This window comes from Brassica napus, chromosome C8, assembly GCF_020379485.1.
Source record: "Brassica napus cultivar Da-Ae chromosome C8, Da-Ae, whole genome shotgun sequence".
Taxonomy (NCBI): domain Eukaryota; kingdom Viridiplantae; phylum Streptophyta; class Magnoliopsida; order Brassicales; family Brassicaceae; genus Brassica; species Brassica napus.
Window position 1 is genome coordinate 40643250 of NC_063451.1, and position 114473 is coordinate 40757722.

General features: G+C 36.7%; 12 protein-coding genes, 2 long non-coding RNA genes, 1 other non-coding gene and 1 pseudogene across 18 annotated transcripts; 8 read left to right on the top strand and 8 right to left on the bottom strand.

Moving 5' to 3' along the window:
* The first annotated feature begins 601 nt into the window (after window positions 1-601).
* Window positions 602-3602, top strand: LOC106414252. Its single transcript, XR_007327167.1, has 3 exons — window positions 602-2993; window positions 3076-3228; window positions 3300-3602. It is a non-coding gene; the product is annotated as an uncharacterized LOC106414252 (long non-coding RNA).
* Window positions 3603-3819: 217 nt separating this feature from the next.
* Window positions 3820-16497, bottom strand: LOC106412378 (BEACH domain-containing protein C1-like). Its single transcript, XM_013853301.3, has 31 exons — window positions 16337-16497; window positions 14185-15920; window positions 13304-14073; window positions 12540-13217; window positions 12276-12410; window positions 12002-12106; window positions 11744-11857; window positions 11576-11652; window positions 11376-11457; window positions 10964-11290; window positions 10285-10889; window positions 9880-9964; window positions 9599-9793; window positions 8966-9514; window positions 8733-8876; window positions 8154-8603; window positions 7924-8066; window positions 7753-7822; window positions 7586-7669; window positions 7456-7512; window positions 7299-7367; window positions 7140-7226; window positions 6940-7056; window positions 6730-6864; window positions 6558-6642; window positions 6204-6324; window positions 6027-6123; window positions 5503-5950; window positions 4300-5009; window positions 4094-4216; window positions 3820-4004 (listed from the first exon to the last, which is right to left on the bottom strand). Exons 2-31 carry the CDS (start codon window positions 15905-15907, stop codon window positions 3957-3959), a joined length of 8433 nt encoding a protein of 2810 aa, XP_013708755.2. The 5' UTR covers window positions 15908-15920; window positions 16337-16497; the 3' UTR covers window positions 3820-3956.
* Window positions 16498-17171: 674 nt separating this feature from the next.
* On the bottom strand, window positions 17172-21107 carry LOC106412377 (annotated as a pseudogene).
* A 488-nt stretch (window positions 21108-21595) lies between these two features.
* TRNAL-AAG lies at window positions 21596-21676 on the top strand. The gene has a single exon. It is a non-coding gene; the product is annotated as a tRNA-Leu (tRNA).
* A 674-nt stretch (window positions 21677-22350) lies between these two features.
* On the bottom strand, window positions 22351-23389 carry LOC106415163 (40S ribosomal protein S27-2). The gene is made up of 4 exons (XM_013855799.3): window positions 23218-23389; window positions 22939-23040; window positions 22749-22777; window positions 22351-22653 (listed from the first exon to the last, which is right to left on the bottom strand). The coding sequence occupies exons 1-4, from the start codon at window positions 23218-23220 to the stop codon at window positions 22533-22535; spliced, it is 255 nt and encodes an 84-aa protein (XP_013711253.1). The 5' UTR covers window positions 23221-23389; the 3' UTR covers window positions 22351-22532.
* A 156-nt stretch (window positions 23390-23545) lies between these two features.
* Window positions 23546-26916, top strand: LOC106415161 (polygalacturonate 4-alpha-galacturonosyltransferase). The gene is made up of 11 exons (XM_013855798.3): window positions 23546-23828; window positions 23904-24068; window positions 24252-24277; window positions 24361-24420; window positions 24487-24606; window positions 24684-24735; window positions 24808-24854; window positions 24955-25289; window positions 25377-25734; window positions 25807-26385; window positions 26459-26916. The coding sequence occupies exons 2-11, from the start codon at window positions 23906-23908 to the stop codon at window positions 26732-26734; spliced, it is 2016 nt and encodes a 671-aa protein (XP_013711252.1). The 5' UTR covers window positions 23546-23828; window positions 23904-23905; the 3' UTR covers window positions 26735-26916.
* A 2005-nt stretch (window positions 26917-28921) lies between these two features.
* Window positions 28922-30444, bottom strand: LOC106413325. Its single transcript, XM_022708909.1, has 5 exons — window positions 30348-30444; window positions 30062-30263; window positions 29810-29953; window positions 29569-29718; window positions 28922-29499 (listed from the first exon to the last, which is right to left on the bottom strand). The coding sequence occupies exons 2-5, from the start codon at window positions 30254-30256 to the stop codon at window positions 29182-29184; spliced, it is 807 nt and encodes a 268-aa protein (XP_022564630.1). The 5' UTR covers window positions 30257-30263; window positions 30348-30444; the 3' UTR covers window positions 28922-29181.
* A 1379-nt stretch (window positions 30445-31823) lies between these two features.
* On the top strand, window positions 31824-34039 carry LOC106414016 (LON peptidase N-terminal domain and RING finger protein 3-like). Of its 4 annotated transcripts, XM_048764872.1 has the most exons (7): window positions 31824-32606; window positions 32750-32764; window positions 32858-33024; window positions 33111-33160; window positions 33293-33609; window positions 33703-33787; window positions 33866-34039. In XM_048764872.1, exons 1-5 carry the CDS (start codon window positions 32564-32566, stop codon window positions 33369-33371), a joined length of 354 nt encoding a protein of 117 aa, XP_048620829.1. In that variant the 5' UTR covers window positions 31824-32563; the 3' UTR covers window positions 33372-33609; window positions 33703-33787; window positions 33866-34039. The 4 variants fall into 4 exon arrangements, 2 of the variants coding, with proteins under 2 accessions (XP_048620829.1, XP_048620830.1); XR_007327165.1 differs by having other exon boundaries at window positions 31825-32764; window positions 33111-33214; XR_007327166.1 differs by lacking the exon at window positions 32750-32764 and having other exon boundaries at window positions 31826-32606; window positions 33111-33214.
* Window positions 34040-34521: 482 nt separating this feature from the next.
* On the bottom strand, window positions 34522-35217 carry LOC111209053. Its single transcript, XM_022708785.1, has 2 exons — window positions 35163-35217; window positions 34522-34919 (listed from the first exon to the last, which is right to left on the bottom strand). Exons 1-2 carry the CDS (start codon window positions 35215-35217, stop codon window positions 34522-34524), a joined length of 453 nt encoding a protein of 150 aa, XP_022564506.1.
* Window positions 35218-43157: 7940 nt separating this feature from the next.
* Window positions 43158-45704, top strand: LOC106415806 (COP9 signalosome complex subunit 1). Its single transcript, XM_013856601.2, has 6 exons — window positions 43158-43678; window positions 44034-44354; window positions 44464-44580; window positions 44672-44757; window positions 45003-45237; window positions 45319-45704. Exons 1-6 carry the CDS (start codon window positions 43286-43288, stop codon window positions 45490-45492), a joined length of 1326 nt encoding a protein of 441 aa, XP_013712055.1. The 5' UTR covers window positions 43158-43285; the 3' UTR covers window positions 45493-45704.
* A 368-nt stretch (window positions 45705-46072) lies between these two features.
* Window positions 46073-49241, top strand: LOC106415805 (shaggy-related protein kinase beta). The gene is made up of 12 exons (XM_013856600.3): window positions 46073-46712; window positions 46787-46978; window positions 47072-47164; window positions 47417-47476; window positions 47554-47826; window positions 47922-47996; window positions 48065-48121; window positions 48211-48351; window positions 48434-48484; window positions 48569-48748; window positions 48827-48929; window positions 49024-49241. Exons 1-12 carry the CDS (start codon window positions 46650-46652, stop codon window positions 49083-49085), a joined length of 1350 nt encoding a protein of 449 aa, XP_013712054.1. The 5' UTR covers window positions 46073-46649; the 3' UTR covers window positions 49086-49241.
* Window positions 48586-51952, bottom strand: LOC106415804 (putative pentatricopeptide repeat-containing protein At3g13770, mitochondrial). The gene has a single exon (XM_013856599.3). It carries the CDS (start codon window positions 51662-51664, stop codon window positions 49238-49240), a length of 2427 nt encoding a protein of 808 aa, XP_013712053.1. The 5' UTR covers window positions 51665-51952; the 3' UTR covers window positions 48586-49237.
* An 11547-nt stretch (window positions 51953-63499) lies between these two features.
* Window positions 63500-66986, bottom strand: LOC111208714 (putative defensin-like protein 128). Its single transcript, XM_022708063.2, has 3 exons — window positions 66113-66986; window positions 63912-66025; window positions 63500-63738 (listed from the first exon to the last, which is right to left on the bottom strand). Exons 1-2 carry the CDS (start codon window positions 66216-66218, stop codon window positions 65847-65849), a joined length of 285 nt encoding a protein of 94 aa, XP_022563784.2. The 5' UTR covers window positions 66219-66986; the 3' UTR covers window positions 63500-63738; window positions 63912-65846.
* A 6876-nt stretch (window positions 66987-73862) lies between these two features.
* LOC106415954 (E3 ubiquitin-protein ligase At1g12760) lies at window positions 73863-75788 on the top strand. The gene is made up of 5 exons (XM_013856767.2): window positions 73863-74577; window positions 74657-74776; window positions 74864-74996; window positions 75083-75247; window positions 75342-75788. Exons 1-5 carry the CDS (start codon window positions 74057-74059, stop codon window positions 75513-75515), a joined length of 1113 nt encoding a protein of 370 aa, XP_013712221.1. The 5' UTR covers window positions 73863-74056; the 3' UTR covers window positions 75516-75788.
* A 1514-nt stretch (window positions 75789-77302) lies between these two features.
* On the bottom strand, window positions 77303-78284 carry LOC106412175 (BON1-associated protein 1). The gene has a single exon (XM_048764874.1). It carries the CDS (start codon window positions 78074-78076, stop codon window positions 77441-77443), a length of 636 nt encoding a protein of 211 aa, XP_048620831.1. The 5' UTR covers window positions 78077-78284; the 3' UTR covers window positions 77303-77440.
* A 4455-nt stretch (window positions 78285-82739) lies between these two features.
* LOC125591198 lies at window positions 82740-85724 on the top strand. Its single transcript, XR_007327168.1, has 2 exons — window positions 82740-84070; window positions 85553-85724. It is a non-coding gene; the product is annotated as an uncharacterized LOC125591198 (long non-coding RNA).
* The last annotated feature ends 28749 nt before the right edge of the window (window positions 85725-114473 follow it).

A 114473-nucleotide genomic window follows, 5' to 3' on the forward strand; every position in this document is an offset into this window, starting at 1 on the left:
AAATTTCATTGGTAGAAAATTATTGGAAAGTGTGTAATAAAGTAAAAAATAAATTAAATTATAAACATTTACTAAATTATTAATAAGCGTGCATACTTTAGAAAATCTTATTTTCGGGAACAGATGCAATTTTCGGGAACAGATGCAGTATTTCTTTACCATTTAACGCTCTAATAAAGCATTTTCTCTCTTTTACTTTACTGTAATTTTGTTAAATATATTTATTAAAGTCATTTTATGCTTATTTTATCAATGTGTAATATGTTTTAATACGTTTAAGTTATATCATCTTTATACACTAGCTTTAAAATCTAGTCAGAATCAAATTTGGATACTTTTGTCATCAGTAGTTGGTAATTTGGTACTATCATCTTTCCAAAGTGGAGAAGAAGGTTCTTATTGCCGACAAAATCATCAATGATAATAAATAATTTCATAACACAAAGATAATTTTTACTTTACTAAAATGAAAATAACGACAAATAAAATATTTTAATAGTCCTTCAAAGTCTACAAAAGTTAAATCATTACATTAAAAACACAGAAATTTTTAAAATTTAAACTTAATCATCCCAAATTAGTAACCACTAGTAGGCGAAGATGAGGCTTTATTCCTTTATTTAAAAGCCCATTATAATAAGGAAGAAGAGGCTGCACGTGCACACACGGGCCACGTGTCACTCACTTCCTCACCTTACAGGTGATTTCTATTGGGCATGTCTTAAGCCCAAACTTCATAAGCCGGTAAAACCAACGACGAACTTAAAAAAACTCCGCCGTAGATTCTCAAGATCGGATATTTAGCGCTAGACAGAGGCAGAGATGCAGAGGGACGTGTCGAGCAGCAACACTTAGAATTATGGAGACGCACACAACTGGGACGCTCGTTACGTGCAAGACGCGCTATCCTTCGACTGGTACCAACGCTATTGGAGTATTAATGTTAATGGTTAAGGTTTTCTTTGGCCTAACCACTCTGGTTTAGCTTCCATTTACTAAACCGGATGTATACAGTTGTAAAGCTTAACTTTCTAAACACTCTTTTCACAGAATAACAAACTTTCTATCATTTTGATTCTCAAGTTGTAATACGGTATCAGAGCAGTGAAGATTCGCGTTTTCCTGCCAAATTTTCTCGGAAAAACCTTCGCATTTTCTCTTCAATTCATCTTTTCCTCTTCGAGTTATCTTTCATGAGCTTATCATTGAGAGATCTCGTTCGTTTTTTCGTCAACACTCTGTTTCTGGAGATCTTTGCGATTTATTGATTTCTCTGGTCAATCACACAGTTAGACATCAGTAACGCGTTTCTGAATGGTGATCTTGATGAAGAAATATACATGCGAATTCCAGAGGGTTATGAGGAGCTTACATACAAGAAAGTTCCACCTAATTCTGTGTGTAAACTTCACAAATAGCTTTATGGTCTCAAACAAGCATCCAGACAGTGGAATCATAAACTCTCTCATGTGATTTTTTCTGCTGGATTCAAGAAGACACATTCTGATCATTCCTTATTCATTCGATATGACGACAAGGTGTTTCTTTCTGTGCTCGTCTACGTGGATGATATTCTTATCATTGGAAACAGTGATGCAGCCATTGATGATTTCAAGAGTATACTCAAGGCGACCTTGGTCCTGCTAAATATTTTCTTGGGTTTGAAATAGCAAGGAACAATACGGGTATATCTCTTAATCAAAGGAAGTATGCTTTGGAACTTCCGGAAGAAGCTGGTATGTTAGGCTGCAAACCTCTCTCTGTTCCGATGGAACCAAACACCAAGTTTTCTCTGAAATTTGGTGATCCTTTATCTGATCCATCGGTATTCAGAAGACTTGTTGGAAGGTTTCTTTATCTTACACATACAAGACCTGATATTACTTTTGCTGTCCATAAGTTGAGCCAGTTTATGGCGGCTCCAACAAACCTTCATCTTCAAGCTGCTTATCGAGTACTAAGATACTTGAAGAATGATCCGGCGCAGGGTTTGTTTTACTCTGCTTCTTCAGATTTGAAGCTCTGAAGCTGAGTATCGTGCTATGGCTGACGCAACCTGTGAGCTCATTTGGATACATACGTTGTTACAAGAAATACATTGTGCTCCTCCTGGTCCTGCCACTCTCTTCTGTGACAACCAATCAGCTCTATACATTGCTTCAAATCCAGTGTATCATGAGCGCACAAAGCACATCCAGATTGATTGTCATGTGGTTAGAGAAAGGTTACAAAGTGGCCTCCTCAAGACTTTACATGTGCGGTCTGAGTTGCAGTTAGCGGATGTGTTTACCAAGCCGGTTCAACCAAGTCTCCTCAGAAGTTTACTTGTCAAGATGAGAATTCACAGCTTATGCATTCCATCTTAAGGGGAGGGCATTGGAGTATTAATGTTAATGGTTAAGGTTTCCTTTGGCCTAACCACTCTGGTTTAGCTTCCATTTACTAAACCGGATGTATATATATATGAGTGTCGATACAGTTGTAAAGCTTAACTTGAGCTAAACACTCTTTTCACAGAATAACAAACTTTCTATCATTTTGATTCTCAAGTTGTAATAAACACTACTCTTCTCTTCGTCCTTTCGTCAGAAGCTTCGTCCCTGCTTCTTCAAAAGTCCTCATGGTTGGCTGTGGCAATTCTCGTAAACTACTCTCACCCTTCCTCTCACTTTCTTGACCTTTAGAACATTCCAAGTTGAAACTTTTTTTAACTGTTTTGTGCAGTTATGTCAGAGGATATGGTCAAGGACGGGTACGAGGATATAATGAACGTTGACATATCTTCAGTTGCTATTGAGATGATGCGAACCAAACATGCTTCTGTTCCTCAGCTTAAATGTACAACACTTTACATCTCCAGTTTCTGTTGCTTTTTTTTTTTGAAAAATTATGTAAAGGAAGAAGCTTTTATTGATACCCAACAGATATGCAAATGGATGTTAGAGATATGATCTGCTTTGAATACGAGTATTTTGACACTGTCATTGATAAAGGTCAGTGCTTTAGTTCCTCTGCTCTGTTTCTTTTTTCTGTTCTGGTGGAGAAAGCTTAGTGGTGTGGTTCTTTTCTGTTCAGGAACACTTGATTCATTGATGGTACGGAGTGTATCTTGAATCTTCTCATTTTTTACATGTCTCCTTGTTTAAAATTTCTTCTTTTGTGGCGGTGTGTGTGTGTGCTTCCAGTGTGGGGATGATGCTGATTAAACCTGGAGGGACCTATTTCTTGGTATGTATACTTTCACTTGCATTCCCATCATCACTTGGAAACCTTAAACACTGACTTGTGTGTAATGTTAGATAACCTACGGTGATCCCAAAGTGAGAATGCATCATCTGACTCCTTCTGCATACAACTGGAACATCTCCTTATATATACTACGTAATAAGCTTCCACTTCTTTTGCAAGAGTATGAAACTGCATTCTTTGCTTGAGCCCTTTTCATCCCGTTTGCAGCAAGACCAGGGTTTAAAAAGCCAGGAAACAGTAGTAGCTCCTCAGCCAAACCGTGTCTGGAAGCTATACCTTTGACAAGTGAAGGAATGTTGCCACCTGACTATGTTCTGGAGGATCCTGATTCCCATTTTATTTACATATGCAACAAGAAGGTTGGAGAAGTAGCTCAAATACACCCTCATACCCATTAATGGAGAGGAGCATGTTTTGTAGTGGATGGTGTGGAGGCTAAAAAAAACACAATGCAAAATTGTGCACCGAGTGTTGTCTTTTTGATCTGATCTTCAACCATCTGTTGTTGTATGTTGTATGTGTCTGTGTGATCTATATATATCCCAATTGAATGATAGGTCTGGGCCAGAATTGCTCAGTCAACTCTAAAGTTTATACTCTCTTTTTATACGAATAAAAACATATTTTCAAATTTCAACTCTAATCTTTATTTATTTCATCACAAACAACAAACAGAATCTTATGAAAAAAAAGGGTCGGTTGCATTTTCATTCAGAGCCAAGCTTCAGCTTCTGATCCACCACCTTTGAGCTTAGCTACAAGCAGTTTGAAACAAAAGTAGTTGCTGATTTAAAAACCATCTTACTAACTAGTATCAAAGTGGTTGCCATTAACGAAAACTTACAGAAGGATTGGTGAAGATTATCAACTGTTTATCTTCAGTGGAAACTAAGAGGCTAGTGTTGTCTGTGTTCAGAGCCATAGCTGTTACTTCCTGTCCTTCACCAAGCTTCATCACATGGAATGCCTACGGAAGATGAAACATCTTGTTTTTGTCAAGCAAACATATCATTCAAGAACCATCTAAAGCGTTTGAATAGTATATAGTACCTTGAGTGTGTATAAGTTGAGGAAGCAAACTGAAGGAGATGGGATGTTCAGGGTCTCAAATTCATTGGTTCCACTTGATGAATCTTCTTCAACAGTGTCGGAGAATGAGCTCACGCTAATCACAGCACTTTGGCCGTCTATGGATAGTTCCATGCTGCTTATGGTACATGAGGAAGGAAGCTTTGCTTTGGCAATGAGAGCTCCGTTAATGGTGAACGTGCTGATAGAGTTACCTGATCTACTCCAGACAACAATAACACCATCAGAAGAAACACAAAGAGCATGTGCCTTGACGCCAACAAGCCTTCTTATTAGTCGACCATTCCTTATAGAATGCAATAACACATCAGATGATAACTCAGAGGACGATACTACTATCCCTTGTTCTGAGCTAACACAGCAACAAATGATTTCTCTTAAGTGGCCATGGAGCAATTGTATTGGCCCTTCAATGCGACGCTTCTTGGTGTTGCTTGTCGAGGAAGGTACTGTATCAGAGCTTTTGTTCTGTTCTGACTCACTTGTCTGAGAATTGACTCCCTTGTGAAGTCTCCACAGTAAAAGAGTTGTGTCTCGTGAACCTGTCACAAGGAAGTTGCTGTCTGAAGACAATGCTAGACATGTTACAGGACCACAGTGACCAAAAGCTGTTTCTAGTGTTTTTGCTCCATCGGATGAGACTAGCTTGATGCTGTTATCCACATGTCCACCTAATCAACAGACATGCTATCAATAATCAAACCTGAACATCGATCATAATAGGGCTAGGATTTTTAACCGATCCGAACAAAAATATTCGGTTAGGAGTTAGGTTCGATTCGGTAAGGCTTTTTAAAAAGTTTGGTTTTCGGTTCAGTACGGTTAGGCAATCAGTTACTTTGGTTGTCTATAAAAGCAAAACAAAAATTTATAACCGGACCTTGCCAAAAAACCCGAAGCGAGCTAACCAAATTTCAAATTAAACTAACCAAATTTTTAACCGAAATAAACCTATTTATCCAAAATCTTAACAAAATTAAACCAAAATATAACTGAAATCAAAAACTTTGGTAGGATTTTCAAAAACCAAACTAACCAAATACCGAACCAAACCAAACTTTATTTGGATTAATTGGTATGATTTATGTTGAACCAAACTAACCGAGAACCGCACTACCCGACCCCACTGGCATAGATCATATCCTTTAGTTAAAACCTGCATACCTGTTATAACTTCTCCATCGCTTGTAATAGCAGTGACTGATGAACTTCTGATTCCTAATGAAGCAAATGCTTGTGCTTGAGGGTAATCTGAATCACCCTTGAACATGCGTGTTAGTGCCCCTCCAGCCTTCCCGTGATGAAAGATGAAAGGAGCATTGTTGCCATCAGGTGTATTAGGTTGCCACTTGTGATGTGCAATATGTGCTGCAGGCACGTTCATGTCAACGACCACAACACTATCAGAAGTGGCTTTGATGGCTGAAGCAGGTAAGTTGCAGTGTTCTGGAGATGGAACAGGATATGGTTTTATCTCTTTTGGGTTCCTAAAGATGGTCTGCATATGAAGGACATCTTTTAAAGGCATTCTTTTGATGTGAGGCATAGTCAATAGCTGAGATGGTGTTTGTCCAAAAGAAGCTATATTGTCCTGAGTAGCACGTTGTTGTACCTTCATCAAAGATCCAACATGCAAGTCATGTAAACAGAGTAACTTCAATAGTATTGGTGGAACAAAGATGACTTACAGGATCCTTGATCTTATCAATATCAACAGTCCCCTCGTATGTAGTGTAGAAGAAAACATTATTCGCCTGTGTAGCTTCTTTACCACGTTGCTTATACCTAAATGAATAAGTTGATAAGAGAAGTGTAAGAGATTTTTTACTTGAAAGTTTAAACTCAGCATAACGGAGGAAACCTACCCGAAAATGAGATCAATCCATTCATGCAAATGTGCAGAGACATGCTCGCTCTCTAGAGCCATTCGTTGCTTGTGTACAAAGTCTATAGGGTTCTTAGCCCAAGGAGGAAGTTTTACAGAACCTGATGAATCAAGAACAACATCAGAAAAAAAGAAATGTTCAATAAATTGTTAGGCTCTAATTAGGCGTTTTATAAGGGATAATTGATTAGTTGGACGGCTAGACCATTTTTAATGCTTAAACCGATATATTAAAAAATCATTATAGAAAAATTGCTTCTTTTAGAACACTACTTTCAGGAGTAATGTTTTGCTGGTACAAGAAAGTGTGCACATGAAAAAAAAAAACTCATACCGAGCTTTTCTGCCAATTGTGTTGTACCAAAGTTGATCAAGTTCTCGTTGGTCAACACCTCAGGAAGGTAAAACAATTCTGGAACCTACAAAAAAATAGAGGTGTCATGAAAAGAAGATGAAAGTGATTAAAGATGTTTGGTTTGGTGCTTTTGGGAAGAACTAAATCTTACCAGCTCCTTGACATTACTCATATCTTGGAGAACTCCTTTCCAAGTGGCTGCAATGTCTGAAAACATTCGGTCTGGACCTTGTTGTTGAACTGAAAGGGTCGTAAAAGATTCCACTCTTGCTAGATAATACAACACCTACCACATGAGATTAAAAACATAATAAACCATCTGCATGGACCATCATAATGTACCACAGAGAAGATAACCTACTGCCCCAGCATTAGAGTAATGTGAATCATAATGGAATTTGGGGATGATTGGATCTTCAAAGTTTGAATACTGTTCTTGAAACTTCTTCAGCCGCTCCGGGTTCAGTGCACCAATTGGCTGAACATATACATAACCACATTACAGACAATTATCTATTTAAATGCACCAAAGTCATAGAGCCAAACTACAAGTAATAGCACCTTAGAAAGATCTCTGTAGTTAGATTGATTTGAAAGGTCCAGAACTTCTGATACATAGTCAGACAGGATCCATGGGAAGACAGGATACTGCAAATACATACATAGTTATATTGAGCTAACAAAAACGTAGATGATACTAACACTAGCACGAGATTTTACCTGAGTGATGTCATTATAACTACGTCCAGCTAATGTGTTGAGCTGCATTAAGTACTCAAAGTTGCTGATCTGCAAGCAGAAAGTGTTACTTCAGATGTTACTATTGAGGAAAATGAAATAGCTAGCATGCTGTGAGTGAATGATATGCTTGTTTTACCTCCCATCTAGCCCATCGTTCCATTAACTGAGTTCTTCTCAAAAGCTGTTCTGGCCTCTAAAACAGAAACCATTTATGTAAGCTTTGCAGCACAAAGAGAAACTTTAAGGTGGACAAAAAAAACACAAACCTGAGTTGTCAAGTATATATGGTTTAAATGAGGAGGCCTTGCTTGAACAATAGTCTTATATGCATCTCTTCTTCCCTCAGTGTTCTATAGTGTTCATCAGCGTTCAGATAGAAACTTGAAAGAGATAAAAATATAATGTAACAGAGAGAGTGTTTTTTTTCAGATACCCCAAAATCAAATAAGAAGTTTGAACGGTCGACCATGAATATTTCAAGAGCACTCTTTCTCAGTTGATATCTGTATATTAGCAAATAGATCATCTAAATGTTCTATAACACATAACAAAAAAAAAGAGTAAAATAGTGAGCTAGAGACAACAAGTTGATTAGAAACTGTACCTTCTTCTATAAATCTGATGAAGAGAAGACATTAGCCAACTACGATCTCTTTCTTGGTTTCTTGATTCTGAGCCATCTGACTTACCATCCACATGTTGGCCTTCACTGATGTCAACAAGAAAGTTTATTCTCCTTGTTGTAATCTAACAAAGGTAGAAGACAACCATCAGAAGCTACATAACATTCTACTTGTTTTAAATGTTAAAAGAGGTAATGGTACTAGAGCATACCTGAAAGGTTCCTTTCACAACCCTTAGTGGTCTGACCATAGAAGAGGAAAGTTCAAGAACAATCCTTTCATCAAGTTCCTTGAGAACTACTTCTCTAGAATCCTGAACCACATCTTGGTCACTCAATGGTCTAGGATCACTGATTCCCGTTGACAGTTGTATTGCATCCTCAAGTGAACCAGACATCCTCTCTTCATTTTTGTGTTCTCCAACATCTCCCTCTATTTCAAGATCATCTTCAGCTCCATCATGTTCATCATCTTCATACATCATTATCTCCTTTGATATTGCTTCAGCAGCAAGAAACTGTACTGTTGATGGAGAACTCAAGTTGTCTGTCTGATCATTACAGTTTCTTGCTGCATCAAGATGATCAGTACCACAATAATTCCTCCTTAAACACTGTCTCATCCTCGAAGAACTTTCCATAGAATCCAGTTTCCAGAACACCTGCATATGTAATTTAGATTGATTTGAACTGATTTAGAACGGTTTAAACCGATTTGAGTCGTAGAAAATCCTTTTAGCTACGATCATTTGCTGAGTAAACCGATTTTTAGAACCATGATTGTGTCTTACTTTTTTAGGACTGCATAAATGTTCTCCAAAGGATCCAAAGAAGCATCTCATCTCTACCAAGTAACGTACTAGTTTTCTCCAGCCACGAACTCCCATGCATAAGCGGTTTCTCACTATATTATCATCTCGTATACGCCTGTCAATCTAGTGAGTAGTTCAACCAATAAAATGTAGATTAGAGTGTATCATCTCATCAAGAAAACAACAAAGTGTGACAAGGAGAGAGAGCAAACCTCAGATCTCTGCATGTTCCGTGCTAAGGCAAAGCTAGCAACAAGCACAGCAATAAACTTGTAAGACAAGGCATTAAAGTCTTTCCCATAAACTGACTTTGTATCCACTGGCTGAAGACACTCCATCCACGCTACTCCCATGGCTTCAGAGTCATTCCATCTCTGTAAACGCTCCATATCACTGATAGTCCTCCTCTGCGAGGACGTGGCCATGGCAACAGCACTTAAGCCTCTCCCAGAACCAATCTTGGCATTGCGTTCAAGATCTCTTGCAGCAGCCAGAGCAGCCGCTTTTGCAGCAGCCTTATCTCTTGGTCTACCTGGTGTGTCATCTTTTGGAGCCTGCAAGGGTTTCTGGAAGCTGGAAAAGGTTTGAAGTTTTGTAGTCTTACGTTCAAGCAATGAAGTGTCTCTCCTAAGAGCTGGTGGCGCTGGTGGCGCAGGAGCTTCCCAACCAGCTGCTCCTGCGGCTACCATGGCTAGTGCCATTGCAGAAGGTGGAGATGCAAAAGCAGCTGCCCACTCTGGAGATATCATAGAGAGAGCAGCCTAGGGGTAACAAAGTAAACAACATCACAGTTTAGTAACACACAACAAACTTGGAATAAACCTTTGTGAACAGAGTTGTGTAACCTCAATGGGAAGTGCATCAGCAGCCAAAGCATGATCATCAACTACAAGGGGATTCACACCATCACCGGTGGAAAGTTCATGAATGCCAGCAAGAAGAGGTCTCCACCTTCTGAGAATTGCAACAAATGGCGGTAAAATAGCTTCTAGATAGTGCTTTCTTAGTGGCCTTTTGTCTCTACTGACAGCAAGCCATACCTGCAACAGAATTGGAAACAGAAAGTGAAAAAAAAAACACACAAAATAATACAAAGCATGTGAACCTTATTTAGGGTAGAACTAACCTCAGAATATAGAACACATGTAGTAACCAAGACTCTCTGCCTCTTTGAATCAGATATTGGCATGTTTAGAACCGGAGAGAGCACACTGGAGATTTAAAAAAACAGTCATTTTAGCTTATGTATATAATACTCTTTCCGTTTCAAGAATATAGTAGTTTTGATATTTTTATTTGTTTCACAAAAATAGTAGTTTTGTGTTTTCATGTAACTTTATAGTTTTTTTTTTATCAATTTTCCCATATTAATTAAGACAATTACTACATATAATAATTTTAATTATGTATTAAAATAGGGTTATTTTTGATATTACAATTTTAATCTTAAAATGTGTGAAACTCCAAAACTACAATCTTCGTGGAATAGGGAAAGTATATAAAGAATATGAGCAAGCAGAAAAGATGTTACCTCCACAATAAAGCTGATGGTGAGAGCTGAGAACTGATATCTGATTGGACAGGATCTGGACACTGCACTCCACCAGAAGAACCGTCTTCAGAACTTAGATTTTTCATCAACAAACTATCTTCACCATGGTCTTCTTCCCTCAAAGACAAGAGCACCATCCTAAGCATGCATAAGAAAGGCTGATCACTATCCAGCAACTGGTAAAGCGCTGACATCCCTCCCATCCCAGTACCAGACCCTCCACCAACTCCTAGTCCACCTCCAAGTCCAGACTCATCTAGGAGCAAAGCTTGAAGCATGGATACTGATTTTTTAACCAGTGGAAGTTCTATCCAGTTTCCATTAGCATCTTTTTGTAAAGAAGATCTCCAAGCGTCCCAACCACTTCCACCACCACCAAAACAAGTTGGTTTTGGAGGGAGACCAACACCATACCATAATCTGCTCCTGTACTTCCAACTCTCAGCCAAGTCCATGGTACAGCTTCCATATGAAACAAAGGCGCAAGAAACTGATGCATAGGGCTCAGCTGCTGCTGCTGCAGCAAGACGCTCCATTACAGCTGTAGAAATCTGGCCACTTGGATCAGCCATTGAAGCAAGTATCTGAAGAATAAGTAAAATAACTTAGAGTGCTCTCAGCAGAGAATAATAAGTGGTTGAGAGTAGTTTCCACTTACATCTAAGTGAACCCCTCCTGAATCACTGGACACTGAAGCACGGCTACTAGAAACCTCTGAGGATTCTACTACCGTTGTCAATGTGCGTGAACTGTTGTTAATAGGATAAACAAGAGAAAGAGGAGATGGAGAAACATCGATGGCGTTAGCAGCACAGTTTTGCTTGCTTTGTAGTCGCAAATGGTCTTCAACAAGCATCAAAATCACAATTGTATTTTCAACAAGAAACACTGAAAGCTGAGCAGCATTGTCTACTCCAGCTTTTGCATCTTTTGGTGCTAGACTCTCTGCTGCAAAACCGGCAGATGCTGCAGCGATGACTTGAGTCTGTTGGTTGAATGAACAATGAATATCAATCACCCAGTAGCTAATATAAGCAAAGAAAAAAGGTTTAGGGTAAAACAGGAGTTACCTGAGCTTGTAGTTCTCTGGTGGCAAAGTCTAACAATCCACCTAGAAGCCTTCTTTTAAAAATTGGTAGTGATTCCTCACGCCTTCAAAAGGTATAGGTGAAGAAGAAGTTTAGCACAATCTCACATAAACATGTATCTCTCAGACTAAATTGGACCTTAACAATCATCACAACAAAAAAAGAGATGTACATGAACATACCTTATTCGTTTCTCTCCAGTGCTAGACCCACCAACAATAGAGAGCCACTCTGCACAATGAATTGTAGCCTCAATATCCTGTAAAAAGAAGGAGATGTAACAAATGAGCTTGAAAAACAAGGTGAAAAGATATTGATATGGTAGAGAATTAGAAAAAAAAAAAAAAAACCTTCCAGCCATCCTTCTGGCGCATTGAATATTGCAACATTATGATCAAGAAGCTATGAATAAGATCTTCCACTTCAGCAGTACCGGGTGAAGCAGACTGTTTCCCTGCATCCTTCTGTGTGTACACACATTAGTCAGCATATTTAGAGAGCTATGCTGTAATAACTTGCCAGATAAAAATGCAATTGACCCTATCAAGCTAACATATATAGTTACATATAGCAAAACCATGAAGAGAAACTTTAAAAGACAGTCATACCTCGTAGTTTGAGATCAAAATCTCCAAGATCCACTCAGGCCACTCTTCCATTTTTGTCAGACTGCCCCTATTTTCCGGATGAGTACAAGCCAAAAACAGAATATCCTGAAGTAGAAAGATTGAGTTCAGAAAGAGACATTGAGCAAGTAAAACTAAATTTCTCATATCAGTAAACAAGAGATCAACAATGATACTAAAATCTAAGCTCAGATGACTCCAAGCACTTTCACGAAAGTGCATTTTGGTGCATATTCTTTAACTATGACATGTATACCTGAAGTGCTCTATTTTGTAGAGCCTTAGATGCAAATGGTAGAGCACGCAGGAGGATTAACAGAAGCTGAGGGTTTTCAAATCGATGAACCGAATCATAAAACTTCAGGCCATCCTCAGTTGATGAAGCTTTAATCTACAAAAAAAAGAGCCAACATATACAAATACAATTTAACCTCATAAAAAAACTGAGATAGTAAGTTTGGTATCACTAATCACATTGTACGTGATCAAACAAATGAAAGAAGGAGAAAACATGTCATACCGAAGCTCCAAGCAAAGATTTATAGGCCTTGTCGGTCATCAGCCTGTTTGGAGCTGCTTGAAATGCTTTCAACAGAGCAAACAGAAGCAGTGAGACTTTATCATCAAACATTGTTCCATTCCCACTACCCATGAGGTTACTCATGACATCAGATTCAGCACCGAGTGAAAGTTTCAAGTGCCCTTGTGAAATCAAGGCACCTACCAATCTTATGATCCCAACCACTACCCGGTCACTATCATCAACATTGCTTCTCGCATTGTTCCTTGTGTTATTACTAAACAACAAGGCTTCAGAAACAGAGGATGTTCTGTCATCAGCATTCATGGTTTCTGAGATGGTAACTGAGTCACTTTCACAAGGAACTTTTTCTTGTTGAACTGAATCTGTTTCTTTCATATCATCATGACCATGAGTTTCTTGTGGAACTGAATCCAGCTGCTTCAACATACTAGGCTCATTGTCCTGATCATGTTCACTATTATCAGTCTGCACGCTTGTTCCATCCTTAGCCACAGATTCTACAACATTGTCATCACCTGTTTTAGCTTCTCTCTGCAGCAGAACAAGAAGTGTTTCTATCCCACCAGATGTGATAAATGCCTCTGCAAATGTCTGAGCCTTTGCAGCATTAGGCTGTACAACCAACCTAAACATGAGAGTCAATACTCTTGCAACCTGAAATAGAGGTAACAACAGAACCATGTCAGTACCAAAAATATTCAAAAAGATCTGAGACATGACATCTACTACAAGTAAGTCACCTGATTTGGCTGTGGACTGTCAACTATAAAGCCCAGTAACCGATGAACATCAGCAGAAGCAAAGGAAGGAGAAGCTGCTCCCATTAAAAGCTCAATAATCACCAAAAGCTCATCAACCAAAGCATTAACTTCTCCCATATGACGCACATCCCCATCTAGAGAACAAGAGTTCACAGAGTCTTTCTCTTGAATCGTCCAGTAACATCTCCTACACCCATCTAAAAGTATCTGAATAGCATCAGCGTTTCTCATAGCTGTAGCTTCAGTAAACACCATATCTTGCAAGGATGACAAGAGCTTCTTCTGAAGTATGTAACTGCACACACTCCATATCTTTAGATCCAATAGTAGTGTCCGGAAGAGCTGCACTTTGAGTGAATGATTGATCTTTTGAGATTGACAAACCGAAACAATGGAAGCAACTAGCTCCTCATCTTCTACTTTAAGGGATGAAAGTGAGTGAAGAAGGTAACCAAGGATGGTGGCAAGAATCTCAGGGCCTCGAGTACGAGAGAGCTCTTGATTGTTCCCAGGATGTTGGATAGCAAGTGAGATGATTCTAAAGATAGGTGCAGCAAGTGAGTATGTTGGTAAAGACAGTGGGAGATATCTAGAAGATGGTTCCAAGCTATCTTTAACCACATTGCTAACGGTTAGAGGAAGCAAAGACATGGGTCCTCCATAAGCTAAGGCCCAGAAAGACTCCACTGCCTTCATTCTTGTTGCAACATGGACTTGTCCAATCACTTCAGCTGGTCGTCTTAAAGTACCTTAACATAAAAAAACAAATAACAGATAGTTTTCAATACTATAGAACACTAAGCATTTCTCCGGTGTTCATGCACGGATATAAATATCTTAGTATAGACTAAATATGGTACCTGTAGCTCCAGACAGAGAAGCATCCGGACAAAACCTCCCATTAAGTAGACATGGGTGGTAAAGTAAGTGAATGTGTACTCCAAGCTCAGTATCCAAAAGACAGCTTTCATCTGCCGCAGTTCGGACATGGTCACTTGTAGCTAACCATGGAAGACCTGCCCCATTACCAAAACAAGGCAGAACATCACCACCTCTAGATGCTAATCTTGTCATTCTTTCAGGACCAATAGGTTCTTTAAAGATATAAACTGGTCCCATCTCAGCAAACAAAGCACACTGGCGACGACGACGGTGCTGTCTACCAGGAGTTGTAGGAGGAGGAGGAGGATTTGAACCAATGCAACACGAAGAAAGCGGTTTGGATATACGAGGAAACTCAAAGGGAAGAGTCTCATACAAGGAACCGTCGATATAGAGACGCAGTTCACTCTCTGAGTTACCTAAGAGTCCTTGGTTACATGTATGTTCAAGGCCAATGAAGTACCAACACTGAGGCTTAAAGGCATGAGTGAAATGCAATGAAGATTTACTTCCTTTCCCATTACTACTCTCAACTACTAAAAACTGTGCGTAGAAATAAGCTTCTATTCCTTGGTTATTATCAGGAGTCAAGAAGCTGAAGAGACGTGGCATATGACCAGTATCTTCACCAGTATGTACATTAGCAGCAGATGTGTTTCCTGACTTAGCCGCTGAAGCAGCAGCGATGGCAGCTGCAGCGGTTGAAGCGTTAAGCGTGTCAGCAAATGATTCAATATAAATCCAAGTTGCAAATGCATAGCCGTTAGTAAAAGGCCAACGAGTTTCTCCTGGACCAAGTAGCCCTGAGCTTTCACCAACGAACTCAAAACTAGACGCTGGTCCTCTTGATTCATTACCACTCATTGCCTTCTCCAAAGCATTCATCAATGGGCTTGAAAGAGATGTTTTAAGAATCTGAAGCCATCTATGCAAATCTTCCACGTTAAGTGAGTGTCCAGCTAAGTGTTGAATACATTGAAACAAAGGTGATGCGTTCCACTTCATTTTAGGGTCTTTGGAAAGTATCTCCTCGAGTGATCTCAAGAGAACACATAACAGCCCCGCCATTGAACACATAGCCCTGTTCCTCGTGCAAGAACGTAGAATCGCAAGCAATCCTCGGACCATGCGTGTCCTAGGGGACATGAAGCTAACACTGTCATTATCACAAGGAAGGCTAGGGATAAGCTCGCCGGATACAATGGCGGCACGAGAGTTCAACATGACACTAGGTGGGTTGCTATCTTCATCCTCCTCAAAGCTCTCTACACCACCCATGGTAGCGAGAAGAGAATCGATAACAAGGAAGGCAGTAGTCTCTGGATCCTCTCCAGGCTCGAACTTCTCAACACCGTTAACAAGATTCTTCAGTTTGTGTAAGCTTTCAGGCTTTCCCATGATGACCGAATCAACTAGATGCAATAGCTCTGGAGAAACGTTTTGCATTGTAGCCTTTGGCTTTGGTGATCGAGGCAGAGAATCTATACTCGTTGATTCCTCTCTTAGTGAAACTTGCTCGAAATGGTCGTCTTTGAGGACTGCATCAACTGAACTAATCGCTTGTAAACCTGCCTGAGAGTTTTCATCAGCAAGGAAACTAGGGTTCCCTATATCAAATGCATCTATTCTACTCTCAGGCTTGTCAGTAACATCGTGAACGTTTCCTTCTGAGAACTTCTTTTCTTCGTCTTCTTCTTCCATGCTTATCAACAACCTAGAACGTTGGGAAAACAAAAAAGGTTAACAAGTAATGGGAAATGATCACTAAACGTGGGGAACACGGTAATCTAATAGTCGTAACGGTTACGGCACGTAACGTAAAAAACATATTAGGGTACACATGACAGGACAAAACGCCATGTGAAAAAACAAGGGTTAACAAGTAATGGGGAATGACCACAAAACGTGGGTAACACGGAACCTAGTCGTAGCGGTTACGGCATGTAACGTAAGAAAAAAAACATATTTCACGTCCGACGACAAGACAAAACGCCATGTAACTGACGAGGTTTCACGTCCGACCACAAGAAATCTACTACATGAAAACAGAACACGAGATCTGGTCTAGACATGCAGATCTTTAAGGGAGGATCTGATTAAGAAAACGAAAACTGAGATTTTGCGGCTCACCTAGAGTCGGAGAAAGAAACGGATCTAGTCGGTGATGAGAAGCAACGACGATGCGGGAGGAGAAGCGACGATCGGAGAATGGAGCGAGCGAGAAAGAGGGAGTGATGTTTGATTTAGCAATTTCGCAACACTTAAGATGGTAATTAATTTTTTCTTCTTCCTCCTGCCTCTGCTCTTGACCAGTCAAGATGAGTGGTTAAATGTAAGTTTTGTAACGACACCGTTTCTGAAACATCCACTCAATGAATGAATAGTAGAGATTAAAGAAAAAGAGATTTCACTTAATATGAATAGTAGATATTAAATGGAGAATTCTAATTTAACCATAAATTTGATATCACTTTCTAAATATAACTTAAAAGATATCTATTTACATAAATACTTTAAATTTGTTATGAAAGAGGCTATATTAACTCTAAATCATTTATAAATGTTTAAGATTCATTTCTAAAATATTTATATAAATTTATAAATCAAATCCCACCCCCTAAATACTAAACCATATAAACAATAATCATTAAAGTCTAAACTCAAATGCAATAATATTTTTGATTGAAAATAATATTAAAAATATTATCTAAATTGTGGTATTTAAAGTAATTCTCATACTAAGAATTTTTTGTCAACTTACCATCGTATTAAATCAAGTTTTAGCCAAAAGTAAAACTGTCTGGAAAAATAACTCTTAACTATGTTAAGGTATGTTTGACTTGCATGAAAAAAAAAAACCATCTCGTGCTCTAGCCTTCTTAAATTTATTTTTATACTTCACAAGATCGAGACATGAGTACATGACCTGATAACACTATAATCACCTATAGATAAGTTGAGAAATATAAAACCAAGATGATGTCAGTCAAACATGCTTCTTGATAGGCACTGCACATATTGGCTCAGCTTTGTGCAAGGTAACACCGAAGGCCTCGCTCATATCAACATTTTCAGGAAGGATGCCGTTTTGATACTTCCAGTCAAAGCCATAGAGAAGAGCCGCAAGAACTAAATGCACTATCCTAAATCCTAGTGGCAATCCTGGGCAAATTCTCCTTCCAGCTCCGAATGGGATTAGCTCAAAATCATTGCCTTTCACATCGATTTCTCTTCCCAAAAACCTCTCAGGCTTGAACTGAGTTGGATTCTCCCACACGTTTGGGTCTCGTCCTATATATCGCCCATAGACTCACAAGAACCTTGTTCCAAACACACAACAAGGAGTAATTACACAACATAAAACCAACCATATAAAGTCATTACTCAGTTTAGTTATTGTGGAAATCTTCAAAATAGCATTTTTCTAAGTTTATATCACAAAAATAGCACTCAAAAACTAAAATGACCAAAATATCACCTTTCTAAGTTTATCTTTTGAAAATTTTAATTTTTTTATTTTTCAAAATTTGAAATCTTATCCCCAAAACCTCATTTCTCAACTCTAAACCCTAAACCCTAAACCCTAAACCCTAAACCCTAAACTCTAAACCCTAAACCCTAAACCCTAAATCCTAAATCCTAAACCCCACCCTTTAACTCTAAACCCTAAGTTTGTGACTTTTGATAAAACATTAAGTGATATTTTTGTGACTTTTGACCTTGAGTGCTAGTTAGGGAACAAAAACTTGATTTAATGCTATTTTTGTTTTTTTCTCTTAGTTATTTCTGTTTTGTTTAAATTAAAAAGCCTTACTAATATTTCCAATAATCTCACTCCATTTTTCATTATAAGAAAATAAAAACGAGATTATTCCAAAAAATAAAATAATAATTTTATTTTTAATTCATTCTTCCACTTTTTACTTCAACATCCACTTTTTACATCAAACTGACAGAAAATTTTGTTGGAGAAATTCTCAACTCCACCATTAAAAATAGAGTAACACATTAGAGATTATCATGTTATTTATGGTTAAGTTCGTTTTTATTTGTTATACATGGAAAATGAAACATGCAACGAGGATACCTGAGTATTCTTTGGAATGATGAACTCGAAAATCCGGACATCATCAGACTCCGATGTTCGAGGGATGAGAAAAGGGGAAGGAGGATGCAAACGAAGAGTCTCTTTCACTACTGCTTGTAAATAAGGTAGTTCGAAGATATCCAATTCTCGAACGGCGTCGTTTCGTCTTATCACTTGTCTAATCTCTTCTTGAGCTTTCACCATCATCTTTGGGTTTCGAAGTAGTTCTGCCATAGCCCATTCCACCGTACTCGAACTTGTGTCTGTTCCGGCCAAAATCAAGTCCTATCACACACACATTAGATGAATTTAATAAAAGGTCATACAGAGAAGCCCATTTGCTAACTATATAGTTTGAAAATTAGGACTTACGAGAAGCAAATGTTTGATACCATCATCATCGAGTTCTGACTCCTTTTCTTGAGATATGTCTAAAAGAGAGCTTAGCATATCATTTTCCTTCTTTCTTGAAGCCTTTAATGATCTCTTTGTATCGATGAATCTTTGGAAAACCCTAAACAGTTTGTTCATACATAGCCTCGCTTCTTTTTTAGTTCCTTGCAGATCAAGAAACCCAAGAAACGGGAAAAAATCTGCCGTGTTGGGTTTTCCAGCGATCTCCATCATCCGAAGCACCACGTTTTGGAAGTCATCCGTTGTCTCAGAGTCATCAAAGCTGGCGAGATTTGTGGAAAACAAAGCGTTAGAGATTATATTGAGAGATGTGATGAATGATGCGCGAGCAATGTTCACAGCTACACTTCTCTCGCTGCATCTGTCAACAAAGCTCATGAGTTCTTGCACTTTGCGCATCCTTAAGTGCTTGGTTGCTTCTAAACTCCGCGTTGAGAATAACTGTTGTGTCGTGATCTTTCTTAGAAACCTGACTATACACAAAAAAAACTAACCCTAACAATTTAATTTATAAATTTATAATCAGTGACCAAAAAAAAACAATTTAATTTATAAAACCAAAAAGGTTAGAAAACGACTATATGGCCGGTCTTGGCATAGGCCAGCAAAACATTAGTCTATAACTCTAAAAAAATTGAAGAAAATTATATAGACATAAGTCCTAAGTTTGTTAAAAAAAAATTATAAAACATTTACTAAATTAACTAAAACTTCCATTTTACCTCCAACGACCAAACGGAGGTAGCCATGCAAAAGAACGCTCATGGTGACCAGTGGCTCGAACCGGGTCAGTGGAGATTCGGTAACACAAGACATGGTCATGTGTTTTCAGAACTTCTTTTGCTGCTTCAGGTGATGATATGACCACTGTAGTCAACCAACCAAGCTTAAGAGTCATTACGCTTCCGTAAATCCTCGAGAGATCGGCAAGTGAACGGTGAGGCTTTTCACCGATTTGTAGGATGTTACCAAGTAGAGTTAACCTTGGAGGACCCGTCGAGATCTTGGCTCCTTCGAAGCCGGAACATGTGAAAAGGAAGAAGATGAAACAGAGTAGAAGCAGAGACAAGCTAAGATATCCATCTCACGTTTCGTTAAACTTAAAAGAACACTATTACGACGCATTTATAACGATTTAACATTGGGAGATGTAACAGGTGTCAATGTCCCTTCACCGATTCTCTAGTATTTTGTCGTGTATATGGTGATGTGTTACACGTTGAAGTCAAGCAACGAGCAACGAGAGATTCTTTAATTTTCCCATATACCGTATTGATTGTCATTTTGTTTAGGTGTCCCATAAACAATGATTTGTGGTTTTGAAAGTGCCTTCTTTTGGTTGAACTGAAGTTGGTGATTTTAAAATATACTATACCGGTTAATGCAAGTACACACCTCAAATCTTTCTTTTTTTGAATACTTGCATTAACCGGTATAGTATATTTTAAAATCACCAACTTCAGTTCAACCAAAAGAAGGCATTTTCAGAACCACATTTGATGCATTGGCAAATATTTTTGTTAATAAAATGTAAGTATACTTAGAACTTATATACTACTATATACTGAAGACTATATGACATTTGTCATTACTTTTGTTGCCAACTAGATAAAATGAAGAAATTGAGAATGATATATATAACAATTATACACTTGATTTGGAGTTTTAGAAAGCCTCAAAATGTATAAAATTGTTTTCCCCTTTAATAAATCCTTATAATAATATCAACTAAATATGAAAATGTTCTTTTTTTGTTTCTGATTTATTTTCACTGTTGTCTGAGTATTTTCCAACATCTGTTCACCAGCGAAATCTCGTCAAGTCAATGTAATCTGCCGATTGAAGGATGGAGAAAAAAGTAGAGAGAGAAATAAAATTTAAATGTACATCAAACCTCATCCGTGGAGATAAGGATAGTAGGGCTCTTTGCATTAACCACTTCAAATTCATATGTAAATCAAACTTTCATGGCATAAGTTTTCAAATCTCAAACTCTTTTTCTTTTTCTATTCGTAAATTTGAATTATGAATTGTGATTTTGCCCAATTTTCGTATTTTCAAGCTCTAAACTATAATACTTTTTATTTTAATGCTATTCTAGTTGATGATTTTTGAACATCTTTTTTGTTTATCCATTTTATATTTTTTTTATGTGTAGTTCATCATATTCTATCTGAAAGTTAGATGATAATAATTTATATTGCATCTTGTTTATCCATTCGGATCCCAGTATATGAGAGCTACTGGGAACTCCAAGGAACTGAGTTTTTTTCCCAACAGACTCAGAATAAAAATCTGTTGAACCCTTAAATGAACACATCATTTTGGCCACGGGAGTCTCTCATGATGAGAAAGACAATCTATTCTACCAATGTCAAGAGTCATGTGGAACTGGTTTTGGTCATCATGGATTGGTCAGAGTCTACGCCGTATCTCACACTCTCCCTTTCAATTTAAACTTTTTACAATTTATTTAAATTGTGAAAATCTATAACGGTTGATGTAGTATAATATGTTATATTTATTTAAATAATCCGATTTCAATATAAAAAATGTGATTTCTTTTTTTTTTTTTGGTCAACAAAAAAAAAAACGATTTCTAAACTCAGTTTTCGAGTATAACATATTATTAAATGGAAACTAAGCGTAAAATGTAAATAAATTGGCAAAAGAAAGACATGTTAAGCTTGAAAGTTTAGGCTAATATATACTCTTAGACTCAGTTGTAATTTTTTTTATTTTTTATTTAAGTAATCGGATTTCATTAGACAAAATAATTGGCAAAAGAAGACATGCTAAGCTTGAAAGTTTGGGCAAGGTTGGGCTAATATATACTATGTTCTATAACTCACCGTCTAATATATTATTGAAACGTTTAAAACAACAAAGTTGATATGGCCGAGTTGGTCTAAGGCGCCAGATTAAGGTTCTGGTCCGAAAGGGCGTGGGTTCAAATCCCACTGTCAACATTCAATCTTTTGCAAATTTGATTTGTTAAGGATCGTAGAGTAATCACATACATTAAATGTAATCAATGGACTCACTAATGTTCCATTTCCGCAAATTATCCAACTTTGGTGGATTTAAATGGCCAATAGCTCTTAAATGTAATCCATTTAATTTATTTAAAAACCGTATGCGCTATTACTTTATTTATTAATCAGTGATCTATGAGTTTGCGCACAAGAAAGTTTATGGGCAAATGTCCAAAATAGCATATTTCTAAGTTTATATCACAAAAATAGCACTCAAAAACTAAAATGACCAAAATAGCACCTTTCTAAGTTTATATCTTATCCCCAAAACCTCATTTCTCAATTCTAAACTCTAAACCCTAAATTCTAAACCCTAAACTCTAAACCCTAAATCCTAAATATCACCCTTTAACTCTAAACCCTAAGTTTGTGACTTTTGATAAAACATTAAATGTTATTTTTGTGATTTTTGACTTTGAGTGCTAGTTTGTGAACAAAAACTTGATTTAATGCTATTTTTGTCTTTTTCTCAAAGTTTATTCCGAATAATCATTTACGATCGTATTACTGGTTATTCATAAAAGCTCAAGATTTTCTCATAAACTTCGTTCATCGTTAAAGTTCTTTTATTTTACTTAGTTTCCATGTGATCCAGAGGCTGTCTCGAATCAAAGAACCTTTAAAATGGTAATAACATTTAAATCCAAAATCAACAAAGGTTTCTTCATCTAAACTCCAACGAGTTGCTTTTCAAAACAGATAAGCAAGATCCATAACATCCAAAAAAAACAAAAATAAAAAGAAACCGGCCATGACTGATTTAATGATTGATTAAAGCTTCAAATCAATCTCACTTCTTCCTGAAAGAGCATCCTTCCGTGAGCCTTGCCTTTCCTCCTGTAGGCTGGCACAGAACTGTCTGGCAGTTTCCGCATACAACAACGGTCTGCGAGTGACTGAACACAGTAGTGCTGCAATAACAAAAGACACACCCCCATAAGTTCATTATAGTTTCATCATCAAAGTTAATATCAAAGGAGAAAAAAAATGAATGATGAGAGCTTACATGTTGAAGCAGCCTTGGCATTTCACATCCTACAATAAATATTCAACAACAACAAGAAACATAATCAGAGACCAGTGGATAAACATTCAAGCAATTGTATTTTACAATTCTAAAAAAGAGAATCTAAACCATTAACCACATAATCAAAAGAAGTAGATATAAAATGCTCAAGCACTAATAGGTTAAGTACCATGAAAAATGAGTTGGGGGATTGAACAAGACGCTTGAGCTTGTGCTTCCTCTTCTCGAGCTCAGCTGGTGGGTTAAGCAGATCAATATCGTTTTGAAGAACCTGTTTCATATTAAAACCAATTACATGACGCAAAAACTAACTTAAGCTTAGAACAGTAAAAAACACGAGAACAACACTCCTAATCAGCTATATTCCACATACGCAAACGAGATTTACAACCTAACAATCATGCTTTTAGGCTATGGAAGGGAGAGATGAAGAAGAAGGAGAACTAACCATCTTCGCAAGAATCTCAAGAGACGGCGGAGATAGCAGGCAACGACAACAATAAGCGAGAGAGTATTCTAGGGTTACCACATCGTCTCCTTATATATACCACACGACAATCTGACCTCAGAACCTTCGGGACGAGCTAGAGTGTTTCGTTCTCTTTCATTTTACTTTTTTGTTCGGCCTTATAATACAAAGCCCAGTTCTCGCTTAATCAATTTATTAATCTTTTTTATGGTATGAGTTCGGTTAAACCATAACCGATCAAACCGGAAAGGAGAATCCAAATTGTGAAATTGATAAAGAGATCGACGAGTACACGCCTGCGTGCGTGTGAGGTTCTCTGCAAAAAGAGAAAAAAGCCACAGATCCTGGCGTTGATAGCGATTGGTTAATAGTCGGTGAATCAACGTTAGATACCAATCATCTTCTTCTTCTTCTTCGCGTCCATTATCTATCACTCTCGCTCTTCGTCGCGGATTGTGCTCGAGTTGTCAGATCTCCCGCCTATGATTGGTTAAATTGTTAATGGCGTTTTAGTTTATCACCCGTGAGGCCTTTCCGACGCCGGATTCTTCTCAAAATCTCGCACACATTTCATCTCTTCTAGATTCCGAGTACGAATTTAATCGTCTGCTCACTCTCCTCCTCAATTATTCGTTTCGTTGCTTGATTTAGGGTTTGTTTGACAGGAATGGCGCTGAAGCGAGGGTTATTGGGAGTTAACCGGATTAGAGGAGGAGGAGGTGGAGGTGGTGGTGGATCTCGATCTGCCTTTGTCCTCCTCGTTTTTTTCTGTGTCTTCGCACCTCTCGTCTTCTTCGTTGGTCGTGGAGTGTACATCGATTCCTCTAACGGTATTGCATTATTGCGCGCCCTTATCTTTTTTATCCTTACTACGATTCATGTAGAGATCGAGTTGCATTATTCGCTCGATGTGTGACACTGATTATAAGATCTGGCTTTGTTTCTGTTTTATTCGATTTTGTGATTATGTAATTCATTTATCTGACACGAGAGCTTTACTTTCGTTGCTGCAGATTATTCAAATGATTCACTGAAGCAGGTGAGCTGGAAACTCCTTTTTATATTATGAATCTATGTTTTAACACAAGTAAGTGATGTTGTTTGATTGGTTGGTTGTTGCAGGATCTTGACTGGAGAGAACGTTTAGCTATGCAATCTCTTAGATCTCTCTTCTCTAAAGAGGCAAGTGTTTTAAATACTTAGTTTGGTTTATGCTCCTTTCTTACTAGTTTTTTAACTCCTCATCAGGTATTGGATGTTATCACAGCTAGCACAGCTGATTTGGGTCCTTTTAGCCTTGATTCTTTCAAGAAAAACAACTTGTCTGCATCATATCGAGAAGTAGACACCTCCGTTAGAAACTCTCAGGTGTGGTTTAGTTTTGTTACTTTGGTTATTCGATTATTTCGGCTCGAAGCTTTAAACTTTTGATCTACTTTATGCAGAATCAAACAACATCTAGTGCCATGAATGCAAAACGTGATATTACTTCTAAAGGTAGTGGCTTTTATTTAAGTATCTATTTCGATGTTTTTGATCTCTGACTCTTCTTTGTTATCGCTGATGCAGGTGGTAGCCATCAGAAAGTTGAGACACCTGCAAAGTTTTACAGAAGGGTAATTGTTATTTTATTTACTTAAAGTTCAAAATCTGGATGCGACATATACATACATTTATGATGGAGAATTGTCCTTTTATCTACCTCGAAATTTTCAGCAACTAAGAGAGAAAAGGCGTGAGATGCGAGCAAATGAGCTGGTCCAGCGCAACGATGACACGATTCTAAAGCTGGAAAATGCGGCCATCGAGCGCTCAAAGTCTGTTGATTCTGCAGTCCTTGGAAAATACAGTATTTGGAGAAGAGAAAACGACAACGACAACTCTGATTCAAATATACGCTTGATGAGGGATCAAGTGATCATGGCTAGAGTCTACAGTGGTATTGCCAAACTGAAAAACAAGACTGAGTTGTTACAAGAACTCCAGGCCCGAATCAAGGACAGCCAACGTGTTTTGGCTGAAGCAACAACTGATGCTGATCTTCCCCGGAGGTAAAATGCTTTCTACTATGTGCCTTCTTTTCACTGTTGGTGGTTTTTCATAAAGTAACGTTCTGTGTAAAATGACTTTTCATGTAGTGCTCATGATAAACTCAGAGACATGGGTCAAGTCTTGTCTAAGGCTAAGATGCAGTTATATGACTGCAAGTTGGTTACTGGAAAGCTGAGAGCAATGCTTCAAACAGCCGATGAACAAGTCAGGAGCTTGAAGAAGCAGAGTACCTTCCTGGCTCAGTTAGCAGCAAAAACAATTCCAAATCCTATCCACTGCCTGTCAATGCGCTTGACCATTGATTACTATCTTCTTTCACCGGAGAAAAGAAAGTTCCCTCGCCGTGAAAACCGAGAAAACCCAAATCTTTATCACTATGCCCTCTTTTCTGACAATGTATTAGCTGCCTCAGTCGTCGTTAACTCGACCATCATGAATGCAAAGGTGAAAACAATCTTTTCTTATCACCTGAAATTGAAAATGGATTTGCTTGCTGATCTTATTTCATTTCCTCAGGATCCTTCGAAGCATGTTTTTCACCTTGTGACGGATAAACTCAACTTCGCAGCAATGAACATGTGGTTCCTCCTAAACCCACCTGGGAAAGCAACCATACATGTTGAAAACGTGGATGAGTTTAAGTGGCTCAATTCATCTTACTGCCCTGTTCTTCGTCAGCTCGAATCCGCAGCGATGAAAGAGTACTATTTCAAAGCAGATCATCCAAGCTCAGGCTCTTCGAATCTCAAGTACAGAAACCCGAAGTACCTGTCCATGTTGAATCACTTGAGATTCTACCTCCCCGAGGTTTATCCCAAGCTGAACAAAATCCTGTTCCTAGACGACGACATCATCGTCCAGAAGGACCTGACTCCGCTCTGGGAAGTCAACCTGAACGGAAAAGTCAACGGTGCAGTCGAAACCTGCGGGGAGAGTTTCCACAGGTTCGACAAGTATCTCAACTTCTCGAATCCTCACATCGCCAGGAACTTCAACCCAAACGCTTGTGGATGGGCTTATGGGATGAACATGTTCGACCTAAAGGAGTGGAAGAAGAGAGATATCACTGGTATCTACCATAAGTGGCAGAACATGGTATGTAACTCAACTCTTTGCACATTTGCCTCATGTGGGGTTTGTAGTTTTACTAATGGTTATTGTTGTGTAGAATGAGAACAGGACACTGTGGAAGCTAGGGACACTACCACCAGGATTAATAACGTTTTACGGACTAACACATCCTTTAGACAAGTCGTGGCACGTGTTGGGACTTGGTTATAACCCGAGTATCGCGAAGAAAGACATTCAGAACGCAGCTGTGGTTCACTATAACGGGAACATGAAACCATGGTTGGAGTTAGCTATGTCCAAGTATCGACCGTATTGGACCAAGTACATCAAGTTTGATCACCCTTATCTTCGTAGATGCAACCTTCATGAATAAAATTCAAATCACTATTAGATGATTTCTAGTAATCTTATGTTGTTCCCCATGGCGTTATTTTTTATTTCTACACTGTTAATTGTTTATTAATATCTTTGTTTAGTCGTATTCTTTTCTTACTTTCGGGTTAAAAACACTTTTGTTATTCCAAATTTTATTCGATAATAATACCTGCTTGCGCAGAGTGTGTTTACCTAAACAATATTAAAGTTCAAAAAATATATTTAAAAAATATTGTATTGAAATATAAATTTTATATTTGAGCATAAAAAATATTTTTAACGCCTATTTAATTGATTTGGTATTCAATTTTTTTATGACTAAATATTTTGTTTATTGATGGCTCTGTACAAACTTTATAAGAGAAATAAGTGGAAGTAGATAAGTTTAATAGAAGTTGTGATGTTCTTTTTTTTTTTTTAAGTCAACTGATGATATTATATTACTTTAACGAGTTTCAATTACAAACAGCTTTACCAAGTTACCATCCAAGGCAAGAAACATAATCATTTAAGAACTTAAAAGGCTATCTGTAAAACCAACACAAGGAGCTAAACCAAAAACAACCAACAGTTCTCCGATCAACGAAAAGGTCTCCATCAACCAAAGCTACAAAGAGGTAAGGGTTCTCTCAACGTCAAAGAGCTCGTATAACCACAAGGGAAGGCCAGGAGCAACATACAATTGAGCAAAAGAAGGATGAAGAGCACTTTGAGCAATGAGAAAAGCTCCTCTATTAGCTACCTGAAACTCAAAAACTAATTTCCATTCCTTAATCGTAGATAAAATCGCAAGCAAGGCCGATGAAACATGACTAAACGCAGGCCATCTAATGGGATTGTTTATCATTTCCACCACCGAAAGATCAGAAAAAGCAAACACCACCTTAACTTGACGATGAAAGGCCAAGCTTTCAATGGCCCAAGATAACACTGAAAACTTTGCATGATCCAAATTCTCCATCTGAGAAAAAAGTCTCCTACTATGTAGGATAACCACTCCTCTTTCATCTCTTAACACCCACGCAGCTCCAACCATTTTCTCTTTTTTTGACCAACAGAATCCAATATTACACTTCTTCCACTCCGGGAGGGGACACTTCCAACCTTTCTTGCGAGCCACCTCCATTTTCTTTTGTTGATCTTCTTCCTGCGTATCACAAGCTTGAGCCTGAAACCAATTCTCAGCTTCTTCCAAACTCCTCTGAACAACATCCAATGCATTAGGAACCAAACCTTCAAATAAAAATTTGTTTCTGTCTATCCAAATGTTCCACATAAGCCATGGGATTGCCCTTCTTTGCTTATACTCCCTTCCTTCCAATTTAATCAGCTGCAGAAGATATTTCATATTGGCAAATACAGACTCTGAATCAAAACCATGCCTTGGATAAGGAATATTAGACAAAGCCCAGACTTGTCTAGCTGATAGTTGTGATGTTCTTTTATGTGATATGAATAGATTATATATTATCTATATAATTGTTTTTCGATCTGCCATGTCAACAATTCGGTCGACCACAGCGCAACACGTATCCCTCTACCAAAATGTTGTAATTCATGCATAATAGGCTGCTACCTTTTGTTATAGACTGGGCCCATATCATATTCATGAGCTAGACGATGTTTCTAGGGTTTCGCCTTCCGTCTTCTATACCAAAACATTTTTTCGGTGTTTTGAAACGAAAACAATAAAGTGTTATTTTCTTTCGCATCGCTCTATATTCTCTTCTAATCTACTGAAACGCTTAGAGTTTTGGTATACTTTTGTATTTAAAATTAAATTTTAGATCATTTTTTTACAAATTCTCCTATAAACTATATATAAATATATAAATTATTAATTTATAATTTTAATATGACTATGTATTTACATAAAATCTTTTAAAATATTGTTATCTTATTAACTTATCGATTTATATCATATTTTGAACGGGTTCAATTCAAATCTAACAAAATTATTAATTTATAGCATTTATTAATTTATTAAATATTACTTCTTGAAAAAAAGATTCTATAGTGTATTCATGCATATTAAGAATATAATAAATGTTTACAATTAAATTTATTGTTTATTTTTACTATATATTTTCCAATAACCATCAACCAATTGTATTTAATTAATTCAAATATTTTCAATTAATTTTTTTTTAAAAGCATACAATTTATCAACATTAACTATTAAAAATACCTTAAAATTCTAGAAAATTTATTATTTTGAAACAAAAAATAACTCCAGAAAATCTTCATTTTAGGAACAGAGGGAATAGTTTATTGAAAATCTACCGTATATTAAGCCATATAGTATATTGCATCTGTTTTCTGCCTTTTCAGGGTTGTAAAATTTCTTATTTTACCGATGCAAATAATCGATATAACATAATTAATATCATGTCTAAGAAAATTTGTTCGTCGCTTTCACCCCCGCCCTTGCGCAAGACTCAGACGTTACAACCGATGTCGGATATCGCCAGCCCGCGTTTGAAAATCTTCCGCCACTTTCTTAGTGGTCTCAACAGTGAACCGGCGAAAGTAGGAAGACAGCAGTGGCAGATTCCAAGGAAAAGAAGGCCTAAAATTCTGGTCAACTTTAACCTTGGACGCAATCAATCCTTTTCCACCACTACATTTTCTGTATTCTTCTCTACTCTTCGGCTTCTTGTGCTTGCACAAGCGTTCTGCATCGACATACATTGGCTCTACTGTATAGTTGACCTCGAACGTTTCCATGTAGTCCATTCCTTTTCTCCTTTTCCAGTTATATGTCTGCCAGCAATAAGCAGGAGAAACCCTAATTAAATTTTCCAAGACTTGAACAAAAACATTGATTCTTACCGAAAGTTCTTTTGGGTTTTCGAGGACATTTAGACGTATTGGGATAGTTCCTGAAAAGAAAAGGAAGTTCCATGACAACTCTTTATCAACCTCCAGGATCGGCCTATTCCCTATACCTCTCTCTGATGTAACTTTTCTTGATATGGCTTTCTTCATAAAAAAAAAAAATTTCTTCTATTATTTTTTAAAAAGCTCTTAAATATACACATTTGAATTATACAATGATAAGTAAATAACAAACCAGAAGTGGGCGGCCATTGATTTCTCTGGAGTATGTTTTGTTGTCTTGATTAGTTAAAACGTCGTAAGCTGCTTGAGGTGGCAATCCTAATGTAAATTCCATTTTTATACTGGAAAAGCTATCAATATTATGGTCCGTATGCACCTTCAAATATAAGAAAATATAAATGAAAATTATGGATCATTTCATAGTTCTATATATATATAGATCGAGGCAAATGTTTTGTAATCTTGTTAGCTGATTTAATCTTACCTTCACCGTAGGAGAAGGTTCATGATATTGTTCCTTCTTATTTGCATCTCTCCACAGTTTTAATTGCTCCTTCGTCTCATCTCTCTCATCGTGAGTTTTTGTCTCTCTCACAGGCTTGGATTTCACTTTTTCAGATTTTTTAGGCTGTTGAGTGTTCTGACTGATCCAGCCACCAAACTCAGGAAATATGCCCATTTACACACTGAAAATTTAGGCCCCAAAGAGATATGACGATGGAAAGAGTGTCTGAGATATAGATAACGGGACAAAGAGTTAATTGACTTACCGGGGGAAAGGTCAACGGCACAAATCATGTATTGTATATACTATATGGTTTCAGGCGCCTTAGAAAAAAGTATAAGTTTAAATATAGACAACACATATATATATAACTGAAAGAATAAAGAAGGTGAGTGTACCTTACGTTAACGTACCGCCGAGTAAAAATGAAACATATCAAGGCAGCTAAAGTCTCGTGACTTCTTTGTTGACGTACAAGTAAGTATTAATGTTGTCCCTGTTGGAATGAAAAACTTTGTTGAGAATGAGAAAGTGTTTGAAGAGAGAAGTTACATAATATGGAAATCTGCTAGTTTCACAATAGAGTAAATACGGACTAGTTCGGAGTGGATATATACGAATATGTAAATATTCCGTAATAACTAAAAGATATTTGTAAGTTTTTTTTTTGTAAATTATATCTTCGAAAAAAAAACCGAGGTTTTTAAAGAAGAAATTAGGTTTGATTTCTTTCAGATTCTCTCGTCGGCCGACCAAAAAAAAATTCTCTCGTCTCCAATACTCAATAGTAAGCACACCTGCCGTTCTTATTATTTTGCAGTTTAGGCAGTGAAACATGGACATGATCAGTCAATTGTCAGATGACTTGCTCATCCGAATACTATCACTTGTCCCGACGAAACATGTCATGGCCACATGTTGCTTGTCGAAAAGATGGCTGCTTTTTTGGAGCTTAGTTCCAAAGCTTGAGTATGATGATAGCAGTTACAGTGATGAAAACTATGCGACCTTCACGAAGTTTGTTTACGGGTCTTTGATGTCGAATAAGGCACCGGTTCTAGAGAGCTTGACTCTCACTCTAGGTCCCAATTTTCAAGCAATAGATGTTGGGATATGGATTGAAACAGCAGTTTGTCACCGTGTGCATGCGATTATAGTTAATACCCTTCCTTATGAGGAGAAAGGGACCATGATCAGTTTGCCGAGTAGCATCTATACATGTGAAACACTAGAAACCTTGGAACTAAGTGGTTGCTTTTGTTTGAATGATATTCCTTTTTCTGTTTGTCTCCCGTCTCTGAAAACTTTGGAAATTATAAATGTGGAGGTGTCGTCTCTCACAAGGCTTTTATCCGGTTGTCCTAATCTTGACCATCTTGTTGTGCACCGAGAGGATATAGACGTGGATATCGTGGTGCCTTCTCTGCGGAAATTGAACATGGTCAATTACACAGGAGGCCAAAAGGGTAGCGGATTTGTGATAGATGCTAGGTCTCTCGTGAGCCTGTACATTAAGGATGATGTCTTTAACGACTACCATCGAATTGAGTATATGCCTAAGTTAGAAGAGGCATATGTTGACATCACTTGTGGAGTACGTGACCACAAATTTCTGAAAGCTTTTACTTGTGCCCGCGCGCTTTCTCTATGTTTATCATTTTTAGAGGTACGTACCACTATATATATATATATTAAAATCAACAGAATGTTTTTCTTCCTCTTTTTATTATAAGTTGTTGCTGCTGCTGTGTATAGGTGCTGTCTCCTCGTAGCATGATCTTCCACAATCTCGTTTATCTGACACTGAATACATGTGTTCACGGTTGGTGGGATCTTGTCACTCATATGCTCCAAGATTCTCCCAAGCTAAGATTTCTCAAACTCCATGATGTACGCTAACCACATCGTGGTGGTCTACTGGTTTCCACTAGAAGAGGAGTTGCCCTGTTGGTCCAGGCCAGGGATCGACTTCCCTCTAGTGCGAAATTATTAGTTCCACATGTGGCCACGCGGATATGGGCTCATGCTTACAGCCCATTTGAATACCCGGGAGAGGATCCATCCGTGGATTGCACCTCCCACCCGGGGGTTAGGTCTGTGTCTTTAATAGACCCGGGTTTAACCCCCTTTCCATGATGTACGCTTATGTTGCTTAATTAAATAATGTTTTTTTTGTTACATCCTTATGCATCGGTCAAATTTACTAAGAGCATCATTATCGCGGGTGCTAAGCCCCGTCTCTTACGTTTTTTTTTTTAAAAAAAAAACCTTAATAATGCAAAAGACGTCGCTTAATTAAGCGCTACAAGAGACGTCCCTTACGGTACACGCGTCCTAACGCGACATCTCAGTCTCTCTCTCATCTCTCTTTCTCGACTGATTCGGTTTGATTCCGAAACTTCCACCACCGGAATCGCCGCCGTCTCAGTTGCTTCACCTCCTCCTCCGTTGACAAATTGAAGAAAGTGGTAGAGGAAGGTAATGCCTACGGAGCTTTGCAGATGTACAAATCCTTCAGTGCCAGGTTCCTTCATTACCCAATTCATCAAGTATCGAAATACCTCTTTTTGACTCTGTTAATCGGTTAAAGTTTGGATCTTTGATGTTGTTTCTTACTTTTGAATATGAGATTAAAAGCATTAGCCTTTTTTTTTGTTTGCTCGGCAGATATGTTACGGGAAGGTACTTGCTATTATTGATTCTATTCTGGAAACATTAAGATCCATTAAATTAGAGATAAAGATTGATTTTTTTTTTGTTCTGTTTTGGTTTCAGAGGAAAGATCTGCAGAGAAGAAGAATAGAAAGAACAAGGAGACAAAATCAGAAACAAAAGAAGAGAAGAGAGCAGAGAAGGATGAGAAGATCTTGCCAGAGGAGAAGAACACAACTTCTGTTGCGCTTCCTTGCATTGATAAGCTTCGAGACGAGTTGTCTTGTGCAGTACGAATCTGAATCTTGATAACTTTTTCATCATTATTCCTTGATTAGTGTTCTTAAAATTGAAACTTTGCTTTGTGATTCTGCAGATTTGTCTTGAGATTTGTTATGAACCAAGTACTACAACTTGTGGACACAGGTACATCTTACTACACAACAAACACCACAGAGTTGTCATTGTGCGGTGAATTTGGTACTGACTTGTTGTCTTTTGTGAGTTAATGAGATTTAAAGCTTCGAACTTTATCTAACAATGGTGTTTAACATGCAGAAATGGCAAATACTGCACGGTTAATACAGTTCTTTGGAACACAATCCAGCTTATGTTCCCTAAAGAAGTGGAAGCATAGAGAGGTGCTGCTTCTGCTAATTTCCTAACCAAGGAAACGCCAAGCCCTAGAGACTCTAATCAGAAGGTAACAAGCAGGAACAGAGATACGGCGTTTCAAGCTAGGTTGCAGAGAGACGATATATCGAGGTTACTTGTGTCTGAAGAGAGAAGGAGGAGAGGCGTGAGGTTGGATCAAGATAGCGATGCAGCGTTTGCGTTGCGGTTACAGCGGTAGGAATTTGCGTCTGCCTTTGGCGGTACGGTGGCTGTGACAATTTTCACTTCTTCTTCATCAACGGCTCTAGCCTTTCTTTTGTTGTTACCTAAACAAATTTGATGTACTGATACAGGTTGCAGAGGGATGCATTGCCTCTTTTCAGTATGCTAAGAGTAAAATTTAAGTCTTGCATAGATAGAGAACCACTGCTTAACGAGGTATGCAAGATTAGTCTCTGCATGTTTTGATAATTATTATTATCTCCTTCCTTACTCTTGTTATCCCTCTTCTTTCAGACGCAGATAACAAACTCAAAGTGGTGAAAACTCCAAATGCTGTGAATCCCCTTGTGCTTGGTTCTTTTGTAAGTTTTTCAATCTAAGAACTTGAATATAGAGTTAGCATGTACTATGTTTTAAGAAAAAGTTTAAGTTAATAAGAAAAATCAAAAAAATTTGGTGTTTAATTAATTTTTTTTTTTTTAACTTTTAAATAAGAGACTTGCAATGGAGCACGTAAATTTTAAGGTCTCTTAATCCGGTCTCTTAATTCATTTTTACAATTAAAAAGTATTAAAAAAAAATAAGAAACTCATTTAGGGTCTCTAGGATAATGGTGCTCTAAGAGTATCTGAATAAAAATATTAGTATAAAAATAAAAAGTAAGAAAGAGAAATCAAAAAACAAGAAAAGCGATTGGTTAAGAAGAGACTCAGAACACCATTAACCCTAGCAGCACAAGTGAGGTGCTTAATTTTTTTTTTTTTTTCTCTGATTTAAAAAAAAAATGAACCAATCGCGGACCGCCACGTGTCAGTGTGACCTGCAAAACAGCTCAAGCATCGACGCCAGATCTGGCGTCTTTGGCGTCGCTTCTTCTCTTTTTGTGGTGGAACCAACCCTTTTTTTTTTTTTTTTTTTTGGGCAAACATTGCATTCATTAGAACTAGAGTTTACTCTCCTAAAGCGGAGTTCATTACAGAGCTCATTACAGAGCCAGCGAAAGCAGATTCTGCCTCGGAATTGAAATTACGAGAGATAAAACTAAAGGAGATGACATCAAAGAGAGAAACATAGTGATAGATATCAAACATGATACCGAACAGTTCAGGTAGATGCTCCTCCGCCTTCAATAACTTGATGAGGGAAGATGAATCAGAGAGAACCGCCAGGGATCGGACGTTTGAGAACATGGCATTAGAGACCGCGCGATGAACGGGAATGGCTTCCGCCATGATAGCCGATGATACATGACCACAAGCTCCGGAGAAGGCCGGAGGATGATTCAGGACTTCACCCGAGTAGACACCTCCTATACCACATTTTCCGGTGTTGGCATCCCACGCTGCGTCTACATTAACCACCAGAGTGCCTTGTGGGAAAATAGGTGGGGGGCAAGGCGATCGAAGCTGGTTTGGGTGGAGAGAGATAGCTCATGCCTTAATCATGTTTTCGCAGTTTCGCACCTTTTTTTTAAGAGAGTTTTTCTACAGATGTCATTCATTAAATGACACAACAAATTTTACAGCAATAAATTTTATTTATCTAATTAACATATTAATAATTTTATGTTGAGAGAAGTGGATAAACAAACTTATTGCTGCAGATGTTCTAAGGGCAGCAGCATTGGGTAAGTATCTCAGACACATTTTCTTATGCATTTATATCAATATTTTTAACAGAATTTATTTATTTGATTTAATTTAATAACTGAAAAAATACTACACAAATGGAATGATTTCGTTTCTGAACAATCGTACCTCCTCTTTTTGCTTTTCTCTCTCTTACTTTTACATATTTTATTATTTTATTTTTCTTCGGTACTCTTCAGAAAGCACCACTAATGGAGTTTCCCGATATGATTTGACCGTGTTGAACTGTGTTTGGGTCTTAGGAACATGATCTTTCGCTTACAAGTATAGAACCCCCGGATTGCTGGAAACCACCGAGTTCTGTTCCCAAGTGTTTGTTGCACACTTTTGAAGATTTCGAGTGGCACGGTTACAAAGGGAGGCGAGGAGATGTAGTGATGGCCGCATACCTTATAGAACACGCTACTTGGTTGCAGGAAGTAGCTTTCTTTTCAGAAGAATTCGATGACAAGAGAGATACGATGCTTGAAGACTTTACATCCGTGGCTGCGCCTTCACCTTGCTTTACATTTTACTGGAGTTCGGACCAGGGCATGACATACTCATGCTACATATTAGAAAAAACGTGAGCGATGATTGGATTGATGATAAAATAGAATCCTGGGTGACGAACAGTGATTCGATTGATGATAAAGAAAGCTAATTCTTGGTTCAGTTCTCCACCTTAAGGGCAGAAAAAAATCAATTAGCAATAATTATATAACGCCCCGACCGCCCACGGCTAATGGGTCACCCACGCCCGCTCTCTCGGCCCGTGGGCTCCATCCCATCCGACGGTCTGTCCGTTAATTTCTGAAGGCTCGAAATCATTGTTTACTGATCCTGCAATCACCACCCGACCTTTTCCCATGCTTTGGCCTCACTCGCACGCTATCGCGAATCACTTCCCGATAGGTCACCCATCCTTCCACTACTCCAGCTCAAGCACGCTTAACTCTGGAATTCTTTCAGGATGTGCTCCGGAAAAGGTAAGTCAACTTTGGTGACATAGGTAGCCAAATCAATTCTCTTAAGCCTTTTCACATATCACAACTCGGGATGTTACAATTCACCCCCTCTCAAAGAACGCAACGTCCTCGTTGCGGCCCACGACAGGTCTCAAGACGCCACTCAGGTCAGAACTGAGATGGCTAACCAGCTCTGATACCACTTATAACGCCCCGACCGCCCACAGCTAATGGGCCACCCACGCCCGCTCTCTCGGCCCGTGGGCCCTATCCCATCCGACGGTCGGTCCGTTAATTTCTGAAGGCTTGAAATCATTGTTTACTGACCCTGCAATCACCACCCGACCTTTTCCCATGCTTTGGCCTCACTCGCACGCTATCGCGAATCACTTCCCGATAGGTCACCCATCCTTCCACTGCTCCAGCTCAAGCACGCTTAACTCTGCAGTCCTTTCAGGATGTGCTCCAGAAAAGGTAAGTCAACTTTGATGACATAGGTATCCAAATCAATTCTCTTAAGCCTTTTCACATATCACAACTCGGAATGTTACAAATTATTCCGTGGACTTCCGGATAAATTATTAAGGTACTGTTATTCGGTTTAGATATTAAACTCAACTCCAACAGATTTCAAATCTGTAATATTTTAACTGATCAATGATGTGTAATTTTCTGTTGCAATCTATACCAACGAATTTTAAAATAGGTAAATTTTAGAATTATTATTATTTGATTTATCAATTCAAATATGTTAGATTTTAGAATGATTCACTATTGATTTTAGAATGATTCACTATTAGAATTATTGATTATAGTCGTGTAGAATGCCCTCTTGAATTATAACTATAAAAACTAGCATTGAAGATGATCCTTTTGAATCAAATAATACATTTTGAATTTGATAGAATACATACTTTATTTGTTTTTTTTTTGAAGATTACATACTTTATTTGTTGCAGCAAAGAATCTAACGTTGGGAATCTTGGGATGAAAATAGCACTTTTAAGAGATTATGATTGAAGATTGAGTCAATAATAAAATTTAGAAAATCTGCATCACCATCTTAAGGGACTCACGGAAGTCTATTTTTAAAAAGAACAAGAAGAAAAATTGAAAGAAAGAAGAAAATAAAGACGAAAAAAAAGTGAGTTGATAACTCTGAATTTTCAACTGAAAATCTTTGGGTGAGGTTTGGATTTTGATTGCTAAAATTTACTCATAAACTTAATATCAAAACCATGCAACTTTTTAATAACTCTTTTCACAATGAAAATCAATCCATACATGAATAACACTAAATTTTAATTCATTATTTCAAATCTTAGGCTGAATAACGACATTTTTTTTAATAATGATACTATAAATACAAGAACTAATAACACTAGATTTATAAAAAAGAATTAAAATCAGTTATTGAATAATAATAGATTTTCTTTCGATTTATACTCTATTCAAATCCTTTAATGAATAATATCTCCTAAAGTTTTTATGTATCATTTAATAGATAAATACTTTTATATATCTTAAAAACTTTGTCTAAAAATATTATAAACGATAAACTGGAGTCTGAACTAATTTTTGAAAAATCATATTTTCCTTCCACAACACGATTAAATGGATATATAAAAATAGACAACCAAGAAAAAAAATTAAATTAAACTAATAAATCAAAACGTCAAATGGAACAAACAAACGTAGGTAAGTTTATAAAGAAAATAAAGTAGATAAATTTATAAATAATTTTTATCATTTCAGTACTGTAACTGAACAAAACCAGTTAATTAATAACCAATTCAACTAATACACTTCAAAAATTAATCATTATTCATATTAGTTTATGAGTGAACTATTTCGAAATTATAAAAACTAAAACATCTTTCATGAAGAAAACAATTAACAGAGGAAATAAGATCATCTTCCTCTCCCAACAGTCCATTTCATGTTCTGCAGCCCTTCAATAGCTCCCATCAAGATTAGATGAGTGGTCCAAATCGATTAAAATACTCTCGGACTTGAGTTTTTTGGCAAATGTACAAATAAATAATTGATATTTTAGATTTAAATATTCAAATAAAAATGAACATCAAAATTTATTTAATATATATGAAAAACCGGGAGTAGTCCAGAAAAGTCTCTAGTATTGGTAAAAACTTAAAGCATTGTTTGGATCAGAATAGTTGTTTCTGTAAAGCCCAACAACTATGTTGAGTTGGGCCTAAACCGGACCGACGTATTCTTCCCAACTAAAACATAATTACAAATCAGCCCTCCGCAAGATCACAAGCGAGAAGAGAAACTCAAAGGAAGCTCAGAAGAACTAGGGGTTGGCAAAAAATCCAAACCGAATCGAACCGATCCAAACCAAACCAACCGAAATTAAACCGATCCAAACCAAACCGTGCGCTTTACATAACCCAATTGGTTCATGTTTTACTCAACCCGAATGGTTTCAAACCAAACCAAACCAATAATCTAATATATTTTTATCTATAAATAAATAAATAAATAAAAATATATATATATATATTAACATATTGTAAATTTTAGTTAAATTTTTGTTTTCCATTTTTTCTTAACTTCCATATATTTTTTAAAAAAATCCAAATATGATTCAAGTAATTCTAATAGCTAAAGATTGTACTGAAAACAAAGCCTAAAAACTATAAGCATCTAAATCGTAACTATGTCGTTTCGTTCATCTTCTCCAATTTTTATTCTCTAAATTATGTAACAAAGTTATTATAAGATCAATAAAAACAAAAAGGTAGATGCAAAAAGTCTTTTAGTTAATAGGTTTTGGAATAGTTACAAGTCTTTGTTACACTAATTAGATTACAAATAGTCTGCTCTTTGTTTATTATGTATTTCTTTCTTTGACGTGGTTAAGAGTTTTGTCATCTAGCTTTAAATTTTTTTTGTTTCATAGATTTTTAAAGAAAACCAAACTAAATCTAAACCAAACCGAACCAAACTAAACCCAAACCGAACCTAAACCAAAGCTATTTGGTTTTAATTGGGTTGAGTTTTATAAAACCCAAATTAACAAAACCAAACCGAATCCGAAACTAAACCGATATGCTCACCCCTAAGGACTTTATTCTATATTGCCCTATTAACTCCTATGTCTATTCTAATATGCCCCATCCTAATAACTTATTTCTTTTTTATTTATTTTTAATTACAAAACGTGGCTAACTACCCAAATACCCTTAATGAATTAACAAAACTACAACCCAACCTAAGCTAAACCCACCCAAACCATGCCCAGTCGGATCTAACCCGAATCTCTCCTTAACCCTAACACGTGTTCCATCGTCATTAAGCTGTTAAAAAAAAACCTCTCTCTCTGCCGAAATCAAAACCGACGAACAAAGAGACTGAAATCCCTCTCCTCTCTTCCTTCTTCAACCTCCGCAGAAGCATTCAAAATCGACATCTTTCTTCTTTTCTTTCCCGAAACCCAGGTTCGTTTTCGAATTTGTTTAGTCGTTTTTGATGTGGATTCGTGAGAAATTAGGGGGGGGGGGAACTTGTTTGTTCATGAAAAGTGTTGAAAGTGTTGATGTTTGGGTTGTTTGTTAGATTGGTTTGGTAATGTCAGTTGAAAGCGCAATGATGATTCAAATTTCTTTCTACCTGGTTTGATGTTTCAAGTAAACACAGTTCACCAACCCTGTTACTTGTTGAGCTTATATACATCAAATTAATCATTGGATGCTTTGTGGGGATTAGTCATGGGCCATTATTGACTTCGTCACGTTGAATTTCCAGTGTTGGGTTCACTTTGTAATCAGCGGTGACTCTGTTTCCTTGCATTTTACCTAGAAATTAGTTATAGGCTTATGAACATGTAGTTATTTTGAGATCCAATCTTGGTTCCACTAGACTGTTAAGTTTGATAATTTGGTTGAGAGGTCAATTCGTTTCTAATAATATGCATAGCTTAATACTTTGTCAAGTTGATTTACTTGATTAAGTAATATGTGTGGACATCTTGTTCTTGTTTTATGATTATTTTGCTGAGTTTGTTTCCACTGCTTCCACTATTACGTACTCTAGTATTTGTTTTAATACTCATGGACTTTGCATAGATTCTTGTTCAGTGTTACTTATAACGAAGAATTCATTTTGGCTGAGTAACTAAATGTCTTTGCTTTTATGGTTTGAGTTTGTATTTTTCGTGTCTGTTAGATTTGATTTACTAATAGATTTGGAAAGGATCAACTAATAGATTTGAGAAGGATCAACTAAATATGTTTGCATAGTTTCCAATGGAATAGGAACAAAGTTGATGAAGAAGCTGAGAAAGAATCTAAAGATGCAGAGAAAGAGAAAGAAGGATGGAACATAAGGAACAAAGGCTTGTAATATAATGGCTGAGTGTTAACTAAGAATTTAAATATGTAATTTAAGAATATTGTGTAGGAAATTTTGTTATGTTTGTTGCAATGCCAGTTTGGATATTGTGTATAAAATTGGTATTATGTTGTTTTGAAATAGGTTTAGATAACTAGAATGTTAAATATTACTATGTGCCAAAAGAAATAAGCTGGACTACTGGATTTATTAGAGATTACTAGAACATACAAAATACTTGTGTTATTTCGTTGGCAAAAACATGTCTTAACATAAAATACATGGCTTACACATGTTTAAATTTATTGAACTACTAAAACAAATAAAACCTTCAAAACGTGTAAAACATATTTAGCACATAAGCATGTAAAACATATTTATCACATGCCTGAAAGGGATAAACATTTTAGTTTAAAAAAAAATTATTTTTAAAATTAATTGCTGATTAAATATTATTTAAATAATATCAAATAATCCTTAAACATATTTTCATATTTTTTTTATATCGATATACCTAAAAATTTTATTTTTAGTAATTTCAGTCTTTTTACAACGAAAAAACTTGTCTAAAACATTTTCAAAACTAAAAAAAAAACATGTCTGAAACGTGAAAAAAAAATATCAGATGTAAAAAACATATTTAAAACGTGACAAATTAACCATATTTTATGTCTAACAAATGCTTGAATATTTGCACTTAGTAGTTCTCAAGGTTGTAGTAATATTTCCTTTTTCATAGTAATATTTTTGCGAAATTCAATATTTATTAGTAATACCATGTCAAAAATTCAAATTTATAAGTAATACCAATGTATTTAAACATTTCTAGGTTGTATATAACACAATGACAGGAAAAAATTTCAAAAAATATGTATTTTATGTTATTCATCTCATTATGATCTTCCCAACAAAACATTAGTATGGAAGTATAAGGATGTTTTGAATAGAAATGAGAAGTTTTATATCAGTTCGAGTAACTAAGAGTATTTTATGTCTAATTTGACAAATAACACATATATGGATATATAATCACATAATATATGAGATACACCTTCTAAAAATAAACAATAAGACGAATATTAAGGTTTTTTAGAAACATGCATAAACATAGTAATTCAAAGTATTTTAAGGTAGTTCAAGGTAGTTCAAAGTAGTACATAGTAGTTCATATTACACATAATAGTTCAAGTAATATCTAGTAGTTCATATTACACATAGTAGTTTATTAAAATAATACTGAAATATAAGTTTTATTAAATTTGTATTTTTGGAATATTTTTATGCAACCAAAATTTATATAATTTTTTATTAATATTATTGAAATAAACTATATAAATATTATTGAAGTAATTTATATGAATAATTTTGAAATAATTGATATAAATATTTTTGAAATTAATTTTTGATTTAAATCAGGAATATATTATTTTAAATTTGATTTCTTTTATATAAAAGAAATAAAATTTTAGTTAAAGAAAATTAATTTATATAAATATTTAATTAAATTAATTTTTGAAAATTAATTGTTGATTAAAATATTATTTTAATTTTTAGTTCTTTTATATAAAAGAGATAAAAAAATTATTTTAGGAAAATTAATATATATAAATATTTACTAAATTTTTTATATAACCAAAATTGATATAAATATTTGTTAATTTAATTTTGGATTCAATTGTTAATTAAAATATTATGAAATACATATTTTACTAAATATTTTTTTTTGAAATATTACTGAAATAATTTATAAATATTTATGAAATTATTTCTTGTTTAAAATATGAAATAAATTATTTTAAATTTGAATACTTTTATATAAAAGATAAAAAAAATAGTTTAGGAAATTTGTATTTTTGAAATACTATCTCAAGTTTTTCCTATCTCTTCGCCACATGTTGATTTACTCTCTTATATTGGAGCTTCATGTTTTAAATGCATTCATGGTCTTAATAAATACATTTATTACATTTATTTTTGTTAATACTTTTTGATTAAAATATTATTGAAATACATATTTTATTGAATATTTGTTTTTTGAAATAATTTTATATAACCGAAATTTTTATAAATATTTTATAAAATTATTTTAAAATTAATTGTTCATTGAAATATTTTTGAAATACATAATATAAAGGAAATCAGAAAAAGTAGGATTTGTGAGCTATTTTAACAATATTATGAGGAAATAATATTTTCAGAATCAGAGGTGATATTATTTTATAAATTATTAATTCAGTTATAAATATAGAATATTAAAATAAATGAATACAATATTTTAAATTTGAAATCATTTATATGAACGAGATAATTGAGAAATTGGAAGCCAAAATAATTATTTTCATTTTTGTTAGTAATTTAATTAATAATGATTAAAATGGGAACTCATTACAAAAAAAAGAAAGAATAGATAAGAAAGGGGAGGTAGAACCCAGATTATTGCAAAGAAAAAAAGGAAAACAAAGAACTAATGAAGAAAAAAGAGGAAATGAGAAATTTTAATTATTACAAAAAAAAACAAAAAAGGGCTGATCGCACGGACAAAACGAGGAGCGGGACCCAGATTTATTTACCCCTTTATTTAAATTAAAAAAAAAAGATATAATGAAAGGGTAATGGTGGAAGGGAAAGAGAAGGGGATAGTGAGAAAATGGGTGGGGGTAGTTAGAATATATTTTTTGGGAGTGGGGCAAATAAGAGTACTTTCCCACCCCTAAGAAGAACTTTTGAGCAGAGCCAAAAAAAACCTAAATCTCGACGAATCAATGGAGCGCGACGACGAATCTAACGGACCGATGATGGAGCTGTGCACCAACGGAGGAGGCGAAGAGACGTCTAATCGGAGACCTATCATAACCGGCGAGCCACTCGACATCGAAGCTTACGCGGCGATGTACAAAGGGAGGACGAAGATAATGCGCCTAATCTTCGTCGCTAACCATTGCGGAGGAAACCAGACGATGCAGCTCGAAGCGCTGAGGATGGCTTACGACGAGGTCAAAAAGGGAGAGAACACGCAGCTGTTTAGAGATGTGGTCAACAAGATCAACGGGAGGCTTGGGGACAAGTACGGGATGGATTCGGCGTGGTGCGAAGCGATCGATCGTCGCGCTGAGCAGAGGAAAGGGAAGCTGGAGAACGAGCTCAGTTCGTATCGGGTAATTAGGGCTTCTCTTGTTGACCTAATTTGTGTGGAGGATGAAGCTGTTTAGTGTGCTGCTTAGGTTGCTTGATTCTGTAATGTGCTTAGATAGTGATTTCGTCTTCGTATGATGTAATGTAGTGTGTTGCTTATGTGCCTGCTTAGTTTGCTCGATTTTGTAATTTGCATAGGTGGTGATTTCATCTTCGTATATATAGTGTGTTGTTTAGAGTGCTGCTTAGGTTGCTTGATTCAGAAAGTGATTTCATTTTTTGTATGATTGTTATGTATTGTGTTGTTTATGGTGCTGCTTAGTTTGCTTGATTCTGTAATTTTGCAAAGATAGTTATTTATTTCATTTGATTATGTAGACGAATCTGATCAAGGAAAGCATTAGGATGGGTTATAATGACTTTGGTGACTTCTACTACGCTTGTGGTTTGCTTAATGAGGCTTTCAAGAACTATATTCGAACGCGGGACTACTGCACTACGGCTAAGCACATTATTCACATGTGTATGAATGCTATTCTTGTAAGCATCGAGATGGGACAGTTCAGTCATGTTTCAAGCTATGTTAACAAGGTTGATCAGAATCCAGAAACACTTGACCCTATTGTAGCTGCGAAGCTCCGATGTGCTTCTGGGTTGGCTCACTTGGAGCTGAGGAAGTATAAGCTCGCTGCTCGTAAGGTCTGTAGTATTCTAATGCTCAAGTGTTTTATGTTTATGGATTCATCATATATGATCAAAGTAATGTATCTGAAATCTAATTGTTGAGTTTGGGTATTGTCTTATGCAGTTTTTGGATGTTAATCCAGAACTCGGGAGTTCTTATAACGAGGTCATTGCTCCTCAAGATGTTGCGACCTATGGAGGACTTTGTGCTTTGGCTAGCTTTGACCGATCAGAATTGAAGGCATATGTTTATTCCTTTAAACACTTTTAATCCTTCTTTGTTAGTGTTTTCGTGTTCCTTTGGTTCATAACTCAGTAGTCTAATGTGACAGGCAAAAGTGATTGACAACATCAACTTCCGGAATTTCTTGGAGTTAGTGCCTGAAGTGAGGGAATTCATCAACGATTTTTATTCAAGGTAACATGTTCTTGTCTATTCTCCTGTATATAATATAACTGAGTTTCTGAACATGGTTCCATGGTGATTAACAAGTCTGTTGAATCCAGTATATATTCTAATCATTGACTCTGACCAACTCACTTACCTGTCGGTTATGTTGAATTCTGCTATGGTTTGATAATGAGGACTTACCATGCTATCCTCCTGTTTCTTTTTTTCTGTATTCTCACTGAGTCTCGTGTTTTAACTTTTCTTGTTGGCAGCCGCTATGCATCCTGTCTGGAGTATCTAGGAAGTCTCAGAGCGAATTTGCTGCTGGACATCCATCTCCATGATCACGTTGACACGCTTTATGACCAGATAAGGAAGAAGGCATTGATCCAGTACACACTGCCGTTTGTGTCCGTTGATTTGAGCAGGATGGCTGATGCGTTCAAGACCAGCGTGTCTGGTCTAGAGAAAGAACTTGAAGCCTTGATAACAGACGACCAGATACAGGTCCGTTCTTTTTAATTAGAAAGAGAAAGAACTTTTTTGTTTTATTACTGTCATTTTCAAAACCTCATTTTCCAATGACAGGCACGGATTGACTCGCACAACAAAATCCTCTACGCAAGGCACGCGGATCAGAGGAGCGCAACTTTCCAGAAGGTGCTTCAGATGGGTAACGAATTTGATAGAGATGTGAGGTCGATGATGTTGAGAGCCAACCTTCTTCAACATGAGTATCATGCCAAAGGTAGAAAGCCTTGAGAGGGAGGGACGACATCTGTTTGCCTAATCTGGAGAGGTACTGGCCTATTTCAAGATCGTAAAGATGTTTATGGAAGATTGATCTGGTCTTGTTATTATTGGTTAGATGTACGTCTAATCATCTCGGCGCTCTCGTTATTGCTTTGTTTTCTCAAACTTTTATTTTCTGATACCCTTGAAACTTTTATATAAATTTTGGTGTCTGAAGCTGATGTTTCATTGAGTTTTAGCCCAAGGGTTAACCTGTGAATGCATCAATATATAATTGCACTCACGGTCATATATACCCCCATGCAGTACACAAAAGTTCAAATCCAAGTGCGCCTAATATAATGAATTGGTTTATACCAAAACTGTTAACATTATATTTCAAACTGGTTCTATACGCAAAAATTGCTAATCAAATTATGAATTACGTTTCCTAGATTTATGGGTCTTTCATTAAGGCAATAGACTAACATCGTATATAGGCTATTATTGGTCAAAATTTTCCAAAACATTTTTCAGGAATTGAGGGCATGGTTTAGTCTTTAAAACTTATTAAACAACTGGCCAAAAAAATTGGCCGAGGAGAGGAAATTAAAACAAAATTTATAATTGATCATGTTGCCGAAAAATAACTTATTTTTGGAGTAGCCGTAGATGTAATCATCTTTTTTTTTTCCGGCTAAATAAATTTACAAACGGCCGAACAAAAAGGAGTCATTCCGCGAGCTTCGATCACCACCGTCAGATTTATTTAACAAACGGTCAGGATCGTCATACGATCTCTTAAACAATATTTTAAAAATCTTCACAGAAATTAAGGAAGGCGAGAATGATTGGTCTTCCATAGTTTTGACCATGGCGGATCTTAGCCACCTAGTTTCTTATATTAGCTATATCCGCTCCTCCGTAGACACAACTAAACATTTCCATAAATAAATGTTTATAAACAATGTCTAACTACTTTTTCTTTTTTTTTTTGTTTCTTTTGTTACATTTTCTTGGCAGAGGAGAGAAGGAAGAAGGAAGAAGGAAGAAGGAGAGAGAGAGAGAGAGAGAAGTTGGCATCATCGTCGTCTCTCTTTCTTTTTCTTCTCTTCTCGTGAAATCTCAAAGATTCATCACCTTCGGGTAAAGTTTTTGTTTCTTCTTGGAAAATTCTGCTCAAAACGATGAATGTGATGCGTAGATTGACGAGTATGGCTTCTGGACGCAGTTTCGTCACTTCTGATAACGTAAGAATGTTTCTTTTTAAAGTAGTTTCGTGATCTTGGGGTTTGTTTAAATTTTTTTTTCCTTGTTTCTTTAGGTAGGAGAAGACGAGACGCCAAGATCGAAGAAGCTTAACAAAACTCGTGAAGATATAGAGTCTACGGAAGCGGCTACGTACGAGAGAGGTTCTACTTGTTTAGAAGATGATAAGACACGAGAAGAATCTGTCTCCACGAGAGAGAATTCTCATTCAATACCTAAAGAAATGGAAAACGGTGGTGATGACAAGGTTTATAACATTTTGTGATCTCTGCATTTTGATTTGGTGCTAATGATGATGAATGAATGATGTTCTAATTTTTTTTCTCTTTGTGTTTGATAGGATTCGGACAGTGGAATCATCAAGGGCAATGGGACAGAGTCTGGTCGGATTATTACCACCACAAAGAAGGGTCTGAATGATCAGAGAGACAAGGTCATTTCAATAATTGCATGCAACTTTTCTAAAATTATTTCATGAATGAGTGTAATCACATCAGCACTAATACAGCGGATCACATCGGAAATCTCCAAGTAAACTTTACGTGTTGAAACAAGAATAGTGTTAGGATAGATGAACTCTAGGGAAGTTTTTATGTTTCCCCCGAAATATTAAAAATACACTATTTATCACAAAAGTAAACTTGTTTCATGAAATCTGATTTTGTTTTATTTGTTTCTTATTCAGACCATCTCTTACAGAGCTGAGCATGTCATTGGCACTGGCTCATTCGGTGTTGTCTTTCAGGTAAAATATTACTCAAAATATTACTTGTTGTTTAAGAATATGATTCATGTTCATTGTGGTTTTAATTATGATTATAGGCTAAGTGTTTAGAGACAGAAGAAAAAGTAGCAATCAAGAAAGTGTTGCAAGACAAGAGATACAAAAACAGAGAGCTTCAGATCATGCGAATGCTCGACCATCCTAATGTCGTTGAGCTCAAGCATTCTTTCTTCTCAACCACTGAGAAAGACGAGCTTTATCTTAACCTTGTTCTTGAGTATGTACCAGAGACTATATACCGTGCATCAAGATCTTTCACCAAGATGAATCAGCAAATGCCCTTGATTTTTATTCAGCTCTACACATATCAGGTAAAAAAACAACTTGTTATCTAACTCTTTGTGAATCTATTTATTCTCATTTTTCAATTTTTGAGGTTCTCACAAACGCTTGTTTGAAAAATCAGATTTGCCGCGCAGTGAACTATCTACATCGAGCTCTTGGAGTGTGTCACCGTGACATTAAACCACAAAATCTATTGGTGAGCATTTCAAAACTAGTTCTTGAATGCAATAATAGATATTTTTCTAATGAAGATGCATTTGACAGGTGAATAATGTTACACATGAGGTGAAGATATGTGACTTTGGAAGCGCGAAAATGCTGGTAGGTTTCATAAGTTCTAAATGGGTTTTGATGTTCGTTAGATTATAGAAAACATGAGTAGTGAGCGAGTGATGTGTTGTTGGTTTCAGATTCCTGGAGAACCAAATATATCTTACATATGCTCAAGGTATTACAGAGCTCCAGAACTCATCTTTGGAGCAACTGAATACACAACCGCTATTGATATGTGGTCTGTAGGCTGTGTTATGGCTGAACTTTTTCTTGGACATGTAAGATATCCTTTTGTTCTTAATTTAACTTTTAATTTGAGACATTTTCTTTGAACCTGTGTCTTGCTTTTAATGTTTACAGCCTCTGTTCCCTGGAGAGACTAGTGTTGATCAATTGGTGGAGATAATTAAGGTAAAGCATACAGATTGTGATTTTATGTTCTTTTCCTGTTAGAGATTCTAAGAGTTGTGTCCTACAATTTTGTGTGAAAATTAGATTTTGGGGACACCAGCAAGAGAAGAGATAAAGAACATGAATCCTCGTTACAATGATTTCAAGTTCCCTCAGATAAAACCTCAGCCATGGCACAAGATTTTTAGGAGACAGGTACCTCCTGAAGCATTGGATCTTGGCTCTAGACTTCTCCAGTACTCACCAAACCTGAGATGCTCAGCTGTAAGAGAGTACAATCCCATTTGATTTCTGACATATTTTCTAGCATGACATCATTAAAATGGCTGCTTTTTGTTTCAGCTTGAAGCATGTGCACACCCGTTCTTCGATGCTCTAAGAGACCCCAACGCATCCTTGCCTAATGGAAGAGCACTTCCTCCCTTGTTTGATTTCACAGCTCAAGGTTTTGACAACAACAACACTATCCTCTCTTTCTTGTCCTTATCTTTCTCTTCTTGAACTTTCCTCTGAGAAAATACAATTTACTTTCCTTGTAGAATTGGCTGGTGCATCTGTTGAACTGCGTCATCGCTTAATCCCTGAGCATGCAAGGAAATGACTACTACTTCTCTACACATGTTCTTGTTCACTTACCTCTGCAACCACTAGGACTAGTAGTTAAAAAGTGTAATAATCTATAAGTTTGCAACTTTGTAGCTTCCATTGTTGTATACAGATGCAGAATTTTCCAATTTTTATAAATGCAAAATGTCACCAATAGTCTCCGCAAGAACAGCTTCCATCTCTAAAGTGATGAAAACAATTCGAATCTCTCAAGATGATATGCCTCAGATAAACTCTCGATATGTACTTCATAGCACTGTGGCAATCCCCACAGACACGGAGGTTCTTGATGATCCGAATCGGAGCTCCATCCGGTACAGCAAGCAGACCAAACGCTACAGCTAGTTTCTCACTATGGTAAGCCAAACCAAGCTCCTTCCCTTCCTTATCCAAGTCATGGAGTGCAAAACTCACATCCGGTTCATAACCAGCTTCTCTGATCAAAAGCATCATCTCATCAACCTTTGAATAAATCTCAACCATTCTCTGATGTCTTCTATCTTCAGACATGAAGCTATGAACTCTCCCTCTCCCTTCAACCCAACTGCAACCAGGCTCTTTGCTTATGTTCCGAGATTTCATCAGCCTACGGATATTCGCAGCTTCCTCTTGTCTCCCCGCTGCAGAGTACATGTTTGATAACAGGACATAAGGAACAGCGTTGTTTGGTTCCAACTCCATGAGAGTTCTCGCCGCTCTTTCTCCGGTTTCTATCTTCCCATGCTTCCTACTAGCAGCTAAGATCGCTTTCCATACGGTTGCGTCTGGCTCAACCTCCATTTGATTCAGCAACTCCTCTGCTTTGGCGAAATCGCCGGACCTGCCGTAGAGATCAATCATACACGCGTAGTGTTCAGGTCCTGGTGCTATTCTGTAAACTGTTCTCATAGACTCAAAGTAGCGTTGAGCTTCTTCTATGAGACCGGCGTGACTGCAAGCGAATAGTAAACCGATAAAGGTAATGTAGTCCGGTCTTATGCCATTGTCTATCATCAAATTGTATAATTCCAGAGAGTCTTTAGCTTTGCCGTTTTTCGCGTAACCAACTATCAGAGCAGTCCATGTGATCAGATCCTTGGTTTCCATGGAGTTGAAAACTGCTTCGGCGTCTTCTAAGCTTCCGCACTTTGTGTACATTGTCACAAGAGAGTTATCTACTGACAGAGAGGCAGGGAAGCCAGATTTGATGTGGTTACAGTGTACTTGCTGCCCAAACTCCAGTAGAGTTAACTCAGCAGAGGCGCTTAGTACACTCGCTGTAACAATCTGATCAGGAGATATGCCTCCTTCATCTCCTCTCATCTTACAGAACAGCTTCAACGCTTCTTCATAAGCTCCGTTATGTGTGTTCCCTGTGACTAGAGCCGTCCAAGATATCACATCTTTCTCAACCATCCCTTCAAACACTTTCAGCGCTGAATCCATGGTTCCTCTTTTAGCATACATATCCACAAGAGCGTTGCTCACAAGCATATAACTTCCATATCCAGTTTTCACAATCAGACAATGCACAGAGGAAGCTATCTTCATCATCTCTGTTCTAGAGGAGGCGAAACAGTTCAAAACTGAAGGGAGTGTGAACTCGTCTATCTTCATATCCCGCTCATGCATTCTTCTAAACAGAGACAGAGCTTCTTCCTTAAAACCTTCTCTAACGCACTCAACAACCAACGAGTTCCAAGAAACCACATCGTCAACTTCCATATCTTGCAACAAGGCTCTCGCGGTTGCCAAGTCTCTGCATTTAGCGTACATGGCAATCACCGCGCTCTGAACAAAGATGTTGGTCTTGAAACCACTCTTAACTATGCATCCATGCACCTGAACACCAACCCTACGAGCACAAACCACACCACAAGCCGTCAAAACGCTTGGAAAGGTAAACTGATTCGGTTGGGTTCCTTCTCTCCTCATATCCCTAAAACACTCAATCGCCTTGTAAGCAAACCCGTTTCTAGAGTAGCCGGTGAGCATTGAAGTCCATGTAACGTTATTCCTCCTCTCAGCTGGCATTGTCTTAAAGATATACTCAGCTTCAGAGACGCGTCTGCATTGTGCATACATATCGAGTAAACCATTAACCACACCAACATCAAAATCAAACGCTGTTTTCACTGTACACCCATGAATCTGTTCACCTCTGAGAAGCAAACCAAGCAAAGCACACATCTTTAGAACGCTACCTAAAGTGTACTCGTTAAAGCTTCTTTCTTTAAGCTGCATCTCCCAAAACAAACTTAGAGCTTCGTCTTTGCTTCCGTTCTTGCAATGCCCAGAGATTAGAGCGTTCCAGGAGATTGTATTCTTCACTGGGTTTCTATGGAAAAGGTTTTTCGCGTCGGAGAGTCTCCCTGAAGAGGAGTAAGCGACGATCATTGTGTTCCAAGTGTACTCATCTTTCTCAGGCATTTTATCGAACAGTTGGCGGGCTTCGTTGATTCGGCCAGATTTGGATAAATCTCCCAGTTTCAGATTCGTCGAGTGAAGGTTTGATCGAACAGCATTGCTGTGAATGTAATTACGAGAAGGTGTCGAAGTAAGACGGCAGTTTCTGAATTTCAGTCTGAGCATCATTCTACTGATGCAGTATCAAGTTCTACTCAGTTGATAAGTAATAACAACAAAAAGAGCTTTAAAAAAGGGATATATATATACGTTTTGGTAAAAATGTTAAATAAATGATTTTACTTTTTTTTTAAATGAGAGACAAGAATATAGTTCCACTAGGATAACATGGGATTAAATATGAAGAAGAAAATAATAGTTTCATCCAATGTGTAGTAAAGTATATAAATCTAATCTATTAAAACATGAGTACAAAAATAAAGGGCAAATCTCCAAAATAGCACATTTCTAAGTTTATATCACAAAAATAGCACTCAAAAACTAAAATGACCAAAATAACACATTTCTAAGTTTATCCTTTGAAAATTTTAATTTTTTTATTTTTCAAAATTTGAAATCTTATCCCCAAAAACTCATTTCTCAACTCTAAACCATAAACCCTAAACTCTAAACCCTAAATCCTAAACCCTAAACCCTAAACCCTAATCCCTAAACCCTAAACCCTAAACTCTAAACTCTAAACCTTAAACCCTAAACCCTAAACTCTAAACCCTAAACCCTAAATCCTAAACCCCACCCTTTAACTCTAAACCCTAAGTTTGTGACTTTTGATAAAACATTAAGTGCTATTTTTGTGACTTTTGACCTTGAGTGCTAGTTTGGGAACAAAAACTTGATTTAGTGCTATTTTTGTCTTTTTCTCAAAAATAAATTACTCTTTAGTTTTTCAATTTATTTACAATCATATACCACTAAATTAATAAATTTACCTACTTTTTACATTTTTTGTATTTTAAGTTTAATTAATGAATATCCTAAATCTAATTTTAACTAAACAAAAGACATATATTAACTAACCAAATCAAAAACATAATCTCCCACAAATATTGGCAAACTATTGAAACAATCTAAAATATGGAAACAATTTTAAAGTTAGTTTCCACGTTTTTCGTTCTTATAACTTACCATATTTCACACGTATATACTACCATATTTAAACAAAATCAATGGTAATTAGTATAACTTACCAATAAAATATTTAGCATATATATATTAGGCATGATTCACTTGTCTTTAAACCTTCCTTATTATAAACTTATTAGAATAATGTCATCAGTTTATTTTATAAAAAAAAAGAATATTCCAGCAATATCAACTTCATATTTTGCATATAATATTAATTTTATTCTCATGGTTTATGTTAAAATAGGCGGATCAAATTATATCCCATCCTATTGTTTTTTTTTTGAATTTTTGTAACTCATTTTTAGTTTGACCCAAACACCTAATATACTAATAATACATTTCAATCGTACAATTAAATATGAAAGAAATGTCAATATAAATTTGATCCAACAGTATATTAATATATACATCCAATATTTTTTTTATAGTTACATAACTGATCCAACACACATCTAATAAAAAATATATAACACGATACAATAAGAAAATATATCATATGAATAATAAATTAAAAGAACACAAGAAAGCCATTAAATTGTTATGTTTTAAAAATATATACGTTAAATAAACACATGTGCGACCGTACGGATCAAGCTCTAGTTTATTTTAAAATAGTTGTATGTATTTTTGTATACAATCACATAGGTAGTTTAGTGTGGTAGGCGTATTTTGAAAAGTTAAGCGACGCAAGTCCGAAACCTCACAACGTTAAATATGAGTGGCCATAGGGGTGTCAATTTGGGTTGTTTCGGTCAGGCCCAAATCCGTTAAGCCCGTAAATATTTGAGCTCCGGCCCGGTCCGAAAATATTTTGGGTCTAGAATTTAAAGTCTGGTCCATGCCCTTATAGGACTATAGGGCTTTTCGAGTTTTTTTTTGCTTTTCGAAAAATAATTTTTCATTGTCATATCTATCGTTTTAATACATGTGAATTTTTATTAAAAAAAGTTTCATTTTTTTAATATAAAATGAGTTTAAACTTTTTTTTATCAAAAATATTTTACTTTTTCGTATGCTTTAAAAATATATTATAAACAAACCAAATTTAATAAGATTTAAATAATCAAATATAAATTAAATCTAAATATATATGAGAACAAAATTTATGACAAACATGGTCAAACGTTTCATACTTTGTATTTTGAAATTTAAAAAAAAAATGTTGTACATGAAAATAGAAAGTACATTTGCAAAATTTAAAATGTGACACTTGTAATAATCAAACAATAAAGTGCATTAACAACTTTTACAATTGCTTTATTAGAGTTTGGAAAAAATATTAAAATAATATGTCAATACTAATAATGGTTTTGATTGCAAGAACGATAATATTTAAGCTAAATTATAAAATTTTGGGTTTCCGGGCTAGTCCTATTCCAAACGGACTTAAGTCCAAAATACTCAAAGCCCAAATGGACTTATAAAACTAAGACTAAACCCAGTAATTTTTAGGGATGTACGGGCTCAGGCTGGGGGCTGCCGTCCTAATTGACATGTCTATATGGATATGAGATCGCTTTAATTAGAAAATTGTATTTATGTATCATGTGTGGTTATAGTTTATTTTGTGTGTCTTTTGGTTTGAAAACATCGTGCTAATTTACATTTTCATCATTGATTTTATATCTTTAATCTCTTTAATAATAAAGTTAAACTATCTGCCTTCTTAGGCATCCACCTCATCAATTACCTAGGGGGTTTTTGGACACCTGGCACTTCAAAAAAAACAACAACCCAATTTTTTTTTCCATTCTCAATAATCATTCCGCAACCATTATGAGCTTCGTATAGTTTATTCCAAAATTAATTTCTATTTGGGCTTATATTAGGTTATTTTGTCCAGGCTCAATTGTTTTTTTGTCTCTAAGCACAAAACTTAGTGTAGGTTATTTGGTCTGAGCTCTTTTCATTCCGACGAAGCAGACGCCGATTCACTTTCTGTAACGCCTTCCGTTTCCATTTATTTACTTCTTTAATCCGACCATTAACATGCTTCATCTCACTCGCCCCACTCCGTAGCATTAATTCCAGCTCAACCTCTTCATATCTAACCGGTGGAAGGTCTTCTATATAAAGCTCAGCCTCTTAGATAACGGCGGTCACTGACGTCGTCAAGGTTATATCTCTTCTCGGTAGATCTAAAACTGGACATGCTAGATTCAGACAAGCTCTCGCGACGACAAAAACTGAAGGTGGAGGAAGAGATTGGAAAACTGAAGGTGGAGGAAGAGATTGGAAAACGGAGGAGAAGACCGGAACAGAAGCAACATCTATCGAGGTCGTGTAAAAGAGACAGAAAACAGAGCAGTACGGTGGATCTACGTTTACGGTTTATTTTCCGGCACCAGTCCATCGACGTCCTCCTTAATCATACAACCACAGTCAGACAACAAAGAATGGTTTGTTTCTGTGTGTTTTACAAATATTGTTTACGTGGACTAAACTCATACACTCAACCATCTTCCTAATTCCTCTTTCTCTTACCACTCCATCTTGAAAGATTGGGATTTGGGAGCTAAAAGACTAATTTTTGGGTATAAATATATTATGTTAGTAATTACATAAACTTTTGTCCGTGACGAGACTTGAATTGTTGTCTTGATTCTTTCATTTTTCAGTGGTAAGAGCTCCTGGTATGAGTCTGTTAAAGATTTTATTGTCTAAACCGAGTTCTGTGGCAAAAGGTGTGTCGATGCGGAATGGTTTGGCTCTGCGTTTGATGAGAGAGAAGAGAAAATGGTTTTCAAATTATCTTGGAAGACAAAGCTTTTTGACTCAAAATTCTTTTCATTTGCAACAGATGGATGCAGACAGTTCATCAAGTTTTTTTTATATTTATGATACAGAAACTGAAACCATACCTTCACCTCTTACATATGTAGCAGGGTACTCCACAACATTTGCATAAAGAGTTTTTGGGAATCCTTGGTAGACAATCTCTTAAGAGAGTTGACAGTGTGATTAAATGTTTCAGCTGTACATTTGGATTTGTGAGTCTGTAGTTTCCTAATGTCAAACTGGAAAGTATAAGGTGAACTAAAGAGATGAGAACTGATTCCAGTACTGTTGAATGATAATAATGTAAATCAAGGCTACCTTCTCGACCTGTTTTTTTTCTTTCTGGTGTTGTACCTGGTGAGTTTATGAGCACCCGCTGAGTTCCTCTACGTTTACAGAGAGCAGGAGAAACGCTTAAAAACTCAAATTAGTCTTCAGATACTATAGACGTAGATGCCGATTAATTTTTTGTGTTAGTGCGACTTTGATGTTCTAAGGCTTTTGGGATTGCCTGAGCATTTTATGTGGTTACAAAACTTTGTGGCTGCTTGTCAATTGGACAGTCTTAATGAGCCTTACAAATGGATCCAAAAGTTATGTGGGAATTAAATGTAAAATCCAAGTGCATAAATGTTAGTTTAGTTTACTAACTATTTAGGTAACCCAAACATACTGAACTACAGGAAAGGCCTCAAGGTTTAAAGAAACAAAAATAAAAGAAATATACATTTGAATAAGAGTTTAACAACACCAGTGGAGCAACCATCACTTGCTGGTTTAACACACAGTGTCAGACACTTAACTTGGTGATCAATTCATCCCAAATGTCTGGGATGGTCTCATGGATCTTCTATTATCTTCACTTCATTTCTTATGATACGAACTCCAAATTCTGAAAGCTATTGGTTACAGGACACACACATACAAAAAGAAGTAATTTGTTCCAATATTATTCACATTTTTCAATATAAAATAGTATATCAGCTGGTTAGCACTTAGCATACATGACTAATCGCCTGAGATGGCTTTGTCCATGCAAATTCTTGACGCTACTACTCCTGAAAGGTGGCGAATATAAAGGAGATGGCCGTGAAAGGTGGAGTCATCCTATCAAGTCACCCCGGTCTGAGTACAAGTTCTAGAAAGTATTAGGAATTATACAATCAAGGGGAAATGTGATGTATATTGGTGTTGGCTCTGTCTCCTCCCAGTTAAATTAAAATGTATAGATTAATTTTAATTATTAAGAAAATTTAAATATTGATTTTAAGACTTATGCGTAAAATTCCAACGCATTAAGGAAATGAACATTATTATATGTATTACAGTTGGAGATAAACTATAAAACAAATGATTATATGTGAATATGTAATCAATTTATTTCTATAGTACTAAGAAATAAAAATTAATTTTGTGTTATTATAATGGTCTAATCAGCTGAATAAAAATAATATAATTTAATAATTTGATTGATAATTTTCGTATTTGTCATTTCAGAATTATTATAAAAGATTCCCTTAACTAATATATCAGATAAATTTCTGACTTAGCAAAATTATATCAATTACAAGTAAGGAAAATTACAGCATGATGCAATTTTCATAAGAGTTACACAATAATTTTTAGAATAACATTATTTATCTTCTTTTTGTCTCAATGTATAAATGAATTTTTTAAGAAAAATTTTAAGAATGTTTAAGACTTTACACATTCTACCCTAATGAGTTGAGTTGGAAAAATATCATTTTTAGACTTAATGGGTCCACTTAACAAATAATAAAATTTAGAAATTCAGACTTTACTTATAATTTTTTAGCATAATTAGTCACTGGTAATACCAATTCAATATCGCTATCTTCATTAAAATTAAAAAAATGAATTCAAATCATCAACTATCAATCATTAAAAAAACTTCTTAAAATCAAAGAAAATATCATCGCATGTGCTAGCCATTATTCGAGGGGCAACATCTATAATATTACGAAATCATCAACAGTTTTAGTCAAGGCCGCTCAAATCAAACGGGCGTATAAAAATATAAACATCAACATTTTGACAACAGTTCTTTCCCGCTGGTAACACATATGCTTATTACACACGTTTTAATTCAAATTAGTCTCTAAAATAGAACTTCAAATGCCGTTCCTTCTATATATTGTCAACATGGTACTAAAGAGTATAAGTATGTTCTCTAAATAAAACATCAACTTTACTTTATGTTTAAATTCCAATTAAATTAACTTTGTTACGACTATTGGTTTTTTATTCTATTTTTATCGAATCGATTAGTCATAACCACTTATGATATTCCACCTTGAACTAATCAACTTCAAAACAAAGTAATACATTACGGTCGCTGGATATCATTCACTTTCAACATATTTTCATATTCATATTTTTGAACATATTTTCTTTACTAAGACCATAAATATTCATTTAAGAAAAAACATATGAACCCGGCGCGTAACGCCGGAATACCACTAGTTTAATATAAAATCAATGAATGGATGATGTATATATTAAAAACGGATAATAACAAACAATTTAAAAGTAGAATGGAAAATTTTGGAGTGAGTTACGCCAAGAGACACATTTAACTTTTACTACACAAAAAAACATTTCATGCTTGCAGGACACAATTTACGAAACCGAGGTGTATTTTATAGCAATATTGTTATGAAAGTCAGAAAGAGAGGCGCATTAAAATGATGAAAATATAAAAGATGTGGGGTCCGCTGTACTATTTGCACAGTGAATCCTATTTTTTAACTTCTATATAAACGATCGATTTCTATCGTTTATAACTCGTCTCACACACTTTTCTTCTCCCTTTATAATAAACTTTCTCTATCATATATCAGTGTTATTTATTTCTACGGGTATAAAATTTTGCTCCTATTTAAATTCCCGCGATACAATAAAATTTTAGGTTCTTTTCATAACATAAAGAAAATTTAATGTATCAACTTCTCATTTGGTTCATAACAAATATGTATTTTGTGTAACTAAATGAGAAGCGAACCAAATGAGAAATTGATACATTAAATTTTCTTTATGTTATGAAAAGAACCGAAATTTTATTGTATCGCGAAAATTTAAATAGGAGCGAAATTTTATACCCGTAAAAATAAATAACACTGATATATGATAAAGAGAGTTTATTATAAAGGGAGAAGAGAAGTGTGTGAGACGAGTTATAAAATATAGAAATCGATCGTTTATATAGAAGTTAAAAAGTAGGATTCACTGTGAAAATAGTGCAGCGGGCCCCACATCTTTTATATTTTCAACATTTTAATGCGCCTCTCTTTCTGACTTTCATAACACTCCCCCTTGGGGACCGGTGTCACTATTGCTTATTGCTTTGACGTATTTGTTGCCTCGTTAAAAACCTTTCTAGGAAAACCCAATGGGAAAAACCATAGTAAGGTAAAAAGAGTACAACTACGTAAGCTCCCCCTCGGATGAGCAATCATAGATCCTTCTGATGACGCATTCCAATGTTATGGACATATTTTATGAATACTGAAGTCGGAAGTGATTTTGTGAAGAGGTCAGCTACATTTTCGCATGATTGGACATATTTTACTTCAATCTATTTCTTCTTCACGAGCTCTTGAGTGTATGAGAAGAACTTCGGATGAATATGCTTCGTTCCATCGCTTTTGATATATACGTCTTTTGTTTGAGCAACACATGCTGCATTATCTTCATATAGAATAGTTGGCTCCGTATTTTTGTCAATCCCGCTGCTTGAACAGATGTGTCGGCTTATTGATCTTAGCCAATACACATTCTCTACTTGCTTCATGGAGTGCAATGATCTCAGCATGATTTGAAGAAGTAGCCACGAGCGTTTGTTTCTGAGAACGCCAAGATATAGCAGTGCCTCCCATCGTGAAAACGTATCATGTTTGTGATCGGGCTTTGTATGGATCTGAAAGATATCCTGCATCTGCAAAACCAACCATTTGACCTTTTGAACTTTTAGGATAAAACAAGTCTAAATCAATGGTCCCTTCGAGGTAACGAAAAACATGTCTAATCTAATTCTTTTAATAGTATAATCAGGAAAATGTGCTCGCAGTTTGATTATCTGAGTTAGAAATCTCGCAAATGCCACATTTCGAGATGATAATAGACAAACGTGTGACCATCTACTGGATGCGTCAATTAATACCATAAAATAGTGGAATGGTCCACAAGGTGGGTGTATAGGTCCATATATATCGCCTTGAATTCTTTCAAAGAACTTTGGTGATTCTTTATCTATTTTGGTTGGCGATGGCCTTATGATCAATTTCCCTAGAGAACATGCAACACATGTCAGTTTATTCCCTTGAGAAATCTCCTCGATTTTCAGAGTGAATGACCATGTGAACTTTCTATGATTTTACGCATCATTGTAGTGTCTGGATGGCCGAGGCGGTCATGCCATAATGTGAACTCTTCTGGGTTCCGTTTTACTACAAGATTTGATTCGATCTCATCGATATAAGTATGGTGTAGCCCCGAAGGAAGTTCTGGAAACTTTTCCAATATGTGTTTTCTGCCACATTTCTCAGAAGTTACATACATGTATTTCTTTTCATCCTCAGTTGCAGACTGAGTATCATATCCGTGAAGATATATGTCTTTAAAACTCAACAAATTCCTTTTAGAACTCGGAGAATATAGAGCATTATTTATGGAAAATTTTGTTGCATTAGGCAACGTAAAGTTTGCTTTACCAGTTCCTTCAATCACGTCTGCAGGACCTGATATTGTATTGACGATAATTCTTGTCGGTTTTATATCGGAGAAATATATCTTTTGTCTCAGAATAGTGTGCGTTGTTCCACTATCTGGTATGCATATTTCACGAATCCGTTTTTTGGATTTTGTTTCATTAGCATTTTGATCCATTTCTGAAACTGTCATAAATATTAATAAAAGAAAACATAAAATTCATTTATATAATAATCATATAAGGAAACACACAATAATTATACATTAAGGTGACGTTAAAAACATCATTATTTGTTTAAAACAGGAAATGTAATAATTATACATGACAATACTGAAAACTATTCAATAGTCTTATTATAGGCATTTTGGTTCTATTCAGGAGTAATCTAGTCCAACTCATTAGCGAAGTCGGAGGCATCGAGGTACGATGTCCCTTCAAAGTTTTCAGTGAGGTTCACTTGTTTAGCTTTGCCTTTCGTGGACTCTTGATATAACTTACAGAGATGTGGAGGAGTACGACAGGTACGAGACCAATGTCCTTTACATCCACATCTGTAACACACTGTCCCACGCTTCTGGGTGGTATCCTCTTGAGTTTCCTTACCTTTAGAAACTTGTTCGGATCTAACCCACTTGTTAGATCCCTTCCATTTGGAATTGTAAGTTTTTCCACGTTTATTATTGAAACGGCGACCATAACCTCGGTTGGTCTGGTTCCTCCTTTCTGAATTTTCTACCGCTGTAGCATTCACTTCAGGAAATGCTTTGGCTCCCGTAGGTCGGAAATTGTGGTTTTTGATCAAGAGCTCATTGTTCTTTTCAGCCAACATGAGCGCAACCATCAATTCACAAAATCTCGTGTACCCGCATTTTCTGTAAATTTCGGGCAAGAAGTGAAGCTGTTTGTGAAAAGTGTTGTATGTTTTATTCATCATTTCTGCCTCAGAGACAGGATTACCACAATACTTCAGGAGTGAAACTATCCTCAGGACAGCGGAATTGTAATACTCAACCTTCTGAAAATCTTGGAACCTCAGATTTTTCCACTCTTCTAGAGCGTGAGGGAGGTTGACTTGTCTCTGGTTATCGAACCTTTCTTTTAAAGCTTGCCACAGTTCAGCTGGGTCTTCTATGCTTGCATAGTCGTGCATTAGATTTTCATCTAAATGATTCTTCAGGAAGATTATCGCTTCGGCTATATGCTCGGGTGGTAATTTGCTACCGATTACAATTGTTTCAGTTATCTTTTTCATCACTAGATATGGTTTCACGTTTGTGACCCATCCGACGTAATTTTCGCCAGTTATTTTCAGAGCCGAGAACTGGAGTTTCTCGATGTTTGTCATTTGTATTTCTAAAACACAAAATAATATATTTTATTAGAATTTCGTAATTTTAAAACGAACCATTTATATTAATAATACACGCAATTACAAGGAGAAACAACGCATAGAAAAGTAAATCGACATTAAGCGTAAATTCTTCAGGAGAAAATTCTCCAATAAAAAGACCGTACATAGAAGCAAAAATTAGAATTGCACATAAAACCAAAAATATGTGAACCATCTTTCTTGCAATGAAAAACCGGAATAGAGCGATTTGAAAATATTTGAGAGAAGATGAAATGTTTTGGATGAAGTAAATGAGTGAAGTATGAGTGTATTTATATATGAAAACACTGTTCATAGCCGTTTGAAAAGGGTAAAAATTTTGAAATTTTTTCTTTGTGACCGTTGGGATTAAATCGTATGAACCGAAAGTCAATCTGAAAATACTGTAATAATCAGTCAACCAAATTCCATAAATTTCATAATATTTGATATAGGTGAACAAACATTTATATAATAACCATAATTTAATAAACAAACAAATATCAATCATATTACGGTGATATAAAAATTATAACATTAAATAAATTATGCGGCGGCACAGCCAAACCAATAATTATAGTGTAATTAGTAATCAAGGTTTATTAACGAGGCGACATACCGTCCGCATTAATATAGATAAATAATAATAATTAAAACAACTACTAGAAAATTATTAATAATAATATAGGCGGTATACCGGCCATTATAGCAGAGTAAATATGATACATATAAATTTTACCGAATCGCATAGTGATCGTGCTGATAACGTGTTATGAAAAGAACCAAAATTTTATTGTATCGCGAGAATTTAAATAGGAGCGAAATTTTATACCGTAGAAATAAATAACACTGATATATGATAGAGAGAGTTTATTATAAAAGGAGAAGAAAAGTGTGCGAGACAAGTTATAAACGATAGAAATCGATACCCACATCTTTTATATTTTCAACATTTTAACGTGCTTCTCACTTTCATAACACTTTATTATTTTTATTTTATTACTCCTCTTTTCTTTCTCCTGTACCGTCTCCACTTCAATGTCTTCCACTCTCAACTCTTCCACTTCCATTGTATCAACCACCACCACCTCCTCTCGAGTAACCACCTCTACCACCACTGTGTCTATTTCCGTATCCATCACCTCCGTATCCATAACCACTACAACTTTCAGACCGATATCCACCACCACTACCACCATGGCTTCCACCTCTATATCCTCCACCTCCACCATATCCACCACCGCTTTTTCCTCTCGAATAGCCACCACCTTTGTACCCATTGCCTCCGTATCCACCTCCATATCAACTGATGCATCAAAGAAGGAAAATCTACATGCCAATCCATACGAACAAACCAATCTATGTCACAATTAAATCTACATGCCATTGAAATTAACTGTGATGCATTGAAGAAATAAAAGAAAAACAAAAAATCACAACACAAAAGGGAAAATCTGGTACTTGACAGAAAATAGGCAAGGGAAAAAAAAAAAGAATAGTCTCCAGAATTAATTACAGATGTTAATCCGAGAGAGAGAGACTGTCGGAAAAAAATGGAAAGAGGGAAAAGGAGGAAGAACAAGATATTTATAAACAATCACAATTACAAGGATTAAAGGTGCAAATTCGCTAAGATGGAAATCAAGGTTCGTCAATGGCGAGGGATTTTGAACCGCGACTCCTCGTCCAAGCGTCGATAAGCTCCTATGTGTTTATAACTGAGTCAGGAGAGAATGAGTCGTGTGAGCCCGGATCTGGCGCGGATTTTAGAGTAATTGTCAAGAATCGCCTCGACCTTGCCATGCCCTTTTAGGAACTGTTATTTGCTCTAACCAAAATTATAAAGGTTTAATTCTTTTTTATTTCATCTCTACATTGCATTTCGTTGCTAATACCGATAGTGATCGATGCATTTTTATAGCTTATGGCTTTATGCTATGATGTCAAATAATTGAAATCAGAATTAAAATTTGCATAAAATAAAAAAAAATTATTGCAAATATGCTTTTCAATCCATTAATTTAATTATTTGTATTTGATAGATAGTTGGTAGACCACATATATAAAATCAAAATTTGCAATTATAACTGCAGATGCAGTTTTTGGTTCCTATTACACACCTCCCTGTTCCATTCCTCTTTGAAGCACACTGAGCGGCACACTGATTATGTTCGCAAATGCCTGTTTCTGTATAATATTCATGGCAGTTTTCTTGTCCTTGCGTTTCCTTCATTGCCATCCCTAATAATACATAGTTAATGTTATGTTAAATTTTCTGTTATAAAATGAAAAATTAAAAAAAGTTCAAAAAAAAAAATGAAAAATTAATGAACAATTTTAGCAAAAAAAATCAACGAACAAAAATTCATCAAATAAAAAAAGAGAATTATGTGAAATGTTAAATGTAAACAAACCTAGAACGAGAACAATCATAAAGATAGCAAGAATCGTGGTTTTAGCCATTTTGATGATGTAACAAAAATGATTTTTTTTAAGAAAATAGATGTAAATGTATATTGCACTTGTGAATGTTATAAATACATAAGAAATTGTATGCAAATATATAAGTTTACAAAATATCATACAAAATGGAAAGAAACAACAATTCATCTAGTAATCAATTAGATGTTTGAACAGAAAAGTCATAGAAAAATAAATATAAATATCTACAAATTAGGGGAAAATAAAGTCATATATGAACAAAGTAAATCATAATTATTGATATGACTTAAGTATGAACAAAATTTAGAAAAATTCAAAATATGTTAAATAGACATTGAAAAATCATAAATATATAAAACATGAAAATATCTTTAAAATTTCCATCAAGAAAAACTTTAAATGATAACTAATATTGTTTGAATCATACTTAGTAAGTGTGATGGAACTTTGAGTAAAGTAGAAGAAGTATAAGTCGATATATCCATCGTCAATTTATTTTAAATATAAGAAAATCATAAAAGTGATAGAGATATGGTCTGAAAAATTAGATTGATGATTTAAGTAGGACGGTGTAAATAGTTTAATTGTCTTCACAAAGTGTAATTTAGTTTGAGTTGGACATATAAAAGTCCCTATCTCAAAAAGTGTTATTATTCATGAGAAAATTAAAGAGGGAAAAATAACATTTGGAAACCAGTGTATTCAACCATAGAATTTAACATAGTTTGACTGAAAATATATTGTTGTTATTGTTTATTTTTTTATTTTGCCAGTTGTTAGTATTGTTATTCATGCTACAGTTTGAATGGAATCAATGTACTGGAAAACCATGAATGGAATCAATGTACTGGAAAACCACATATTCAACATTTCAACTACTGGGTTTAACAGAATTTGAATCAAATTATGGAATAATTAAAACAAAAATATATTGTTGTTATTGTTTATTTTTTTTATTTTGCCAGTTGTTAGTATTGTTATTTCAACATTTCAACCACTAATATTTTCAACGGAAAATTTTAATAGAATTTAATTCAAAACATAGTTTAACTCATGTAATAAAAATACATTTATATACCACTATACGCAGCCCACAGGACAATTATGCTTTATACTTTTGGTCTAAAACAGAAGCAATACATGATTTAGAAACCAATATATTATCCAATATGAGTGTAGGCTTGCTATTGGCTCCTCTATCAAAACCCAAATTAAATCTCACTCTTATTTAAAAAAATAATATATAAATTCATTAATTTTACCCAATAGGGCAATCAAAACAGTACAACCGGCGTGGGCCGGAGTAGGAGTGGCCGAGTATCCCACTCCTATTTGACCTCGATCTTCTTTGCCAAGGCAACATTACAGACATAAATCATAAACTACAAGGAGGATAAAAGGTGGAAGTGAGAACTTTATTGATATATTGAGAGTTGAGACTCCAAGACATTTGATACCAATCCCATGCAGCGTGTTTCCAGTGATTATAGATATATATCATTCAGTGGCACATTGTGTGTTAAATGGTTTCCATCTGTTCGTTCAAATGATGTTAGGCTGTTAGCCCTCTTTTAAAATTTCAACTACCAAATCGTCAATAATGTTTATACAAAAAATTATAGAGCTTCTAAAACATACACGAACTAAAAAGCCAATCTACGTTTAATTTGTGTACAATCATTTTTAAGGAAATATTATATAAACAATTAAAAGCGGGCGTATATCTTTTGTTTTTGGACTATATTTCAGTAGCGTCATACGTACCCAAAAAAACTATATTCAGTATCCAGGTCAGTTCGAATGCTATCTCACATTCATGTAAGAATAGAAAACCATTGCAAGAAACTATTAAAGTTTTTATTATAACATTCACATAGCCTATTAGATAAGAATAAAACAGGAAAAAATCAACTCTTGCAAATATAATTGCAGAGGCAAATAAAGCGTTTGTCAACGGTTCGGTAACACTGGCCAGTTCCACCCAATTTCTGGTCACACAGAGCTGAGCACGTGGGTCCATCGCAGTTGTCGTTTAAGAGAATCTGACGACAGATATGCTGTCCTTGTGTCTCTTTCGCCACCATCCCTAAAAAAGATATTTCAAGAACATGAGATCTAAAAAAAACGTGCGTACGTATAATAGTTTTTCATTGGTGGTAATTGTAAAACAAACCTAGAAATAAGACGATGAAGATCGCAAGAGTCGTGAATTTTGTCATTTTTATAGACCAGTACATGTAAATATAATCTCTATTTATATATGAATTGTGCGTGTACATTTAGTAAAATTTATAATATATAGGACAATATATACATGACAACAAAATATAGAATAAAATAAAAATTTAACTAAATGGAAGCAGTTGATTTGGAAAGCAATCGTATTGATTTTTTTGGACTAAATTTATTGCATTATATTAAACTTACAGAGTTATACAAGACTACAAAACAAATTATTACACAAACAATCATATTAATTAGGAAGGAAATAATGTTAAAGTCAAATTTGGTCCATGGGTAATGGGCTCACAGCTGTGAGTACTGCATTGAGTTCGATTTCTTTTGGCCATCTGAGGCGTCTTAAGCGGTAAGAAAACACGGATCATGCGGACCTCGTAATGATTAATTTTTGGGTCTAGAAAGTCTTTGGGATCTCGCTATTGTTATAAAAATAAAAATAAACATAAATATTTGTATAAGATTTCTGATGCAAGGGATAATGAAAATAGTAAACGTGATTTTAAAACCAATATGGTATTATTCAAATATAACAGTATCAGATTATAATCTAATTCAGTATCACTAACTATTTTGTTATTCAACCATAGGATCAAACAGAATAAAAATAACTATGCCAGTCAAATGATGAATTTATGGTTATTATATATACTAAAACTCAATAATTATTCAAAAACATAATTATCTAATACTCTCTTTGTTTCAAATCAAATATAATTTTAGATTATTTCACGCAAAGTAATAAATTGTTAAGTGTTTAGTTTTTCCTTTATTTAACTATTAAAATTTTATTACATTTATTTTTAGTTTATATAAAGGTAAAAGAAACTATTAATAATATAAATTGTATTGAAGTCCTAAAACAATATTTGTTTTATAGCAAAAAATTTACTGTACAACAATATTTAATATAAAACAGAATGAATATCAATTTATATTAGAGTTATTGTAAAATGTGTTGATTTACCCGTTGTTTTTTTTTTTTGACTAATACCCGTTGTTTTGATAGTATTCCAAATAAACATTATGTTTTGATCATTTCACTAACTTTAATCCTTGAATTTATAGATCGGAAATCAAAATTACATATCCAATCTAATAATTGTTTGAATAATGAGATTTGCTGAAAATAGCTTTAATATTGGACCAAATCAAATAATTCAATTCAAACAAATTATAAAATAAAGTTGCAAAATGTGCTAAAATGTAAACCAATCTACATATTTTGTCGGCAAATCAATCTTATTTAAAATCAAGAATCTGCAAAACAAAAAATCATTGGAAACTTTTAATCTTTTTTAAACAAACAAATTTATCAACACTAATCACATGATTTTGATGGAGATCTAAATAAATTAATAATTAAGTTTTTTTTTTTGATCAAACACATTCATTTCAATATTAAAGAGAGAGTCTACACTCCATTCCCGGAGGAATTTAGCAATGAGAGGGCTGACATATATAGTGATTAAAGAAAAAGCTCCCAGGCACGACATTCAAGATCGGTCCTTAACCAAGTTGACGTTTACCAAGTCCCCCTGTTACACAACAGTCCTTTCCTCTTTTGGTACAGATCTACTGTCCACGATCCACTCTATTTCAAAATTATTCCCTTTTTGGGAAGTATCCACTGGACACTAGCACGCCCTGACCCGTAAGCCACCGGGTTCTCTCCCCCGACCCGGGTCGGAGGGACCATCCTCGCCGTGCAAGCCCACCGGAAGTCGACGCCGATCTTTCTTCGATGAATCCAACTTACCATCTCTCAACCTCGGAATCACGACTAGGCTTTGAAATGGCCTAGCTCGTTCTCCTCTCCCTTTACTACTCTCTTAAAGATTGAGTTGTTATAACCTCGCTACATTTATTATCATCATAAATTCTCGTCGAAGATTCTCTCTACTATCAAACAGCTCTGGAAGTTTGAAGTGCAACTACCTTTGACCCTACAGTTATGGATCGAAGATTCTCAAGAAGAGAGAAAGAAAAGTGGGTCCCATCTGATTCTAGTGAACCAAAGCGCTCACCGGTGAGAATACCGCCAAGTAACAACACTGATCTCATTGCGGCCAACAAACTTACTATCTAGGTAGAGTCACGAATCCAACGCTGCAAAGACCTAGAGCGGTAGTTGACTTCCTACCTCAGGTATGGAACCTGGAAGGTCGGGTGGTTGGAAGAGATCTAGGACCGGAGAAGTTTCAATTCTGGTTTGAGTCTGAAGCAGACCTTCAGGCGGTACTGTCTGAAGGCCCTTACCATTATAAGAAGTGGATGCTAATACTCCAGCGATGGGAACCGGTACTGTCAGACTCCTTCCCTTCCAACATATCCTTTTGGCTCAGAGTCCATGACCTACCACTTCACTTCTGGAATGACGACACGATGAATGCTATAGGCAAGGAACTCGGATATGTCGCAGACAGGAAGGCGGATGATGCCCGAGTTAGGGTTGACATGAATGGTCTACTCCCTCTAACCATGAATCTAGAGATTCGACTTCCCTCAGAGGATATCATTACCGTCGAGTTTGAATATCTTAAAATCGAAAAACACTGCTTCGTATGCTTCTCCCTCTTCCATGAGGAGATGGACTGTCCATCAAAACCAAGATACCTTCCTCCCCCTAAGGAAAGGAAGCTAGGTATTACGAAGAGAATTGCGTTCCAACGTATTGAAGTAGAGAAGAAGCGCCACGACGATCGACGAGGGTACACCCGCCACCAGCCTAATGCTCGACAGTACAGATCTTCAACTGAAGATAGAGAGCGACAATCACTCTCCCATAATCAGAGCTACGCTGGTGGGTCACCAAGGAGATCACAAAACAGACACTACGTGGCAAAGGATAGAAATACCACTAGTGGGTACGAGAGGCATCGTCGACAAAGTCCCAGAGACCACCCCCCATCTCAGACTGATAACTGTAGGAGGGAACTGTCTAGTGGGAAACTGGTTAGCAACAACAAGTCTCTGGCATCTAACGGCCTTATGGTTGATCCTCTAGGTGCTAATACCTCAATAGATGCGGGCTCTCACAACTCTCGTACTCCCCCATCTCGCCAGCTCCGGGAGAGACTAGAGTTCCCGCAGGAGCTTAGCTCTGAAAGAACTCTGACTACGTCGAGGGAGAGAAGATCCACCCTTGAAAGAATCACTGAGCCTGACCTCAGAGATACTCTGCCTTTGAGCCTTTCGCAACGATCAAACTCTGGTAAGAGGAAAGAAATGTCATCACAACCTGATACAATCTCCCCCTTAGACCACCGGAGACTAAAGAGTGGGAAGGAAGGACCATCAGTCGCCCCCCGCGCCCCAGCCTCTCTTAGGTTGCAAGAACCTTCAGCTCATAGTGGGGAAGTAAGGATTACGATACCACCATCTCAGAACAAGGCTGAAGGCAAACGCAGAGTAACAAAGGTACAGAGGAGGGTGGCTAGAAGCCCATTAAAAACTCTAAAAGCCCTGAAACTTAGGGAAAACTACAGCGTCAAGATCACTTATCCCTCCCCGCAAGAAAAGAGGCAATGAAAAGGACTCTAACTTACCTTGTAATAAGGCCAGTACCAGTGCAATCCCAAGGAGCACCACTACAAGATCACAGACGAGGAATAAGACAGGGAGGGAGGATTTTCATCCCCCTCCTCCTCCTCTTCCTTAGCTCTTATGAGCTGGAATTGTCAGGGATTGGGAAGCGACCTGAAAATTCGTCGAGTGAAGGAGATATACCGAGATATTTCTCCTGATATTATGTTTCTCATGGAGACTAAGCATGATGATGAATATATCAAGAAAGAACTATAGTCTCTTCAGTATCCTCACTATTACTCGGTTCCACCGGTGGGACTCAGTGGCGGGCTATCTCTGCTTTGGAAAAAAGGAGTTGAGGTGACTATCCTGGAAGTGAATCCGAACCTTATTGATACTAAGGTACAATATAAGGGTATCTCATCCTTCATTTCTTACATCTATGGCGCACCAGCAGTGGAAAATCGTGCAGAGTTCTGGCAAAAGCTCTCGACAGTAGGACGAGATCGAGATGCACCTTGGCTTATATCGGGAGATTACAATGAGATATTGAGCAATGCAGAAAAGGTTGGAGGCCCTATACGATGGGAAGGATCTTTTATTTCTTTCAGATCTTTTGTTTCAAAGAATGGATTATGGGACCTTAATCATTTTGGTAACCACTTGTCTTGGCGAGGAACCAGACATTCACATTATGTAAGATCGAGACTCGATCGCTCTATGGTTAACTGTGCTTGGAATGAGATATTCCCCATGGGTAGATGTTGCTACTTACGCTTTGAAGGGTCTGATCATCGCCCTTTAATCACCTACTTTAACAAATCTGAAGTCCAAAAGCGTGGAATGTTTTGATTTAATAGAACTCTCACAGAGAAGCCAGAGATAGAGGATATCGTTCAGGAAGCATGGAACCACTATCCCCTTGATTCGGTCATAACGAAACTAAATGCATGTAGAAGGAAGATCATCCAATGGGCTAAGGAGCAGAATATAAAGAACAACCAGCTCATCCTTCAACATCAAACAGCTTTGGAAGCTGCTCTGTCGGTGAGCTCACATGACCAAGAAGCCATCGACAGACTCACTAAGGGTCTGGTGGAAGCATACAAGGAGGAAAAGTTATTCTGGCTGCAGCGAAGCAGGATTCAATGGCTTAAAGAAGGGGATATGAATACAGGCTTCTTTCATGCTGCTACAAAACAAAGACGGTTGATCAATTCCATGTCGGTAATGGAAACTGAAGATGGTACAAAAGTTTTTGAAGAGGACCAGATATGCACGGTGATCTCGGGCCATTTCAACAATATTTTCAGCTCCAATGGTAATAATGACTTCAGTAGGCTGGCTAGCATCATCTCATGTAAGGTCACACTAGAGATGAACCAGCATCTGACTAGCATACCAAGTGATTCGGAAATCCAGGCAGCGGTATTATTAATAAATAGCGGGAAGGCTCCAGGCCCAGATGGCTTTTCTGCAAAGTTCTACCATTCCTACTGGCACATCATAGGGCCTGACGTCTGCAAGGATATTCGACAATTCTTCCTCACTGGCGTTCTACAACTGCAGCAAAATGAGACGCATGTGCGACTAATACCGAAGACCACGGGTGCTAGGAAAGTAGCAGATTATCGTCCTATAGCTTTGTGCAACACGGACTACAAGATAGTGGCAAAGATCCTCACTAGACGCTTGAAACCGTTATTGCCTATGCTCATCGCCAAGTCTCAGTCAGCATTCGTGTCAGGCCGAGCAATAGGTGATAATGTCTTGATCACCCATGAAACCCTCCATTACCTGAGAACCTCGGAGGCCAAGAAGCGCTGTTCAATGGCGGTCAAGACCGACATGAGCAAGGCTTATGATAGGATTGAATGGGGATTTCTCCGGGCAGTTCTCCAGCATATGGGTTTTGATCAGATGTGGATATCTTGGGTTATGAGCTGCGTGGAATCAGTTTTGTATTCGTTTCTCATCAATGGATCACCAAGAGGCTTGGTGAAACCTTCCCGTGGTATACGGCAGGGAGATCCGCTCTCCCCTTACCTCTTTATACTTTGCACAGAAACCTTATCGACTATGTGTGAGAAGGCGCAACAAGACGGATCTCTCCCGGGTATTCGTGTGGCACGAGGTTGCCCAGCTATAAACCACTTGCTCTTTGCTGATGACACAATGTTCTTTGTACGGTCCAGCCCCTCATGCGTTACTACCCTTCTCTCCATACTCCAATCATATGAAGACCTTTCGGGACAGTATATTAACTTCTCAAAATCCGCCATCACCTTTTCTGCAAAGACACCGGCTGAGGTCAATACCAGGGTGAAAGCAATATTATCTATCGACGCAGAAGGTGGTATGGGTAAATATCTTGGTCTCCCCGAGCATTTCGGAAGGAAGAAGAGGGACATTTTTGCGTCTATACTGGATAGGATCCGACAGAAAGTCCTCAGCTGGTCTACCCGATTTCTATCTGGAGCCGGAAAGCAAATCTTGCTGAAATCAATACTAACAGCTATGCCAGCCTATACCATGTCTTGTTTTATGATCCCGCAATCACTTTGTAAACAAATCCAGTCGCTCCTAACCAGATTCTGGTGGGATGCCAACCCCGAGAAGACAAAGATGTGCTGGGTAGCGTGGGAAACCCTCACGCTCCCAAAATATGCGGGAGGGCGGGGTTTTAGGGACATTGCAACTTTTAACTACGCTCTCCTGGCAAAGGTGGGGTGGCGCATTCTGCACAACCCGGCATCGCTGATTGCTCAAGTCTTGTTGGAAAATATGCAAAGAACTCGACTTTCTTGGAATGCAAGGCACCGTCCAATATGTCTCATGGGTGGCGAAGCATTCTCGCTGGCAGGGAAATACTGAAGAAAGGACTGGGATGGATAGTAGGCAGTGGAGATAAGATCAGGGTATGGCAAGACCCATGGTTGTCTTGTGAGAAACCTGTCATACCAGTTGGACCAGCAAACCAGAGAGATACGGAGCTTCGAGTTAGCGATCTACTCTGCCCTATTTCTAACGAGTGGGATAGGGACAAGATAAGACAATACCTCCCTCAGTATGAGGACAGTATACGCAGCTTGGTGACAAGTTCAGCTCCGTCGATAGACAACCTGGCATGGCTCCCCGATAAGTCTGGTATCTACACTTCTAAAACAGGATATGGCATAGGGATGACAACTGAGCGAGAGGACGCTTCTTCTACATCAAAATTTAACTGGTTAAAAAACATCTGGAACATCAAAACGTCGCCAAAAATAAAGGATTTTTTGTGGAAAGTGGTGAAGAAGGCCATTCCAGTCAGCTCCAACTTAGCTACTAGAGGAGTACCAGCCTTCAGCTGTAAGTCATGTGATATGGGGGAGGACGATCTCCATGTTTTCCTGCATTGCAAAGTTGCGGAACAGGTTTGGAGTTTAGCGCCTCTGGTAAACAGACCCACCTCCTTTACTTCGATGGCCTCCTTCATAGCCAGTGCAAATCAACTCACCGTTCTTCCCCCCACGGGTGTATCAGTTCCGCTGTGGCCATGGATACTATGGAATCTATGGAAGGCAAGAAACAAGCTCTGTTTCGAAAACAGAGCATTTTCCGGTATGGAAATCATCTTAAAGTCCATATCTGATGCTAGAGAATGGCAATTGGCACAATCCCATATACTCCAAACCACCACGCAAGTTCCTGTATGCCGAGGTCAGCCTCGCACTACTGCAGTGTTGGAAGCAGGATCGCGCACTGTGATATGCAACGTGGATGCAGCATGGGACGCACTATCCAGAAATTGTGGTATTGGGGGTATCTTCTCAGGATGGAGCCCGTGCCCGTCACTGGCCCCTATTTGCGAGTCTCACAACTTTGTTTCATCGGCGTTAATGGCTGAGGCCCTCGCCATCCGTTCGGCAGTTATGTATGCTGCCTCGTCGAATGTTAAATCCTTTATGATTCGGTCTGACTCGCTGTCCCTCGTCAACCTACTGAAGGAAAGAGGCTCAGTTCCAGCTTTATTCGGCATTTTATTCGATATCTATCAATTTAGTTCCTCCTTTGATGTTGTTTCCTTTTCATATGTACCTCGGTTGAGTAATGTGCTGGCTGATTCCTTAGCAAAATTAATAATTAAGTTATAAATTAAAATAAAAATAAAAAATGGAACATTCGTTGAACGAACGTGAAGAGAGACATTCTCTTATCGTTTTAAACTTTTTCGAGAATAGTCCAATCCTCAAAAAAAACCTAGAATCATCCCCCGATAGTCGGCAGATCCCCAGCGATTCCAAACCCGACCCATCTCGATTCGAACCAATCCCGATCGACCCGTTTACCCAAGATCCAACCTTGTCAGATGAATCCACCGATCCCCATCCCAGCCTCCTCTTCTCCGGCGATGGACGCTTCGCCGCTTCTAACCCGCAACATCCCTCGCCCCTCCCAGCCCCTCCGAGGCGCAGCGTCGAGGCTCCTCCGCCGCGCCAGCAACCGTCGGATGATGCTCCGCGAGCCTTCCGTTAGAGTCCGCGAGGTGGCGGCTGAGCAGCTCGAGGAGAGGCAGAGTCAATGGGCCTACTCGAAGCCCATCATAGCCCTCGATATACTCTGGAACTTTGCGTTTGTGATTGTGTCGATTGCGATTCTAGGGTTTAGTCCTGAAGAGCATCCTGAGGTTCCTCTGAGGCTGTGGATTGCTGGGTATAGTCTCCAGTGTCTGTTTCACGTTGGTTGCGTAATTGCTGAGTATCGACGACGAAGACGCCAATCTAATCCTACAACTGAAGAAGGGTCTGAAAATCACGGGTCTTTCAGCGGAAGCGAAGACGAATCTGATGGTTATGGCGTTGACGACGGTGGTGATGATCATCGAGCTAGGTAAAGTTTCAATCTTTACTCTGTTTTGAACTCCTTACTCTGTTTACTCTGTTTCATTGCTCTTTACTCTGTTTTTCAGTTTCGCCAAGCACATTGAGTCAGCAAACACGATGTTCTCTTTTGTGTGGTGGATCATTGGGTTTTACTGGGTCACTGGTGATACGGAGGCACTTGCTCAGTCTTCGCCACGTCTCTACTGGTTTGTTGTCTTAAAACAACAAATCTTTGCTTATGCTTTTCTCAAAAGATTGTTTCTTTTGATCAAAAATGCTTGGTAACTTTGCAGGTTGTGTGTTGCATTCCTTGCTTTTGATGTGATCTTTGTTGTCATTTGCGTTGCGGTTGCTAGTCTAATCGGTATTGCTGTTTGCTGTTGCTTGCCTTGCATCATCGCCATCTTATACGCATTAGCAGATCAGGTAAGAGAAAGCATTGTAATAAGCAAAAGCTACTTGTAAACTCGTTTTGGTTTTGAATTTCTTCATTGTTGTTATTAACATTTTAGGAAGGCGCGCCTGATGAAGAGATAGAGAGACTTTCGAAGTTTAAGTTCCTTACAGTAAAGGATTCTGAGAAAGTGAATGGCGAAGTCCAGGAAACTCAAGGAGGGATAATGACTGAGTTAGGTGTTGATTCTCAAACCGAACGTGTGATATCTAGCGATGATGCTGTAAGTAACAACCAAAATCAAAAGCTCGTTTTGGATATATATAGAGAGAGAGAGAGAGACTGAAATGATTTGAGCAAAAATCGATATTTTGCAGGAATGTAGCATTTGTCTGTGTGCTTACGAAGATGGAGCAGAGCTTAGGGAGCTTCCTTGTAGACACCACTTCCATAGTGTATGTGTAGACAAATGGCTAAGGATCAATGCGACTTGTCCTCTCTGCAAGTTCAACATCCTCAAAAATGAACATAGTGGCATTGAACAAGTGTGAGGAGGAAGAAGAAGATTCATTTCTCTCATAAGTTAATGTATGCGAATGTGATGAGCTGCTTATCAGTCACTACCTTAAACCTCGTTTATTATTTGACTACTATAGAGGGAAGAACAAGAGAAGACCGTAAGATTTGTTTTTGAGAACAAAGCTGCAGTTTTTTTTGTCATTGTTTATTTTCTTTCTTCTATATAATTTTGTAAATGCAATAAGTAAATAGTTCGGTCGAATGTTGTTTACTTGAGCGAGGCAAAGAGATCTGAGCTTGATTTATTTACGGTGGTAAAAACTATTTCACCAACCAAATGAGAATGACGGTTGTGCGGGGTCGTTGTTGGTGAGGTGGATTAAGAGGAGGTGATCGTTATGATCACGTCCTAAAGATTATTTAAGTCGGATCAGTATTGTAATCATAATTAACGAGAGAAGCGTGTGGATTAGGCTAAGGCTTTTGTAATCAAAATGCAATTTCAGCGAATGGACCAAAACAAAGAGTCGGCCCTGCGGCGCCCGCAAACTTTTACCAAAACTAGCAAACAAAATACTACAGAACGTTCTTTATTGTGGAAACTTTTTAGTATTGTAGTCTGACATCAGAAAGTTTGGATTTTATAAATTTTAGAGATAATGAATTATGCGAAATAACAAAAATTATTTTTACACACAATCTCTACCATAGTATAAATAAAACCATTATGCATAAATCTTATAAATACAATTCATATCAAACTAATTTTTTTTCATAAAACAAATATAATTAACGATTGTAAAATCATCCGTAAAGATATGGGTCCTGCTGAACCCCAATCCCCAATTATGAGTGATGCTTTTATCCTCAGCGGCTCACAGCAGCTACTAACTTCACGTGGAGATAACTTAACCGGCCACATTACACATTACATCCGTGGAAGTCTTATCTCTTCCCTAGCTACCAGTGGACAAGTCATTTTTTGTTGTCTACTCTATCATCTCAGAATAATAACTTATGTCAACTTTGTTTGGTAGCTGCAATACTTTCTTTATAAAGACTAATGTACATGACTATATGTCCAAGTGGTTTTGCAAAAAGCAAATAAGATACTAATTATCAATTTGTAAAGCATTCATAAAAAATGTTATTCATCGATCCATCCAATTAATTCTACAAATACATCCAATTAATTCTACAAATAATATCATAAACTATGCCTGGCAATGGAGAAAACATTCTCAAATACTTAAGAAATTGTAACATCTTTTTAAAATTGTCACTAGTAGTAAAATACTCGAATTAATTTATATACTATCAGAGAGCCTTATTTTCAAAACATACTATTTATTTGATTTTTTAATGGGCAATTCTCTCAAATAGACATTTTTAAGTTTTTGTCACCAAAATAGCATTAAAAAAATAAAATGACCGAAATAGCACATTTTTGTTTTGAAAATTTTAATTTTAATTTTTTATTTTTTAAAATTCGAAACCATATCCTCAAACCCTATACTATAACTCTAAACCCTGAATTTAGATTAGTTAACCTTTGAGTATAAATGTATATTTACCTTTTAATAAAATTTATTTTGGTCATTTTCTTTCTTAACATCTATTTTTGAAAAAAATAAGGCCACGTGTTTGATCAAAAAAAAAAAAAAAACTAAGGCCATGTAAAAGGGAATTTCTCTTTTTTAATTACACACGCCACGAATCACCGCGGGAAACGTTTTTATTATTATTATTTTTAGCAGCTGTTTTTATTATTATTTAAAACTCTGCAATTGTTTCTAACTTTTCGGCTAACACACACGAGGAGCACGTATAGAGTTTGACTTCCTTGTAATCATTTTTGTTTCCAGACATCAAATAAGTTTTTTTTTGTATAGTAACAAAGAAAAAAAAATATTAATCACAAGTCTTTGTGCAGCACTGCAGCCAAACACCACCAAATTTACGTTGGCCGTTGAAGCACACACCAAACAGGAACTCCTGTAACAATCCGACCACCATAGCCATCAATAGCCGGAGGCTCCGATCTTGGTCTCCACAGACCCGTCTCCGCCGCTTGCGACGAACAAGCTCCATAATCTTTCATCGCCGTGGAAGAAGATTTGAACTCATCTGTGGAATAAGGTTTAACCATGATTGAAACATTCACGATTCCACACTTATCCCCATATTCATCTCTTAACCTATAGCTCAAGAAATTCAAATGACCTTCAGGTGAATACCTTCCCATGAAGTCTGACGTTGGGATCTTAGCTTCTCCTATCTTCTTCTCGCGTCCAGAACTTGTTCGAAACAACACCTCGATGTAGATGAACTGTTCAGTCCCGCTCATGGGCATCTCCAACTTGCAGTTCCACGTTGGACTGCTTCCTCCCGATACGTCAAGATGCGACGGTCGAGACTTCTCACCGATTCTTGCAACGGCGAAAGTCTTTTTCTTTAAGAGTCTCCGGTTTAACTTAAGACCTTCTGCGGATCTTATGTCAATCTCAAGTGTCTTTGTCATTGTTGTATACAAACGAGGATGATCAGTTCTACGTATATATATCATATGTTGTTTTTGTGTTAGTATGTACATATGTCTATGTATGTATTATTGAAATAATCATTTAGCCAGAAGTAACGTGCCGTTGTTTATATAGAGGACACAGTATCATTAAATACAACGTGGTCGACGAAGGTGATTGGGAAGTTCGGCAAGAAGAGGCCACGATTCTTCTCGTCTATTTCCTGTATTATAAGTAAATGAGGATATCGACTTAAAACAAAAATAAGTGGCAAAAAGAGAAGACTTTTTAGTTTACAAGTGTTTCTTTCTTTTAAAAAAATCAAATTACAATAAAAATAATTTTTTCGTATGTACAAAAAGAATTTGTTCTATTTAATTTACGAATATTTACATTAGTTTTTAATATACTACTAGATCTCTATCCGCGCAACCGCGCTGATTTTTGTTTTCTTTTATATTTATATAAATATTTTGTTTTCAATTCTAAATTGGTATATATTATAATATATATGTGTCTATCAATTTTTAAAAGATAATAAGTTTACGGTATTTTTTTCATTGAATAGATTGTTTCAAACTTTCACATGTACTTGTATTTTCTTCTATATATATATTTTCGGATTATTATTTCATTATTAAAATCGTAACTATATATATAAGGATTAGTAAAATATTTTTTTATTGTCGTATTCAAAGATATTGTAACATTTCACAAATTTAGAAAGTTTTTAAAAAATCAAATTTTTCGCTTCATAGATTTATATTATCGAGTAAATAATTAAACATTTAGTTTTTGTTTAATTTTTAAAATAAACTATATAGTTTAAAATTTGTTTTCACTAGTTTAAGGTAATAAAGATTAATCATTGTTAGATAATATGATTTTTGTTATTTTTAAAAAAAATCTTTATAATTTTAAAAGTTAACATCGACAAATATTTAAATATTTAACATATGAAGGTATAGCATTACAACATTAAATCCAATAGATCATCTATTGTTTAAATCCAATTATTGATAGTCCAATAAAAGTTTCTGGTAGGCCCAAAATTTAAATGATAAGATTATAGATTAAATGTAACATGAATTTCTAGGAATAGGTCTATTAGGTCTATTTAAAAAAAAACACACACATGAATCAAGGTTGTGACTTATGTTTTAATATATAAGACTAGGTAATAATCAGCGCCTTGCGCGGGATATGATTATTAGTTTTGCTATTTTTAATAAAAAGACATTAAATATGTTTAATCGGGATATTGGTTCGGTTTTAATTTTTTATTTTTTTGGTTTTTAGTCTTCTAAAATATAACTATTATTTTAAATTAATATTCATTTTATTTTACTCAGTTAAAATGTTTGATTTTTTGGTTTTTCCGGTAAATGACATTGTTAATTTATATTAAATGACATTTTTGTTCAAAATAATACATGAAAGATAAAATTAAAATTAATTTAAAATAAAAAAAGCCTTGACATTAGTCATTTTTTCATATAAGAAAAATAAAATTGTATCCGTAAATAGGGGTGGACACAGATCGAATATCTGGGTATTTGGAAACATTCATGTCGATTCGATCTTTAGCCACCTAGATATTCGGTGACTCGGATATCCGAAATGTTTTAGAATTTTAAAATATTCGATTTGATCCGTAAATAAAATAAAATTTTAAAAATAATTGAAAAATTAATAATAACATTTTATTACAAAAATAAAACATTATTTAACTTTTTAAATTCTAGTACCTAATATAATAAATTTAATTCATAAAAATATTGTAAAACTGATATAAATTATACTATATATAACGTATATATATAATTCTTTACATATATATATATATATGTATATAACAGATCAAATTAGATATATGTTCCTAAAAATATTGGGTTTTGTAATTTTCTTCTTTTTTGGATATTGTATTTTAGTATTTGATTTGTTTCGTAGAGTTACGGATATCCATATTTTTTTGTTCAAATCAAAACGGATAACGAATCGAATCAAAATTTATGAATATTTTGCTCAACTTTATCCGTAAACAATAAAAATAATATATATATAGTTTGGCTTTTGATTCGTTATCTATTTTTGTTCGAACCGAAAAATCAAGAGTTTTATTGGAATCATATATGTGAGTGTTATATTAAAAAAATGCAAAATACATAGTGTAAACACATTTATGAATATAATGTGAACGCGTTAGCATACTTATTATCAAATCATTGTGAAATTGACACATATCTATTATAGTGTGAATGCATTTATTACAATGTTTCTCATATTTTAATATACAAGGAATAAAGTAAGACTTTTATATCTGGTGACTTAGTAGTCACTTAGGAATTGATTGTTTTTTTTTGTAAATCAACTTTTGTTATGATGCTGGTTTACGTGCAATTTTTCATTTTTTTGTTTAACCAGGTGTTGACCAGCCTTCGAGCAGTTCACCACCTAGGTCCGGCGCTAGCCTGTGCCTGTACCGGTTAGGGCCCTGGGCACGCCTCCCTCTCCCGCGGGTCGAACAGCCGACCTCCCCTCCCCAAAGAAGAGGTAGTACCACTGGACTACGAGATCTTGGGTACAATTTTTCATTTTCTTTTTACCTCACAAACATAAATAATTGTTAGTATTTTTACTTGAATGCCATCGACAAAAACTTCAAGATAACGATAAGATAGCAGATTGATAAGATGATCTACTGGATTATTTCAACCATTACAAAGTTTCTATAGCGAAAAAGTGATACATTTTATTTTTTCAAATTAATAATATTTTTTTACACATATTAAAAATAAACTAAAATCTGATTATAAACCTATATGTTTGTAGTTTACATTCATTTTCAGTAACTATAAGTATAAGCACATACCATATATATAAGCCCTTTTTTCAAAAAAACAACTATTAGTATAAGCTAATAGTAAGTTAATATATTTAGTTATTATTATTATTATTAATTAATAAAATATCAAAAACTTTAAAGGATATTTGTAAACAATATTTTTATTAAACACTTATTAATTTGGAATTAAAAGAATGACATAAGGGCAATATAGCGTTACGGCCTTTTCCCCGTCGGTAAGTAGTGACCACTCAGTCACAAACACTTTATACAAAACTACGACTATATATTAAATTTACTTCGATTTGAGCATCTCCAAAAAAAATTATATTGTAGAGTTTGCAAAATTCTAATTTGAAATTTCAAAATATTTTTTTCCCAAAATTTCAAACACAATTTCAAAATTATTTATATTTTACATATAATCTTTATATTTGTTATAATTAATATAAATCCACTAAACTTTATAAATAACTAGCACATATATATAAATATTAAAACAATATTAATCAATAAAATATTAACTAAATATATAAAATTATAAATATAAATAAATATTAAACTACGAGTAAAATACTATATTATTTCATTAAACTATTTATGTAATGCTCCATTTTCGGTTACACAAAATTTGTTTGAACTATATTTTAGAGATTTTGAAATTTCCGGATAAAAGTTACCATACTATTAGTGATGTTGTAATATTTAAATTTTGTGTAATAATTATTTTTTCATGTATATTTTAAAAAATATTTTTAGTTAAGTTTTTTTTTGTAATATTCTTGCTGTCTAATTCTAGTTTAAAATATTATAAATTTTATTTTAAAATTTTTATTTAATTTTATGTGTAAAATTTGAATTTATAAAAATAAATTTGAAAAATATTTATGGTATATGAAAATCTTAAGGATTAAAATGATAGATGAGAAAATACTTAAAATCATAAATGTGATATTTATGATATATGAAAATTTTAAGGAATAGATGAAAAAATACTTAAAATCACAAGTGTGATGTGTAATTAATTATAAAGATCAAATGTAAATAAAAAGATGAAATTTTAAATTTGAAGTTTTGAATAGTAAAACTTACGAAGTTTTATTTTTCAGAACTTTAAATTTGAAGTTTTAAAGTTTTTTTAAAACAAAAAAATTTATATTTAAAGTTATAGAGTTTTTTTGGAGATGCTTTTATAAATTTTCAACTCTGGAGATATTTTTTTTGTCGGCAACATGATAACATTATTATTTATTTTTAGCACCATTTCACGCAGGGAAAAAGTATTTTCTGAAGAGTACAGTATTATTATAACAAACGGTGTGAAATATCCCGCGGTTCCAGCTGCATGAGAAATGCGGCTATTAAATAAATCGTGTTTAAACAGCTACGAAACAAGTGTAAAGAAGGAAAGTACTCTTCTTACATTCAATTCGTTTCAAATAAAATTAATCATTATTTAGTAGCTAATGGGCTCGCATTTTCAATGAAAATGGCTCTTTTTCTCTCACACACTAGCTGTCTAGATCGAGATTTCTTAGCATATACAGTATGTACTTATCGTGTAGAATAAGCTAAGACTATGGTACCGACTGTTTGAAATGTCGCATTCTAGGATATATTCACTTGTGTTATGGTCGTGTTTTTATTTCTTTTTGGTAAATCGAGCCACAATCAAATTCTTTGTGCAAAACAGTTTCTAATTTTGATATATTGTCACAAAGTGGTTTAAGTTTGCAGTGGATGAGAGTGTATCAATCCGATTGGGCTTGTACTCAAATAAGAATTAAAATGTTCTTATGTATCGCTTTATACTTTCCACATACATTGTCATTTTGGAATATTTAACATATACTTTGCTAATATTATGAATTTTCTTAGTATAAGATTTTGAAAAGTTATCATGCTCGATAGCCTTCATATACATTTTCTTTTGTTGACGTAGTCATAAATATAACTATTAGTTAGGACTTGCAGATTCAAGATAATAACATCAAGTTACTTTTCTTGATATTCGAATAATCAACTTATGAGAAGGTCTTTTACCAATTTCACCAAGAATCGTTCAACTCATTTGAAAAATATATCTGGACTTCGGGTAAATGGAAATTAGAGAACTAAGACCAACTCCATCAATAGGTTCTTATAGGATTCTAAACCCAAAAGCCGGAAAAAAAAATCAAAAAAGCTCAAAATTAGGAGAACCGGTGCCAAATTCGGGCTTTTTAGAACTGGTAAGAGGCGCCTACGTGGCACTCCCTCATTGCACCGCTTCTGTTTTGTCTCTCTCTCCTTTGGTCGGGGATTCGATGAAACCAAAGAAAATCTCGTCTCTTGGAGTCTCCGTCTCGCTCTGAGGGATCTTCTGTCGCACCGCTCCGTTTCGCAAACTCCCGCGACTCCGTCGGCCCATCTTCTCCGTCGTCTCTCTGGCTCTCGTCCCCACTCGGTCCTAGTCGTCTGTCTCACCACGTCCTCTCTCTCGGTCCTAGTCGTCTGTCTCACCGCGTCCTCTCACTCGCTCCTAGTCGTCGGCCAATCTTCTCCGTCGTCTCTCTCGATGACTCCGTCGTCTGTCACTCCGTTTTCTCCCTGAAGCCGTGGTCTCTGTCGATGACTCCATCGTCTATCTCACCCCCTCTTCTCGGTCGGTTCATCTTCTCTGTCAGACCGTCGTCTCTCTCGCTCGGTCTTCTCTCTCGATCCCGAGTGTAAGTGCCTCTCTTCTTCTCTCTCGATCTCTCGCTCCGTCGTCTCTCTCGCTCGTTTTTTTTTGAAATTGTTGTGATCTCATCGTTTTGTCGAGAAAGGTGGAATCTTTTTGAGATGTGTTTTACAATCTTAGATCAGGTTTATGTTTTAGAATCTTGTTTGTGTTCGATCCTTGTTTATGTTCTTGAGATAGATGAATGTGATCTGATTGTCTCCTGCCTCGTAATTGGAATAGCTTTACCTCTAATTGGAATGTGGTTACATCGGATCATTCATATGGAATAGTTTACATTGGTTCAAACATGATTCATGAATCATGATTCATAGATGTTGCTCTGTTCTTAGTACTCGATGCTTAGATTTTACTCGATTATACTCATACGTTTTGCTCTGTTCTGTCTTTGGTGGTTGTGTAAGGATCGGTTTTGTGTGGAAGAGGCAATGGAGTGTTTCATTCATTCCGGAACCCACGCGAGTCTCTCAGAAGGATCCAACCTCATCAAAGCCCGAGGTTAGTACACTTTCCTTATAAGAAGATGTTAGATATTAATTAGGAGGAATTAAATGTTCTTTGTGTGCTGGTAGCTGGTAGTTGCGTGTTTAGATATTGATGGTTGTTATAGTTTTAGGTAGGCTTGAAATGATTTACATTTAGTGTTGTTGGTTGTTATAGTTTTAGGTGAAGGCATTGATTGCCATTAAAATACACACTAAACCAGCCTTAACGTTTCATTAAAAATCGAGCAACTCTCCCTTTCTCTTTTCATATTTCCTTCTTCTTTCGAAATTTATATCTCCTTCTTCTTTCATAACTCATATCTCCTCTGTTTCATAATTCCTTTCTCACATTCGCTATGGATCCATTTACTCAGCCCGAGAGCTTTCAAAACGTCCTACACAGTCAACAACCAAACACCTCCTTCTCCTTTGTCACTCGCGAACCTAGTATAGAACTGTCTTCCTCGGATGTGTCTGTCTTCGGTACACAGTGGGCTGACGATGGAAACGAAGATGAACTCGTTGTGTCGGACCGTAAAGAAAGGAGGAAGTGGTCACCAACTGAAGATCTTGTTCTGATAAGTGCTTGGTTGAACACCTCCAAAGATCCTGTTGTGGAGAATGAGCAGAAGGCAATTGCGTTTTGGAAACGGATTGCCGCCTACGTTGCATCAAGCCCAAAGCTCTCTGCTTTGCAAAAGAGAGAGCATGGCCACTGTAAACAAAGGTGGGGGAAGATCAACGAGGGTGTATGGATGTTATGAAGCTGCAACGAAAGCCAAATCCAGTGGGATGAATGAGGATGATGTTTTGAAGATGGCGCATGAGATCTTCTTTAATGACTACAAGGTCAAGTTTACACTCGAGCATGCGTGGTTGGAGCTTCGTCATGATCAAAAATGGTGTGGAGCTTCTTCTACTAAAGAGAAGGTTAGCTCTAAAAGAAGAAAGTTGGATGACCAATCGGCACAGTCATCGACCTCCAAAAAATGTTGCGATGGAGAGGATGAAGCCACGACTCTGACTATTGGTGTCAAAGCAGCCAAGGCCAAAGCTAAGAGCAAGCCAACGACTTCAGAAGAGGCAGTGGAGTTTCAGAGCTAGTGGGAGATAAAGCAAAGGGATTTTGTCTTCAAGGAGAAGCTTAACAAGCAAAAAAATTTTGATAGCCTCATTGCGAAGACATAGCCTCTAACTGAGCTAGAAGTCGCTTTGAAAGACAAACTAATCACTGAAATGTTGTTAAGTTAGAACTGCAAGTTATGTGCTTAATCTCGTGTCTAATGCTTAATGCTTAAAGTTTCTCTTTTGTTTGGTCTGTTCTTTGGTCTCGGGTTTGTAGTGGTCTCGCTTTGTTATGTCACTTTGGTGTAATAAAGCTTTGTTATGTCACTTTGATGTTATGTCACTTTATCACTTTGATGTTATGTCACTTTGCTTGCTTTGTTTATCTCGTGTCTGATAGCTTCTTTGCTCTCTTTGTTTTTTATTGCAGGTGGAAGACTCGTGACAGAAGAAGACAATGTGTTTAATGTAATGAAAGTTGTGGTGTTTTGTATCACGTGAACCCACAACTTGTTGAAGGAATGTTTCACGTTTGTTTTAAATTGTACCAATCCGAACCTTGTTGTACCAAACTTGTCTTTTATAAACGTTAGCTCCAAGTAGTGTTGTGCTTGTATTTTATAAACACTTGTGAGTATCTTAGAAGACCCATGCCCGAAGATCTTCAACGACTACTCGATATTGGAGAGATACGTGGATTTCCCGGGATGATAAGGAGCATTGATTGTAAGCATTGGGAGTGGAAGAATTGTCCGACCGCATGGAAAGGTCAATATACACGTGGATCAGGAAAGCCAACCATTGTTTTAGAGGTTGTAGCTTCACAAGATCTCTGGATATGACATGCGTTTTTTGGACCTCCAGGTACATTAAACGATATCAATGTTCTTGATCGATCACCGGTTTTTGATGATATCTTACAAGGTCGAGCTCCAAAAGTTAATTACATTGTCAACGGACACGAGTACCATTTAGGTTACTATCCCACAGATGGTATATATCCAAAATAGGCTACTTTTGTCCAATCTATTCCACTTCCACAAGGTCCGAAAGCATCCTTATTCGCTACACATCAAGAGGCTGTACGTAAAGATGTCGAGCGTGCTTTTGGGGTCTTGCAAGCTCGATTTGCCATAGTTAAAAGTCCTGCTCTTTTGTGGGATAAAATCAAAATTGGAAAGATAATGAGGGCATGTATCATACTACACAATATGATCGTAGAAGACGAATGAGATGGGTACACTCAGTTTGATGTATCAGTTTTCGCACAACCGGAATCAAATCGAAGTTCACAAGTGGATTTCACGTATTCTACTGATATGCTTTCAAATATCGGCAATATGATGAGCATTCGGAATCGAGTTCATGATAATAAAATACATCAACAATTGAAAGCCGATTTGGTTGAGTATATATGACAAAAATTTGGAATAAATCAAGATTTTGACTAATCGGTTTTTTTCTCATTTACGATTTGTATTTGTATTTGTATTTGTAATATGCTTTTATGTCATTTTTATTAAAACTTTTATGTATGTTTTTATTTAAATCATTCTAATTAAAAAAAATTTAAGAACCCCTATGAAATTCTCCCAATGGAAGTCAAAAAATTAATTACCACTAATCAAGGTTCTTAATCTTTCAAATCACCTTTTTAACTCTTAAATTAATCTAAAGAACCCATAAGATGCCCCTATGGATGGAGGTGCTCAAAGAGCAGGCTCCCATAGTATTAGTTTTAAGAGTTCTTGGCATTTAAAAAAAAATAGGAAAGAGTAACAAAAAATTTTAACTATGATTTTTTTAAAAACCATAAAATACTAAAAAACAGATGTCATTCAAATAGATAATTAAGTGGTTTAAAGGAAATAAAACATAAATAAATAATTATAATACTAATATTATTTTTATTTTAGAAATCTTCATGGTTTCTAACCATCGGAGGTGTTCTAAGGTTTGTTAAAATTAGAATATACTTAGAAATTTAAATAAGTAAAGATAATCACTTGCGTATTGAAGATGGAGACGAAGACTCGTGTAAAATTGTGTTTGTATGAGACTATGAGTCGTAGACGCGGCGGGTGGCGCACACTATATTCTCTGCTTGTATACTTGTGCAATTCCTTAATCCTCCGGACAACAACTCAAAACTCCCATAATTTTAAAAAGACATCGTACGCTTAATTAAACCATATTTTATTCTGTTCCCTACCAAGAAGAATCAATAACTTTCAAGCGCAAACACAAAAAAAAAAAACACACTAGACAATAGATATATGATATAGTTTCTGTTTTGAAATGTGTACTGTACTGCAGTACATGAGTCATTTACGAAACGCCAAAAAGAAATATTTTATAACTAATCTCGAGTGTTGTGGGACTCTCGACTTCTCTCACATTCTAGAATTCCACTTGGGCATATTGGAATATATATAGTCATCTATAACCAGAGCCGTGCGAGCAATAATAGCATACATAAACGATGAAAAGATATATGCCTTCATTCGTAAAAAAAAAAAAATATTTTTAAAAGTTAGTCACTACAATTCTTTAATTAAAGTGATTTGTGTTATAAGATAAAATTTGAAACGATCCTCCACCCCTTTACCAACTCAAGCACTATGATCATCTACTCATCAAGCACTATGATCATCTACTCATCAAGCACTATGATCATCTACTCATCAAGCACTATGATCACCCACTCATTTATTAAATCAAGCACCATCTTTGATATTTTATGCATTGTTGTTCACTATAAATACCATCACTCATCTCACTCTTTTGTACACCATTACATCTTCTACTTTTCCTTATAATAAACTCTCTCCCTTATATTAAGTGTTATTTGTTTCCTACGGGTATTAAATTCTACTCTTATTTACATTTTTCGATATTATAAATTATAAGTTATTTCATAACACGTTATCAGCACGATCACTCTGCGATTCGGTAAAATTTATTTGTATCATTTATACCATGTTATAATGGTCGGTATACCGCCTCTACTATTATTTATATCATGTTATAATGGCCGGAATACCGCCTATATTATTTACTAGTAATTTAATTTATTTATTGGTCGGCCGAGCCGCCTTATATCCTGTTTATTATTTATTGGTCGGCCGAGCCGCCTTATATCATGTTTATTATTTATTGGTCGGCCGAGCCGCCTTATATCCTGTTTATTATTTATTGGTCGGCCGAGCCGCCTTATATCCTGTTTATTATTTATTGGTCGGCTGAGCCGCCTTATATTCTGTTTATTATTAATTGGTCGGCCGAGCCGCCGTATAATTTATTTATTATTCTGCATTGATCGGCTGAGCCGTCGCATGATTTGTTGTCATATAACATAAATATTTCATTGTCATAATTTTTCACTTTTATTAAATTTTATAGATTTGATTGACCGTTTAATACGATATTTTCAGACTAATTTTTGGTGCACTCGATTTAACCCAACGGTCACAAAGAAAATTTTTCAAAAATTTCCCCTTTCTCCAACGGTCATGAACAGTAATTTTCATCTATAAATACAACTCATTTTCACTTCATTTCATCATCCAAAACATTTCATCTTCTCTCAAAAATTTCAAATCGCTCTCCTCCGATTTTTCAAGAAAGATGATTCGCGCACTTTTGTTTTTATGTGTCATTTTTATTTGTGTTTCTATTTATGGTTTATTCGATGGAGAATTTACTCCGAGTGAATTTAAGATGATTATCGGTTTAATTTTATTTACATCGCTTCTCCTTGTAATTGCTTGTATGGTTAATGTAAACGGTTTTTAAATTATGAAGTTCTAATAAAATTATTATTTTGCGTTTTACAAATGGCAAACGTCGAGAAACTCCAGTTCCCGGCTCTGAAAATAACCGGCGGAAATTATGTCAGATGGGTCACAAATGTGAAACCTTATCTTGTAATAAAAAAAAAAAATATAACCGAAGCGATAAAAGTCGGTAACAAATCGCCACCCGAGCATATAGCCGAAGCGATAATCTTCCTGAAGAAGCATTTAGATGAGAATCTAACTCACGACTATGGAGACGTTGAGGACCCAGCCGTATTATGGCAAGCCTTGAAAGACAGATTTGATAATCAGAAGGAAATCAATCTCCCTCACGCTCTTGAAGAGTGGAAATGTTACAAATGTGGATGTAAAGGACATTGGTCCCGTACCTGTCGTACTCCCCCACATTTGTGCAAGTTATATCAAGAATCCATAAAAGGAAAGGCTAAAGAGGTGAACCTCACGGAAAACGTTGAAGGGACCTCATACCTTGAATCCTCTGATTTCGCAAATGAGCTGGACTAGAATACTCTTGAAGAGTACGGAAATGTTTCTAATAAGACTGCTGAATAGTCCTCATTTGTAATGTATAATAATTATGTTTTCAAAGAATAATATTGTTTTAACAACAATATATATATATATATATATATAATTATTCTGTGTTTTCTTTATATAATCAATGAATAAATTTCACGTTTCACTTTTATTTAATGTTTATGATAATTTCAGAAGTGGATCAAAATACTAATGGAGCAAAATCCGAGAAACGGATTCGTGAAATATGCATACCAGATAGTGGAACAACACACACTATTCTGAGACAAAAGAGATATTTCTCTGATATAAAACCGACAAGAATTGTCGTCAATACAATATCAGGTCCTGCAGACGTGATTGAAGGAACTGGTAAAGCAAACTTTACTTTGCCGAATGGAACAAAATTTTCCATAAATAATGCTTTATATTCTCCGAGTTCTAAAAGGAATTTGTTGAGTTTTAAAGACATATATCTTCACGGATATGATACTCAGTCTGCAACTGAGGATGAAAAGAAATACATGTATGTAATTTCTGAAAAATGTGGCAGAAAACACATATTGGAAAAGTTTCCAGAACTTCCTTCGGGATTACATCATACTTATATCGATGAGATCGAATCAAATCTTGTAGTAAAACGGAACCCAGAAGAGTTCACGTTATGGCATGATCGCCTTGGCCACCCAGGCACTACAATGATGCGTAAAATCATAGAAAGTTCACATGGTCATCCATTGAAAATCCAGGAGATTTCTCAAGGGAATAAAATGACATGTGTTGCATGTTCTCTAGGAAAATTGATCGTAAGGCCATCGCCAACCAAAATCGATAAAGAATCACCAAAGTTCCTTGAAAGAATTCAAGGTGATATATGTGGACCGATACATCCACCATGTGGACCATTCCACTATTTTATGGTATTAATTGACGCATCCAGTAGATGGTCACACGTTTGTCTATTATCATCTCGAAATGTGGCATTTGCGAGATTTCTAACTCAGATAATCACACTGCGAGCACAGTTTCCTGATTATACTATTAAAAGAGTTAGACTAGACAACGCTGGTGAATTCACATCCCAAGCATTCAATGACTATTGTATGGTAATGGGAATTGAAGTTGAACATTCGGTTGCTCATGTTCATACGCAAAATGGTTTGGCTGAATCTTTAATTAAGCGTCTGCAATTGATTGCAAGACCATTGATCATGAGATCAAAACTTCCAACCTCTGTATGGGGACATGCCATTTTGCATGCCGAAGCACTCATTCGGATCAGACCGAGTGCATACCATAAGTATTCCCCACTACAGTTAGCGTTTGGTCGAGAACCAAACATTTCCCACTTTAGAATTTTTGGTTGTGCAGTATATGTGCATGTAGCACCACCACAACGAACAAAGATGGGACCACAAAGAAGGTTGGGAATATATGTTGGTTGTGATTCTCCATCAATTATAAGATACCTAGAACCACAGACTGGTGACGTCTTTACAGCACGTTTTGCTGATTGTCATTTTGACGAAAATGTATTCCCAGTTCTAGGGGGAGAAAACAAAAATGTTGGAAGTGATATAAAATGGAGTGTACCATCATTGTTATATCTTGATCCTCCTACTAAAGAGTCAGAACTAGAAGTTCGACGAATTATGCATTTACAGAGTATAGCTAACCAGCTACCTGATGCATTTGCAGATACCAAGACGGTAACTAAATCTCATATACCAGCTGCAAATGCTCATGCTCGTATCAAAATGCCAAATGAACAAGAAAAGGAGGATGACACACGAGAGCCAAAAACACGCCTGAAGCGTGGTAGACCTGCTGGTTCTAAGGATAAGAATCCTAGGAAACAGAAGAAAGCTGAAATATATGATGCACCCAAAATAGCAGAAAATATTTTGGAAGAAATAAATGATAAGGACTCTGATGAATCAGAGCATCATGAATCGAAAGATAATCATGAGATTTCTATTAATTACATCCATAATAAAAGGATATGGAATAGAAATGAACAAAATGACCTTGATGATGCTTTCTCATATATCGTGTCAAGTGAGGTAAATGAAGATACCGATGATCCAGAACCGAAATCCATATATAAATGTCAAAAAAGACATGATTGGAATAAATGGAAAGAAGCAATACAAATCGAACTTGATTCGCTTAACAAACGAAAAGTGTTTGGATCTATTGTACTCACACCTGAAGATGTGAGACCAGTTGGGTACAGATTGATTTTCGTTCGAAAACGAAATGAGAAAAATGAGATTACAAGGTATAAAGCTCGCCTTGTAGCCCAAGGATTTTCTCAAAGACCTAGTATTGATTATGAGGAAACATATTCTCCTGTAATGGATGCGATCACATTTAGATTCCTGATTAGTCTAGCCGCTGATAAAAATCTTGAGATGCGTCTCATGGATGTTGTTACAGCTTATCTATACGGATCATTAGATACTGATATCTACATGAAAATTCCTGATGGATTTAAAATGCCAGAAGCATTAAATTCCAAACCTAAAGAGTTATGTGCAATAAAATTGCAAAGATCATTATATGGGTTAAAACAATCTGGACGTATGTGGTACAATCGTCTCAGTGAACATTTAACAAAAGAAGGATATGTGAATGATCCTATATGCCCATGTGTTTTCATCAAGAAAACAACATCCGGATTTGTGATAATCGCGGTATATGTTGATGATCTAAATATTATTGGAACTCAAAAAGAAATACAAAAGGCATCAGACTATCTCAAAGGAGAATTTGAGATGAAAGATCTTGGACAGACACAGTATTGTCTTGGCCTACAAATAGAACATTCACAAAATGGTATATTTGTGCATCAATCCACATACACTAAAAGAGTGTTGAAACGATTTAACATGGATAAATCAACTCCTCTTAGCACCCCAATGGTCGTTAGATCACTTAACATTGAAAGTGATCCATTTCGACCACCTGAGGAAAAAGAAGAGATACTTGGTCCGGAAGTACCATATCTAAGTGCAATTGGAGCGTTGATGTACCTTGCAAATTGTACACGGCCTGATATATCATTCGCTGTTAATCTTCTAGCAAGATTTAGCTCATCTCCAACACGAAGACATTGGAATGGAATTAAACATGTCTTTCGTTACTTACAAGGGACTATTGATTTAGGCTTATTTTACCCTAAAGATTCAAATGGTAAAATGGTTGGTTTTGCAGATGCAGGATATCTTTCAGATCCACACAAAGCCCGATCGCAAACAGGATATGTTTTTACGATCGGAGGCACTGCTATATCTTGGCGTTCTCAGAAACAAACGCTTGTGGCTACCTCTTCAAATCATGTTGAAATCATCGCACTCCATGAAGCAAGTAAAGAATGTGTATGGCTAAGATCAATAAGTCAACACATTTGTTCAAGTAGTGGGATTGACAAAAGTACAGGGCCAACTACTCTATATGAAGATAACGCGGCATGTGTTGCTCAAACGAAGGAAGGATATATCAAAAGTGATAGAACAAAACATATACATCCAAAGTTCTTCTCATACACTCAAGAGCTCGAGAAGAAGAAAGAGATTGAAGTAAGATATGTCCGATCATGCGACAATGCAGCCGACTTCTTCACAAAAGCACTTCCTACTTCGGTATTCAGAAAACATGTCCATAACATTGGAATGCGTCATCAGAAGGATCTATGACTGCTCAATCGAGGGGGAGATTACGTAGTTGTACTCTTTTTACCTAACTATGGTTTTTCCCATTGGGTTTTCCTAGAAAGGTTTTTAACGAGGCAACAAAGACGTTAAGCGAGAGCGGAGAGTGACACCGGTCCCCAAGGAGAGTGTTACGAAACTTAATTTAATATAAGATGGATGATCAAGGGGGAGTGTTATAAGATAAACTTTGAAATGATCCTCCACCCCTTTACCAACTCAAGCACTATGATCATCTACTCATCAAGCACTATAATCATCTACTCATCAAGCACTATGATCACCCACTCATTTACCAAATCAAGCACCATCTTTGATATTTTATGCATTGTTGTTCACTATAAATACCATCACTCATCTCACTCTTTTGTACACCATTACATCTTCTACTTCTTCCTTATAATAAACTCTCTCCCTTATATTAAGTGTTATTTGTTTCCTACGAGTATTAAATTCTACTCTTATTTAAATTTTTCGATACTATAAATTATAAGTTATTTCATAACAATTTGTAAGAAAAAAATGAGATGAACGTACTTTGTTAACATGATTTTTAAGTTTGAGGACATGTACGTGAAGTTGTTTCGTTACCCTAACTTCTGTAAAAAAAAATTTAAAATTTTTTTAAGCTTTTAAAAGTAAATTTGATATTTAATTTGTGAACTGACAAAAAAAAAGATATTTAATTTGTGAACTAATAGTGGATTAATAAATGCCTTTCTTTGTTGTGGTTCATATTTCTGCTTACTAATATTACAAAGTTTTAATGTTTAACTCATATAAGTATATATTATTACTTAAGACTAATTAGTTAAATACTAATATGTTATTAAGTGTTTTTTAAGAAATGATGCCCTATGCCCTTTGTCAAAAAAAAGAAAAAGAAAGAATGTCCTAAGCCAATGTTTCATTTTGGTGAATGGAGGCACGGCTCTGTCTATAACTAGCTTCCGTATAATTTTTTTTTTTGTAAAATGTTAAATTATTATACCAAGTTTTAAATTTTTTACAGAAGCACAGAGAAAACAAAAGCAGAATGCAGAAATGAAACTAAACAGAACATCTACAGACAAGCAGATTCAATTACGACAGACTATGGTCCTAGAGGCAGACATGAATAAGCGTAGCGTCGATAGCCCAAGGGAAAGGAATGAGTGGACTGAGACCCCTGTTGCCGCGAGCACCCGGAGAGAAAGGCGGCTCAAATCTTGAAGCAACGAGTAAAAACCTACAGCTTCCGAGAAACCCAATCATCAATACCTTCACCAAGAAACACATCACAGAGCAACCAACCCATTCAAAATCGCCTCACCGACAGCACGAAGAGGAGTCCACTGACAAGCGGTGCCGTCGTTCGAGATAGGGAACTGGAGATTGCTGTCACCAACCCTCCAATCCCGGAACCGTATACACCCATTTAACCCACCGCACACGCAGAGCAGTGGGACATGTCGGGCACACTTCCTCCGAAAGAAAGCGACCTTCGAACAAACAAGAAGCCCGAGTGCCAAACTAACTGTTGATCATAAAGCAAAGATAAGTAAACTTATGAATGTAAATTGTTGTAAATGTAAAATGAGGTTGCTTGGTGAGTGGAGTATTATGCCCACATATCATGCACTATCATTTCTTTATTTAGTTAGTGTATGAGAGCCTCTCCTTAGTGCAAGGGAGCCTCACTTAGTGCAAGGGAGCCTCACTTAGTGCATGAGAGCCTCTTTGTTTTGGCTCCCCATTTGTTGTATATATAGGTACTCTTGATACATGAAATAATTAAGCAATTCAATTCTTTCTTTCTCATTATCTTTCAAGAAATTCTCTCATTAGTCTTCATGTTCTTCATTTAATTTCTCTTTTCTTTCTTAATTCTCATAAAATCTCATGGTATCAGAGCCACAAGCTCTTGAAACCTAAGTCTTCCGCAATCTTTCACTCTGTTTCTATTTATTTTTTTTCTTAAAAAAAAAAAAAATTACTTTGATCTTTTCATTGCGAAGCTGTTCTTAATGGATTCTGGAGGAAATTCAAAGATGGTTGTGATTCCAGTTACTCTCAAGGGAGCTAACTACTTACTTTGGGCAAGGCTAACTAAGACAGCTCTTGGAGGCAGAGGTCTCTGGGAAATTGTTGAAGAAGGCAGAGGCCTTAAGAAGAAGACTATCCTAGGAGAGGATGGTAAGGAGATAGTGGTGGCTGAAGCTGGTGATAAGAAAAGAGTTCAAGAAGATCTCATGGTGTTATCTATCATCCACAACAGTCTTGAACCCGCAATCTTGGAAGCTTACTCCTACTGTGAAACTTCTAAATATCTGTGGGATACACTTCAAAAGGTGTTTGGAAATGTCTCCAACATCAGTAGAGTGTTTGAAGTCAAGAGGGCTATCAACAACTTGTGTCAAGAGGATACTGAGTTTGATAAACACTTTGGAAAGTTTAGGTCTTTGTGGGCTGAACTAGAGATGTTGAGGCCAAGTACTTTGGATCCTGAAGTACTGAACCAGAGAAGAGAGCAAGATAAAGTCTTTGCGCTTCTCTTCACTCTAAACCCCGCGTATAATGACTTGATCAAACACATCCTAAGAGGACATGAGCTCCCATCTCTAGATGAAGTGTGCTCTCAGATCCAAAAGGAGCAAGGATCAGTTGGACTCTTTGGGAGAAAGGGAGAGCTCATCATGGTAAATCAAGCTGAAGGGCCAGAGACCAAACCAGAAGGCGTAGCTAACAAGGGGTACTACAAACCAGAAGATAAGAAGATTTGGGTGTGTGATCACTGTAAGAAGAAAGGTCATGGCAAAGACAAATGTTGGATCCTCCATCCACACCTCAAACCTCAGAAATTTCGGACTCCATATGCAGATGCAAGGGCAAACTTCTCTGGTGAAGTAGGAGAGCCATCTACTCCTAAGCGCACTAATGGTGCTAGTGAAGGAAAGACACTGTCTTTCAGTGGCTGCTCAGCTGTGAGAACTACACGAGATGAATCTATCAAGAAGTCAGACCTTGAGGCTCTCATCAAAGCTCTAAAAGAGTCTGGTAACACACTTGGTATTTCCCTTAATGCATCATATAAACCGCCTAGAGTTCTGGTTACTTCTCTACATGCATCTCATTCATCTAGTGGTATTAAACCTTTAGTCATAGACTCAGGAGCCTCTCACCACATGATTAGTGATGCTAAGTTGATTAGTAATGTAGAACCCGTATTAGGTAATGTAGTGATTGCAAATGGAGATAAAATACCAATTAAAGGTGTAGGAACTCTTAAGCTATTTGAAAAAGATACAAAAGCTTTTTACATGCCATCTTTTGCATCAAATTTATTATCTGTCAAAAGAGCTACCACTGATTTAAATTGTAATGTGATTTTCAGTCCTAATGAGGTTATTTTTCAGGATATTGAGACTCTTAAGTTGATTGGAAAAGGTGTTACAAAGGATGACTTGTACCTACTTGAAGACACCAAGACTGTTTCAAATTTATCTTCAGCTTTCAGCTCAATTCCTGTTTTAGATAAAAGTGTTTTATGGCATGCTAGACTAGGTCATCCCCATTCTCGTGCACTAAACCTGCTGCTTCCTGATATTTCCTTTAAAAATGATGGCTGTGAAGCGTGTATCCTAGGCAAACATTGCAAGACTGTGTTTCCTAAGTCATCTACTATCTATAAAAATTGCTTTGATCTTATACATTCTGATGTTTGGACTGCACCATGCATATCTAGGGAGAATCATAAATATTTTGTCACTTTTATTGATCAAAAATCAAAATATACTTGGCTAACTATGATTCAAACTAAAGATAGAGTACTAGATTCTTTTATTAATTTCCAGAACCACATAACTAACCAATTTAATGTTAAGATCAAAGTATTCAGGTCAGATAATGGGGGGGAGTATACAAGCAATGTGTTCAAAAATTACTTAGCCAAGAATGGGATCATACACCAAACCAGTTGTCCATACACACCACAACAAAATGGTGTAGCAGAGAGGAAGAACAGACACCTCATGGAAGTGGCAAGATCTATGATGTTCCAGACTAATGTACCTAAGCAGTTCTGGAGTGATGCGGTCATGACAACATGCTACCTCATCAACAGAACACCAATAAGGGTGCTAGATGATCTCACGCCATATGAGGTACTAAACAATAGAAAACCATATATTGATCATTTTCGTGTGTTTGGTTGCTTGTGTTATGTTTTGCAGCCAATGGAGCAAAGAAATAAGCTTGAGGCTAGAAGTACTAAGGCTGTGTTCCTTGGTTATTCTTCAACCCAAAAAGGCTACAAGTGCTATGACCCAGACATGAGAAAGGTACTGGTCTCGAGAGATGTAAAGTTTGTGGAATCAAGGGGATATTATGAAGAGAAGAGTTGGGATAAGCTCAAGGACATCTCTCAATCATCTTCTGATAGGGCAAACAATCTGAAGCGTATAATGGAGAGTCTTGGCATCAATATGGCTCAACCATCAGAGACTGGAACTGATCAAGGGGAGACACAGGTTCCAAGGACTGTGATTGAAGTGGTTGATCACGCTGGAGACAATCCCTATCCTGATCCTGAAGGGGGGGAGACAAGATGATACACATATTGGTCAGGATCATGATCAGGATGTGAGACAACAAGAAGAGACAGTAGAGGAGCCGCACACTGAGGTCACTGAGGTACATTCAGGTGGAGATGAACATGAGCAGCATGTTACTGAAGAAGTCCAACCACTTAGGAGAAGTACAAGGGAGAGAAAGCCTGCCTCAAACTGGATCAACAAAAAAATTTTACTTCAACAGCCAAGCAGTAGCTCATCCTATACAAGCAGTATGTTCTCTTGCTCACTATCCCACAGAGCATCAAGCTTTCATCACCAACTTAGATCAAGAGTACATTCCAAGGTCTTATGAAGAAGCAATGGTAGATGATGAATGGAGAGCATCCGTCGAGGATGAGGTCAATGCCATGATCAGAAATGACACTTGGTATGAAACTGAACTCCCTAAAGGCAAGAGAGCAGTGACAAGCCGCATGATACACACTATCAAGTACTTAGCAAATGGAAAGCCAGAAAGAAAGAAGACAAGGATAGTAGCAAGGGGATATACTCAGGTGTATGGAGAGGATTATTTGGATACTTTTGCACCAGTAGCCAAGCTTCACACTATCAGGATCATTCTCTCATTGGCTGTCAACCTAGAGTGGGACTTATGGCAGATGGACGTGAAGAATGCCTTTTTTCAAGGAGAATTGGATGATGAAGTCTACATGAGACCACCACCATGGCTTGAAAACCTTGTCAAACCAGGGAATGTGTTGAGGCTAAAGAAAGCAATCTATGGGTTAAAGCAATCACCAAGAGCATGGTACCACAAGCTGAGTACAACTCTTAATGGAAGAGGATTCAGCAAGTCTGAACCTGATCACACCCTATTCACCCACACATCTCAGCGTGGGATTGTAGTCATATTGATCTATGTGGATGACATTATCATTACCGGAAGTGATAAGGAAGGTATCATCTTAACCAAAGCCTTTCTTAAATCCTCTTTTGATATTAAAGACTTGGGTGAGCTAAAGTACTTTCTAGGGATTGAGATATGCCGATCTAAAGAGGGGCTATTCATATCTCAAAGAAAGTACATACTTGATTTGTTGAGTGAGGCAGGTGATCTTGGAGAAAAGAAAGCAAAGACCCCAGTGGAAGATGGTTACAAAGTGCTGCGACAGGGGGAGTTTGAAAATAAGCCTTTTGGAGATGAGAAGCAGTACAGAAGAATGGTGGGAAAGCTCATCTACCTCACAATTACAAGACCTGATATTTGCTTTGCTGTGAACCAAGTAAGCCAGCAGATGCAGGCGCCAAAAATTCACCATTGGAACATGGTGGAAAGGATATTAAGGTACCTAAGAGAGGCACCAGGCCAAGGAGTTTGGATGGGATGCAACAAGAGCACTGAAATAGTGGGATATTGTGATGCTGATTGGACAGGAGATAGAGTTGATAGAAGATCAACCACTGGATATTGCACATTTATTGGTGGCAACCTTGTGACTTGGAAGAGCAAGAAGCAGAAAGTAGTGTCATGCTCAAGTGCTGAAGCAGAATATAGAGCTATGAGAAAACTCACAAGTGAACTGATATGGATCAAGGGGCTGCTTAAAGACTTGGGGATTGAGACTACAACACCAATCACTATGCATTGTGATAATCAGGCTGCCATACACATCGCTAGCAACTCAGTCTTTCATGAGAGGACTAAACACATTGAAGTAGATTGTCACAAGGTGAGGCAAGTTGTGGAACAGAAAATCATCCTCCCTTGTTACACAAGAAGTGAAGATCAGCTGGCTGACATCTTTACCAAGGCTGCAAGCACTAAGGTTTGTGAATTCATACATTCTAAGTTGGGACTCGTGGATCTCCCATCACACTGATCCTTAGCCATGAAGTGTTCTACTCTTTTTCCTTAGCTTGGTTTTTTTATCCCATGTGGTTTTTCCAAGCTAAAGGTTTTAATGAGGGAATGCTTCATGGTTTCCAAGCTTGATACCTACCTGTGTCAAGCTTGAGGGGGAGTGTTGATCATAAAGCAAAGATAAGTAAACTTATGAATGTAAATTGTTGTAAATGTAAAATGAGGTTGCTTGGTGAGTGGAGTATTATGCCCACATATCATGCACTATCATTTCTTTATTTAGTTAGTGTATGAGAGCCTCTCCTTAGTGCAAGGGAGCCTCACTTAGTGCAAGGGAGCCTCTTTGTTTTGGCTCCCCATTTGTTGTATATATAAGTACTCTTGATACATGAAACAATTAAGCAATTCAATTCTTTCTTTCTCATTATCTTTCAAGAAAATCTCTCATTAGTCTTCATGTTCTTCATTTAATTTCTCTTTTCTTTCTTAATTCTCATAAAATCTCACTAACTACTAACCACCTGCTAAAGACCGGTTTGCTTACACAGGAGCTACACCACCACAAGATGACGATTTATTAGCTTCCGTATAACTTGCTTCCTTTTTTCCTTTTCCTTAAAATGTTTGGTCACGTTGTATATATCATATCCAGTTATGAATGGCGTAGAAAGAAAAACTATTAAAGTGATTTCAAATTTCCAACTAATGCGTCAAGAATACAAAATCTGTAATAAAAGAAAAGCTTCTCATAACATGAAAAGCTACAATTTTATGTCTATTCGATTTGGAGGAAGAACAACTTAACGTCCCACAACACTCGAGAGCCACACACTTATCACTATCATATTATATATATATATATATATATATATATATATTTATTTATAAGCTATATGAAGTAAATTTTGTATCTGAAAAAAATTGTGTTTCTAATTAAACCGTATGTGTGTGAGGTGAGTGTAATATATTTGTATTTAATATAAGATGAATTTGCCATAGTATTTTAAAACTTCTTTTGACGTTGTTATTTCCCAACCTTGTATTGTGGTGCATGGTCAGAGTATTTTATTTTGAACATACGGTGAATGGTCATGTTGTGAATATCAAACTTTGTTTGAATCTTATTGCTTCTGTTGGATGCATCGTGCATGCATCACAGTAGAAGACGTCATTACCTAAGGTCAGCTGATCTTGTGGAAAATAAAACCAATTAATAAATTAAGTGATTCCTAATAATAATAATAATCTAAGAATATATCATAGAAGTTTATATAACAACTTAACCACACATGGATGGATGGTCTAGTGGCACATGAATTCCGGAGAGCTAAGTGATCCAGATTCGAAACAACTCTATGACTTTTAATTTGTGTGACTACACTGATATGATAATATATTTTGTGTTTTATTTGAATATTCGGAAAAAGATCTATCTATGAAGTGCACTTTTTTTTGTTCTACGATTAGTGTGAACCCTCTAAATATACTCTCATAGTAATACTTGTGTGTAGTTGCTTTTCGTACTTACACTACAAGAAAACATCAAGGATTCTGAGGGAAAAAATCGTCGGAATTTCGTCGGAATATCGTTATTCCGACGCAATTCCGACGAAATACGTCGTCGGAAATAATTCCTCGGAATTTCTTTTTTCCTCTGAAATCCCTCGGAATTTTCCGACGGAATTCCGAGGAAATAAATTTCCGAGGAAATTCCGAGGATCCCTTGTTTGTCGGAAAAGTCCTCGGAATATACCGAGGTAGAACTTCGTCGGGATAATTCCTCGGAAGTTCATCGATCGATGCGTGTTTGGACATATATACATCGATCGATAGGAGTATACCGACGGACTTTTTCCTCGGTTTATTCCGAGGAACTGTTCCCTCGGTATATTCCGAGGGATCCGTTCCTCGGAATTTTCCGAGGGAGTTGTCCCTCGGAAAATTCCGAGGGAAATGTCCCTCGCTATGTTTTTTAAAAAAAACGGATCGATCGATGCGTTTTTGTTCAAAAACGCATCGATCGATGTAGTGAAAAATATAATTAATTTCCTCGAAATGTAAAAAATATTAATTTTTTTGAAAAAATAAAATTTCTGAAATTTAAATTCGAAAATATGAAATTAAAAGTAAAATTGAAATCATACTAATTAATATTCAAAGTTTCACAAATAAAAATAAAACATTCCGAGATTGGGGAAAAAAAAACTACGGGTCTGGCACGTCCGGGAACACCTCGTTCGGGTACATCCTCTGCATCATCTCCATCATTTGCTGGTTCAGCCTCCTCTGTGCCTCATAGCCCGCCTGTTGAGCCGCCATCTGGGTCTCCAACAAAGATATTCGATCATCTTTGTCCTTCAACTGAGCCGTAAGTACTTCTGGATCAACAAAGGGCGGTGGTGCAGAAGAAGGAGGAACCGACCGGGTGCGACGACCCAAACCGAACAAACGTCCCTTCTTCTTTGGAACCGACTGAATAGAAAAAAGCCAAATTTAGAAATTTAAACCAAGAAATAAATGAATTGAACTTAAAAAAAAAAAAACTTACGGATTCAACGATTTCGTTGATTCGAAACCGGGACAAGTTGGTCGAAGCCGTCGAAGCGTCATCCTCGGTTTGAAGCTGAGACACTTCGTCTACCACCTGAGTTTGGACCAGGTCGACCACGTCCCTCACAAGACCGTCATCAATCTGGCCGGTCTTCTTGTTGGTATACGCCCTCCTCATTAGGGCGAGATCATCGACCGGCTCGCCATCATTTTCTTCCGCCTTGAAAAAAAACATAAAATTAAAGAAACATTAGAAATTAGAAGAAATGCACAATAAATTTAAATTCTGAAACTCAAATAATTGAAGAAAAAGCGGTTGAACTTACCATGCGATCTCCGAGAGTGGCAATAGATTGAGCACCCAAGTTATGCTTGTAGATGCCCTTCCCTTTACGGTCGCTCCTGCGGTTGGTGGAGTTGGTGGAAGAAGTTTCTTTCGTCTCCTCCTTATCCCAATGCGCACACAACTCCTTCCAGACCGTATCGTTCATCGACTTTGGGACCTTTTAATTAAAAAAAAAAAAAAAAGTTTAATAAATTAAAAAATAGTTTAATAAATTAAAAAATTGTTTAATAAATTAAATCGAACCTTATTGATTTCCCACTTCTTCTTCCACTCGTGGATCTGCTTCCCATAGTTGTCCATTACTTTATGGACGAAGTGGTGATAGATAAAGAGCGTCTCATCGGAATTCCAGTTGAACTCTTGCTGAAAAAAAAACACAATTAGTAGAAAATTTATATTAAAGATTAAAAATATAAGTAAAAAATTAGAATACTTACCGCAAACTGACGAAACCACAGAACCTGCTTGTCGGTTGGGAAGTGAGTGAAAGTCGGATGTCCACTGTCGAGGGCCGAGTACATCATACGGTTGATCCATGCGCTGATCCCGTTCCCGGATCGGTTGAACCTTATTAAAAGAACAAACGGTTAATAATGAATCCAAATTTAAAGAAAAAAAAATGTTTAATTACCATGTTTGACCCCGTCCATGTGGATACGGAGTGAGATACGGAAGATGGTCACGACCGGGCTGTTGAACCAACTCCGCAACCCTCATCACTCCCGGAGGACCCGGAGGAACAGGAGCGGATGCAGCAGCGGGAGCGAGAGGAGCATGAGCGGGTGCAGCAGAGGGAGATGTATGGTTGGAGCTGTGGGGCGAAGGGGAATCCTGAAAATGGCTGGAATCCCGAGACTGGCTCCCCGTACCACCACGACCACGACGCTGTCGAGGCCGGGTCTGATCATCATGAGACCTGTAAATTAAAAAATATATATTTAATAAATACAGAAATATATAAATTAATTTTTTTTATTAAAAAAAAATCCCAAATAATTTAATCACAGAAAAAGATTTATATATATTAAATTTTTTTAATAAATATATAAAAATAGTTCTAATAAACAAAAATAGTTTTAATAAATAAAAATTGTTTAATAATTAAAATGTTTTGTAAAATCCAAAAAATCGAATTTATATAGAAATTTTTTTTTGTAAAATCCAAAAAATCGAATTTATATAGAAAAATCGTTTTGTAAAATACAAAAATCGATTTTATATACAAAAATTGATTTTATAAATACAAAAAATAAAAAAATTATAAAAAAATTCTAAATCAATTCAACAAAACAAATTATTCAACCAAATCACAATTCTAAACCTATTATACAACCAAATCACAATCCTAACCAATCACCCTAACAAAAATCTATCAAAACTACACAAAAACCTAACAAATAGAACCTAAGAGAGTGGGATAGGGTCCTTACATGATTTGTGTAAGAGAAGAGGGAGATCGCCGGAGATATCGTCGGATTTCAGGGGGAAATCGCCGGAGAGAAAGAGAGGAGTCGCGCAGAGGAAGAAGAGAGAAATGGGGAAGAAGAAGGGGCTCGTGGTTATAAAACCTAGGGTCCGACGGACATTATCCGTCGGAATTCCGTCGGAATTCTAATTTCAATTTTCGCGAAATATTTGCCCGGTAAAATGAAAATATTCCGAGGAAATTCCGACAGATAGTAAAATATCCGTCGGAATTTCCTCGGAATATTCCGAGGAAATACCGAGGAACTAGTGTTTGGGGTTTCAAAACATCAATTTTTTTTGCCGTATTTCATTTCTTATACAATTGTAATGCATACCATTGAGGATTCTTTGTATACATGAGCATAAACCATGAAATAACAAATTTCAAAACTAATTGAAAGTATTCCCTTTACCGTTCGTTAAAAGGTATAAGTGTTTCTCTTATGTTGCGAGATTTCGTTCATACAATCGGAAAAGTGTTAATTATACGGTAAGGAACAAATTTTTGACTTCATAATGAACGTAAGACACTTAATAAGGGTTATATAGGTGTTATTCAAACGGCAAAACGTTGTTTTCGGTTTAAAAACCCTATTTCCTCGGAATTTCCTCGGATTATTCCGAGGGAACTCCGACGAAACCCTCTTCTTCCTCGAAATTTCCTCGGAATATTCCGAGGAAATTCCGACGAACTAGTGTTTGGGGTTTCAAAACGTAATTTTTTAAAAAAAAACGCATCGATCGATGCGTTTTTGAACAAAAACAAATCGATCGATTACTAAGATGGCCCGGGCCGTAAGATTGTGATCGATCGATGAGAGTATCCCATCGATCTATCGACAATCTGAATTGTTCCTCGGAATTTCCTCGGAAAATCTTGTATGTTTTTTTAAAAATGCATCGATCGATGCGTTATAGAACAAAAACGCATCGATCGATTACTAGGATGGACCGGGCCGTAAGATTGTGATCGATCGATGAGATTAACCCATCGATCTATCGACAATCTGAATTGTTCCTCGGAATTTCATCGGAAAATCTTGTATGTTTTTTTAAAAATGCATCGATCGATGCGTTATAGAACAAAAACGCATCGATCGATTACTAGGATTTACGGGGCCGTAAGATTGTGATCGATCGATGAGAGTAACCCATCGATCTATCGACAATCTGAATTGTTCCTCGGAATTTCGTCGGAAAATCTTGTATGTTTTTTTAAAAATGCATCGATCGATGCGTTATAGAACACAAACGCATCGATCGATTACTAGGATGGACCGGGCCGTAAGATTGTGATCGATCGATGAGAGTATCCCATCGATCGATCGACAATCTGAATTGTTCCTCGGAATTTCCTCGGAAAATCTTGTATGTTTTTTTAAAAACGCATCGATCGATGCGTTATAGAACAAAAACGCATCGATCGATTACCAAGATGGCCCGGGCCGTAAGAATGTGATCGATCGATGCGTTATAGAAACAAAACGCATCGATCGATGCGTGTTCGGAAAACAGAATTATAAGGCAAAACCCGACCTTTTTTGGATCTAAACCTTAGAACTCTCATCCCCTCCGATTTCCCCTATAATTCGCCCCCCCCTTTCTCTCTCTATAATCATCCGATTTGAACAATTTTGGGCTCTATTCCACTTGATTTTTCGAGCTCTACCTGATTCCTACACTCGTCTTCACCCTAAGACAGGTATACTCCGCGAATCTCCACATTCTGAAATCGTGTTCTTGAGCAATTTTTTGGGTTTTGTGAATTTCTTATTTCCGTGTTGATTCCTTGATCAAATATGCATGAAACAGATGTTTAAACATGGAATAGAACACAATTGTCTGTGATCAACGAGTTTGGAACATGATTTGAGATGATTTAGGGATAGAGAATTTTTTTCAATTTCGTTTTTTTTTATCACAACTCGATTTTGCTTTTCATTTTCATGTTCAGCTTTGCCTTCTTAATTGATTATAACCATGTTGAGAGCAATGATTCTATTTTGTAGAGAATGAAGCGCACGAAAACATCAGCAAAGAAAAACACACAAGAAGCGGGTTCGTCACAGCTGGAGAAGCAAAGGCCAAAGAAGTGGGATAAGTCTGATACCACCCACTACAACAACATGAAGAAGGTAGCCGTTCCGGCTACACAACTAGCATGTCCTGAGACGATGACAATATTGGGAATCAAAGCAGACATTGAAGGACTGTTCCAGAACATGGGTCTAGGCCAACTATGCAACCTCAAGGAACCCACTTATCCGGAGTTGGTACGCCAGTTCATAGCATCCGCATACGTCACCCGTCCCGATGATAGCCATCAGGAAGGTTTTCTGGCATTCGTAGTGCAGAAAGTATACTATGAGGTATCTTTCACAGACCTCTGCGGACTATTTGGATTGAGTGCGGGGGAGAGGACATATGGTCTTTATTGGACTTCAGAGCTGTTGAACTTCTGGGAAACGATTGGCACAGGGGTTTATAGATCTTCTCAGGCAAAGGAGTCACTTATCCGGAGCCCAGTACTGAGATATGCGACACGCCTCATTGGCTCATTGCTATACGGGACAACCACAGCCGCATCAGTCACGCAATGGGAGTTGTGCCTCCTGTACCAAGGTGTGAGGCATTTGCTACCGGCATTTGGAAACTCTACATTCCCACCTGCTACTGCCTTCAACATGGGAGCGGTGCTGGCCGCAAACTTAGCAGGATACAAGGGGAAAGTAACCAAATCCAAGAGCAATGCATGTGGATTTGGTGCAGTGATTACTCGGATCCTTAGACATGTGGGTGTAGACTGTGAGAACCACCAGGTAGCACTGGACAGATCGAACAACATTGCTTGGAACTACCTGGATGTCATTTCTCTAGTAAGTAAGGAGTTCATAGCTGGTCCCCACTCGAGGATCGATCGGGATGGTCCTTACGTCTACGTATTCCAGGACCGAGCGAAGAAAACACTCTACTGCCACCTGCCTCAGATCGGCCTGACTGCTCTACTTTCAGAGGCTGCAGTTGAGTTTCTACCCCCTGCTACCGCACTAGTAGACAAGCCATCCTTCTTCACGCCAAAATATCAGACCAAAGGCAAGGGCGTGGTTGATGAAGAAGGACAAGATGAGGCTGCACAAGCCATTCCAGATGATTCACAACCCCATCAGCTACTCCCATCAGACTCCAGCCAGTACAAGCTGCAAGAGCTTCCACCGAACGCCACTTCGCGCCAGCAACAACATTGGAGAGATCAGAGCATAAAGACAAACAACGACATGCTACACAAGATCTGGGCTGCCATTTCACGTATCAGGCCGTGTCGTTGCCAAAAGGATGATGTAGTTCATCGGGACAACTCTCCATCCAGCTCTGGTTCGGGTTCGAGTGGTACACACATGGTAAGAAAGAGGTCCAAGAGACCCAACGATGCAGGAACATCTGGAGCAGGAGACGAGGAGTAGGAGCTATCACCGGCTATTTTATTTTCTTTTCTATTCTAACGTTTTATGGTCTTATTTTCTGTTAATTTTGAACTGAGTTTTTTTTTAGGTTTCTTAATTATGAGTTCGTATTTCTTTTACATGGTTTCTTTGTTTTATTTGGTTGTGTTTTGTGTAGCTTTTAATTCGTATTCAGCTTTGCCTTGCTAGATAAACCAAATAACTATTATCCAAGGAAAGAGGTTATATCAAGTGTTCCTCGGAATTTCCTCGGTATTTCTTAAAAAAAAAAAAAAATAAGTTCAATGGTAGTCTGTTTCCGAGTCATCATCACCAGATGAATCTGAATCTGGATCTTGGTGAAACTCTCCAATTACTGGTTCATCCTCTACGTGAACGACGGCTTCCTCTCCAAAGTCGGTTAAATCGACTACAAGGCCAACTCCAGCTAAATCTTCTGCTGCACTACAGTTGCCGGATGTGCTTGGTTGTAGTGGGTCTTCCAGCTCAGAACTTCCCTGAACTCGGCCTCTCGGGTTGAGTCTTGTAACAGTAACCCATGGATCATCTCTGTTCCTTACCCGGGGGTACTTGATATAACAAACCTGTAACATTTAGAAAAATTATAAATTAATACACATGATGATGAATCATTCTGAATAATTAACATTTAATTACCTGATCGGCCTGGGAAGCAAGAATGAAAGGATCATAATATTGCAGCTTTCGCCTCGAATTTACTGATATAACACCAAATGCATCTGTTCTCACACCTCGATCTGGGGTGTTGTCGTGCCAATCACAATAGAAAACAGTACAGCGCAATCCAACCATGCCCAAATACTTGATTTCCAAAATCTCATGTATGTGTCCGTAGTATACATCATCTCCTGATGCAGAACAAACGCCAGCATCATAAGTCGTACTCGAACGTCTCCTCTTCTGAGTTGTGAATGCATATCCTCGAGTACAAAATCTCGGATATGACTTCACAACAAAGTTTGGTCCAACGACCATCTCACGTATCCAATCGTCAAATGTTTCACCTCTGGCCAAACCAGCAGACACCTATTAATAGCACATATATATATATTATATCAATAAATGTGAATTAGTATAAATATGTGATAAAATATATTTTAATTTGTTTAAAGCACTCACATAAGTAAACATCCATCCAGTAAATTCTCTCTGCTTCATTTCTTCTAGTTCGTCCTCTGTGGCGTATCTATACTCGAACCGCTTTTCTGCCATGAAAATCCTGTATATGATGACAATAATGTAATTAATTAAGATTTAAATTTCAACTTGTTAAAATAAAAATTTGTAAGCTCATTTATTTACCTCTCATATTGAAGAACGTCTTCGCAGTTGGTGAGCAAATATGTTTGCAAATGACTGCGCTCCTGCTCAGTAAGTCGACGGTCCTTTGGTTTTCCGCTAAGTCGTCCAACGTCTGTGAAAATGTCTGGAACCGTAACATGATATGTTGCCCGTTCGCCTCTATCATCATGCCGAGCAGGTCTTCTGTTTTTGGTCTGAACTTCTGCTGGAAAGTAGTACTCGGCAAAGTTTGAAGTTTCTTCATTGATCATCTGTGCGACTATAGAACCTTCCACCCTACTTAAATTTTTCACCATCTTCTTCAAATGGAACATATACCGCTCATACAGATACATCCATCTATACTGCACAGGACCACCAAGTTCCAATTCTCTTGCCAGGTGAATAACAAGATGCTCCATAACATCAAAAAATGAGGGAGGAAATATCTTCTCAAGGTTGCACTGAATCACGGCTATGTTAGTCTTCAAATTTTCAATACCTTCAAGAGTCACTGATCTCGTGCATAAATCGCGGAAGAAACCACTTATCCCTGCAATTGCTTCATGAACATTTCGTGGTAATATTTCCTTGAAGGCGAACGGAAGGAGGCGCTGCATCATTACATGGCAATCGTGGCTTTTCAAGCCAGTAAACTTTCCTTCCTTTCTGTCGATACAGTTACGCAAATTTGATGCGTAACCGTCTGGAAATTCCACATCGTTTGAAATCCAATCAAAGAACGCATCTTTTCCCGCTGCATCAAGTCGGTATATGGGAAAAGGAGCCCTACCATTCTCATCAACATGAAGTTCTGAACGAGCACATATATCGACTAAATCCAGTCTTGACTTCAAATTATCCTTTGTTTTACCTTGAACATTAAGGATCGTGTTCATGAGATTGTCAAAAAAGTTCTTCTCAATATGCATGACATCTAAATTATGCCTTAGCAGATGATCCTCCCAGTATGGCAGATCCCAGAAAATACTTTTTTTGTGCCAGTTATGTAGTTCTCCAACAGCATCTACCGGAAAACGCTCATGTCCACCGACTTCTGGCGTCCTTTCTGCACCAAAATCTCTTAGTTGTATCTTCAAATCTTTCCCACAAATTTCCGGAGGTGGACTGTCAAACACCCTCTTGTTCTTCGTAAACAAATTCCTACTCCTACGATATGGATGATCAGGTGGTAGGAATCTCCTGTGACAGTCAAACCAACACGTTTTCCTTCCGTGCTTTAGTTGGAAAGCATCAGTGTTATCTTGACAATATGGACATGATAGCCTTCCATGCGTTGTCCATCCAGACAACATACCATATGCTGGAAAATCACTTATTGTCCACATTAGTACTGCCCGCATTTGAAAGTTTTCTTTACACGAAACATCGTATGTTTCAGCACCTTGAGCCCATAGTTGTTGCAACTCATATATTAGTGGCTGAAGAAACACATCAAGTGATCTCTTAGGATGCTCTGGTCCGGGAACGAGAATCGAGAGAAACAAAAACTCTCGTCGCAAGCACAAGTTTGGGGGGAGGTTGTATGGTGTAAGAATGACGGGCCATAGAGAATACTGTCTTCCACTCTTGCCAAACGGACTGAAACCATCAGTACATAATCCAAGGTAGACATTTCTTCTCTCATACGCAAAGTCGGGATACTTTGATTGGAAATGCTTCCACGCTTTTGCATCTGAAGGATGTCTGATCTCACCATCTGTTGAGTGCTCCGCATGCCATCTCATTGGTTGCGCTGTGCGTTCAGACAGATACAACCTCTGCAACCTTTCCGTCAAAGGTAAATACCACATCCTTTTATATGGCACTGGAACTCTTCCAATTGTATCTTTATAACGAGGCTTTCCACAAAATTTGCATGTAACCCGCTGTTCATCCACCCTCCAATAAATCATGCAGTTGTCGCTGCATACATCTATTACCTGATACGATAAACCAAGACCAGCTACGAGTTTCTGAACCTCGTAGTATGAACCAGGAGCTACATTATCCTCGGGTAGAATACCTTTTACAAAATCAGCAATCGCATCCACACAGTCTTCAGCCAAATTATAATCTGTTTTAATGCCCATCAATCTTGTAGCAGATGATAAAGCTGAATGACCATCTCTGCAACCTTCGTACAATGGTTGCTTTCCAGCATCCAACATATCATAAAATCTCCTAGCTTCTGCATTGGGTAAATCTTCCCCTCTAAAATGATCATTTACCATCTGCTCAGTACCTACACCATAATCTACATCCGTTCTAATTGGTTCTTCTAATCTAACCGCTGGCTGAGGTTCACTAGTACTACCATGTTCATAATCAGTTTCCCCATGATGATACCAAATTTTGTAACTTCGTGTAAACCCACTCAAATATAGATGAGTCCAAACATCCCACTCTTTAATAACCTTTCTATTTTTACAATTAGAGCAAGGACATCTTAACATACCTGTTTTTGCTTCCGGTTGTCGGTGAACTAACCCCATGAATTCAGTTATACCTCGTTGGTATTCTTCCGTAAGCAATCTCGTGTTCGGATCCAAATGAGGTCGATCGATCCAAGAACGAAAATAATTTGAAGAAGACATATTTTTTATGAATCAAATTCGTGTGTAAATAGAGTAAGAGGGAGGATGAAGATATGAAGTGAATGAAGAGGAAGAGGAGTGCTTGTATTTATAGTTTAAATCCTGCCGACATACCGAGGAAATTCCGACGGAATTCTGACGGACAAAACTAGTTCGTCGGAATTTCCTCGGAATTTTGTAAAATCCCCCAACGGCTCTCCAACGGCTATAATATTTCCTCGGAATTCATCGGTTTTTTCCGAGGAACAGAGTTTTCCTCGGAATTTCCTCGGAATATTCCGACGGACTGTAGTTTCCTCGGAATTCCGTCGGTATATTCCGAGGAAATTCCGAGGAAACCCAATTTTGTGTTTCCTCGGAATTTCCTCGGAAATTCCTCGGTATATTCCGAGGATTTCATTTTCCGTCAGAATGTCCGTCAGAATATCGCTGTTTTCTTGTAGTGTTAACATATTTATAATTTATTTTATTAAATATTTCCTTGGTGAAACCGTGATGTCTAATAATTATAATCACAGTTAAGATTTGAAATTTTATCAGTTTTTGCAACGTGTTCAATTGCATTGCTCATTGCTATGTAGTTTACTAAGCATGCTACCTGATGAAATCAGCGTGCCCTTTTCGTCTAGAGTGTAGAGTTGACTCCATCTATAAACAAAGTCACCCGATCGAGTTCACTTTCAAGTGTTTGTGACAAGCCATTTTAATACTGTTTTTACATATACGACATGGAAATTATAAGAGTATGAGGATCCGAATTTGATTCGAAATCTATTTTAAAAATATATATGTTTAAAAATTTAAACAGTAGTGGTTGGGAGACCAATGATTCAATAAAGACAGTAAAATAAAACAAATCCCTCTGGTATTACAATATTAACAATGAAGTTGAGTGGTAACATGAATATATAAAAATAGGAGTTTATTTATTTATTATTGATTGATTTTAAATGAAAGTTAATGTTGACAAAAAAAAATGAAAGTTCATAATTCTTCACATGCTATCTGATCTTAGTCATTCTAAATCAATATATGGCCAACATGTTAGAATATCTCCTTTCAATTAAAAAAAAATCGATAGTAATATATAAAACATATATGAACGTGACAGTTTCGATATGTGCAAGTGGAGTAATCAAATATGGTATCAATCCTAAAAAAAAAGTTTTTATATTTAAGAAAATAAATGTAAAAAATAGAATCTATTTTTTTTAAAAAAAATTAAGTATACTTCTAAACAAGTACATATAATCTCAAGAGTTTAAAAAATAATTTGAGACGACATATATGAACTTCTCTATTGAGTACCAATTCTTTTTGTTTTGATATACAATAATTCATCATATATTCTTTATTTTTTATGGTAAAGTTTCCAACACATTTTTCCACCATATACTTGATTCAACTGGCAGACCATTTTTCAAAATGAAAAAACAAAGGCTATGACCCGCCAAGAGTATGAGCCGCTACTGGTTAAGATCCGCAAGCGATTCCTCAGATGGACAAACAAAGCATTTTCATTTGCAGGAAGATTGCAGTTGATCATCTCAGTGATTGGAAGCATCACCAATTTTTGGTGCTCTGCATTTTGCTTACCTCAAAGAAGTATAGATGAGATTGAGAGTATGTGCTCAGCTTTTTTATGGAGTGGGTCACCAAATGTTACTACGAAAGCTAAAATTTCATGGGACGAAGTCTGTAAATCAAAGAAAGAAGGAGGCCTGAGAGTTCGTAGAATCAAGGATGTCTTTATAGTCTTTGCGCTTAAAATGATTTGGAGACTATTTACGGAAGCTGGTTCGATTTGGACTACGTGGGTGAAGCAGTATTTACTTCGTGAGGAGTCCTTCTGGGATGTTATAGAAGGCCATTCAGGCTCCAGCTTCATTCTCTTGCAAAACGGTGGTTCACAATGGGAAATCAGTGCGGTCCTGGTCTGATATTTGGCACCCTATTGGGAGATTGATTGAGGTTGTTGGTGACCAAGGTCGGCTGAAGCTCGGTATTGCTAGAACGGCTTGTATTGCTGATGTACTTCTGGGAAATGATTGGAGGTTTAGAAACACAAGGGACAAGAATGTTCAAAATATGATCCAACAAGTGAGAGATTTCCGGTTGGTGCTTGAGGAGAGCGTTGAGGATTCAGTTCTTTGGAAATCCAATGATAAAACCTATGGGAAAGTATTCTCTGTTTCATCCACCTTGGAAATGGTTCGGGTGCGTCGAGAACATGTCCCTTGGCACAGGCTGCTGTGGTTTGCGCAAGGGATTCCACGATTCGCATTCATTGTTTGGCTAGCGATTAGAGACCGGCTCTCTACTGGAGTTAAAATGCGTGCATGGGATCAGGTCCAAGGCCGTCTGTTCTGTGGTGAGCAGGAAGAGACCAGAGACCACCTATATTTCGTGTGCCCTTACACCTATACCCTCTGGTTGGAGGTGATCGGTACCCTTCTGCAGCCTGCTCCAACCCCATATTGGGAGGAGAATGTAAACGCTATTATGGCAGGTTCACATGATCGAGACTCTCTTTCCAGGTCTCGATCTATTATATATGGCGAAAAAGAAATGATAGAAGACACAGCCGGCCTCCTCAACAGGTGGGTCAGCTTGCAAAGATCATTGATAAAACCGTAAGACATAGAATTTTATCCACAGGTTATATTCGGAAACCAAAGCTGCAAGGTTTACTCTAACACTAGTTTGGTGCTCACATGGATCATAGATAGGCTGTAGGAGATTTATTCTTACCATTCTTTGTTGTAAATAAACTTTCTTTTTTTCTAGCTGATCAATAAATTTAACATTTCAACAAAAAAAAAAAAATGAAAAACAAATTGATTGCCTGAAAATGCTAATCAAGATTATATTCATGATGAAGTGATATGTCAGCATCATTTTCATATTTAAGCTTATAATCTGGTATATTCCTCCATATGAATTTCACCGGTTACAGCCTAGTCAGTTGTCATTTCATGATTTTCTCAAATTTTTTATAGAAATAAAGTTAGGTGAATGGATTTATTAGTAATTTTTGAAAGAAACTTCTGGCTGATGTTGCATATATATCCGAAACGCTATCATTAAAAGAAGGTGACCTAATAATTACCTAACAGGAAAGTCTTTTTGTAATAATCCTAAATTTCCATGAACTTCTTCCACATCTC

What these genes read in the sequence shown, in the direction of transcription:
- LOC106415954 (XM_013856767.2), top strand. Translation starts at nt 74,057, where the DNA reads ATGAATCCACCGATCCCCATCCCAGCCTCCTCTTCTCCGGCGATGGAC. An exon ending in GGTGATGATCATCGAGCTAG is followed by an intron (nt 74,578 to 74,656) that starts GTAAAGTTTCAA and finishes TCTGTTTTTCAG; the next exon opens with TTTCGCCAAGCACATTGAGT. An exon ending in TGATATCTAGCGATGATGCT is followed by an intron (nt 75,248 to 75,341) that starts GTAAGTAACAAC and finishes GATATTTTGCAG; the next exon opens with GAATGTAGCATTTGTCTGTG.
- LOC106412378 (XM_013853301.3), bottom strand. Translation starts at nt 15,907, where the DNA reads ATGGAAGAAGAAGACGAAGAAAAGAAGTTCTCAGAAGGAAACGTTCAC. An exon ending in CCAGAGAACTACAAGCTCAG is followed by an intron (nt 11,291 to 11,375) that starts GTAACTCCTGTT and finishes TTCAACCAACAG; the next exon opens with ACTCAAGTCATCGCTGCAGC. An exon ending in TCAACTTATACACACTCAAG is followed by an intron (nt 4,217 to 4,299) that starts GTACTATATACT and finishes CATCTTCCGTAG; the next exon opens with GCATTCCATGTGATGAAGCT.
- LOC106415163 (XM_013855799.3), bottom strand. An exon ending in CCCCCAACTCATTTTTCATG is followed by an intron (nt 22,778 to 22,938) that starts GTACTTAACCTA and finishes TATTTATTGTAG; the next exon opens with GATGTGAAATGCCAAGGCTG. An exon ending in TGCCAAGGCTGCTTCAACAT is followed by an intron (nt 22,654 to 22,748) that starts GTAAGCTCTCAT and finishes TTGTTATTGCAG; the next exon opens with CACTACTGTGTTCAGTCACT.
- LOC106415161 (XM_013855798.3), top strand. Translation starts at nt 23,906, where the DNA reads ATGGCGCTGAAGCGAGGGTTATTGGGAGTTAACCGGATTAGAGGAGGA. An exon ending in CAAATGATTCACTGAAGCAG is followed by an intron (nt 24,278 to 24,360) that starts GTGAGCTGGAAA and finishes TGGTTGTTGCAG; the next exon opens with GATCTTGACTGGAGAGAACG. An exon ending in ACGTGATATTACTTCTAAAG is followed by an intron (nt 24,736 to 24,807) that starts GTAGTGGCTTTT and finishes TCGCTGATGCAG; the next exon opens with GTGGTAGCCATCAGAAAGTT.
- LOC106414016 (XM_048764872.1), top strand. Translation starts at nt 32,564, where the DNA reads ATGCCTACGGAGCTTTGCAGATGTACAAATCCTTCAGTGCCAG. An exon ending in GAGACGAGTTGTCTTGTGCA is followed by an intron (nt 33,025 to 33,110) that starts GTACGAATCTGA and finishes GTGATTCTGCAG; the next exon opens with ATTTGTCTTGAGATTTGTTA. An exon ending in ACTACAACTTGTGGACACAG is followed by an intron (nt 33,161 to 33,292) that starts GTACATCTTACT and finishes TTTAACATGCAG; the next exon opens with AAATGGCAAATACTGCACGG.
- LOC106415806 (XM_013856601.2), top strand. Translation starts at nt 43,286, where the DNA reads ATGGAGCGCGACGACGAATCTAACGGACCGATGATGGAGCTGTGCACC. An exon ending in TTGACCGATCAGAATTGAAG is followed by an intron (nt 44,581 to 44,671) that starts GCATATGTTTAT and finishes CTAATGTGACAG; the next exon opens with GCAAAAGTGATTGACAACAT. An exon ending in ATCAACGATTTTTATTCAAG is followed by an intron (nt 44,758 to 45,002) that starts GTAACATGTTCT and finishes TCTTGTTGGCAG; the next exon opens with CCGCTATGCATCCTGTCTGG.
- LOC106413325 (XM_022708909.1), bottom strand. Translation starts at nt 30,256, where the DNA reads ATGGGCATATTTCCTGAGTTTGGTGGCTGGATCAGTCAGAACACTCAA. An exon ending in AACCTTCTCCTACGGTGAAG is followed by an intron (nt 29,954 to 30,061) that starts GTAAGATTAAAT and finishes TTATATTTGAAG; the next exon opens with GTGCATACGGACCATAATAT. An exon ending in AAAACCCAAAAGAACTTTCG is followed by an intron (nt 29,500 to 29,568) that starts GTAAGAATCAAT and finishes TATTGCTGGCAG; the next exon opens with ACATATAACTGGAAAAGGAG.
- LOC111209053 (XM_022708785.1), bottom strand. Translation starts at nt 35,217, where the DNA reads ATGTGTCTGAGATACTTACCCAATGCTGCTGCCCTTAGAACATCTGCA. An exon ending in TAGAACATCTGCAGCAATAA is followed by an intron (nt 34,920 to 35,162) that starts GTTTGTTTATCC and finishes TGGTTAATGTAG; the next exon opens with ACGCAGCGTGGGATGCCAAC.
- LOC106412175 (XM_048764874.1), bottom strand. Translation starts at nt 78,076, where the DNA reads ATGTACATACTAACACAAAAACAACATATGATATATATACGTAGAACT.
- LOC106415805 (XM_013856600.3), top strand. Translation starts at nt 46,650, where the DNA reads ATGAATGTGATGCGTAGATTGACGAGTATGGCTTCTGGACGCAGTTTC. An exon ending in GTTTCGTCACTTCTGATAAC is followed by an intron (nt 46,713 to 46,786) that starts GTAAGAATGTTT and finishes TTGTTTCTTTAG; the next exon opens with GTAGGAGAAGACGAGACGCC. An exon ending in GTTTGATTTCACAGCTCAAG is followed by an intron (nt 48,930 to 49,023) that starts GTTTTGACAACA and finishes CTTTCCTTGTAG; the next exon opens with AATTGGCTGGTGCATCTGTT.
- LOC111208714 (XM_022708063.2), bottom strand. Translation starts at nt 66,218, where the DNA reads ATGTACACGCACAATTCATATATAAATAGAGATTATATTTACATGTAC. An exon ending in CTTCATCGTCTTATTTCTAG is followed by an intron (nt 66,026 to 66,112) that starts GTTTGTTTTACA and finishes TATCTTTTTTAG; the next exon opens with GGATGGTGGCGAAAGAGACA.
- LOC106415804 (XM_013856599.3), bottom strand. Translation starts at nt 51,664, where the DNA reads ATGATGCTCAGACTGAAATTCAGAAACTGCCGTCTTACTTCGACACCT.